A 144,179-nucleotide genomic window follows, 5' to 3' on the forward strand; every position below is an offset into this window, starting at 1 on the left:
TCTTACACAAGTTATGCAAATATTCAAAGTCAATGAACCATGACTGAGTTACATGGTTAAACAATCTCCATGTAAATCAGATGTGTCAATGCTAATACAACTACATACCACATACCATTGACTTATTATGAAAATCACAAAGTAATACATGTAAAGTAAGCAAACCATTCAAAGTCAATAGACCATGACTGAGGGCGGAGCCAAAAAATCTCCATGGCAATGAGATGTGGCAATGGTAATACATCTGCATACCAATTATCATTGACGTACCACAAGTGGATCTCCATAAACTGACCTAATCACAAACTAATACATGTAAAGTAAGCAAACCATTCAAAGTCGATAGACCATGACTGAGGGGGCGGAGCCAAATAATCTCCATGGCAATGAGATGTGGCAATGGTAATACATCTGCATACCAATTATCCTTGACAAACCACTAGTGGTTCCCCATAAAACTGAGCTAATCACAAACTAATACATGGTTGACGCCGTCGCCGTCGCATACGCCAGAAACAGCATACCTATGTCACGCTTTTTGACTCTGTCAAGGCGAGACAAAAACTAATGGTCAAATTTATGTACAACAAGGCTTTTTATTTTCTCTAATGTCATGTAATTTAGAGAAGTCATCAGATAACATTATCACCAGGATATAATAGATATGACTATTTTCAAAGCAAAATGAAGAATATTTGTGTTCACACTCCCCTACACCCAAAACATTGTCAATGGGCAAACAAAATATCAACAGATTCCAAAGTTCAATGATTCATAACCCTTGTAGCTACTGGAGAAAACTTATAAGAATTTCTTGTAGATATGCACATTTAAGGAAATCAACATTAAATTTGATTACTTAATATGGATATCTAATTCCAAAGCAAGGGTAAAAATCACCAAGAATGACTAAATATGTATATTTTCAAAGCAAATACACACATTATTCCGATCACTGATCACCTGGGAATTAATAAATATGGATTATTTCCAACGAAAATAAACGTGTGATCACCTAGAATTAGTAACTACAGTAACTATACATGGTCTATTATGGATTTATCTCAAAGACTTGCTGATTTCCGGTAAAACCAGATGTTGATAACATGTCACTATTTTTATATCAAACTTACTTGACTGGTTTCTTTATCTCCAGGAAGTTGATAATTTACAAATAGGTTTAAATGGAGGAACACTGGTTTAACTGTAAAACAAAGTATATAATAAAACTATTTCTATGACTATTGTTAAGCAATATCAGCACTGAGAAAATGTGTGTCTAGAGTTGCCTTAAAAAAGCAAATATTACTTTTTTTTTTCATTTTAAGAAACTTGTAGTTTTTTTTGTGAATGAAAATTAGAGATGAATTCAAATAATTTTAAAATGTTTTATGAAATGAAAAGATCAATTGAAAATTATAAATAATATATGATTGACATTACATTCTTTCCTCAAAGTACAATTAATGTTGAGTGTAAATATACATTTATCAGGAATATATTGTACAATGAATCATTACAGTGTAAAATTCATAAGCCCTCAAACAGTTCAAGTTGTTTTTGAAGCATGTAAGTGCTAAATAATAACATTTATTTTCATTTACCAGTGGGACCTATAAATTAAACATTGCCTTGTATAAAGCATTGGAAGGCAATACTATGAATTGGAAGTTGGAGATGATATCGTAGTCATGGACAAAGGAAGAGAACTCAAATTTTTAATTTTACTTTTGAATGACATCATTGATATTTTGAGAAAAGATACTAGATTCATGCACAAGCTACGATATTTTCTTGACAAGTATGGTAACAAACAAACATCATTGTTCCATTCAAATATCTGCACGTATATATTTCATTGATAAATTTCTTGATATATTTACGGATTGGATAGGATTCATAGAATGATGAGATCAATGTATTATGTTTTATATACATTTATACTTCTTTTAACTGTGTTACATATAGATTCTTACATTGATACCAGTGGATTATCGGATTTATCCAATCGAGATAGTTAAATTATCAATTTTAAAGTTCGAGCCGCCTCGGCGAGTACTTTAAAATTTATAATTTAACTATCTCGATTGGATAAATCCGATAATCCACGAGTAACTATGTAAGAATCTGTTTCTCTAATGATTAAAAAGACATTTTCTTTTTTTGTTTACCGAAAATCCCCTTCGAGTGCCTTTCACATTGCACGAAGTTGTCAATTTCATTAACACCTGTTATCATATTTTGGTTCATCCAGTCAGCCAAAAAGGTCATGACCCTTAAAATCATCCAATGATCTTCTGAGATCACCAGCAACCACACGTTGATTAAATTTTTTTATACAATGGGTTCGAAAAGGGATAAATTTCCATAGAATTAGAGAATATATTTTATCATAATCTAAATGTTTTGTTAATATCAAAGTAGTGTTCATTTGTCAGAATATCCTAGATGTCATATTCGTGAAACAAGTTTTAATTAAACTCTGCACTACAGTGAAATCATAAACAGATATATCATGTTAAGGAATACCAGTCGAGAGAATGTTAAATTTCACGAGCCGTAAGGCGAGGGAAATTCATTCTCAAGACTGGTATTTTTCGCAAATACCCTCAAGAACATGATATATCTGTTTAATTACACCGAATGTTAATGTTCAAAAACGCATTGATGATCGTGACGTTACAAGCGTCCAGTCAGATATAGTATTTTTTGGCAAATACCACGGCAGTGAGGGTAAAAAAGGCATATCATTTTGGCAAATACCACGGCGGCGTTAAAAAATGAACGATATTCATTTGGTAACAGTGAATTGGTGAAAAATACACTGTATATCAACCAATCAAAACCAAGGATTCTTACATAAGGTGTAATTACATTGTAAACTTACTTTTTTGGGGGTCGTGCTTTGAAGCTAGATCTAACAGGCCATGCAGAAAGTTGATAGCTTCTGGAACAAACCGTTTAAAAACAAAACCGATAAATAAATACACTGAAATTATAAGAAGAAATCGTATAGCATTTAATTACAATTAACTGAACTATATACTGATCAAGCAATCTTGATCCGCAAATCACAAATTGGTGCACGAATGTATGACAAATTCAATTCACTAAGACGATATTCATATACAGGAAGTGTCTATTTGTTAATTTAGCACATGCATCGCATGCCATATTTGATAACAAAATCTGTTAATTTTAAAATACTAGTAAGTTATTGTTTAACAAGACTTGAATCTCAAAATTGTTGGGTCTTTTTAGTGATATTTTCAGCCCTAAAATTATTTGTTTACTTTTAAAAGTTATTAATCTAACAAGTGGGATTTAAATAATGTCTGTGTGAAATATCATATGCATGTGTCAATACTTCATTTTCTATGTGAACTAGCGTATAAGTCAATACTACTCTTTCTATGTGAACTAGCGTATAAGTCAATACTACACTTTCTATGTGAACTTACGTATAAGTCAATACTACACTTTCTATGTGAACTAGCGTATAAGTCAATACTACACTTTCTATGTGAACTAGCGTATGAGTCAATATTACACTTTCTATGTGAACTAGCGTTTAAGTCAATACTACACTTTCTATGTGAACTAGCGTATGAGTAAATACTACACTTTCTATGTGAACTAGCGTATGAGTAAATATTACACTTTCTATGTGAACTAGCGTTTAAGTCAATACTACACTTTCTATGTGAACTAGCGTATAAGTCAATACTACACTTTCTATGTGAACTAGCGTATAAGTCAATACTACACTTTCTATGTGAACTAGCGTATAAGTCAATATTACACTTTCTATGTGAACTAGCGTATAAGTCAATATTACACTTTCTATGTGAACTAGCGTATAAGTCAATACTACACTTTCTATGTGAACTAGCGTATAAGTCAATATTACACTTTCTATGTGAACTAGCGTTTAAGTCAATACTACACTTTCTATGTGGACCCCGCCAAAACTATAATTAATCTTTTTCATTTTTAGGTAACATTGACAGCCTCGGAATCCTCCTCACAGATAATTCAATAGTAGCAAGTGAACAACAAAAGTGGCCTATTTATATAGAAATAGTTAATCAAAAGAAATATATACATGATACTATCCTCCTCTTCTTCTTATTACATTAGTGTGACTTTGTATACTTATAATGTTGGGTATGTCATAGATTAAGAACGTAATCAATGTTCAAGATGGGAAATGGATCACAAATTTGAGGCCTTTGAATTGTATTGTGCACAACACATGTTCTTCTAAAACTGTTATCAGTATTATTTCTAAACAACTACTAGTAATAAAAGTATGGAAAACTAACGTTTTCAATTATGCTAACACTATATTCCTTTATTCGTAAGCATTTCGTCAAAGTCAAATTCTAGTACATAAAAGTGACCGTCAAATTAATGTTCATATAGAAGAACTTATAGAGCAACAAAACATAAAAACCATAAATGTTTATATATTTGTTTTCATCACTGGAAATAAACCTTCATAATGTAGGTTTTTAAGTTGAGTATATAAAATTGATATATGGTGAAATTTAATTCATTATGGATTTACATTTGATTGTAAATGTATATAATATGTCCACAGAAAACTAGGATACTAATTGACCACAAATAATTTGTAAATTTATTTGACTTGACTTAGTTTTAATAGTATAATCTTACAGGTCTAACCAACCACAGATAATTGGATTAAGGTGATGTATACACCTAGCATCCAACAGTTAGAGCCAGTCATGTTTGCAATTCTCATATGAAAACACTTTAAAATATAACGTTTCACAAGTACTTCATGATGTAAAAGAAAAACTGATGTTTTTGCTGGCAATTCCATTCTAAATAAAGGCAACAGTAGTATACAGCTGTTTGAAAGTCATAAATCGGTATAGAGAAAAGAAATCCGGGTTACAAACTAAAACCGAGGGAAATACTTCAACTATAACAGGAAAACAACAAAGATATAACAGATTCACTAAAGTGCAACAAAAAAAAAAAAAGGCCAATGTAGCACACAAAAAAGAACTGTAAGATAACAACTGCCATTTTCCTGACTTTGTACAGGACATTTTGAGAAAAAAATGGTGGGTTGAACCTGGTTTTGTGGCTAACCAAACTGTCCGCTTTTATTGCAATATTATATAATATTAAAATGGCAACAATACATGACAGGAATACGGTACAAGTACTAGTAAATGCAAGAACATTCAAGTAAGAGTAATACACAAATAAACAACACAATAATACTTTTCGACATGCTAATAGTTATTAAAGGTACCAAACTAATGATCTAGGTCCTGATTTACCTAGCATTTGTGTTTCAATGTTATATTTTATTATGAATTTTTTCGTTTGCTTTATACACACAAGAACACAATCCAGGAAAACTTAACATTGACCATTGAGAATGGATATTAGGCCGAGGTCAGATGATACCTGCCAGGCAGACATATAAACCGTAGTCATTTCATGCACCAAATATTGTCGACTTTTTAGACCTGAAATACAAGCACATTACACTAAGCAATGCACCGTGAAAATGAGGTCAAGGTCAAAATATAGCCTGCCAGTCTGACAATTACAACGTGAATAATTTGCATACAACAAATATAGCAGACCTATTACATAAATTATTAGATAAAAACAAAACACCAAAACTTAACTTAAACCGATAAAATTTGATTGCATGGCCAAAGTAAGATGAGACCTGCCAGTACGCCTAACAATCATTACACACACACAATATGGTAAACCTATCGCTTATAGTTTTTGCGATATGAACGTGCAAATGAAAACTAAACCTTGTTCGCTGATCCATGAAACGAGGTCTTGGTCATAGAAAATCTGTATGACATGAGGACCGTGTGAGGTATGCACAAACTAAATATAGTTATTCTTTCATTCATAAGTGAAAAATTTACATTTCAAAAGATCAAACTTTTACCTTCTGAAATATTAAAGTTAATTAACACCTCCATGGCCACATCCACCAGATACCCCACATCAAGCTTTCTGCAGGACTTGACAAAAACTATGTTCTTATTCAATACTGCATGTGATTGACATTTCAATTGAAAAGATATCATTAATCGGTGAACGCTTTCTAACATTTTGGCGTCATCAAATCTAAATGGCTGATTTAAAACGTGTATTATAGGTCAGCTTTTGAGAAAAGAAGTTTTACATTTTCCTATTAGAATGGATGATAATAATGATAGATGGCTGCTTAATGTCAAGCGTCAAATTATTATAAATGTTAAAATGAATGTTTATCCTGCTTTGTACTAGACATGCTGAAGCCTATTTTTAACATACTAGTTTACAATGTTCAAACGTTAACAGTAAGACATGGCACCTTACAAGGACACATTAACCTGATTTAGAACCAACCAGTCGTTACTCTTACTTCTTAATGCCCAATGCTACTAGAGAAGCAGCATATACTATAAAAGCCTTTGGTATGACCCGTCCAGGTTCAAACCCACAACCTCCAAGGTTTGAAGGTGAACACACTTCCAAAATACAACCAAAGTGGTTTATTAGAATGGAAATAATGACATGATAGAGTTATTCCCATAATATTAGAATTGACATAATGTATATCATGTCATGCTCTATGCTCATGTAAATATTGGAAGGAATTATATTTAGCTACATTTTACACCTAACTACCAAGATACTAATAAATAAAAAAAACTTTTATCTCAAATATGCTCTCATGATATTGATCTGGCATTATTTATGAATATGAAGTTAGGAACATTAAACTGAGCTAGAACAACTGACCTTTTTGCTAGCTTTTTTTAACTTTATCAATACACACTTTTTTTCTAGATGTAGAAAAGAAACTTACTGGTACTTAGAATTAGCCAGATATACAGTGTAAGCCTTTGGTATTCAACATTTGAGTCTAGTACTAAGTGAGCTGTCATGTAGATAATTTCCCTTTACTTTATAAACTAGAGAAATAAATAACAATGTTCAATAACTAAGGAGATATTTATTTTTCTTTATTCTCATTGTGGCTTTTATTTCTTTTCATTGCTCTGTAATCTCCTTCTTGATTGGCTAGCAATCCATATAACTGTTTCACCTTCCTCTTTCTCTCATCATCCCTGTGAAAATAAAATATAAAATATCCTTCTATAAAAAATAGTCTTTTTCTAGCATAAGTTTCTCTCTTAAAATAAACATCTAGGGCAATTATTCCTACAAAGAGTACAAATACTATTTTTGCTAAATTCTACTTATTTGTAGATAATGTCTTGCTAATCACTTAGTTGATTTGAAGTTTATTTTTACCTTTTACATTTTTCAAGATTGTTGGTATTAATGAGAAAGAAGGTAAAATTCATCATTTAAAGGTAATAACTACTACAGGAGATTGTCAATAATTAAATGTTCAATAGATAAAGCTCAACATTCTCAACATTTTTGCCTATGTCTCATTTCCTATATAATAGTTTTCAAAGGAATAGACAAACTTTTTCATTTTATTCCTATATTCTATTTTTAAGCCAAGTCAGCATTTTAGGTTGGCGTAATGAGGGGGATAGGACCTTTACCAGGACTTCAGGATTGGGTGTTTTTAACCTCAGGATTTCTAGATTGACCCTTCCGGGATCCCGGATTTTTTTTTTCGAACATTGGGACCTCGGGATTTGGTGTATTCAAGCATGGGATTTCGGGATCTGGTGTTTTAAAGCTCGCAATTTTAGGATCAGGACCTCTACTACCCTCCCTTCGTGATGGGACATCAGACAATTTTGTAAACTAAATACTGTGGATTCATTATTATTCGTTGGATACCAATTTTCGTGGCTTCCGTGGGTAGAGTCTAACCACGAAATTAAATGTTCAACGAATAACAAATTTTGTATAGCCTGGTATGCAGAATTCAACAAAACCACGAAATTAAATGTCCATGAACATGCAAGATTTCTTTAATCCACGAAAATTGGTACCCACGAAAATAAATGAATCCACAGTACCCAACTTATGATTGTGGCCAAGTTTAAACACATTAATTAGAGGAAATGATCTGAATATGAGGAAAAAAACAAACCACAAGGCTGGATTGCAGAAACAATGCATTTATATTTAATGAGAAAATTTCACTAGATACCTTAGTCCATGTGAACTTAAAATATATGTGATTTTGCAAATTTCATTAAACAAATTCATAGTAAATTGGTATTTGGTTGAACATTTGAATTCATACTTCCATTATAACCACTATATTTTGTACCCCATTGATAATAACAATTACACAGTAGGAGTGAGTACAAAGAATGATGCTTACTTTTCTTTTTGTTCCTGGAACTGTACTTGAGCTATCATATAGGAATCTTTTCTTAATTCTCTAATGGCTCCCTTCATCTCCTTTTTGTATTTATGTACAAGTTTCTGTTTTTCATTTATTTCTTTCGATCCTCCCTTCCTTTTCTTTCTATCATCAAACCTAGAAGATAAATTTAATGGATGAGTCAAGTCTCACTTTGAACATTTGGAAAGTGAAACAAATACAAATATACTCAATAAAGGAAATACAGTAAAATTATGGAACTTCAAGGAAATTTCAAAATAGAAAATCTATTATCACATTGGAAAATCAAATGCTCAAATATATATCAAACAAAAAAACAAAAAAACAATGGATATACCAAAATGATATGTTATGTTAATTAAAAGAATGAACCGAATAATTTTTTTGAATTTGATAGTTTGCATTGTTAATTGCTGACATTCTTTATATTACCAAACCTACAAAATTTACTGTATTATATATTTTCAAATCTCAGTAAAAATATATTTCTAATTCTTTAATCAATGATCTTAAATAACATACACTTCTTCTATTTTGGGTTCAAACATTTTCAGTGGTGGTGGTTTCTTTTTCTGCATGACTAATGGCTTTCGTTGAGTTTCCATCCCATCTGTAATATTATTTTCAAGTCTCTGTATTTGTTTCTGCAAGGATTCTGGGTAATTATTGACAGGAAGTTTACCACATTGACATTTGATTGGTGAAAATATTTCTAAGTATGATGGGTAATTATCATAAACTGCAGAAAATTGTTCCAGTAACACTACTGTTGATGATATTACAGATAACCTGAAAAATAGAAAATACTGAAATTGTATTACTGTTCACTATTTGACACACACGTTTGACAATTAGTATATACATGTACATATAAAAAAGAAGATGTGGTATGATTGCCAATGAGACAACTATCCACAAAATACCAAAATGACACAGACATTAACAACTATAGGTCACCGTACGGCCTTCAACAATGAGCAAAGCCAATACTGCATAGTCAGCTATAAAAGTCCCTGATAAGACAATGTAAAAATATTCAAACGAGAAAACTAACGACCTTCTTTATGTAAAAAAATGAACGAAAAACAAATATGTAACACATAAACGAACGCAGGGTTTCCGCTGGCGGTCGCCATTTTCGCAATTTGCGAAAAAATAATAATTGTGGCGATTAAAATTCGTCATTGGCGAAAGAATTTGGCGAAAGAAATATATATAACGATTTATTTTCAGCCATCTTGTTTATTTACTTTTTTCGGGTTTCTCTGACTTTACCTATCAGACAATACTCGGAATTCACCTTGAACTCGTTAACATTTTGACAGAAAATCAATAATCAGCTGATTGCATTTATAGCTATCGACATCAAAGGACTAATTAATAAAGGTGTTGATTGTATGATTTGACAAAATGATGTGGTTAAATGCATATGGCTTCTGCACATGTCACAAAAGGGATTTATTTACTGCTTTGGGACACACGTGTTTGAAGCAAATTTACGCTCTCTCCTTCTTTTGAAAAGAAAATTGTTGTTATGACGAAAAATGTTTAAAAGCTAGAAATGTCTCTGATTTAAAACTTTATCATTTAACTTTCATATAGATCATTGATTTGAATGGGTACTTCAAAGTCGTTTCGGTAACACACGTGTTTCAAGCATAAAGTTTTACTTATTTACGATGGTCTAGAAAAGAAAACTGTCGTTATGAAAAAAGGTTGGCATGAGAGTAACCCTTCAATGTAATGACTACACCTTACACGAGGGATCAATTCCAAGTGATAAGATTCTTCGTTTTGTTGTAAAAAACACTTCTTATTTAGGGGAGGGAGGAGGGCTGAAAAAAAAAGAAAATTTTACAAGAAAAATATATTTGGCGAAAAAAATAATAAAGTGGCGAAAAATATATTGTTTTGGCGAAAGAGGTGGCGAAAAAAATAATTGACCCAGGGGAAACCCTGAACAAACGACAACCACTGAATTTACAGGCTCCTGACTTGGGACAGGCAAATACATAAATAATGTGGCGTGGCTAATGTGATTCTCCTTATTTGTAAACCCTCTACCCTCCCTCCCGTTCATAATTTTATTAATGTTTAATATTTGACAATTAGTATATCAATTTTGTTGTAAAGGTTTCAACAAAGGGTTTCTGAATGTTGGCAAGCCATCAAATATTTTTCATAATGCATGCAACTTGATGCAAGGAAGGTTTTTAAAACTTCTTGATTGAAGACAGAAGATTCATGAAGAATTTACATTGTAAAACTAATAAAGTCTCACAGTCAATTCCTTCTTCTGTATACTGCCAACATTCAACACATTAGGCACCCCAAAAAAGATGTGTTTCACATTACAGTACCCACCTTATTTTTTAAGCTAAAAGTTTTTTTTGGTCATTTTTAAATAAGCACTGATTAAGTCAGAATGCCTCTCCCTATACTCAATGTAAACAAGAATGTGTCCTAAATACACGGATGCCCCATCCTCACTATCATTTTCTACGTTCAGTTGACAGGTGAAAATGGTATAAAATTTTGAATTTGGCATTACAACTAGAAAGATCATATCCTAAGGAACATGTGTACTAAGTTTCAAGTGGATTGGACTTCAAGTTCATCAAAAAATACCTCGACCAAAAACTTTACCCTGAAACGGGACAGACAGAAGGACAGGCGGACGGACAAACGAATGGATGCTCAGACCAGACAACATTATGCCCTTAAATGGGGCATAAAACTAGAGGCTCCAAAGAGCCTGTGTCGCTCACCTTGGTCTATGTAAATATTAAACAAAGGAGACTGAAGGATTTATGACAAAATTGTGTTTTGGTGATGGGGATGTGTTTGTAGATCTTACTTTTCTAAACATTTTTGCGGCTTACAATTATCTCTATCTATAATGAACTTGGCCCTATAGCTTCAGTGGAAATGTAACTGCAAATTTACAAATTTTACGAAATTGACTAAAAGGGCCATAACTCCTTATGGAGTCAATTGACCATTTTGGTCATGTTGACTTATTTGTAGATCTTGCTTTGCTGAACATTTTTGCTCTTTACAGTTTATCTAGATCTTTATCTATAATTATATTCAAGATAATAACAAAAAAAACAGCAAAATTTCCTTAAAATTATCAATTCAGGTGCAGCAATCTAACAACAGGTTGTCCGATTCATCTGAAAATTTTAAGGCTGATAGATCTTGACCTGATAAACAATTTAAGTCTCTCAGATTTGCTCTAAATGCTTTGGGTTTTGAGTTATAAGCAAAAAACTGCATTTTAAACCTATGTTCTATTTTTAGCCATGGCGGCCATCTTGGTTGGTATGCCGGGTCACGGGACACAATTTTCAAACTAGATACACCAATGATGATTGTGGCTAAGTGTGGTTAAATTTGGCCCAGTAGTTTCAGAGGAGAAGATTTTTCTAAAAGATTTCCAAGATTTACAAAAATTGTTAAAAATTGACTATAAAGGGCAATAACTCCTTAGGGGGTCAATTGACCGTTTTGGTCATGTTGACTTATTTGTAGATCTTACTTTGATGAACATTTTTGCTGTTTACAGTTTGTCTCTATTGTGGCTAAGTTTGGTTAAATTTGGCCTAGTAGTTTCAGAGGAGAAGATTTTTTCTAAAAGTTTACAGACGAGGGACGAAGGACGCCGGACAACAGGCGCCAAGTGATGTGAAAAGCTCACTTGGCCCTTTGGGCCAGGTGAGCTAAAAATATAAAACAAAATAATCTCACCTTCCTTCAAAGATGTAAAAGGAAACACACATTTTTTTGTTTGGCTTAAATATTCTGGTTTACATTTACAAAGTTATATTTATATTTTGTAAGATTTGATTTAGCCTTGTTTAATTTTATTTACTCTACAAACTGGAAGAATATGATTAACCTCAGCTTGTTAACATGAAATAAAAGGTAGAAAACATAATTTGAACAAGAATGTGCTCATAGTACATGGATGAGCCAATGCAATTGCATTATCATTTTCTCCATTAGTGGACAGTAAAATTAGGGTAAAAACTCTAATATGGCATTAATAAAATTAACGGTACCAATTTTCTTGCACCAGATGCGCATTTCGACAATACATGTCTCTTCAGTGATGCTTGTGGCCAAAATATTTGAAATCCAAAGCTTATATAAAACATGAAGAGCTATAATCCAAAAGGTCAAAAAGTATAGCCAAATCCTTGAAAGGAATCAGAGCTTTGCATGAGGGAGATACATTCCTTAATTTATAATAATTTCTAATATTTTGTAACAGCAAATTTTAATATGTGTATTTTCATGCCAGTCCCAAAATGATCATGTACTAGGGAATATGTATACAAAGTTTCAAGTTGATTGGACTTCAACTTCATCGAATTCTACCCTGACCAAATACTTTAACCTGAAGCACTACAAGTCAAACAGACGGACGGACAGAAAACATAATGCCCACACATGGTGCATAAAAATAAACGTTACCTAAAACCATTATTATTGAGAGCATCTCTATCCATATCTGTGGTAAGTACTTCTGACATCTTGAGCTGGGTCTGTATCTTCTTCCTATAGCAAAAAATACAGGATTTATGATGCATTATACAAATTAATATACAAAACTGAACCATCTGATTCAAATTTGATTTAATTTTTAAAAAATTACCTTTTTTACTTAAGAAATAAACAAGAAGCTGTTTTAAAAAAGCCTGTGTTGCTCACCTTGGTGTATGTTACCTTTTCAATATTGAAGAGAAGAATATAAACTATGAATAAGATCTTAAAATTGTTTTTGGTACAGGGTGCAATTTTGCTTGAAAATGTACCCATTTTAATACATTTATATCATTTACTGAAATGCAGGCCCTATAGTTATATACAAAATATTCCAGAAAGAATGACCCAATATAGTATATACTTATATAAAAACATGTAAAATATTACTGAGTCTTATATAATAAAGCAATAAATCTAAATCATTACTCATAATTCATAATTATACAGCTTCCCTTGAATTTTTTTTATATGAATTGACTTTAAGTGTTTATTTGGAAACTTATTAGAAAGATGAACTGTCAAATGAATGGATTTAATCTTGAATAATAATTGGCATATTTATATATGCAGGCAGCAAATTTGTGACTTCAAAATTGCTAATGACATAGTGTGAATTTAAATTGATTAACATGTACAATCAAATGTTTTATATTGCTAATTTGACAGGCATACTAGGACCTGTCTATTCACTGAGCATGTAATGAACACTACAGTTTAATCATGTTAATATAAAACCATTTCCCAAATATTGACAACATGATTGTTTTCATCTTTTTTTCTTGTTATATATTATACATTGTATAACACTATTTCTCTATTTTAGTGAAAAAAGGGAGTAAATCTTTTCTACTATGTATCTCTTCCCAGTGTATATATTTAATTTATTTTTATTTCAATAGAATATGAAATTAAGTACTACAGTTAAAAATTATTCAAGCAAAAGTTCTACAATGGAGACACAAGAAAACATTAAAAATCAACTGAAACTATTGATAGCCAGGTAATATATAATAATCAATATAATTTAAATGTTCAAACAAATCGTACCTACAATTGGGTATTTAAACAACTTGACTAAACATGATAGTCTTCCGTAACCCACGAAATCATATAAATTATCCACGTAGTATTGTGTATAGGTACAAACCAGGAAGAAAATATGTCATATATCTTAATCTAAAATGGCGTTCTCTCAGTCTGTTATAAGAAGTCAAGCCCCAGCTAAATGTGGAATATGTGACAATGACAGACCAATAAAGTGGAAGTGTATTGACTGTAGTAAATTACTGTGTAATCATTGCAAAGAAAAAGTACATCCAAACTTAAAAAACACAGAGAATCACCAAGTAGTAAACATTAAAGATGTGGGACAACCTACTGTTGTAGAACTAAACATCAATAAACAATATCAGACTGAACTGTCTACAGTAGGTTTAATTTCTTATTGCCATGATGATTCACTGTGGATATTTAGTGACACAGATAAAGTATTACAGAGAGTAATACCTGAAGGAACCAAACTGAACATTCTATCCAGCTTTAATACCAAGGTCTATGGTATGGCTATTACTGAATCAAACAATCTACTTATATCTATAGGGGGAACAAGACTAAAACAAATCAGTAATAATACAGGTACACTTACAGACTCGGTATATAATGTGTCACCATTCCTTCCTACAGCAATTCATATCTCCAGTGACAATAAAGTTCTAGTAGGAGGTGCTAATACAGGAAGAAGAGTTGTAATACTGATGAATCAGAATGGAGACCATGAGAGAGTGTATGAACATGATCAACATAAACAACCTATATTTACCTATCCCAGGAGTATCACCAGTACCAGTAATGGGAATATACATGTGTTGGATGAAGTAAGTGCTGACAGATATAGAGTAGTAGTGTTAGGACAGGGTGGTGATGTCATCAATATCTATACAGGAGATACAGATATCAACAAGGATATACCATTCTCTCCAATAGACATAGTGACAACACCTAAAGACAATGTTATTGTAGCTGATATGGATACTCATACACTTCATCTCCTGAACAATGCTGGCCTGCTGATGACATGTTATAAAACAAGTGACATAAACATACTCTACCCATATTCTCTTGCATTCACCCAAACAGGACAACTCTACATAGGATGTACTAGACCAGCAGGCAAGGCAACAAAGGAGGCCAAGATATATGAAGTGACCATATCAGGATGTTAAGAATGTGAAACAAACTCTACAAATTTTGCATTAAGTTATCTTTCATCAGTTTAATGTTTATAGTTAGGGTTTAGACAGGTCATATATTTACTAATGTGGATTCATTTATTTTGAGGGTACCAATTTTCGTAGTTTGAGAAAAATTTGCATACTCCTGGATATTTGATTTTGTGGTATGCATACATTCCTTTAGAAAATTTGAATTCATGGTTTGCTTGTACCCAAGAAATCAATGAAAATTAGCATCCAACGAATATTAATGAAATAATATATGTACATGAATTTTGATACATTTTGAACAATTATAATTGGTTATGGAAGAAATTTTATAATCCTTTTTTTTGTCCTATACAACCATGACAACCTATACTTTCATTAAATTTACACATAATATTTATAACATCTTTTTAAAAAATCATTGTCGTTCTTTATTCTCATGACAGTTTGTTGTGAATGTTGACTTAAAAGAGACAAGGTACAGTAAAGAGTTTTTGGTCCTCTAAAAATTCTATGAAATTTGATGACGATGGTTTGGAGACTGTGATTTTAATTGAGATTAAAGTGAAGTAAAGTAAAAACATAAACTTAGGACAGGTGCAAACATTAGGTCAGATGATTCATATCTGCCAGAAGAACATACACACTTTAAAATAATTCTTAACATCATATATAGTTGACCTATTGCATGTAGTATTTGATAAACAGACTAAATTGCAGCAAAAATTAACATTGTTCTATGAACTATGAAAATGAGGTCAAGGATAGATGAAAAGTGCCAGTTAGACATATACACATTATATAACTATTCCATTACCAAATATAGTTGACCTGTTACTTCTTGTATCTGAGATAAGAATAGACCACTAAAATTAACCCTTGATCACTGATTCATGAAATGAGTTCGAGATCAGGCAAATAATGTATTAAAGACATGCTGGCCATGGACATGACAAAAACAACCTACAAAGATACAAATGACACAACATGCAGATCTAAGAGTACTAGTAGTTTTTACATTAAAAAAAGAAGATGTGGTATGATTGCAAATAAGACAACTCTTCACAAGATAGCAAATGACAATTAAAGAATGAAGGTCACTGTACTGCCTTCAACAATGATCAAAGCCCTACCACTAAGTCAGCTATATAACCCGGAAATGACACAGTAAAATAATTCAAACAAGAAAAAAAAATGTCTTATTCATGTACAAAAATAATGAAAGAAAAACAAATATATGGTTTAACACTAGTTTTTTTTGGGACCTGTTATAGCTCACTGTTCTGTGTGAGCCAAGGCTCTGTGTTGAAGTCCTTATATCTAATCAACACTAACTGACTGTTATAGACAAATATTTAAAGGATTCTTCTGAAGGATTTTCATCTTTTCTAATGTCATAAAATTGAGAGGACATCATATAAACATCTGATCATCCAAGAATGACTAAATGTGGATAACTTAGAAAAAAGTCTTGTATATATGCACACCTAACCAAATAAACATCTGATCAAACAAGAATTACTAAATATGGACACACCCAAAGCAAAAAGAGGAACCTTTGTGAACTCTCTCCCATCCACCAAATATTGTCACTGAGCAAACAAAATCACACCAGATTACAAAGTTCTAAAGACTTAAAACTGTGGATATGCACACCTAAGCAAATAAACATTAAATCACTTAGTAGATGCTTAATATGGATATCTCAGTTCCAAAACAAGTAAACATCTCATAACCTGGGATTTACTAAATGTGGATATTCCTAAAGCTAACTACAGTATAACCTGTATAAACCGTCCGGCTACGGGACTATGAAAAAGGGCCGGTTTGGACAGTGAGCCGGTTTATTCAGGTTTTCGTTTTGACCAGAAGTTAATGACTTGTGAAGTCCGATATTTTGCATGTAAAAGTTCTCTCTGTCAGATTGTAAGTTATATCTGATAAATCAAAATACTTTAACTTCGTTTTTCATTGTTTGCATTTGCATCATAATACTCGCGTTGTTTGGGTTGTGAGATGAGAATTTCGATTTTCTTCCATTATCGTTAATATGAAACGTTGGAATGCCATGGCCGATTAAAAAGCCAGAATATTTTCAAACGTAGTTTCATCGCTATCGAAACGTTGTCGTACAGTGTACAATACCCATTGAGTGTTGCCATCCACGTGTTTATCATTATCAAGGTCATGTGTTTAGGGGTTCACAACAGGGAACTCAGGATTTCGAAATCACAATGTAAATTTCTTACTCCCCGATTTTTTAAATTTGTTCATCTCAGTTACAACGTAAGTTCAATCCGAGATATATTCCATGTGTCTTTTCGTTAAATTGACACGTTAATAAAGTTTAAATTAATAATACAGCTCACTCCTGTATGATTGTCAGTTTACAGTTTAACACCTGACTAATTGATTATCCTGAAAAGCCATATTGTATAAATAAATATGTTTTGATTGCATATCGATTTTGAAATTAACTAGACAAACCGGTTTTGACAGGTAATAATTAATGTAATTAAGAGTATTGGGACTGCATAATAAGACCGGAATTCGGAATACACAGGGTCCGGTTTACAAAGGGTATTTTAACAAAGCCTTTGAAGGGAAAAAATGGGACTTTCATTTTCGGCCGAAATGGACAGGAAACCGGTTTATTCAGGGTCCGGTTTAATCAGGTTTGACTGTACAACCATTTGATCACCAAATATTACACAATATGGACATTTAAATATTATGGATTTTTCTAATTGCAAAAAAATTGCTGATTTCAGTTCAAACCAAATGCTGATAATATATCAGTACTGTGTTTATAACAAACTTACTTGACTGGTTTCTTTATCTCCAGTAAGTTGATTGATTTACCAACAGGTTTAAATGGAGGGATCACAGGTTCAACTGTTAAATAAAGTAAAATAATAATACTAGTACTTTTGTTAAACCTTCTGCCTCTAGAGAGTTTAAACAAATTATTAAAAGAAATCATTAAATGAAAAATGTTACATTTTTAAAAGTTATTATTGCTGATGAAAATCAGAGACGAATTTAAAATGATTTTTTTTATGAAATGTTTAAGGAGATCAATTGAAAATTTTGAATTATATATATTTGACTGTACACTCTATCCTCAAAGAAAGCAGAATTAATGTTGTATGTATATACATGTACATTTATCATCAATATATTGTACAATGAGCCTTATGCTGTAAAATTCCTATTGTTTCATCACAAAAAACAAATCAAAGTGTGTGTAAGCACTATGGGGTAACAACTGTTTTCATTCACCAGTGGGAACTAAAAATTAAATTGTATTGTTTTTTAAAAGCATTGGAAAGCAATACTAGTTGTGGACAAAGGAAGATAACTCCAATTTTTTATTCTTCTTGAACAATGAAACCATAAATTCATGCAGACCTGCCAACTTTTGAAAATCTCCATGGGGGATTTAGCGCGCGACAAGATTTTTAAGGGTTATAATTTTAGTGACTTTTCTGTGAGCATTGTTTTTTACTCCTAAAATAGTCTAAGTTCTCTTCTTTTTTCTTTTGGTATACTAATGATGAGCTTATAGGCCTTGATTTCTTTTATTTGCATGATTCTTGTACTAATAAATTATAAAATTTACAAAATAACTGAGGAATAGTAGAGAAAATGGCATTAAAAATATAGGATTCAAAGTAGAGACCCCCCTTTCCCCCCTCCAAAGACCTTCTCATCTATGAACCTTGACTCAAAACACCTAAAACTACATGTCCTAAAGTAAGAAGGATGAAGACAGATTTTGATTTAGTCTTATTGTCCATTTGACTTCTATATATTTGCAGAAAAAAATTCTTAAAATTTCATTTTTATAAATTAATATATTTTTCCTTGATGTATATTAATATATGATATATACGAACTCTGACTATTAATTTCATAATTTTTAGTCAATAATTAAAAAAGTTTCCCATTAGGTCTCTATGTTAATTTTATTTTTTGGAGTGTAGATTACCTGAAGGAGTAAGTATAGGTGGTGTAACGGCCTTCACATCAAAACAAAAACAACATACATGTGCTTTTAACTGTTTGTTTATTTGTACCATGTGACTATACCAATTTGAATATTAAAGAACACCAGTGAAAATGATCATCACTTTATAGTTTTGATTATTGATTTTATATCATTATATAAGTTAACTTACTATACACAAGCTTTGCATGCTATTAGCATAGTGAGTTGTATAACAATGCAAAGAGGCTCTATAAAGTTTATTAAAAAAACAGACTAAAGTTAATATACATTCAGTTATTAATTAATGTGCTAAATGCACATCTTGGAAGCACACAATTTTGGAGAAAAATCAATGTTTTTATAGTTGGTAAATTCTATCATAACTCATGTCCACTAACATAACATATGAAGGTAAACATATAAAACAATATTCATTTTCATATCCTTTGCCTATAAAGTACTATTTTACTAGTTTATACTATATCTAATATTTTTTTAAACAGAAAATGGAAATTGCAGTTTCCTTTCATATATTTAGAATTATGACAATCACATGAAATGAAATCTAAGTTTTGTTGATGGTCAGTAGAGGTCATCTTAATATTTAAGTAAACAAAGTCACATGGTACAAATAAACAAACATTAAAAGCACATGTATGTTGTTTTTGTTTTTGTTTGAAGGCCGTTACACTACTTATACTTACTCCTTCTGGTAATCAACACTTCAAAAAATAAAATTAACATAGAGACCTAATGGGAAACTTTTTTAATTATTGACCAAAAATTATGAAATTAAAAGTCAGAGTTCGTATATATCATATATTAACATACATCAAGGAAAAAATTATTAATTTATAAAAATGAATTTTTAAGAATTTTTTTCTGCAAATATATAGAAGTCAAATGGACAATACTCATGGTCTTGTTAATATCAATGAGAAAATGGATAAAATTTTAGTTATCTTTCTTTGTATTCAGAGGTGCTCTTACCAGCCGAGGCTTATACAGTAACACAGTAGAAGTGTATACAAAATGGCGTCGATTTTAAATCAACAGACACACGATGTCTGATATCAAAAATTAAACAAATTTCAAGATAAACGATGTTTTCTTGAGAGTTCTTTACAGTTCTCATCTTTCAATTAATTATGATTTTGCTGTGAAACTACGGCAAATGTTGCAAATTGTGCTTGAATGATAAATTGATTAAAATTGAAAGGCTGTTTGACCAAATTTGTATACAAATTAATTTTGAGGACTGTTACGACCCATTAGGTAATCTGATTACATACAACCCCTTATCATGACACCTGTTGTGACTGTTGATTATCGTAGGGTCATTAACTTGTCATAATATGTCCCCAGGTAAAATGATTGATTTTTTAAAATTGATCAGAAAAACTTCAAAATCGGTAAACAATAATTTTTTCGGGTATATTTGTTGAAAATCGGGATTTTGACTAATTTTACGATCCCGATATCGGGATTCGGGTTGAGGGGTAAAAATCGGGATGGTACCGCGAAAATCGGGATAGTTGGCAGGTCTGATTCATGTTGAACTGGAGAAATATTGTTATGAAGTTTGCAAAATGTCTTAATTACAAAATATACAAATCTGATTTTTTTTTGAGAAATATTTATCGGTGTTACCATCTGATCTTATAATGTATTTTATGTAAATTCCTTGCCTTAGTAATAAATTACCCATTGAAACCGGCATATTTTTTAATATTGATAGATCTGAAAGACATTGTAATCTTTGTCATGCTAATGAACTTGGTGATGAATTTCATTACTTATTCAAATGTAACTTTTTCAACAATGTAAGAGCTAAATTTTGAAATAACCCAAACGTTTTAAAATTGAAAGAATTGATGAATACATATGATTTATTTACACTTATTGGAATAGCAATTTTTTTCAAAAGTGTTATTAAAACCTTTAAATACATGTGCTTAATCATGTTACTATAACTTGTACTTCCTGTCAAATATCTGTATTAATTATATACTATTATTGCACCTTTGTTAACCATTTTGTTCTAATGTAAATATGTTCACACTTTTATTGTTTGTTAAATAATGTTGTAGCTTTAGTGAAATAAAATGTCTTATGTCTTATTACCATTGATATTTTGAAAACAGAATATACATTCATGCACACAAGCACTGCAAGTTTCTTGACAAGTATGGGTATACACAAATTGGATTGGATATCATTTATAGAATGATGAGATCAATGCATTATGTTTTATGCTTTGTTTATATTGAAATAGTGATAACATTTTGAAAATTAGTAATAACCAATCCCACCCACCCTCCCCAATTCAATTATATATTATTTTTTTTAAATTAAACAGCTTTTTTCTTATTAGTGGGTACTTATAAATGTGCATATAACATAATATCCTAGAAATTTCATTTGTGAAACAAGATTTGGTCAACTCTGTTAACTTATATACTGAATATCAAATTGTAAACTTACTTTTATTGGGGTCTTTCTTTGATGCTAAATATAACAGACCATGGAGAAAGTTTATAGCTTCTGGAACAAACCTTCTTGATAAATAAATATACTGAAATAAGAGGGGGAAAAATATAGCATTACATCAGAGTTTACTGAAATATGAACTGCCTAAACAATCTAGTAAAATGTTTTTGAACAAAACCACTAACTAATATATGATTGTGTGACCCATTTACTAAAACCATCTTCAAAATATTTCTTCATATTTGCAGTCGGCACATTAAAAAAATAAGTCTTCATAGTTTTCATGCACCTTAACTAAATTTATAAACATGTACTAGTGTGCAAGATTGAGAAATTGTAATAAAGGTTTTGACTAAGTTTGAAAATAGTTAATATTAGGCTTATAAACTGTAGGAAAAAATGCTTACAAGAGAAAAAGAAAATGGACATACATTTATTGAAGTCAAGTTATTTTAAATAATGAGCAGAACATGTGTAAAAAAGACAATTTCTCAACAGAAAATCAGTTTAAAATCAATGATTGAAATTGAAAGATAAATTTAATAAATTCTAAACATTTTCTAGTTCATAAGTGTCTTTTATTGTATGGATTAAAGGACTAATGACTTTATCTAATTTAAGGTAGCTTGGGTGTCTTCCTCCATCTTAGATTTTGAAGTAGCAGATAACTTTGGTCTAGATTTTTTATAAAATGTATAAAATTTGAGAGTTACATGTAATTTATGTAAAAGACTTTTCATATAGATATAGAAAATTGTGTGTTCAATCATAATTTCAGCTATAGTTTCTCAAAAATACATTTTTGTGTTTGATAAGATTTTTTCCAACTTTGCCAAATGAGGGAAGATAACTCAGTAAAAGTAATTTTTATAAAAGAAAGTGTTATAAATGAATTTAACTATTTTGATATGTAGCAAGAAAACTAGTTTGGTGTACCCATTTTTTCTTTTTCATGTTTTAGAAGCTATCTTGATACATTTTATCTTAAAGTTCTGATAGTAGGTTTTCTTTTTATCACTCAAAATTTGATTTTCCATGCATAATCTATACAAAATCTGACAATTTTGCACAACCTGTACCATGAAAAAAAATCCTGTGACCCACAATTTTTTCACATATATTTTTGAAAAAAGCATGATAAAAACTTCATTTTGACAAGTAGTCAAAAAATTCTACCAGTTTCAATAAAGACGCCCTAGCCACCTTTTAAAACCCTTTCAACGCTACACAAAAAATAGAAAAATGGCTGCTGCTGCTGTATTTTTTTTTTAGTTCATTCATTAGAACAGTATTTTCCTTTTCAGACTGCTGTATCTTTTTTATTATATGAGATACAGAGAAAGTTTTTGCATGAAAAATGCTCAGGAGAGCATGAACTGTAATGTTAGGCAATTATTTTACTGAAATTTTTATCAGGTTACCTGCGTTTTCAGGTAATGTACAGGTAAAAGGTGTAATTTATTACATTTGTGTTGAATTTTGAATAAAAACTACTTTTAGTCATTTATTTTGTTGTTTTATCTGCCATATTGTTAAGAAGACACTAGTTGCCCAATTCCGTAGCGTATTGTACCATACATAACGTTTTATGTAATCGTGGCACAAATAAATAGCTCCCTCCTAAAAAAATCAGTCGACCTCCGTTTTCCCCCCTTTTTCTACGTCTCGTAATGATCGATCAAATCATATTTCCCACACGAATTTAATGTAATAAACACATTGAGATAACAAGAAACCTTTTCACTAATCCTCGATGTTAGTTTCGCCAAGGAAATGCTGAAATTTTTCCATATTTACAGCTTCGTTTCCGATTTCCGCCATTTGCATTTGTCAAAATATTTGTTTTTATTTTCCTTCTATTTTCCTTCTACTGCATGATTTTACTATAAAAATTGTCGGGATTTCAAGCGCAAATGAGACCTTGCATATCCTAGATTCAATCGAGGAAAAATAAGAGAGAAACCGAAATGAAAACGGAATGGTTTAAGAGTCCTTGTGAAAATATGCCGCGAATAGCAGTGGCGAACGGCGTAAGTCATCGCGGCATATGCCGTGTATAGCGTTGAAAGGGTTAACATGGCAAAAATTAACTGACACTATTACCCACCTCTAAACATAAATTACATAGAAATAATCCAACAGCTACATCTCTTTCATGGTTCACAGGTGTCTGCAAGGCAAAAACAAAAACACATGATTTCAAATGTATTGATATTTACATATTACCTTTTGATAATATAGGGTTATTGCATGAATATTGGGGAATATTGTCCAGAGTAGGATATTATATTGCACGAGCTTGGGAGTGCAATATATGTTCTATGAGGGACAATATTCCACAATATTCATGCAATAACCCTTTTATTGTATAGCAATATAATATTTGAAAGTAAAAATTTGTGTAAACTAAAAATTGTCGTTGATGATGTCATAAATTTTGAAGATTTATTGCACTAGTGCAATATTAGAATTTATTGCATGCTTACTTTTTGTTACTTTCTGTGGGAAATATTATGTTCAATGCTATGCAATAATAAATATTTTACACATGAGAAAAGTTAACAGTAAAATATATTATATGATGTTATAAAGAATATTTCTTATGCTGTATATGCATAAGTAAAGGGAATGTGGAGGTAATCATTAACAGCAAATTAACAATGTAAGTCAAACAAATAAGTAATTTAAAGTATCCATATATGAGTTTTCTCATTCTTTAATTGAACTTGCTTTACAATCCATAAAATAATAAGATATGATCTGTGAAGACATTTCAATATACTTGGACACTTGAATGCAACTCCTGCAGAGAAGAGTCTTTGCTCTCACTTTAAAAAGTATGTTGGATTGAGTGATTGTTAGTGTTAAAAGCCATTTTCCATACTCCTGGCTTAAATCTGGTTTCATAGTTAATAGACTATGACAGACAGGATGGGCTAAATAATCTCCATGGAAAAAAATGCCAATTTTAAAACAACTAAATTTCAATGACAGTTAAAAGTGTTTCCATCTATACTGCCATAATAACAAGCTAATACATTGTTGAAACTACAGTTAGAATAGCATGCTAAAGTCTATATGCTGGACAAAAACAGAAAAAAAACATGTAAATGGTATTAAATGAAGTGATTTCTGATTTAAACAATAAAAATGTTACCTGAGCTAACATCTGACAAATAAACAACATGGTTGGCGTGGTTACAGGATGTTTGAAATCTGAGGTAGGGAACAACACTGCTACCAACTTTAACAACAGAAGCTGTAATCAAATCATGATATTGTTTATATTCAAATTAGTGCTAGCATCTGTTTATATTCTATACCAATTACATTCTGACTAGCTAATAGAGAGTTGTAGACTGCATATTAAACTATTAACTGATTACAGAACAAATCTGCTTGATGAATGTCAACAATACCAGTAACACAAATTAAATGGCTTTGCTATATAACCGTAATCTTTTCATAACAACATTTCATATGCATCTTATTTTTCCATGTTCATTTTCAAATTAAAATAGCCTGCAAATCTTTTAAATTAACATTTTTGTTAATCAATAAGACAAGCTCAAGTTTGAATGACACTATATAAATAATAAAATGAAAACTTACAGTATCCAGACCAGGATACAGTCCCCTACCAGCCTTCCTATCACAGATAGTATCATACTCTTCTTGTCTGTCTTTAATCTGATCCAGTACTGCAATAGCTGCTGGTATCGGAGACTGCTGTGTCAGGCCATAAAGAACTGGTACCAGTTTATCAGCCAAAGAGAGGCAGGGAGGTTCTTGAAGGGTCAGGTCACCATAATATTGCACCAGAAATGAGAATAAGGACTGAAATAGACAACCAATGATGACTGATTTGATTTATTTTTGTAATATTTTAACATTTCAAAATCATATGATGTAAAAGAAAACCTTTCTATAGCTTTTTCTCTCAATACTCTACAAGTGTTTTTGTAACAGAAGAATTGATATTCTAAAATTGCAGTTATCTTTTTCTATCTTTCATTTTAAAACTTAGTCTTTTTAATAAGCTCAATATAAGGATTAATTCACCTGCAAATCTTATGCTGTCAGAGTTAGTCTATATCATTTTCTTAAACTAATTATCTGCTATCCTTCAAATAAAAAATATTTAATAGAAATATAATTTTTATCTTTACACACAGGTTCATAAAATCTTAAAAAATCACCTGAATTCATTAATGTCAAACAGGTCATATTAAATGACAACCATATACATATAATATTAATTTCTATCAGTTTAAATGTGTAACATAAACTACCTACCTCAAGTTTCTGTTTGTTGCCTTCAGCAAGACTAGGATGATTACATTTTATAATTCTATCAATAATAATAAGTTGATCACTTTCTGTTTGAGTCTGTAGTAATTCTAGAAGATCTTCATAATTCTCTGGTGCTGTAAAACAGAAAATAAGTTTGATGAAAACTGCAAGTACATTTGACAAGTGGCACAGTATTCACTTAACTTAAACAATGTCTCTCAAATATTGAAACTATTATTCATTTCATTTAAAAAGTTTCTGCTTTTTTAAATGCATTTTAACATACACCAATATAAAAAGACTTGAGAAAAATTGACTTTATAACAAAAGACATAATTTTTCAGTTTTGCAACAACTTCAGTGTCAGACATTATAATGGTAATATTTCAGCGTACAAAATATTTAAAAGAGTTGTCAAATCTAATTTTGAATTGAATTATTCAACAGCAGTGTTCACTACACCCTTGCCATTTTCAAAGTTTAATTTCTGGTTCATGAATGTTTGTTTGTTTCACAGCTGTGACACTTGATCAAGTGTGTGCTTTATCAAATATGGATGTTTGTATTGTTAAAGAAGTCATAGTTTATCACTTTCCATTTGACATGTAATAGAAGTATATTTTTCAAATAGTGATGTCAAATTTTTGAGAACTTGTGTGATTTTAGATAATGGGTAACAAATTAGCATACAAATATGTCTATATCACGTATCTTAGAGGGTGATAGGGCAGATTGTTAACCTTAAACTGGCTACTAAACACTAATATACCAACTTGTTTTGTCTATTTGCCAGCTATTGATTCAAGCCCTTTACGAATTATTCAAGACTTATTGGGTCATTTGGATTAATTTTCCCTCCTCTATTTGGATATGACCCAGTTTGTATTGTTTTCTCAGGGTAGGAATATGCTCCCACTATCACTTCTGAGCTGCTTGTAATTTATATAATGTAACAGTACTGTAACAATAAACTTAATGAAATAGGGATTAGATTTATCTAAAGTAGATTCTTAAGAAAGCAAAAAAGGTAAGATCAACTTATTGATAAAGTCAAAGTTTGGTTTTGTCATTTGTATTGGACTTACCTATTTTAGATAACATAGGAACCTGCTTTTTTAATTTTGTTAATACTTTTTTTAATTATTTTTTATTATTGTTAACTTTTGATCCAAAACCTTCTAGCATGAATAAGTATAGGTTTAAATATTAAATCTTTCGAGCCACATTTTTATAACATTCACCTTTAAATGTATATGGCAGCTCTTTCCTGGCTTCTTCCATTACTTTCTTCTTCTTCTGTAAAATAACATGTAAGTTAAAGCTATAATCTCCATTTTTGATTACCCTATCAATATTCAAATGCATTGTTGTGAACAGGCTTTGAATTTTCATAATTTTTTAAAGCCAAAAAATCTATCACCATACAATGAAATCAATAAGTTATATATCAGAAAATAAAAGAGATAACGGCATTGTTTTTCAATATTTTCAGATTTAATCTAACAAGCCAAAATTGCATGCAAAATGTCACCAACATCTGAGACATAACCCATTTACTGTTCCTTTAACTTAAATGAGTTGTATTGTTATTGAAAAATGTGTTGATTATGGATACTATCAAAATTCCAAGTTTTAATACAGAAAATAAAAGATATTATGTAATGATAAACTAAAGATTCTAATTATTTACCTTGAGATCTACTGTTGGTTTCTGTTTATCTTCTTCTTCTACATCCGATTCCTGATCTTCAGATTCTAGATCTCCATAACTATCATCACTATCATCTAAATAATCATACAACATTTCAAACATACATGTAGGTTAAATATTTAAATGGTAAGGTTGAATAGAATGTTTCTTAACCCTTTCCTCCATTGAATTTTTTTTTTTGCATACTTGATTCGCATAGGATTTTTTTAATAAAATGCTGAACATATGCTTTAAAGTATTAAGGCATTGCGAAAAAACAACTATTTCATCAAATAAATTTAAGTCGGATATTCCTGTGATATTCCTTTTCATATTGGATACAAATTTTATTAAGTCAACAGCAGACACTATGTAGTCAAAGTGTTTCAACTGAGGTACTACACAGGCGTCAAAAGGCGTCATTATGGAGTAAGGGGGGTGGCGTCAAAAGGCGTCATTATGGAGGAAAGGGTTAAACAACAGAGAATGGTCTATACAGAACATTTAAATGTATGAAAATAAAAAAATGAAAGTTTGTAAAAACCTGTATACAATTCAATATTAACAGTTACATTTTGTGTATATCTATATTTGGGAGAATATCCCCATAAATTGCAAAGGATAGGTAAATTGAAACCCAGTTTACTTACTTTGAAATAGGTTTACTTAAGGACTTTAGTTTCAAAACAATTAAATATTTTTATCATGCTCTTGTTGCATTTAGGCTCACTCAAATTTTGAAATATCTTATTTTAAATTATATCTCTATACAACAAACCTCCATCCTCACTCTGTTCTTCCTCAATTTCTTCCTCCTCTCCATCTTCATCATCACCATTCTCTTCTTCCTTCTCTTCATCTATTTTGTCATTGTCAGCCTCCTCCCCTTCATCTTGACCAGATACTTGTTGATCCTTATCATCGTCATCACTGTCAGATGCTTCAATTGTTTCCTCCTTATAATCCAATGCAAAACTGTAAAACAAAATTATTATACATATTGTGATTTTGAGAGTAAGAACAACTTTGCTTGGAAAAATAGATAGGCAAGAGACACACAAAATAATTGTTTTTGTCTCAAATATGTTCATCATTATTACATAAAGAAAATGTCTCAAAATTAGACTTATAACAGAAAATTGTGAACATATTCAAATAATGACAAATATTTTCATCAAACTACTTTGGTTAAATATATCATGATCAAAATTATATAAATAACCAACCCATCATTTAAGTCATCAGCTGATAAGTGTGTAGACTTGTGTTCATCATCTTCTAGTATGCCCTGCATTCTCTTCAATCTGTCTGACTGAAAAACAAAGAGTCACATGTTCTCAAAAGTTCTATTGTTGACAATTAACAAAACAATTGTGGAAAAAATATTTCGTTGCAATGAGGTAAAAGTTTGTTATAACATATTCTTTGGAAGCATAGTTCTTTAAACCTATGTGTTGAATCTTAAAACAAAGTGCAAATAATCAAAATATTTTTATTCATGCTCTCCCGTCAGAAATGTGGGTATTGGGTTAATTAAACATTCTTAATTTCGTTGACAAGTGTCTAGACCAAGTCAGTTTATGGCAGTAGTTCATGTAGTTAGACCAAGTCAGTTTATGGCAGTAGTTCATGTAGTTAGACCAAGTCAGTTTATGGTAGTAGTTCATGTAGTTAGACCAAGTCAGTTTATGGCAGTAGTTCATGTAGTTAGACCAAGTCAGTTTATGGCAGTAGTTCATGTAGTTAGACCAAGTCAGTTTATGGCAGTAGTTCATGTAGTTAGACCAAGTCAGTTTATGGCAGTAGTTCATGTAGTTAGACCAAGTCAGTTTATGGCAGTAGTTCATGTAGTTAGACCAAGTCAGTTTATGGCAGTAGTTCATGTAGTTAGACCAAGTCAGTTTATGGCAGTAGTTCATGTAGTTAGACCAAGTCAGTTTATGGCAGTAGTTCATGTAGTTAGACCAAGTCAGTTTATGGCAGTAGTTCATGTAGTTAGACCAAGTCAGTTTATGGCAGTAGTTCATGTAGTTAGACCAAGTCAGTTTATGGCAGTAGTTCATGTAGTTAGACCAAGTCAGTTTATGGCAGTTGTTTTCCACTTGTTCTGTTGATTGATGGTATTTAATTTTGTCAGTTTTTATGAGTTCTCCCCCTTTTCATTGCCCTGGAGTTGTTGTACATTTTTGTAAGAGCCAGTGCCAAGTCATCCAGTTATTAATACACATTATTGTTGTTTAAATTCTTTAACACAGGCATTTAAAACACCTAAATCAATAAAATTAATTCAAGATGACAATAAAACAATTGAACTAGTACAGTTGGTTCTTCTGTAGGTCAATTATTTCTTCTGTATGTACCTCTTGTTTGTCCAGTCTTTCTTTCTCTTCTTTGGCTAACTCTTCTTCTGTTTTCAGTCTATCTGTAGGCTAACAATAAAACAATAATAAGACTCTATTAGTGAATTTGGAAAGCAATAGTCACCATAAAATCTTCAGAACAGTGATTGATTGATTGTTAATTGCTTAATGTCCAGTGGCAAATATTTCATCCATGTTCAGGACAATCAGACCAGTGATTTTACCCATCTATTACATTAAATTTTAAACTAATTGCATGAGAAAAGTAATCCACGCAAGAACAACAATTGATTTACTTCTTTTTTGAGAATTTAATTTGGTATACAGCATATATTCATATGGCAAAAAAAAATAAGATTTCTTTTTTTTTCTAAATACTATAAATAATAATTCAATAAATGTATTGCATAAAAGGCAGCAACAAACTGGACATCTCAAACTCATAATAAGTGATAGCAAATAACATAAAAAGCATTGAGATCAATGGATACCATATCTGGGAGGCCCTGTATCCAGTGACATTGTGTAAATATCTTATAAACAGAAACCTAAGGTCTGAAAGATTAAAACCAAGTTTGGTACTTAATCTTCAAGTTCAATACAAACTTGTTTTAATTATAAACTTGCTGATAACAAGCTTGTAATAAATAATCTTTAAATGATGAAAAAATTTCAGAAGTAGTATACATGAACACAAAACTCAAGGAGGGCACCATTTTTAATAGATTTGTAATTGTTTTAAATGATTTTATAACATGAATCACTCCTTGTCTGTGCCCTTACATTAATATTGTTTGTTACCCTGACTTTTTAACTTAAGATTCTGTCTTTGTTCTCATTGCACATTCCATAGTCAACCAGTAAATAATTGAGTAAAGTTTGATCCAAAATATTGAACAATCCTTAGTTCTATAATCCTAAAGTAAACTCACCTTAGATTTCATCTCAAACTTTAATTCTCTGACAGCAATATCATAATCATCATTCTTTGGTTTAACTGTATCATCTTCTTCACGTTCTTTGTTCTGTCAGATAATATAACCAATGAATATAACAAATAGTTTAATGAGTTAAATATCACACATTGTTTTTATTTTAAAACTAAAAGAAAGTGTGCATTGCATTAAACATTTAAATTATGGTTTATCTTTACCAATTATCATTGTCTAAAGCCTCGAGGCCGATATGGGAGTTTCGGGATGATACCAAGGCCAATATGGAAAAGGGCATGTTATAATTGATACTTATCATTGGTATCCCACTAATTATGATAAATTCACAGTAAATATAAAATAAATACAAAAATGTATTAAGATTTCTTCTTTTAAAATTCTCATGATTTTGAGTGTTATAAATTCCATCAATTTTGTTTTTGGAAAAAATTTCTCACATTTCTTTAAAAAAAATCACAATTTTTTTTAAATAAGATAAACTGTATAGTATTCTGATAACTTCCATGTAAATCTAAGCCCATACTTACCCTGCCTGCAGTCATGAGAAATATGAGACCATGTACTTACCCTGCCTGCAGCCATGAGAAATAAAAGACCATGTACTTACCCTGCCTGCAGCCATGAGAAATAAAAGACATGTACTTACCCTGCCTGCAGCCATGAGAAATAAAAGACCATGTACTTACCCCGACTGTAGCCATGAAAAATCTAAGACCATACTTACCCTGCCTGAAGCTCTTAGAAATATAAGACCATGTTCTTACCCTACCTGTAGCCATGAGAAATCTAAGACCATACTTACCCTGTCTGAACAGCCATGAGATATCTAAGACCGTACTTACCCTGCCTGCACCCATGAGAAATCTAAGATCATACTAACCCTGCCTGCATCCATGAGAAATCTAAGACCATACTTACCCTGCCTGCAGCCATGAGAAATCTAAGACCATACTTACCCTGCCTGCAGCCATGAGAAATCTAAGACCATACTTACCCTGCCTGAAGCCATGAGAAATCTAAGACCATACTTACCCTGCATGCAGTCATGAGAAATCTAAGACCATACTTACCCTGCCTGAAGCCATGAGAAATCTAAGACATACTTACCCTGCCTGAAGCCATGAGAGATCTAAGACATACTTACCCTGCCTGAAGCCATGAGAGATCTAAGACTCTTCCAATCATCATCTAACTGCTGAGTAAGCTGAAGGGATTTCTCTTTTTCCATTTGTCTTTCATGCTGAAAAAAAAAGATATTATTTCAGCAATTTTATCAGTGAATACATTCAGAATTACAGGTCAAAATCTATTATATAAATAAAAAAAACACAATTATATTTTTTTTCCTTTCCTACATTAGAATTTTCAACAGAATTTATTAGTATTGTTCTGAAATAATTCATTCTAATAAATTTCTTAGTCAGATAATAGAATAATTTTCCATAATAAAATCTACTTTTATACCTTTTCTGTTTTAAAACTTATCAGAGAATATATATTTTAAATGACAAGTCAAAATATGTATATGTTAAATATGCATAACATGATCTTCTAAAACTAACGAGTTTCTGCAAAATTTATAACATTATGCGGCAAATTAATCACTGTTTCAGTCAAATAACATGATTAATCTATTATAAAATCTATTTTTCTACCTTTTCCTTTTTAGATTTAGTGATCAGTTCCTCCATTCTTTCTTTCCATGATTTATTATCTCCACCCCCTACTGATACGTAATTACTGTTTTCCAGAAATCCTCCAAAATGTTCCTGGGATACCAGTTTACCTAAATAATTAAATCATAATGATTCTTTATTATACATGTACCTACAACAAGCATTTTTGAATTTACAGCAAACGATAAAATTGAGAATACAAACACTTGTATAACACACTTAAAAGTATATAAAATGAAATTCTCACAAGAATAGTTTCATTTTATTTTTCATTTTACACAATCATCATATTTTTTCTTTGCTTCTGATGGTCAGTACACATGATACAAATAAAATATTGGCATTATAATTGCAAGCCTTTTTCTCCTTTTTCTAGCAAGATATGTGATTACATAATATCAGCTAGGGCATACATACTTTTTCATAACATAAAATGTCCATATGATATCATCCCTAAACCACTTCATAGTACCAGCTATTACATGTACCCGTAAATAAAAACTTACCATCAATTCTTCCCTGGTCTTCATCATCCTCATCACTTATATCGGGATTATCAAACTTTTCTATTTCTGACAGAGACTGACCATAATGAGTCAATTCTTCTTCATTGTCATTTAAACTGTACTTGTTAACTTTGTCACCTTTCTGCAGAAAAAAAACATACCTCAGGCTCTGTTAAATTGCTTAGTTGTTTACAATTCAAATACTTCTATCCCCATTCTTAAGAAATGGAAGTGTCTTTATATCTGAATATAACTAAATAATTATAGAACTTTGCAGTACCTGAAAAATACATGTTTACATTCAATAGAAAAACTTGGTTGAACACACAGTGTTTTAAAAGTATTGTACATTAGGATTGTTAATCTATGAAACTAAAAGCTTTATAAAAAATCTTACTGCTCTTTCTAAGGCAAATCTTTTCATCATTTTATCTTCCACACTTAGTGTAGCATCATGTTCACCGAATCTCTTGTCTACAAATTTATTGCTTTTATTTCTTTGTCCATATTCTTGGAGCAAGGTGGCTTTTCTCTGTAAAATAGCAAAATTACACAATTATATAATTTTTTAAGATTTTTTTTTATAAATCTCTTTAACAACATTTCTATTTCAATCTCTTATATCAAAAATTTTTGACATTAGTGAAATACATTTTGTTCAGTGATGTTTTATTGTTAAGTGAAAAAAATCATGTTAAACATGTTAAAAAATTGTTTGTAATACTGTAAATAAAGACATTAGTGTGTGATTTAAATTTCTATTAATGTGAATAATGCGACTGGGCAAGTACTGCTGTCTGTTTCTGATATCTGATAAATGTATCCCATTCATCCTGAAATCACCATTATTGATCTCACATTTTTGTTTTTTCTTTAAATTTTGCTTTAGTAAACATGATAAATGCTTTCAATAATGCATAAAAAAAATATTTCATTGTTTCAAAAATTTTTTGCAGTAGTTTAAAAATACTAACGTTTCTCTTTTTTTTATATATATATGTTGGTTTTCCCGTTTGAATGGTTTTACACTAGTAATTTTGGGGCCCTTTATAGCTTATTGTTCGGTGTGAGCCAAGACTCTGTGATGAAGGCTGTACATTGACCTATTATGGTTTACTTTTTTAAATTGTTATTTGGATGGAGAATTGTCTCATTGGCACTCACACCACATCTTACTATATCTATAAAGTCCATTTTCTCTGAACAAGTATACATTTTTGTTAAGGTGTTAGCTAAAATCCACCTCTTGGTAGTGGATTTTCTCGCTGTGTTGAAGACTCTTTGGTTGGGTTGTTGTCTTTTTTACACATTCCCCATTTTCATTCTCAATTTTATGCAATCGTTTTTGAATTTATAGTAAAAACATATTTCATTATTTCTGTAATTGTTTGCAGTTGCATAAAAATGTGGACTTGTAAAAGAATAAAACCATAATCATACTGAAACTGGTAGTAAAGCAATCTGTCTGACTTAAAAAAAAACTTTTTACCTTTTTAATTGCTTTTGACCGAGATAGTCCAGGCATTCCTCTATCATGTTTAGATATTTTACGTCCTAAAACATCATGTTTTTGTCGATTTATTTTCACTTCAAATGGATTGATCTTCCTCTCTGATTCTTTCCTTTTATTACGAACTTTATCAGATATGTTCTTCTTTTTCTGTTTACCCATATTCTGAAATAGAAGTCCTCTCATTTTAAAAAACAAAGTAAAAATTAGAAGAATGTAGTGAAAATTGAACTTAACTTTATAAAATGAGTTTAATTTCCTCCATGCTTAGTTTTTGTTTTTGTCAGTTTGGAACTATAGTTTGTTTTGTTTTTGTCAGTTTGGAACTATAGTTTTTTTGTTTTTTTTGTCAGTTTGGAACTATAGTTTGTTTTGTTTTTTGGTCAGCTTGGAACAATACTAAGAAGTATCAAAATTCTTATTGGAGTTAGCACTATCTAATTCAACACAGAAATGTTTCTCAACTCATTTTATACCAGTGAGTACATTTGGACAACATGTAATTTATAAAGATTCTACCATATGCATACATCAAGTGAGTAACAATAATTTTGCAAGAAGATGATGTAAATATCTAAAGTTTTTCACCATTTATTAGCTAAAACTATGATGTACATCATGTACAATGCACATGATAAAGACATTATTTTTTTGGCTCATTGATGCTAACCATGCAGCTGCAGCAAAAACTAGAGGCTCTAAAGAGCCTGTGTCGCTCACCTTGGCATATGTGAATTAAACAAAGGAAGCAGACAGTTCATGACAAAATTGTGTTTAGGTGATTGTGATGAATTTGTACATCTTCCTTTACTGAACATTCTTGCTGCTCACAATTGTCTCTATCTAAAATGAACTTGTCCGTGTAGTTTCAGTGGAAATTGTTAGTAAAAACTTACGAATTTTATGAAAATTGTTAAAAATTGATTATAAAGGACAATAACTTCTAAGGGGGTCAATTGACCATTTTGGTCATTTTGACTTATTTTTGAGTCTTAAATTGCTGTACATTATTGCTGTTACCAGTTTATCTCTATCTATAATAATATTCAAGATAATAACCCAAAACATCAAAAATTCCTTAAAATTACCAATTTAGGGGCAGCAACATAACAACGAGTTGTCAGATTCATCTAAAAATTTTAGGGCAGATAGATTTAGACCAGTCAAACAAATTTACCCCTTGTCAGATTTGCTCTAAATGCTTTGGTTTTTGAGTTATAAGCCAAAAACTGCATTTTACCCCTATGTTCTATTTTTAGCCGTAGCGGCCATCTTGGTTGGTTTGCCCGGTCACAAAACACAATTTTTAAACTAGATAGGCTTATAATGATTCTGGCTATGTTTGGTAAAATTTGGCCCAGTAGTTTCAGAGGAGAAGATTTTTGTAAAAGTTAAGTAAGATTTACAAAAATGGATAAAAATTGACTATAAAGGGCAATAACTCCTAAAGGGGTCAACTGACCATTTTTGTCCCGTTGACCTATTTGTAAATCTTACTTTGCTGAACATTTTTGCTGTTTACAGTTTATCTCTATCCATAATAATATTCAAGATAATATCTAAAAACAGCAAATTTTCCTTAAAATTACCAATTCAGGGGCAGCAACCCAACAACGGGTTGTCCCATTCATCTTAAAATTTCAGGGCAGATAGATCTTGACCAGATAAACAATTTTATCTCTTGTCAGATTTGCTCTAAATGCTTTGGTTTTTGAGTAATAACCAAAAACTGCATTCAACCTCCATGTTCTATTTTTAGCCAAGGCGGCCATCTTGGTTGGTTGGCCGGGTCAAAAAATACAAATATTAAACTAGATACATCAATGATGATTGTGGCCAGGTTTGGATTAATTTGGCCCAGTAGTTTCAGAGAAGAAGATTTTTGTAAAAGATCATAGAGATTTACGAAAAATGGTTAAAAATTGACTATAAAGGGCAATAACTCCTAAAGGGGTCAACTGACTATTTTGGTCATGTTGACTTATTTGTAAATCTTACTTTGCTGAACATTATTGCTGTTTACAGTTTATCTCCATCTATAACAATATTCAAGATAATAACCAAAAACAGTAAAATTTCCTTAAAATTACCAATTTAGGGGCAGCAACCCAACAATGAGTTGTCTGATTCATCTGAAAATTTCAGGGCAGATAGATCTTGACCTGATAAACAATTTTACCTCGTTAGATTTGCTCTAAATGCTTTGATTTTTGAGTTATAAGCCAAAAACTGCATTTTACCCCTATGTTCTATTTTTAGCCAAGGCGGCCATCTTGGTTGGTTGGCCGGGTCATAAATCACAAATTTTAAACTAGATACATCAATGCTGATTGTGGCCAAGTTTGGTTAAATTTGGCCCAGTAGTTTCAGAGAAGAAGATTTTTGTAAAAGTTAACAACAGACGACGGACGACAAGTGATCAGAAAAGCTCACTTGGCCCTTCGGGCCTGGTGAGCTATAAAAAGTGTGTTCAATGCTTGAAGGTGAACTCTCTTGTACAGGTATTGGACCAATATGTTAAATAAATTTTTAGATTCTTAAGTTGTATTTCTGAGAATAAATTACAACAGTACTAAATGACCTGAGTTTAGTAATAACATATAAACAACATTAGCATTGTGACATAGGAAATGTATATATACATGTAGATAAGCAGAATCAAAAAAGCATGTATTAAAAAGTTGTCTATTTCAGTTATTGGTATCCAATACATGTATGAATACCCAGAAAATTGAAAATATTCATGTAGAAAATCAGGTACACAATGAGATTTAATAAATATACCAATTCAAGTTGTTTTTTCTATCTTAAATCATTGTTAATTTTACGACATGTACATGATGTAGAGGGTGAATGCCCTACTTTTCTAGACTTGAGTTCAACCTGATAAACTTAGCACTGTAACCAATTGTGCGAGAAAAGATATTCCCCAACTCAACCAGTTAGACTACATGTACCTTTATAAATCTCCAAGTCGACAACATATTAAAAAAAATCTTGTTGTATTCACTTGATACCTGTGACCAGAGATGGGTCTGATTACTTTCAATGTAATTGATTAAATTACAATTACTTTGGCATTTGTACGATTAAATAAAATTAATGATTACATCATTTCTGAAAGTGTCTGATTAAATTAATGATTACATTGGCAAAGTAATCATGATTACATCTGATTACAATGAATAATAAAAAAATTAAAAAAATTTTGAATGATGTGAACGAATCAACTTTTGATATAACTATAGCACTTTTTAAAAAGGATTTTGTTTTGTATATTATAAAATGACAACCTCAAACTTCGTCTATTTAATAAACCACAAAAGTTCACTACAGACATACATGAACATTGTGTCACCCATTACACTTTATCATCATTGATCTCTGAATTATTTTGACTTCAATTGAATCTGGCTTCATAAAGAGTTTGCAGTTTGTCTTCTGACCTCTTTAGACTTTAAACGTATTTCAAGGTGCAGTTTATGAAAGTTAAAATATGGATGCAATAAAGTTACCAAATAAAAACTATGTAAGATTTTAATAGAATTGTTTAAACAAATTGTTAACAAAATACAATACTATAAATCAATGCATTTAACATGTCCAGTCCAAGTATATTACTAACATTTACTTATTTTAAACAAGAAATTTGTCCAACTTTTAATTTAGTTTGTGCTAATTAGATAAATTTTCACATGTCTGATTAATCTTTTATTTTATATATTGTCCTTAAGCTACATTATGTATAATACTCAATTCGAAATTGCAATAAAAACAAACCTTAATTGGTTTCCTACCTGTCAATTCAGAGTTGACAAAAATCACAATATTAACAAAAGATTTTAATTCAGGGTTAAAGAAAAGAATAATATCACTTAAATATAAAAAATCAAAGAGCTGATAGCTCTGAAGTGGAAGAAGGTGAATAAAAGGTAACTTGAATTACCATAAAAGCAGCCCCACTTACCCAGGCTGCTTTGTTCCATTATCGTTAAAATGTATTTTTTTCTTCAAACAAAAAAAGGTCATAAGTACATGGATTTCCCATCCTTACAATCATTTTCTATGTTCAGTTGACTATGAAAATTAGGTAAAATCTTTAATTTGGCAGTAAAATTAAGAAGATCATATTAAGAGGAACACATGTGTACTAAGTTTCAAGTTGATTGGATTTCAACTTCATCAAAAACTACCTCGACCATAAACTTTATAACCAGAAGCAGGACCGACGGACAGACTAGAAAACATATTGCCCATAAATGGAGCATAAAAATAGTAAGACTTGTTACATACCTGCCAACTTTTGAAAGTTCCCATATGGGTTTTTACTGCACAACAACAATTTTAAAGGTTACAATTTTTAGCGACGTATTTTGCAAGATCTGGATTGTCTAGAAAAAGTGTCATATTTGTATGATAAATTTACATGCCTTTTCCTTAAGTCTGTTTGCATGATTCTAGTTATATATTAAATAGGTAGAAAAAATATACATGAAGCTAGCAGACCAGGGTTTATTTTCCAGATTAAGAATATTAGATGCTTGTTGAAATTTCCAATTTTGAATTATGCACAAAGATGGACCTTTAACAGGTTGGGAACAACACTCCAAATGAGGGTAATCTAACTGGAAGATCATCACAACCCACTGTAAAAAATGAGCACAAAAAAAGTCATTTATATTCATATTATTTGATGAAACTTTTCCCCAAGAACTATGCATCTATTAAGTACTGAATGGTCAAAATATCATGTTTTTTTATCCACATAAATTTTGTCGTAAATGTAACCAAATGATGTAGAAATTGTGTTTTTTCTTCAAATTTCCATCAAATTGTAATGTTTATAGTTCCCTTATTGCCTCTCTATTTGAATAAAATAAAATAATAAGAAGAATCTATTTCTTGTTTTGTTTTGTTTTGTTTTGTTTTGTTTTTGACAAATGATTGTTCACTGCTTGCAAATGAATCATTATATTTATATATCTTATCTGTATATATTTTTGTTCATGTCTCCATATCCTTATCATTTGTAAATGTATCTAGACAAATAAGAAAGAAATAAGCTCCACATGTATATTTGCAACATTGTAGATTAATTAAAAAAATAACATACACTAACACTAGTACTGCATGGATTTTAAGCATTATGAAAGTCATATTTGTAGAAAGCTAAAAAAAGACTTAAAAACAGTGTAAAATGTCTTGCTATTTCTTAGCTTACACAATAAAATCTAAAATATACTAACATTTACAAATTTAAATTTAAGATTTTACTAGGAATTAATCTAACTACTAGACCTTTTATTAGTCTAGTTGCACATATTGTATATTGACATATAATCAATTATAAACAAATTTATGATATAAACTTCAATTTAATCCTTGAAAGGAGGTCTAGATTGCTAAAATAATTTATAAATTTGAATTTTTTTATTTGTCCAAAATCATTTAAATTCATTTAATCAACATCCTTTTATGATTATTTGATTAAAATATAAATCATTTATAGTCTTTTTACAATTTACATTTTTAAAAGCAAAATAACTGAAAACAGGATAAAACAAAGGGAAGTAACAAAAAAGTATTTCATTATTCCCAATACACATCGTTTTGATAACACAACGGCAGTTAGCCGGAGGTAAACATCGTTGATTACCAGTATGTTTGACACCCAAGCTGTCAAGTGAAGCCATATAATTATACATCTTCTTTGATGTTCAGGTAAAATTTAACACAGGTGTCAATTACACCCGTACAGTAGTAAGAAATGATCAAATATGGCGTCTGAAAAATTTCATACACGGGAGTTTTTTCTCCTAAACGGGAGGTTCACATGTATGTTATGAAGGGCATCTAATTCACATGACAAAGGAAAACCATGAATAAAGACAACACTTTATATATCCTTTTTATTTATATAAAAACAAAATCATCTTGTCTGCAGGATTGCAAATTCGTAACTTCAAGGGCAAACTTGTAAACAGGGCGAGTTGTCCCGATACCAAATTCATGCATGTGTAATACAAATATCTACAGTTAAAACATCCTGTTACAAGTAAACAAATAACGTTCATGTGGATGAGATGAAATCTAATAATTTACATAAATAAAAGGGTCATATTTACGATAGTGATTGTTTTACAATCATAATTTACAAATTAAATGATTCAGATGCCTAATCATGTGTAAAAATCGGTGTCAGGAATCTATGTTGTTTTGAAATTGTAATACACGAAATGAATGCGGCATACGGAGACTCAATGCCAATGGTCAGCCCCTTAACTTTAAGTCTTCAGAAGACTTGACGTCTTCTTCCACTAAAAATAACCAAATTTATATGTACATCTTTCAATTGTGAATATATGTACAGTATCTTTTACTAGAGACATAAAATTGCATTACATGTATCTTCTTAGGCTAATGATGACTTTAAATACTGTAACAGTTTATTTTTTACTGAAGTATACAAATCAATTATAAACATGCTTTATAAAGTAAACCAAACTATCTTAACTTGTTGAATATTCATTCTATAAGAAGAACAAAAAGGTTCATTTATTGACCATAAACATAGTTCAAGGTTTTTTTCATTGTAATCAGAATGTAATCATAAAGTAATCAGGATTACAGGGCATTTTCAAAAGTAATTGATTAAATTAAATTACATGCATGTAATCAGATTTTTTGGCTGATTAATGATTACAATGATTACTTGGAAAATTGTAATCAATTACAGCTGATTATAGATTACAATTACAATTACCCCAACTCTGCACAAATCCTAGTCCAAATAATATGACGTCTTTAAAGGCTTTTATACTTCTATTAAGACGTCATACTTATTTGGACTATATAAATCCTTGCTATAGAATCTTGTTACAGAATACAGAATAGAATCTGAATATATAAAAAAGATGTGGTATGATTGCCAATGAGACAACTATCCACAGAAGACCAAAATGACACAGACATTAACAACTATAGGTCACCATACGGCCTTCAACAATGAGCAAAGCGTATACTGCATAGTCAGCTATTTAATATGAAAATTGTTAAATTATGAAAAAATACAATTGTTGATTTTAATGATAGGATACCAAAGGCAAAGTTAAGAAAGGACGCATAGATTAATAAAACTGAATACAACAACTATTTTCTCTTCTAAAACATGCTTGAAGATTTGAAGTATAATTCTGATCTTTCTGTCTTTCAAACACAAACTATATTCTGGGTCAGGGGAGACAATCTACAGATTAAAGTGTATTTTTCTGAAATGTGTAAATAAAGAGTACTTCCAATTGCTTGAAATTGAAGGAATGAAAACAAATAAGTATACAGTTAACAGAAACCTGGTTTACGTGTAAATGTGTATCTGTATTCTGTAATCAGTAGTGAACAACTAAACACCAATGACGTTTTCTAAGCACATGTGAATCCAAAATCAATGGTAAAAGTCCGAAGTGTTCCGGGAAAATGTAAACAGGAAGTAGATTATTTCCGTAATTTATGCAACATGTCCAAGCGAAATCCCAACGAAGGAAAAATGTTTTAATACTAATATATAAAAGAAACCAGTGACAGTTAAAACAAATTAAAACATGGCTTCCCCGAGAAGAGTAGTTCTGATAGCGTGTGGATCGTATAATCCAGTAACAAACATGCACTTGAGAATGTTTGGTGAGTGAATGAACATAAAAAATATTCCACTGTTATGAAATCGAAAGTAAACATTTTTGTAAAAATATTAAAATGGAAGTTAAAGCATCTTTACATTTCAAAAATGTAAATGATAGACCCTTTGAATCGTACAACATAACATCATCTGATAAATCATAGTCTGCTCGGATATCTAATTCCCCTTCTTGTTAGTCCCCTTTCACTCACAGGCGCTTGGACAAATGTTGGGTCTATGATACAGATTTTTTTTTTTTTTTTTTTAATTAAAATATTCAATTTTCTATATTTATAATACATATCTTTCACTTCTGTGCATGTCTCACCTAGTTTCGAGTGATTTAAACGACCTCAGGATTTCGAGATTGACCCTTTCGGATTTCGGGACCTCATGATTTCATATTTTAAAGCCAGGATCTCTTGTTTTAAAGGCCAGGATTTCGGGATCAGGACCCCTCCTATCCCCCCTCTACATGTGCATGATATGTAAGTGATGAATTTGTCCTGGTAAAATACATGTTCATCTAGGCGGACAAATATTACTAGTATAAAAAGTCCATGGTTACCTGGTTACTGAATTTACTAGTAATTTTAGTCTGATGTTAGTAATTTAATTGCTGTCCCCAGACTAATTTTTCTTACTGTTACAATTGAGTATACATGTACATGTCGCCCTGAGTTCATTCAGAGTCAATTAACCAACAAACTGAACAAAAGTCAGGACTTTCATGTTTATTTGAAGTTAGTGAGTAAGAGCACCCGTTGAAACAATTCAATAACCTCTAGAAAAAATGTCTTTAATCCTGTTAATTCTTCATCAAAATATTTGCGATTTTTTATTATCATTTGTTTGTGTTATGGCTATCAGGTCAGGGGAGACAATCTACAGATTGAATTGTATTTTTGAAGTACAAAATGTATCAGATTTTATGCCCTTATTAAATCAGTGTTTATGGGCCCTGTAATTTGGGAAATACAAATATTCTATTCTATTCTATAGTCAGTATGATTAGTTTTTTATGATACATATCCTCATACAACTCCTGTCACTCATTCTGGACATACATGACATACCACTCTACCAATTTATAGCAATTATATGTGCTTGATGTAGTGTTGAAATACAAATTTATCTCCGACATTCATTTTATTTTTAAAATATTTTTGTGAATGTTTTATGATTTTGGAGTCCTCTTGATAATTTGACATTTGTTTAAAGTTTAGCTTACTTTAATTTATTATTAAGTATACAATTTTTGAGTAAATGCAATGTAGACCAACATATATAATGCATTATATGGTACTCTGAACTTTAGTGACTTATGATTTCATCAGTTTCATTTGCACAGGCCATTTATGTCTTGAATTGGTTCTAAGATTATGTCAATAATTCAAAGGTTTTATCAATTATAATAGTAAAAGTTTCATTGTGTGATTGCTATGGTATTCTCTAAGATATGTATTGATTTTTATTAACTAGTATTGGAAAGCAATATTATTATACTACATACATCTCAGTACACTGATTAATTTCTTAAGTGCTTTGTAAAAATAACATCCATTGAACATGTTGAAATACATTGTATATGTTTTGATGGTTTTTTTTTGGGTTTTTTTGTTATCTTTTGATATAAACATGATAAAGGATATTTACATAGAATACATTGTAGCTGAATAATTAAGAACATTGAAACATAAAGCAATTGGTTCTTGTTCAATAAGATTTTGTGTGAAAAGTAGGTATTTCAGAAATAATTGTGTTGCACAGTACAATGTACTACATGTAGTCATCTAGTATTTATGAACAGATAATATAAATGTCTTGTGCTAAAAATGTTATATAACTCCAATGAACTAGATCATGATGTAGACATGATAAACCTACATGAAGTGGATCATACTTTCAACAATTTGCATTAATATAAGCAATTGGTTGGCAATAGAACAATAAAATACATGCAAAATTGCATAAATCAGAGACTTTTTCTAATACATTAAATTATGAATTCATAACCATTGCTGAAAATATGTTTAATGGTTTTTATATATATACATGATATAAATGACATCTGAAAAAGAAGTTTGTGAGTCATATAAGAATGATTAAAAAAATGTCTTAGAAATGTGATGTAGTATTATTTGAAAATATATTTACATTCAAATTAAAGATGCATAAATTTGTATTTTCCAGAGCTAGCAAGAGATTCTATGAATAGAACAGGCAGATTTAAAGTGATAGGTGGAGTTATATCCCCTGTTGGTGATCAGTATGAAAAGAAGGTATGAAAGTTTGTTATGTTTATATTGTTAACACCTATAGGTTAAAAGAATAGAAACGACCTGACATCAACTAAAAAAAATAAAATTCTAAAATTCACAAAAATAAATGCACGCAATATATCTCATATTTTCAGTATGCATTTTATGAGATCATTGATTAGCTGCGGAACTGTAACTCTTATGGTCCTTTTTATATTTTTTAATTTTGCGGACCATGTTCTGCAAATAGTAAAACAATTAACATACAGACCTAAGAACCATAGTTCCGCAGCTAATCATTGATACACATGCCAATGACAATTTGTGTATTGAATGTAACAGGGATGAAAATTTCATTATGAACATAATGTAAACACTCATGACAGTCATCTACAATAGACACTGATACTATATTTTGAGATATATGCATCTACAATTGACACAGAGACAGAAATCTGCAATAGACTCAAATAATTAAAGACATCTATGATAAACACTGGCACAGTCATCTGCAATAGACATGCAAGACTTAACTTACATTTAAACAAAATTGCAAGCTCTAGATCATCCTAAAGTCTAAAAAATTGAATAATTTAACATGTTTAAACAGGCTGTGATTTTTCAAATGAATAAAGGAAAAAAATTGGTTGGAGTATACCTTTAGTCAGTGTACTTCAATTTGACCTAAAATTCCTTTAGATACATGTAACATTAAATTAAACATTTATGGCTTACCATGTGGACTTTGATAAGGCAACTGCCAAGAATAGTAAAATATAAATTAAATGCAATATAGTATGGCGTTCATTATCACTGAACTAGTATATATTTGTTTAGGGGCCAGCTGAAGGATGCCTCTGGGTGGGGGAATTTCTCGTTACATTGAAGACCTGTTGGTGACCTTCTGCTGTTGTTTTTTCTATGGTCGGGTTGTTGTCTCTTTGATACATGCCCCATTTCCATTCTCAATTTTATATTAACAACATAACCAACATAGAAAATGTAGAAAGGTACATTTGTGTATTGATAATGCTTACGTTCTTTGAGTTACTAATCCTGTTTATTATCTATGTAGGATTTACAGCCAGCTAAGCATAGATGTAACATGTTGAGAGAATCATTGACATCCAGTGACTGGATAAGGTAATTATCAAGCAGAAAGCACACAGGATGTTGATTTATGTTCAGGATGACGAAAACATTTACTGGATACATAATTATTGAAGGATAATTTATATAAAAAAAAAATAAGTTGAAATAATGCTTTTACTTCTATAACATGTATAATAAGCTGGTTTAATCTATAAAATAATGTACAATAGTCATCATCATGAACATAAATAAATTTTAAAAGTAAAAAATAAGCAGGCAAGTTGAAAAAAGTAAGTAAAATTGTCCATTTACAGAATGGATACTTGGGAATGTGAGCAGCCATCTTGGTCAAGAACAGCTTTGGTTTTGAGACATCACCAGGCTATTTTAGATGGTGCAGCAACAAACAATACAAATAATCCTGCTCCTTCAAAAAGAAGACGGAGAGAGGTTAATAGAGACTACATCAATGAAGGTTAGTAATAATTCTTAAACATTGCTTAACAAGCATTTTCATGAACTGAAACGTTTAAAAATTTCATTAAAACATGTATGTTGTCCTGTTTGTTCTGATAAGAACTAGCCTTTTTTTTTCTTAATTGTGAACATCTGAACATTTTGTTAATTATTGTTCTTTGTGTACTGGATAAAGATAAATAGAAAACATCCAGTAAAAATTTCAAACATTTTTTATTAGACGACCGCAAATTTTGAAAAAATTTTCGTCGTATATTGCTATCACGTTGGCGTCGTCGTCGTCATCGTCGTCGTCCGAATACTTTTAGTTTTCGCACTCTAACTTTAGTAAAAGTGAATAGAAATCTATGAAATTTTAACACAAGGTTTATGACCATAAAAGGAAGGCTGGTATTGATTTTGGGAGTTTTGGTCCCAACATTTTAGGAATTAGGGGCCAAAAAGGGCCCAAATAAGCATTTTCTTGGTTTTCGCACTATAACTTTAGTTTAAGTTAATAGAAATCTATGAAATTTTTACACAAGGTTTATAACCACAAAATAAAGGTTGGGATTGATTTTGGGAGTTTTATTTTCAACAGTTTAGGAATAAGGGGCCAAAAAAGGGCCCAAATAAGCATTATTCTTGGTTTTCGCACAATAACTTTAGTTAAAGTAAATAGAAATCAATGAAATTTAAACACAATGTTTATGACCACAAAAGGAAGGTTGGTATTGATTTTGGGAGTTTCGGTCCCAACAGTTTAGGAATTAGGGGCCAAAAAGGGACCCAAATAAGCATTTTTCTTGGTTTTCGCACCATAGCGTTAGTATAAGTAAATAGAAATCTATGAAATTTAAACACAAGGTTTATGACTATAAAAGGAAGGTTGGTATTGATTTTGGAAGTTTTGGTCCCAACAGTTAAGGAAAAAGGGGCCCAAAGGGTCCAAAATTAAACTTTGTTTGATTTCATCAAAATTGAATAATTGGGGTTCTTTAATATGCCGAATCTAACTGTGTATGTAGATTCTTAATTTTTGGTCCCGTTTTCAAATTGGTCTACATTAAGGTCCAAAGGGTCCAAAATTAAACTTAGTTTGATTTTAACAAAAATTGAAACCTTGGGGTTCTTTGATATGCTGAATCTAAAAATGTACTTAGATTTTTGATTATTGGCCCAGTTTTCAAGTTGGCCCAAATCTGGGTCCAAAATTAAACATTGTTTGATTTCATCAAAAATTGAATAATTGGGGTTCTTTAATATGCCAAATCTAACTGTGTATGTAGATTCTTAATTTTTGGTCCAGTTTTAAAATTGGTCTAAATTAAAGTGCAAAGGGTCCAAAATTAAACTAAGTTTGATTTTAACAAAAATTAAATTCTTGGGCCTCTTTGATATGCTGAATCTAAACATGTACTTAGGTTTTTGATTATGGGCCCAGTTTTCAAGTTGGTCCAAATCAGGATCTAAAATTATTATATTAAGTATTGTGCAATAGCAAGTCTTTTCAATTGCACAGTATTGTGCAATAGCAAGAAATATTTGTGAAATAGCAAATTTTTTTTAATTAAGAGTTATCTTTCTTTGTCCAGTATAGTAAGCAAGAAATATCTGCAAGAATTTTTTTTAATTGGAGTTATCTTTCTTTGTTCAGAATCAACTTAAATCTTTGTTATATACAATATACAATGTATATTCACTTTTTACTACCAACTGATAAATTTAAATAATCTTTACCATTCAGTGATAACAAATAGTTTTTTTACATCATGTATTTAAATGAGTAGTAATTGTTGCAAACTCCATTAGAATATTTTAATTAAAATTAGTTTTGGAATAAGGGAAAGGGGGATGTGAATAAAAAATTGGGTTAAATTTTTCTCATTTGAAATTTCATAAATAAAAAGAAAATTTCTTCAAACATTTTTTTGAGAGGATTAATATTCAACAGCATAGTGAATTGCTCTAAGAGAAAACAAAAATTTTAAGTTCATTTGAATACATTCATTCTGTGTCAGAAACCTATGCTGTGTTAACTATTTAATCACAATCCAAATTTAGAGCGGAATCCAGCTTGAATGTTGTGTCCATACTTGCCCCAACCGTTCAGGGTTCAACCTCTGCGGTCGTATAAAGCTACGCCCTGCGGAGCATCTGGTTACCAATTGAATTAAAAAAAATGGCAATTTTTATTGCAAATTTAATGAAAATAAGATGCAGTAGTATGATTTCCAACCAGACAACTGTCCTCCATAGACAAGAGGGTGTGACTGCAAGCAGTTGAAGGTTACTGTGCTGCCTTCAATGATGAAAAGCCATATACTTACAAAGTTTCCCCTAGATCAATTATTTTTTTCGCCACCTCTTTCTCCAAAACTATATATTTTTGCCATTTATTTTTTCCCCAAATTTTATTTTCTGCACAAGATGGATGAAATTAAATTGTTAGATATATTTTGTCTGATAAATTCTTTCGCAAATGATGAATTTTAATCGCCAGCGGAAACCCTGTATTTAGCTACAAAAACCCTTGAGTGACAAATATAAAAAACACAAGAAAAAACAACTTACTAAAACAATGAAAAAAAAGCAAATATTGCAGACAGCAAACAAAGATAACCACTGAATTACAGGCTCCTGACTAAGGACAGGCACACAAAGAATAATATGGGTGAAAAACTTTGTGAGCCTTCAAATTTCCCCTAACCTGGATCAGTAGTGTTACAGCACTATATAAGAACAAAATGTAAAAATCTAAGTATTTGTTTTACAGATGACAACGCCAATCACAATATTAGAAATAAATCAGATAATTCTGTCAATCTACGTCTGTTATGTGGTGCTGATTTATTGGAATCCTTTGGTACACCTGGACTTTGGTCAGAAGAAGATGTAAGATATTAATATGTCATGTTTGAATTAAAACTGAAATTGTAAAGATGTAACAATCATGATTTTCTACTTCTTCTTCTATTGACTGTCATGTTACTGTATAAGAGATTTATTGTTGTTACTCACTGTATTGTTCAATTGAAATATGTTTTGTTCATATACATTTGTACTTCAAGTTTAAATGCCTGATTTTGATTGGTTAATACAAGGGAGATAATTTATTTTATTACACTTCATGTAAATGCTTGAACAATTGTCAGTTTGTGTTTTTTATTAAATGATTATCGTTGTGATGTGCAAGACTTCATAGTTAATTACATGCATTCAGAATTTAGGTAATAGAACTTAATACCAGAACATTTAGTATAAATAAATAGCTGATAGAGTTATACAGCAGATTATTCCCCCTTAAAAAACATAATTAACCTTAGCGTAACCTCAGCTGACAATGTTTTTCTCAGTCTGCTGAGTGCTCTATCACCCTCTCAGCTATGTTTTATCTATACATTATTACTTACTATTTCATTTAAATATATTTGCTACCTTTTGTTTCTAAAACAAATATGAAAAGGGTAAAATTTTAATCAACTTGTAGAATATTCTATCATAGGTTTCTATATGTATTTGGCCAAACTTTTAGGAATTTTTGGTCCCCAATGCTCTTCAACTTGAACTTCGTACTTTATTTGGCATTTTTAACTTTTTGGGATTCGAGCGTCACTGATGAGTCTTTTGAAGATGAAACGCAGGTCTGGCGTATATACTAAAATAGTCTTGGTATCTATGATGAGTTTATTCATTAATGATTCATTGTTGTTTTATGACTTGTAAACAAGGCTTGATTATGTTACAGATTGAGTATATAGTTGGTAAACATGGGTTAGTGTGTATAACAAGAGAAGGTTCTGATCCTAGAAAGTTTATATATGAATCTGATGTTTTAACTAAATATGAGGTAGGTCATTGTATGTCAGAGATACATGTAAACAGTAATAACAAAAAATTAAAGCAAGAAAAAAACTGCATGAAAAAACCTCAAGAATATAGAATCAGAAAATTAAAACATTCTGTGACACAAAAACTTATTTCAAATGCTTATGTTCCCTTTGGCAAGAATATAAACATGGGAATCTGCTGCTATTTGGGAAACATATTGTTCATTTATTGAATTAAATACTTATGAAAACTGAGTTTCAACATAATATACTTCAAATATAGTTGTACAATAGGAGCTAAAAAAGATTCTAGAAGATCTGGAAAATTGATAATTGTCAGAAATTTTTTAGATCAGTTCTTTGTTCTCTATATTTGATTATTATTTATTTTAACTATTTTATAGGACAATATTCATATACTAACAGAATGGATACATAACGATATAAGTTCTACAAAAATTAGGTAAGGACGGATTTATTATTTTCTGTATGTAACTTATATTAAAAGCTTACATTCCCTTATAAACTTAGAGTGACTGCATCATAGTTAAATATTTTCTTGTTGAAAATATCTCTGCATAAATTCTTTTCTTTTCCTTTTTTTCTGGATTGACCTTCAACAGGAATGCTCAAACCTTAACATTTGAAAGCCAGAGTGATTTAATAAGTAGATAATATTAGAAGCTATTTGACTTTAATGGACCTAAAAAGAAGACTATGTAGCCAAATTCATCTAAGTTCAACCTTTCTTGAGGGAATTGGAACTTTTGTCTCTGCATAATTTCTTATTTATCAAATGGGAATGAAAATGGTCAGGACAACTGAGCTGATGATATTCTCAGGAACAAAAAACTTTTGTAATTTACTAATAGCTTCTATCATTTATCATTGAAAGTCTTTTATTGATTTTTTTCTAACGATGGCTTTTTATATTATTAAAAAGACCTACTTTCCATAGATATATATAGAATAATAGAAAGTTTCGTTTTTGATACTGACTATATCATGTGGAATATATAGAAAAAGTTAAGATATTCAACATGATATAGTCAGTATCACAAATGAAACTACCCATTATTCTGTTTATCGGTAATTATGATGTCATGCAATGTATTGCCTAATATTTTCAGTGATACAGCCAGTACTTTGATACTCGAAAATATTAGGCAGTAAGATCAAAGGGAAAATACACAAATTACTGATAAAAGAAAATATTAAAGGAATTACTGCTGCTCTGACACAGTATCAGTAATTAAGATGGATAAGACAGATAGATGCTTGATTCAATTTTGCACCACTTATTTTAAAAGGAAATATGAAGAAAAACATAAAAATCCAAACAAAAATTCTGAAGGAAAAAAGTTTTTTACATGATTTATTTTTAAACACATGTATTATTGTCTAACATACCTATTTTTCAGGAGATCTTTAAGAAGAGGAGATAGCGTTAAATATTTACTACAAGACTGTGTAATAGATTATGTTAATAAACATGGTTTATATGGAACTACTGTAGACAAGTAAGACTGTTGTCCTCTCTGTGAAATCCATTTTTAGTTCGTCCTGTGTTGTATTGTGAATTTTACTCTGGCTTATTTTTGGTTATTTTTAAGCATGACTTAAACAACACATATTAATTGAAAGTGAAAGGGGAAAAAAGTAGCAGTTGCAATATTTCTATTTTATGTATTTCCACATATTTTTTGTAAATACACATACAATTGAGTTAGTTCTGTTAAAAAGTATTTTTACAAACGAAAGTGAACCAACACCTGGTAAGTCTGTAGTAAGTTAGAGTCCCTGAAGTGGATTCCTCGGGTATGCAGGGTCGTTATGATAAAACACAAAAATGTAGAAAGTCTAATGTTAATATAAGACTTTCTACATAAAAAGTATTTTGTAATCACACCTTATTAAGGATATCATTGATAGTAATTCTGTGTTTAATTCAAAGATTTTCTGTATAATGGTAAGACACCTGTACTTACCAAGAAGAACAATTTTACTATCAAATTTAGTATGTCTGAATAAAATCAAATTAGTAATGATTGGTCAGGAATTTGTATTGGCTGGAGCCTATGAAATGAATAAGAGTGAGGGATATTAAGGTTGGATTTGAGGTAATTGCATTCTTGGTGAGAACTTTATTGTCAGTTCTAATTAATATTACTGAAACTTGTAAACTTTTCATGACAATTTATATTTTAATAAAAACATCATCCAGAAATCAAAATAACTTTTTATATTGAGTTCATAGAATATATTTGGTAGCGTCAGTCATAATCACTTTAAAAGTATAAAAACAAAACGACAACAAAAATATACTACATTTTGTATTAATAAAATGTTTTTAATGTATTATGTTGGATTCTAGAAAACTTTTGGAAAAGTAAAAATAAAAATCGTGTGAAAATTTATGTGGACAGCTGTTATGAAGCATAAAAAATAACTCATTAACCTTTATAATTACATTCCATTAACTACATTTGTGTATGTCATCTTCAGCAAGTAACACAGGCACACACAATTTTTTCCACATACTCTTTATCTTTTGAATTGGCAAATATAAACAATGATTGGCAATCTGAGCACAGATCTATATGTTACATTGATCTGTAGAAAATGACATCACTGATCAGAACAGGGATCCAATATTATGTTTTGTAAGCACAATAAAGGTTCACTTTGAAGCTTTTATTTTCAAGCTCAGAACTGAGACAATAGCCTTGAAAACTCTATTTTATGTTCTTAATTTTCATGTATAAATTATGCGATATTATCATGTTTTAGATAAATACATAAGTTGTTCAAATAATGATATTATTTGATAGAAAAGTAGTACAGTATTTTAATTTTAAGAGAAAGCTTTAATATTTTTTATATGAAAATAGGAAAACAGTTCCATTTAATTTTGCACTAAGCTATGTGAGTATTGCTTGAATTGATATATTTATGACCTTTAACCTTCATTGAGGAATGTTTTCATCTTAATATCCATATATGCTTCATTGATTTCACCTTGTCTTAAAGGTTTCTTTAGCAATCTCTTTCTGAATATATTTGAAAATAAAATGCTAAAACTGAGGTAGTTGATTTTTCTGTATCATATATACTTGTAAACTGCTCTTTGCATCTGATATTCAGGTTGAATAATACATGTAATGCTTTATGTAAACAAGTTTCCTACTAAGAGAAATGAGATAGGTCCAATATAGTGTCTTATAACACATAATAAAAAAATATTAAACTCATTTTGAAAATTTAGATCTAACTTTTGATGTTAATACCTTTTTTATAAAGATAAGTAACAAATGGTTTTATTAATGCATTTTAAATCTGGGATTATCATAAGGTGGAATCAAATTAGAAGCATCGTCTGTTTCAACATTTTGTTACTTAGATATAACAAAGATTTTAGCATCCCAACATGTATGGGGTCATGTGGTGGTTTAAACAAATAATTAAATCATATCAGATACCAGCATTAGAAATCACTTTTATAGAATGAGACCAAATGTAGTTTTGTTATTATGTTTACATTGTTATCTTTTGAAAAATAAAATCTCTATTTTCGTTTCTTTTGTTTATGTTCATGCATGCTCACAAGATTTTTCTAGTTTTCTGTATGCCTATTTGGTATTATCTTCTGACCTTTCTATAATGGGAGTTTCAATACTAAGGCATGATTAGTATGTCTGTGGAAAGATTACATTTACAAATACATCAGTATACTATTCAAATGAAGCTTAAGGCATTCCTAATTTCCTATGAAATTTATATTTTATTTTATTTTGTTCATGATGGGATTTTTTTTTAGTTTAATTATTGGCATACAAACGATTCATCTGTCCAACATTACCATCGGAATGGAATGGGCAGTTCATACAAAATGAAGGCAAATGTATATATACAGGCCTACATCCATTATTACAAGTCATAAAACAAATTTACTCTATAACACCATTCATGCTGTCATGTTTCAACACTGAAGAATACAGTATTTCTGGTTACCATGTTGATTGGCATGCTGCATATTTCTTATGATTACTTATACACTGAAACCTGTATGACCATATACTGGCTATGCTAGAAAACCTGTGAACTCATAACTTTTTATCCTGTGTATACTAAATCTCTATGTAGATGTGTAGAGATTTAGTATACACAGGATAAAAAGTTATGAGTTCACAGGTTTTCTAGCATAGCCAGTATATATGTAGAGATTTAGTATACACAGGATAAAAAGTTATGAGTTCACAGGTTTTCTAGCATAGCCAGTATATATGTAGAGATTTAGTATACACAGGATAAAAAGTTATGAGTTCACAGGTTTTCTAGCATAGCCAGTATATATGTAGAGATTTAGTATACACAGGATAAAAAAGTTATGAGTTCACAGGTTTTCTAGCACAGCCAGTATATATGTAGAGATTTAGTATGCACAGGATAAAAAGTTATGAGTTCACAGGTTTTCTAGCATAGCCAGTATTTATGTAGAGATTTAGTATACACAGGATAAAAAGTTATGAGTTCACAGGTTTTCTAGCATAGCCAGTATATGGTCATACAGGTTTCAGTGTATAAGTAATCATAAGAAATATGCAGCATGCCAATCAGCATGGTCACCAGAAAATTATAAACAAATTTGACACTGAAATAAAGATCTGGTGCAGTATAAATGGTAATATTAATGTCATTGACTCCAGGGGAACACAGATGAACACTATATAGGTTTACAGTAAATACTAGTGCAATTTATCTCTGTTCAGTCAATACTATTCGTAGTGTTGATTGATGAGTTCTAAGAATAAATTTTTGGCAAATAATAGTTAGTAGAAACTTTAATTGTTAAAAAAGGCAGTTGGTGCATTAAAATTTGTACAGTTCAATGATATAACTATGTCATTATTAAATGTTACTTCCAATGTGTTCGCCCAATAGTGATCTATAGTGGAAACATTTTCTGCTATTCTTAAGTTGCTTAACTTACATTAACAAAACTTTGCAAGAAAAATGTTAAAAGGGACTGCTGAAATAATCCTCATTTGGTTCCGTTTGGATAAAAGTCATGACCATTGTTGGCGATAACTACTAGTAGTATCAACATAGAGTTGCCAGTTTAAAACAATCTTTCTGTTCAGAAATTACAAGGCGAAATGGTTTGCAACTTTAGGTGATTGATGATTTGAAGGCCTTGTCTGAAATTTCTCTCATATAATGATAATTGCCAAAAGTTTACAGTGTTCTGAAATCCATTAACATATTGCTGTCTCTTTTGTTAGTGAATGCTCACTCAGATAACTAAATCAATAATTGTTGTTCTGCATTCGAACCTTTGATTGGTAACTTAATCACCGGACACACGCCATTTCTAGTATAGGTTGTATCTCTTTTGTTTTATTTGGAGAAATACACTGCTTTGGAAGTGCAACAAATTGGAATAGCTACAGAACAAATTTTCGAAAATTCAATGCCTGCTTTCTCTGGACTGTCAAACTTTATTCTCTTCTCTGAAGTTAGCTGGTGCTGCCAGAGATGCTGGATTTTTTTTTCTTTCTGATATTGACCAGTATATATGGTGTTCGTTGTGGTCCATATTTTGTACGTGAATTGAATCGAGTGATATAATTATTGAAATGTCCATATCACATGGCCATAGTTGCTTTCTTTTAGATTATTTATTCGGTCAATTACCTGAAATTTTAGGTAGTTGTGTCAGGTTGATTATTCGCTTTATACTAGAGTTTTCCATACTAACACGAAAATGACAGCTAAAATCTGCGAACATTATATCTAAGTCAATATATATGTTCCTGCTAAAATGTAGTAAGTAGCCTGCGGTTATAGATGGAAAGGGAGACCAATTTTATCTTTCCACGACGAAATAATCTGTCCCAGTATTTGAAAGGCTGTATTGTCGAGATGTGTTTTTGTAGAAAAAGAGGAGAGAAAGATACCAGAGGAACAGTCAAACTCATAAATCAAGTAACTGTTGTTTCTTATATACTATATCAACATTTGAAGCAATTTGTCAATATGGGACATCACCTTTGTCAACTTTTGTCAATTCAGTCTTTTGTCGACTAACAATTGCATCCGGAATACAAAATTCTTTTCTGGGTTTATAAATTATTAAGAAACTATGGTTTCAACTGGCCCTGGGAAACTTCATTAGAAGGATTTGTCTAGTATTCTAAGCCAGTAAGGTCTCTTTTGGTCATGAATCTCAATACATATAAATGTTTCAGTTCTTGGTTTTGAAGTATTCATGTATGAGCGTTCCTGATGAAGGTAAATCCATCTTGATAAATTGAAAAAAATGTTGTACTTTATAATTGGAAACAGGAGATTCTTCAGAATTATGAAGTTTCATGATTCTATATGTTTCTACAGATAAGGATATCAAAGATTGTCTGCTTTTTACATGTAAGCACCAATCTTTACAATATGCAGAAAGATTGGGATGCGGAGCGGGTTCGTTTTTGCAGTCGATCTCTTTCATTAATATATATAGATTTAGTCATTAATTAATGAATAAAAAATAATTATGGTTATTTCTGAAATAGCGAAACAAAATTACCAAACTCATTGCAAAAGGGGGAAATTCATGAAATTGTTAAAACCAATCGTTCTTAACCAACGGAACGAGTGATAACCCTTAGTTTTGGCAAAGTCCCCTTAAGATAGTGGCTAGCTAAACTTCCCACATGTATAAAAGTTGTAAATAGACCGGTTCTGCTGTATTAACTTACGATTAGCAGGCCAAAAAGACACAATAGGTTATCACACGAATTGGGATCTAGTGGCCAAAACTAATAATTAATAGAAAAAATGTAAGATATCATTGTATTTTCCACCTAGAGCTACAATAATTTTTAGATTGGATCAAATACTTATCACTAGAATTGCATGTTAGGTACTTTCACATCTTTGTCTACGATTAGCGAATGGTTGTGATTTCATTCAAGTAAGCGTTAAATGCAATGCTTATGATGCAGAATGTTTGATTCTGACTAGTTTTTTGGAGTTTTTTGCATTGTTTGATTTGTGAGTTGTTTTATTTCTAATCGTTGGGGTTAACTACCACACATTGATGTTATATATTGTAAAATGTATTCTTCATTAATTAAAAATAAAGCTGTTATGATTGATGATGCAAGTACGTGCATAGCGTTACTTAAAAAACTAATACACATTTTGCATGTATTTTCTAAATTCCTGCAATCGCCCAATGACTTTTTCTGACGATTTTGATTCTATAACATTTCCATTCTCAATTTTATAACGTCTATACCACTACTGGGGAATCGTGTTTTCAACAAAGAAAGAAAGTAAAGTTATTTACAGCAGACAATTAACAACGGGTAGTTCGGGTTGTTTACAATGCGATAGTCAAATTATTCTCCTAGAGAAGATTGGTTATTAACCACAATAAAATAGGTTTATGAAAACAGGAAAGTAGGTGATTAAAACAAGTAAAAAGGGATATTTACAACTGTAAAGTAGGATTATTGACAGCGGACACGTAGAGTTTAATATACGAGAAAGAAGAATTATCGACATTGGGAACGTAGGGTTATAAACACGAAAACGAAGGGTTATTGACAATGGGAACATAGAGTTTTATAAACGGGAAAGTATGATTATTGATAAAGGTAAAATTAAAATCATAAAAATACTGAACTTAGAGGTAAATCTAATCGAAAAGTCCATAATCAAATAACAAAACACATCAAAAACGAATTGACAAGAACTGTCACATTCCTGACTTTTCAGGCATTTCAAATGTAGAAAATGGTGGATTAAACCTGGGTTTATACCGCTAACCCTTTCACTTTGCTGACAGTCTTATCAAATTCCGTTATATTTACAATGATGCGTGAACAGACATAATAAATAAAATAGTCAATATATAGGTACAGTAGTCATCGTCGTGTAACAATTTTACAAGGAACAATTAAACAGAACACAAAACATCTATCTACAAACACATTAATTGATTCGCGTGTCTGACGTCAGAAAAATAATATGTCACATAAATTTGTCGTTCAATGTATATACAATTTTTTTTTAAATTTCAATTCACATGGGTAATGTTAGCATACAGGGTAAAAAATTAAAAGTATTAATTTCAGAAATAGACCAAGATTCAAAATAGTGCAAAAGTTATATAGAATTTATAAGAATCCACAAATAGTTCATTCCACTACGGGATTGAATAAATTTGACGTTTGTGGTTCAACATATTTTGTAATTCATCATAACAATATATCATAATGACTTTTAAAAATAGAACAATATCATACTGATGGGATCTTTTAAAAGTAAAGAGTCACGTTATAGGAACCAAAGAAACACAAAAAGGGAACATAGAGTTATATACACGGGAAAGTAGGGTTATGAACAACGAGAAAGAAGGGTAATTAACACAGGAAAATAGGTTTATTTACATCAGAAAATAGTCTTGATAGAGCCTTTAAGAATACGCTTATTTAATTGATAATTAGAATAAGACAAATCGATATTCATATTCCATTATGTTCGAGTCAGCTTCGAAGTTAAATGCGATACTCGTATGCGCGTTTTTTTTTTTTGTGTTTGGGCACTAAAATTGGCATCAACTAATTAAAATCTTATTATCAACATCTAAAACATTAGAACCAATGAGAACAATTTACTAAATAAAATCTGGCTGATGAAACAGTGGCAGTATAATTGCATTTCACAGATTACTTCTTTTTCAGTAGGTTTTTTTCTCTCCCATTTAATCCGATCTCTTAATAATTTTTTAACAGAGACGGTAATTGCTGAAATAATTTGCCACATATAGAGTATGAGTACTCATTTTGCTCAGAAATTATTTTATATATCAAGAAAGGGATGAATCGCGGTTGTTAAATACCCTTTTTATTTACGTACACTTGTATTTATAGTTTTAACGTCAGAAAGTGTAGTATATATTGTTACTCTGTGAATATTGTCCTTTTTCAGAAAAATGGAACAAGACCAACCAAATACATCAAAGAAACAGATGTCGAAAAAATCCGACAAGAATGTTTCCGAATCTTACAAACAAAGAAAACGAACAGGCATGCGACGTTTGTGAGAAACTGTATAAAGATTATATGTTTTGTTCTTGTGCCAGAGAAATTTGCGTTTGACTTAGTAGGACAATTTTGTGATAAATATTTGAATAAATAGTATTTTTTTTTTTTGTCATTCTTTTCAATGTCGATTTATACTATAATGATTGTCCACCACTTTATGAAGGAAAATAACACTAAGCTGGGTTTAGTATTTTGTATTTAAATTTTGGCTTTTGGCAAATTAACTTAAGCAAAATTCACCACTACAAGAGTTTAAGTTTGAATACATCATGGATTCATTTATAAGCAATTGTGAAACAAATCCGAATAAAAGAACTCTAACTTGTACAAATTGCAAATCCAATTTCTAGTTTTGGGTTAAATCATTAGTACGTATATACATACAATAAATTTGTGTAACTGTATGAACTTGCATTTCTCTATTTTTGTTAAAGGCAGTTGTAAGTTTTATATTATTCCAAAATAAATTGATATCTCAGCTTTTCTAAATACAAAAGGAGTGAGAGCTTTCTAAACCCGGCATTATGTCATAACAGTTGACTATCTTTAACAATATACATTGTTTTGTAAGTATGCTGACGTTTTATCTTTGAAATACATTACAATCTTAAGTTAAGAAAAAGTACCAAAGATATGTATATATAAGCACACTAATTTATTAAATACATTCGTGGAATGACTTAATATATTTTAAATACTGATATTATGAAAAAAAAATCTTACCACATAGTGCTTCCCACAACTTCTAGGTAAATTCACATGAAGAATAATAAGTTAAAAGCTGTAAACTTAGAAAATTGTTACAGCAAATATTTTATTTAAGATACTGTTACGTAAAAAAACAATCTTGAAAGAGGGACGAAAGATACCAGAGGGACAGTGAAACTCATAAATCGAAAATAAACTGACAATGTCATGGCTAAACGCCTTGATATTGCTTCATAGTATTATAAAAATATAGTGAAATCAATTGAAAAATTATAGTCATTGAAAGTAAAAACGTCTATGTGACAACTTATTTTATCATATAGAATTAATAATAGTGTCCTTATTTTGATGCACAATATGGTTCAATATTGTATTCACGGATAGATGAAATAGTGTGTTTATTTGCTGAATGTTTGAGTGATGCTGTTGCTTGCAAATGCGCCATTTGCAGCAAGTCCAGAAAAAGGGCGTCAGTTTTATAGACGAAAATTAGGAAAAGATTTCAATAAGTTGGCCGTCGCTATTGAATCTTACTTCTATACAACTATCCCAGATTTGATTTCAAATCATAATTCGTGCTCACAATATACCCACAGTGTAAAGAAAATATGACCTTTCCACCTTCTTATATTGTAAAAATGTGTATCTGGAAATTGTAGCAGTGAAAAAGTATGTTAAATGTTTCTTCTATTAAAATTCTATTATAATTTATTATGATGATTGACGTTTTATTTTATGTTCGCATGTGCAATCAGTGTATTTATTATCTTTTTTTCTATTTTATGTGAACTTAAGTTTGCATGAAAACAAATACATGTTTTACAGTATCTTGTGTTACAATACTATTTTGTATATGAATTATGTGAATATTGCCCTGTTTGCATATATAGAAAACAACATTTATTTTTCTTAATACAGCAAAGTTCTAAATGGAATAATTAAAACACCAACCAATGAAAAAGAAGTAGACGAAACAAAAAAGAATCTGAGATTCGAGGGTAAAGATGAAGTAGATGGATCACCTCGTCAGTCTCCAAGACCACAACCCATCCAAACACGTAATATAGTTGTGGAGGAGGAACGACCAAGATCACCTAAAAGAGTCCATCCAAACTCCTGGGTGGGACCACCATCACCTAAATCGCCCCGGCATGTTTCCTGCATGAGACCAGATATAAGTGGTTTGGTCAGACGTGTCCGAAATGTTCGTATAGTTGGCTACGCTCCAGAAACTTGTGTCTGAACTATATTGATGTTAGGAGTGTAATCCTATTGGAAATGTTTTTAATTATCGTGAAAAGAATGAAAGAAATTTCTTCTGTTGATTGAGGCTATTAACCAATTTGTTGTCCTGCTGTTATAAATGTTTGATATGATGAGTAAACTGCCAACATTCCTCGCTTTAATGTTTAAATGTTTGCAAAAGAATGATATGTTCGCATTATGTCTATCAGTATTGCTTTACAAATGAACACATATTTACAGTTAACTACCAAAGCAAAGGCTTTAATCCAAATTGTCAAATACTGCTGACGAAGCAGAGTATTTTTTTGAATTTTTGTAAAATTTTTGTCGTTCAGATTTAAACAGCGACCATACACGTTATTGTTTTTATCAATTAACTCACAGTATGTATTGTTATACGCTCATGAAGAATTGATAATATTGCAATATTTTGAGTCTTTTAAAATACACTGATTTGTTATTGTCTGTCTGATTGTGATATTCTAATTGATTCAAGTTTTAAATTTGTAATGAAATGTTAATTGCTATTGACTATTGACTAATGCCATTGTTTTTTCCACTACATCTAACCTTTTTTTTGGTAAAGTGAAACCGTTTTAAATTGATTCAAAATTTGAATTTTAAATTGAATATTGATCGTCTCTTGCTGACGTCATAGTATGTTGCAATACCCGATGATAAGTTAGACCAAATTTCTTTCAAATTTTTGTTCCAATTCTCCAATTCTCCAAACATGTTTGTTAAATGTTATTTTCATATCAAAAACTCATATTTTGTAATTTACTTTTTAATTAGACGGAATCAAGCTTTTAGTATTTGGAAAATTATTTATTTCATAATACGCTTTGATGAACATCGTTAAAAGAACAATCATAAGTAATCCTTAAAAACTGCTTTTTGTTAAGTGCCTGTCCACGTTACAGTATTAGGAAGGCTAAAATTTTGTAAATTTATCGTTTAGTTATAATGTTATGTGCATACTTATCTGGTATCCAACCAAATTTTACCAGTGAAAAGAATGTACACTATTTTTATTAACCAAGGTTTTGATTTTATTATGTATTTTAGGTAGACTGTATATAAGATTGTTCTCTATTTGCAATTTGCATATCTGTGATAAATGATATTAACTATTCATTGAATACTAGAATATTTGAGATATATAAAAACAGGTATTTTTAAAAATACAACTATTGCTATACTTTGGATGTGATTTACATGATCTCAAAGGGACAATTATTTATTTGGATGTTTATGTATTGGAGTAAATGAATGTTAACTGAATGAAAACACAAACTCTCTAGTTCTTAACATAAAAAGCATTTTGTTTTCTACAGATTGCCGTAGGTGCATTTGAAATGTTTGGATTTAGATACTTTTTAGAAATTTTAAATATTAATTTGTAACTTTTAAATGCTTAGCTCGGAAAAAATAAGTGAGGTTGAGCAAATTTTGAAAAGAAGTAAAACGAGCAAACGTTATTTCCATGGTATGGTTATCAATATTGTTCTTCAGATCGGCGATGTTTCTACGATATTGCTTCCAAGTGCATTTACTGAAGGAATTAAAAGAATATGGTGTATTGATTGATACCATGAAATCACTTCGTGCAATGAATACAATAGAACTGTGCTCTTCATCTCAAGGTAGCAACAAGGCCTTTGACACGGACACACAATTTATCCTCACTACAAGTTCACGACGACCTCTAGCACCGGTTTGAGAGGAATTCTTTGCTAGAGGTCAATCATACTTTAACTGTGCATTTAAAAGGATAGGTGTCGTTGAATATCAACATATTATGAAATATATGAAAATAAATCTAACAAATTATGTCATATCTCACTATAAAAAATACTATGTATCTGGATAAGAAACAACTCCGGCCGTCAAAATCCATCATCTGTTACTATAGGTTTATTCAATTGACACTTGATTCAGAAATGATAATTATGAAGTAGAACAATAGAACTGGGGTGTAAGTTTTTGCATTAACTACAAAGTGTGTTATCCTGTGCCATATAAACAAATTGAAACTTCGATCCTAACAAATTATATTTTACTATTGTCTTATGAAGAGATTGTAGATAACTCGTAACAACTTAGGGAAACTTTATTGTAAAAAGAAAAACATATATTTTACATAACAAACTTAAAGCCTTGAAATTCTTATTTAAATTATGATATGACAAATGTATGAATGTACTTTAATTCACAACAGAAAAATGTTACAAGGTGCTTCTCCAATATTTTACATTTGCCTGTATTAGTTGTTTGTTAAACATTTACACAGACATACATTTATTAGTAGATTTTCGTTTTGAATATTCCTCGGAGTTAGTTACTCTAGTTATTTTAGCTTTTCTTTACTAAACATAGATGTGTCTAACCAAACATGTCTAGTATTACAATGAACCGATGAGGCATTCAAATAACAGCTTTATTATCATTTGCCAAAACGATTTGTTTTTTCATTTCCAAAGATTTATTATGCATTATTATGTACGGGTATTGTTTGTTTGTTAAAGTAAATGTTGATTTTTATTGTAGTTACTGATTATGTTTTATTTATTTAATTTTTGCCAACTGTTATATTGTGATTTAAGAATAAAATTGCTGATCGTTTTTATATGGTTTTCTTCTTTTTATTCGGTTGATTAAATATTAAAGCTAGAGATTACCCAGAAATCAATGTCATACCCGTCTACAATAACATATAAAAATACAGAGAAGGCGAGACCCCTGTTACTTTTATGGATGATTCATCAATTTCCATAAGACATACATTTTAACCTGATGTTCAGTGGTTGTCAATGTTTCTCGTTTCTCGTTTTTTATATGGTTTAAACCGTTGGTTTACTTGTTTGAATGATTTTATAATAGTTATATTTTGGGCACTTTAAAGCTTGCTGTTCGGTGTGAGCCAATGGTTTACTTTAACAAATTGCGACTCTGATGAAGAGTTGTCTCATTGGCACTCATACCACATCTTGTTATGCCCCACTTCAGGTTAAAGTTTTTGGTCAAGGTAGTTTTAGATGAAATTAAAGTCCAAACAACTTGAAACTTAGTTCAAATGTTCCTTATGGTATGATCTTTCTAATTTTACTGCCAAATAAGAGTTTTGATCCCTATTTCACGATCCAATGAACATAGAAAATGATAATGCGAGTGGAGCATCCGTGTACTTGGGACACATTCTTGTTATAATTCTTTTAATCATTTATAGTATCTTGAAATTGTATCTATATAAAAGTCATCAATGATAAAATAATCGGGCCAAGTTGACCTTTTATGTATTTGGCTATAATGTTTACTCCTTTCATGGTCATATTCCACTTCAACTTTTTCGGATCTTATAAATTTGAGCCTTTCAATATTCTGCGTTTAATTTTCCTGATTGAGGTAATAAAAAAAAAGCTTGGGGCACATGACATTTATAAAGAGTTTTTGCATTTGTTGGTACGTTTGTTTTATTGCAAATTCGCTTCTCCGTACAGGGTGTGGTAATTTAGTTTATGCATCCAATCTGTTATAAATAGTTTTTTTTTTAAATTTCATTTTGTTTTATCAATTTTCTTCAAAAGGGAATAACTTATGTCACACTATAACGCCAACGTATTTCTATAGACAGATATTTTCTTTAATCCTACTTTGACAGGATATTCTGACGAGGTAACTAGCAGACACCCACTTACCGTCAAATTAGTTCTAAATTTATAAAGCTTTAAATGAATATAAAGAAAACATCTTCTATAACCTTTTTTTGGAAAACTATTTTAATCTTAATTAATTCGGTAACAGTTTATTATGCTATAATATATATTTATACAAGAACATGAACAATAACTAACAAACTAGTAAACAGAACTTGAGTTTTGAGTAAAACTCATTGCATAGACAGACTGGTTATGATTTGGTTCGTTATCTTGTTTAACTCTTCTTTGTCGCTTTCGGTGCAATAGACATCTTAAAACAGACCTTTTAATCCGATAGTTACGAATTCCGTATACAAATGGATTAAGACACCCATTGCAAACTGCTATGGCTAAAGTTGCTATAAACATTTGAGATGACATTTTCATTTTGTCGTCCATACCGTCCAATTGAATTAACACAAATACAATAAATATCGGCGACCACATTAACAGGAATAGAACTACCACTAGAACCAGCGTTTGAATCACTCGAAGATCTCGGGCTTCTCTATGTCGCTTGTTTTTTGTTAATGTATTTCCATTGATGCTGGCTATTGCTCGTCTTGATTTACAGAATCTTTTCAATATAAGAAAATAGTTCACTGCGAGAATAGCCAACGGAATTAAAAATCCTAATGCACATAGAAAAACGGTGAAAACGACAGATATCCGGATCTTCGATACGGGCCAAACAAGTGTACAGATTTTTACAGTTTCTGTTCCGAACGGAAATTGTCGAACAACAAAGTACATTGCAATAGGTGATGATACCGAAAATCCTCCGATCCAAATAATTATTATGAAAATGATTGCCATTTTAGGTGTAATTTTCTTTGATGATGGTCTGTTTATGCAGATATAGCGGTCAATACTTATCATCGTCATGGTCCAAATAATGACGGAACCGGAAACAAATAAATTGAAAACCATCATATGACATATAAATCCACCAAGAACCCAGGTTTCAGTAATGCGTTGTATTGCTATTAATGGACTTGTAAGAGTAAAGAAAATGTCCGCTAAAGCCAAGTTGCACATAAAATAGTTTGTCACTGTTCGTGTGCTTTTAATATTTATTATTTGATAAAATATGAGAATATTAACAAACATTGATATTAGAAATAACACGATATATATAACAGATTCCAAATAAGACAGTCCTTTCCATGGTCGATTGAATTCAGAGAAGAAAGTAAAGTATGACCTATTTCCCCAGCCAGCCTCTTCATCAAAGAAATAAGACTTGTTCTCTGTTGTATCAACCATCTTTCAGTCTTGATCTGAAAAAGAAAAATATTTAAATTAATTGTTAAAGTTTCATGTTTACTTTGCACATATGGGATTGCTGGCCATGTATAGATGACTAATACTATTAATGAAATAATTATACCAATATTTCAACGCTAAGTGTTCATCGAGGATAATTACCATTCCATAAAGTATTACAAATAATGTTGTCATCAGCCTAAGGACCAATCAAGATCTACTTATAGTTCGATTTAGGTAGTAAAAAACAAGCACTTCTTAAAATGTGTAAACAAGTACAAATGTCCGGTAATATGAAAAAAAACATGATTCTTACACTTGTGTTTCATGTACTCTTGCACTTAAACCAGTAATAAGGTCCTTAAGAAAATTGAATTTCAAAATATTTATGATAAAAAATAAAACCGACATATTTCCATCTTAGATATCACAAGAACATATGATATGTGATTGCCACATCATTGTCCTATGGTTTTTATAGATGGCTATATCATGGTTATTGTGTTACATCTTATTTTGTTTTTATACAGTTTGTGAGTGACTGCATTAATATCACAATTAAACTTCTAAAAGCCTTAACCTTATTTCGTTTTTTTTGTACGGCAATCATGATATCTGTCTTTGTAACACTTTTGATGTTTAATTTTCCCTTTGAATTTTGTACCTCCTTTCAAATAATTTTTGTAATGTCTTTAAATATCCCACCTAAAGAGTAAAATAACAAAATAACCGAACCGCAAGAAAAATTAAAATCGGAAAGTCCCTTATCAAGTAGCAAAATCAAAGGTTTTATTATTGAAAAATATTCATTCTGGTAAGCGATTTCGAAGTTCATTTTATTCTCCAAAAATAAAATAAGGATAAGAACAAAATTATTAAAAAGAATCTTACCTTAATCAATGACAGTCCAAATGCGAATTCACGTGTTAAACACCAATTAAATAAAGAACTTAACACCTTTGATGTCTGTTTCTATATTAGGAAACACTTCACCAAAGTACAACATCCTTCATTAGATCTATAATGAGGGAACATATGATCTTATAGTCATAACCACCCTTTTATTATTAATGCAGTTCAAAGATTTATATTTGTTTTGTCCATAGCACAAATGAAATCTTTATGATGAATTTCCTGTATCTATCCATTTTTAGGTCCCTAGTATACAATTTTCTTATCGCTTTGTGTCTTTTATCCGAAAGACAATCGTTCCTTAACCCTTCCCTCCTGAAACCTACATTTGACTTGAAATTAAAACTATGAAAAACACTCTTTGTTTTGTTCATTAATTCTTTGATCATGTAATTAGGTTAAAGAGGCGAAAGATACTATAGGAATAGTTAATCTATAAGTGGACAATAAACTTCCAAAAGCATGGCAAAAAATATACAAGGACTAATTGAAACCAATAGTAAATAAAATACAACCGAAGGTGTCAGAAAACTACCCTACAAACATAAATATCGTTTTCCTATTTGTGTTCCTCAAAACAAATGTAAAATAAAACTCTGTAAATAAATCCGAAAGAGTGATATCTATCGTGTTTTACTCTATGATCAACCTTCTTGTGATTTCAGCATTTTTGCAAATCTTATTTCACATCTGACAGTAAGCAGTTGTTATTGTCATTCTACCATTGACCTATTTGATACAAGTAGTTATCAAAAATACCAGGCTTATGATTTGATACGCTAGACGCGCGTTTCGTTTACACAAGACTCATCAGTGACACTCAGATTTAAAAACTTTGAAAGCCAAACAAGTATAAAGTTGAAGAGCATTGATGACCCAAAATGCCTGGGATGAGAATTAATTAGTATTTCGAATAATTAATAATTTTGCAAATAGTAAATTTAAAACAATGATCATATAACTGTTATTCATGTCAATCAACGTTTTTCTTTGTTTATTCAGGCATTTAGGCTCAAATTCACGGTATACAATTAACTTAAATATAGAGATATGGGAATATCGTTAAGGAATAAAAACGTTCAGGATTATAAAAAGAATCCCCCTAATCCCCACTATAACAAACCGTTATTTGAGAAATAAACACCTTTAAGTCATCATATTCATGGCTTTCAATCATGAAAAATTATGAAAAGCATATGGAAATCTTATAATCGATTTGCGTTTGATAAGATAATGTTCGATACATGAGTTTGAAAAGTAATACCAAAAATGGAACGTGTCGATCAAGGTAGATTTGCCATATGCACTTATTTCTTTTAGACCCATGTTCTTTGTATTCAAATATTCAAATATTAAAAAAAATAAAAAAATCTGCAATGATTGTGTTTTAACGGTCGGTAGAATGTTCAGTTTTCTTTTCTCTATACCTTCTTATTGTTGTTTTTTTTCTCATAAAATCAAATTTTTGTAAAGTTATAGAATATTCGCCAAATTGACTTTGTCATTTAGAACATTGTTTTGACAGTCGCAAGGGTCCGCAATATATTAAAAAAATAAGTTCGAAAGCATACGAATAGACTTGGTTATTGTGTTTTTTTTTTTTAAATTGTCATCAGTAGCTTTAACGATTGCATTTGATTCTTGGGTGAAATTTTCATACTTACTGAATAAGGCACACGAAAAATGAAATATCATGAAAGAAACAGCCAAAACATATGGCGTTTTGAGTACTTGGAAAATGTCATATTGAAAAGGATACCAACTTTCGACTCTCATAAACAATGGGTTTTTTTTATTGTAAGAAAGGTATATTATATTATTTTGTTTGTTTGAAGTACAATCTAAACAGTTTTTAAGAGACATAGAAAAACAGATCTGCCATTTGAAATGTGTAAAGAAGGAGGTACGATAAGTGCCTATATTGGAACCCTAAAATTGCAAAAACAAAAAGTATTCAACTCTTGAAACAGATGGCACAATAAAGAAGTAGGTATGATAAGAAATATTGTTTTGCCTTGAAATTGCATTTATATTAGTTGACTGATAAAAGTAATGAGGCCTTAAAAAAACTGCGTCAATTTCATTGATAAATGGCCAGGTTAATATAATCAGGACACTCCGGTGCAGATAAGGACTTGCGATGTTGCTATGCATATGTTGAAGTTGATATATTTGACCACAACTGGTCATGTAGAACATATTTTATTTTAACTTTATATTAAAACAATTAATAGCATTGATAGCTCCTTTAGGCAAAGTTGGTCCTAGATGGTTAAAACTATTTAATGTTCATTTTTGGTCTTGATGCTCTTCAACTGATTCAGTTCACATACATATTGACTTTCATAAATTTGGCTTTGGGCGTTTCTTATAAAAGTAGATTCATGACGCTTTTATTTTAATACTAATATTCTAGCTACAATTATTGATTTAGAATTTAAAGTTGTTTTAAAAAAAAGTACGATTTTCGACTTAATGTTCGTTTTTCCAGAAGTTAGATACTTTGAGAATGTTGTATTATTTAGGACGTCAGTCTGAGGTCCATTATCATAATGTATTTTGCGTCCAAATTAAGACACATCGCGAATAAATACTAGGATCTCGATTTATTGCTTTCCAAGTTTTGAACACCAATTTCCTATCCTAATGAATGTTCTCCATAGAAATTGTATTCTAGCAGTCCGTAGAATTTTCTAACTGCATTTTAATAACACCCAAGTCAAAATCCCAAATCCCTCCGATTTCAGAACTGGAAACTTAAATAATTGAGTACCACTAATTAAGTAAATGAAGTTTGAAATAACCATGTTGATATTCCAACAATTGAAATTGTCAGTTATATTGCACATTGTAGATCTTTAGTGGGAGGGACACAGTAGAAGTTTCTAAAAATCGAATTGAGTATATTTTAAACATGCAGACTTTTTTATTTCGATTTGTACAAACTATATGTGACATATTTATATCGAAATATTTGTATCACGTTAATTTTTTTTTATAGACAAACGACAGTTACTCGCGCGTTTATTTGTTATCTGTAATGCGTTGATTTATCAGCAATGAGTATTAGGAAAACTTATAGTTAAAAGGTGTCAAATGTGACATTTGCTTAAATGAGAATCACAAAAGTACTAAACTCCCAGGAAAATTCAAAACGGATAGTCCCCAATCAGATGACAAAATCTAAAGCTCAATCACATCAAATGAATGTACAATTGTCACATTCCAGACTGGGCATATACATTTTCTCATGCAGAAAATTGTGAATCAAACCTGGCCTTACAGACAGCGTAACATCTCAACTACATGATAGTCGCATCAACTTGCGATATGCGAACAAAACAAACACACTATAGGTAAACAGGTAAAAAAAGGGTACATCATGCGCAGCCAACATTATGTTATAATCTTTGCCACTAAAAAAACAAACAAATATGTAACAAAGAAACATAAAAAGGCATATAGAAAAAGCACGTTATTAAAATTTAAACACTAATGACAAGAATACAAAAAAAAAAAATTATTGCGAAAAATGCGACAGAGTTGTAAACGCAATAATTCAAACTCGCATTATGAAATACTTTATATGGATTAAACAGGATTTTTCTCAAAATCGTAAAAAATAAAATCGCATTTAAGTCTAAAATGACAGAATCGCAATAATAAATGCACGTAATAATTTATGAATTTACAGTAACAAAATCAAAAGCTCAAACACATCAAACGAATAGATAACAACTGTCATATTCATGACGTGGCACAAGCATTTTCTTATGTAGAAACTGGTGGATTGAACCTGATTTCATAGTAAAAATAGCAAAGCACATTAGCAAAAATGAGAGGCAAAAAAATACAAATTTTATAAAAGCACAATAACAAAATCACGGGATGTATAAGTAAAGAGCCTTGTCATATTTATCAAAGTATCACAAAAAGGCATACAGATAAAGCACATAACCCAAATGAAAGACAACAATACAAAATTTATCAACAAAATGACGGGTTGTTTTAAGTACAGAGTCGTGTCAAATGGATATCTCCAAACACAAACTTAACAGTAAAAGAAATATTCACAAAGACAAATAAAACAATTACTATAACACGTTATTAAGATGATTACCAACGTTAGTACCAAGAATCTATACTTAGGAGATAACTGTATTGTATTTTAAGCTCCGACGGCATCAATTGGGGATTTGATGGTCGCAAATTAAGTTTACTGGCGACGCGTTAGCGGAGACAGTAAACGGGTATTTGCGACCATCAAATCCCCAATTGATGCCGTCGGAGCTTAAAATACAATATTGTTATCTTCATTCTAATGAAACTGACAGAATACAACGTTAAAACATGCATTTAAAATCTGTCATGTGCCGTCTACGCATGCGCGTACGTCCCATAGCATCAATTGTCAATTGATGCCATGTAAATAAGTGACGTTATCCAATCAAAATGAACGTTACAAACGTTGTTGCGTTAGAATTCAAGATTATCGTGGATTACTTGTGAAGTTGAAACGGAATATTTATTTACAAGATTCTAGGATGACTTTTGTTTTAAAATAAACAGACGAAACAGTCTTTGATATACCTCTGGTTCATCAACTTTCTACTCAAACACTGTTGGGATTTTACAAAGTCTGAGTCTTAGCTGCAAGCTCTTTAATACCGAATACGTTGGGTAACGAATACTAGTATCCAATATAAACACTCATTTCAGTCGATTTTTATAATGAACTTAAAGGGATGAGTTTTCATTCTTTACGGAATGAACGAAATTAATATAAAAAAAATGAAAAAAACTTTTTTTTATAAATTTCATGCGTCCGAAGCACATTTCTGGATTTGCCTTATTAGGAACGACGAAAGTTAAGTATATATTGGTGATGATAAACGAGAAGTTAAAGATTTAAAGCGCTATGTGACAACAAAGGAATAAGAAAGTGTAGTCAAATCCATCTGAAGGCAACTTTGTCTGAGGGAGTTGACAGCTTAGTTTCTTTAAAGTTCATTAATGTATCAACGAACTATTCAAGACAGGCTTATCATAAATTATTTCAGCACCAAAGTATTGACTACTGAGTTGGTAATATCTAAGAGACGGATAATTCATCTGCAGTGGTAGAGACTCAGAGGTGTGAAAAAGTAAAACCAACACTTTACAAATGTCATGTGTCCGCAGCTTTTTTTATAATTGTCTTAAAATGTTTTACTTTATAAAGAATCATTTCTACTTTTGTATGTTTGGAAAAAATCCTTGCTAATGTTGAATCAGTTTGTATTTTGTATGAATTGGTTGATAATATTAGCACAATAGTTATGAAGGTAAAATTTAAACTTTCCCTACTTTTGCAATAAGTACATAGATGATACAAATTACCGCAAATTGAAACAAAATGATCAAGATATACAGAAAGTAACAGCTTCCTGTCTATAGCTCATTGTTAAATGTATAGGTAAAAAAATCATCAAAGCTATTGGAGTTTTTGGTTTTACAATTTGATAAGGGACTTTCTGATTTGTATTTTCATAAGAATTAGATATTTTTGTTTAATTTTGCTTTACACCCTATTAATGAGTTTGTACGCCAGACTAAATAAGATTCATTAGTGATGTTAGAACCAAAAACAGTTGAAAGGACATATAAGAAACGAAATCCAAGAGCCATGATAGAATAGGAATTTCTCAAAAACGTTGTTCCAAGTAAGCATTAGGCAAAATTTAACGTAGTATTTTTTCAATAAACAGTAAATGAACAGAATAAAGAACACATTTCATTTCACCATTAAAGTGCTGACGAGTGGGCTGGTGATATCCTTCGGGACGAAATGTGCACCAACAACTGTAGCGACACAGTGGTTATAACAACTCATTTAGGTCAACTGGTTATTAATAGTTGCTAGGATAAAAAAAAAAAAAAAAGAACAGAAAATGCTTTAAAAATAGAAAGGAGATTCCAAAGAGTATCGCGTTCACAATACTAGCTAGACATACATAGTGCATACCAATAATGTTTATGACTACTAAAAATGTTATTTAAATTAAAATGACAAATTTATGTATATACAGTGTATAGAATTTTATATACATTTCAATTTAAAATAGAATACAGATTAATGAAAATAAAATACTTTGTCAAGTGTTACAATTGGTTTTACTAATCTATAACTCTAAATATTACATAGTTTATATATTCGATTTATATTTGAAGAAAAAAAATGCAACACTTTTTTTTGTTTTTTTATAATCATAAAAATGTTACTTACTTTAACAGATGTGATCATGGTCCATTTCAACTCTTCGTTGAAGTCATTGCTGCAGTGATAATACGTCACCAGTCTCCGTTTCTTTGACCAATAAACTTTCAGCAAACCAACGTTTGATACTTCAAATTACATCAATTAGACGCTATACTAAATAAAGTACTCCACACACAGGATGCAGATAACAGCTTACTGATAAAACTATATTAGATAAATATTGTTACTGTGTGATTTAGTAAAACGTATTGATTTAACGTAATTATTAAACTAATCTGACGAGGAAATGCAAATAGACTTTAGATATTAAATAATAAATGACTTTAACCAATGAAATTATTTTTTTAAAGATATGAATACTTACACTGGTTGTAAAATTAAAATATGTTTTCTGCTAAAATTAAAAAAGGCATTTTTGATATAACGAAACAGCATTTTTAATTGATGGCATGCATATTAAACGTTGATATTTTCTGTCTGTTTAATTATCAACCAGAGAACAGAGATACTATATGGACAAATAAAACTCATTTCTTCTAAAACAAGGATCAAACCATAACAAATGACAAAAAAACGAAAAACGACGAATAAATTAATAGCTATCTTCAAAATACTATGTGGAAAATTAAAGACTAAGCAACAAGAACCCAAACAAAAATTGGAATGGTCACAGTTGTTGTCGAAGGGTAGATTGATACTAGTTCACATCTGATTAAGAGAAAACATGTGTACATGATAAAGTGTTAATGCATGGTAGATAATAAATGAATAAGATTAGATGAATTTTATGCTTTTAAAAAAGCGAACATCCTGAATTTTGAAATTCCATGTCTTAACTTAGGGTTATTTGAACCTTAACATATTGAAAGGACACCCGTGTTTTTAAATTTGTTGACGCCTGTACGCTGCTTATTGTTTAGATATGTCTACGTTGATTTTGTCGTTAAGCTGTTCTCGTTATGGTTTTTGCTTTATAAAAAAGCTTAACTGGGTTTTGATTGCCAAAGGAACGGAAATTGGCGAACAACTGACTGTACATAAAGCACAACAAGGCAAACTAAAGACTGGGCAACACGAACCTCACTAAAAACTTGGGTAATGGATGGTAAAGCAGATCCTGCTCACATTTGGCACTCTCGTGTTGTTCATTAATGTATAACATGCAACTCATTGTCGAAATAAACCGGAAAACTGGGGTTATACCAGGTACTCCGGATAATAAAGCAGATCCTGCTCCACATTTGGCACCGTCCTGTTGCTCATTGATGTATAACATGCAATGCGATATATAGGTGATGTCTAGACAATAGTTAAAAAGTAACCATACGACCATATGTATATAAACTAGTGTTGTCAAATCATACACTTTTTCCTAACCGGTTACTCGGATAATCGTTCGACCGATTAACCGGTTAACCGGTAGTTTACGTTGGTGCTTGAAAGCCTTATCAATAGTGCCCTACACATATATATGTATAGGTGTTCATTTGATAACCTTTCGTCCAAGTCATACATTTACGTGTATTATATGATTTCTGGCGCAATTTTACTTTTAATTTTCGAATACACCGCATCAACTATATAACGATTGTACCAACTTCAGATTGAAAAGTAAAAAAACAACTTCTTGATCTCGAGGAATATGAATATGTCTGAAACCGGTTATTCTTTCATTTTCTCTTGCTGTCTCTGAAAATAATGTAGAGTGTCTCAATTAGAAATGATTAATGATTAAATAAAAGAAGATGTGGTACGATTACCAATGAGACAATTCTCAACAAGAGACCAAAATGACACAGAAATGAACAACTATAGGTCACCGTACGACCTGTTTCTTTACTTTGTTGGCTTGTTTCTTTAAATAATGTTACTCGTACTATCACGTATACATTGAGTACATTCACATTGGTTTCTTTAAATAATGTTACTCGTACTATCACGTATACATTGAGTACATTCACATTGGTTGCATTTCACAATTTTTGAGAAAGCATTTCGTTTAAAAAAGACTAAGCCAAGCACAACGGAGGTTGTACATTTAGATGTATGTTTACACAATATTAGATCAAAAACGAAATAATGAAGTAATTAGTAAATTTCAATCACATCGCTGATTTAGAGTTACTGTTAAAAAAAACATGTATACTAATTATGTTTCTTTAAAATCCTGCTCGAGCTCTAATTAATTTTAAGTTTTTAGGATTAACAATAGCAATCAATATACTGAACAATTAATCTGTCAAATAAATTACCAAGACGACATATTTCAAATAAAACAACTATTTATTGATTTCAATACACATTAATATCAAATCTATCGGTTAACCGGTTAGCGTTTTTGGTATTCGGTATTCGGTCGTTCGACCGGTTAACCGGTTAACCGGTTAATCGTTGACAACACTAATATAAACACACCATGCATTTAATGGAAATAAATTACAGATATTTAATCAGTGTTATCTTAAAAAGAGTAGCCTAATGATATATGTTATGAAATGATATATATATATTATGTAATAAGTAACGCGGTCAAGCAGGAAGTTCCCACAGAGATAATGATCGTAATTGTAAAGTAGTAATGTATTTAATATATATAGAATAAACTAGGTGAACCCTCCGAGTTGACCTGTTCACGTATTACAAAGGGAAAAGCGTATATGAGGCTGAAGATACTAAAAAGTGTAGACAAACCATAATATGAGGACAAACTAGTGTTAATACTTTTTCAACAATTTCCGTCAGTCAGTGACATTGACAACAAAACCACAGACATAAAACCACTTAGTAAAACCGCAACCTCCACTCAGGAGATCTAGGACACGAATCGAATATGTGATGCACGATTATGATTTTTCGTGATCAGCGAATTTGAATGTATCAAAATGAAAAAAGAAGAAAAGAACACAAACTTCACCAAAAAAAAAGACAAACAAACAAACAGCAGTAAACAAAACAAGGTGACATTTAGATGTGGGTTATTTCGGTACAGTAAACATAGTAAAGTTTTCAAAAAAATGAACGTTTGTTGCAGAATTACATGTCAAAGACCTAAATTATTTTTTTTGTACTATCAAAACTTTCACTCCACGAAAGCTCATCTCTAATCAATAAACTATGGTTTTTTTATTATCAGTTTTAAAACATGAATTTATTACTGGTTGATTGAACCGTCCAATTATTTCCTTCCAAATATTATGTTTGTATTCATAGTGGTTTTGTGGCTGAAAAAGAGATGGAGATAACGTATCAATGTATTAATTTCAAATCAGTTCATAAAAGTGTGATAATTTGTAAAGATTTGCTACCTTTCACTAGCTCAAATGCTTTTTTATTTGAATACCGTTTTGAAAGTGTAATTTCCGGTTAAAATTGGAAATATACTTTCAAGATTAAAGTGTGAAATGAAATGAGTTTTGAATATGGTATGAACTTAAACCATCGAATATGTACCGTTCTTTTATATCTAGTGTTAACTCTAGAAGTAACAATTACAATAAACCACGTGTCATTCTTGCATAAAAATGTATATTATGACTAAAATACAAATCTGGTCGATTGTTTCTAAATCATATTCTGTTTGCATGCACGCAACTATAGACGTTTAGTTCCATATCATGTTCATACTTCGTCCCAAACCTCCTGGCTGTTTTGTAAGTGTTAAATGGCGTCGGGATTCTGTTTTCTTCAAGTATCGGTTGATTTGTTAGTTTTAAAGCAAATCAATTTAAAAAAATAACATTCTTGAAACGTAGAATAATAATTAACGTTTATGTACATAAGTTATCAGCACATAATTTACAATTCACAAATAGGTATCACATTTATAATGGTTCACAAACAAATAGAAAAGTTGAACTTCATAATTGAAGATATAAGTATCGGATTGACATTACTTCTAATATTAAAGTAATGTACTTTATGAACATACTTACTCTGTTTCACAAATAAAGTAATTGTGATCCTCACATTTTTTGTCCTCCCATTTATATCCTCTACTGCCAGTCATCGACATGCAATGTTCGTTATTGTCATTGTTATTAGGTTGACCTGCATCCCAGTTCATGTACTGTACTTTTTCTAGAGTTATCGCCCATTGCCATTCTCCCTCTACCAGTATATCATGTCCGCCCACCCAGAATGCATTATTTCCAGCATTATCTGAAATGCAATTTGCTTAGGTGTAATTCATTTTACATTTTGTTTAAGTTACAATAGTGTTTTTTAACTATTAAATTAAGTGAATTTATTGCAGGGAGAGAGTTTGTGAGTAATTGGACATTTCGAATGCGTTCAAGGTTAGTGATACATAATACCGACCGTGCAAGGACTGTATAGTCAGTCAATGTCGTAAAATACTTCCATATATGATACACAATGATTAGATTTTATCCAATAACTGCAAGATTATTACATTATTTCGTCAGCTCAATGAAGAAAAACATTATGCTTAAGTACGCACACAATACATATATATAATTTCATTTTTGCTATTTGTGTAAAACAAAATAGTGTTCACAAATATTACCTTTTTGTAGTGTTTGGACACGTATAAGGATTTCAAATTGATCTCTAAATATTTTCTGTCACCATTGCGTGAATACAATATGTAAACATGTACATTTATTGTTTTAATATTATTTCTCTTACTAGGTAAATTCTTTAGTATTTGTGCTAAATATAACTGTTCTTGAATATCTTCAATCACTGCCAGAGTCGCACCAAAAGAATCACAATATGCCTACAATAAAGGTGAACATGGTGAAGTAAAGAAAATATATAATACTGTATATTTTTATTTTAATGTTATCTATTGGAAACTTATGCCGGCGATGTCTTCATAACAGGAACGCTCACTGTGTTGACGTACCAGTAACAGTACGTTTCAAATATAAATCGATTCTGTCAGATTGTTTCACTGTCTCTACCTGAAAGTGTAATATCTTAAATATGTATTATGTTTTCATATATAATAGTACTCGCATGACACCTGGCTTTCATGTATTCGTTTTTGAGTTTTCCTGATGAAGGTAAATTCAGAAAATCGCTTCGGAAGCATGAAATTATGTAGCGTGTTGTTTTCATTTTTTTTCATCATTAAAAGTCTATAGCATCAGCTCAATTCAAATTATTGTTCTCGTACGGATACATGGCAAGTTTATAATCTTACCGCTGCCTCTGGCCATGTTGCTTTGACACGTGCAGCATGATAGCATGAGTTACTATGGCCAATGAAATCCTTTGGACATGGCGGAGGAACATCTAATGATGAAACATCATAAAACGTAACATTTGTATAAGCTAATTAGTACATTAAAATAAAATTCGGACATGCAACTAAATATATATAATCAAATCTTGAAATAAAATAAAAGGTGAACTTCATTAAAACCGTACTTCGTTGAGATTATTCGTCACAAGTAACTTTAATTTCATGTTAGATAATGTAGAAGATAGTGCGTTTTACTTTTCACATCCATATACTTTTACTGCTTTATCCATAATTCAAAGGTATTTATAACCATTACAATCAACGTTCAGACATTACTTTATATTATTAAGCTATTGTGCATAGATTTTCAAAATTTCTTTAAAGAATGACTGTATGACAATCGAAAGTTTTGATGTGTTGGTATTGGCATAACTTTAACGGCAGTTCTGGTCAGAAGCCTTTGATTTTGAAAATGCGCATTTTTTTGGTTTTTGTTCATAGTCTCTTTGTCTCAAGAATAAGTGTCCCAAATGACCACGGATGTATAATTTGACGTAGCTGTACTCTTGTTTTTATTCCGCTTTTTTATATAACTTATCATAGGTAATTCTACAATCTCTTTTGGTAAATCTACCATGCACACTGCGAGGCAAGGAACACCAAAATGATTATTATACAGAAGGGATATAATTGATAAAAAGTGTAAAAACAATAAATGTAATCTAGAATTCTGTTTGATTGGCTTGGTATTGACCAATAATAAATGAATTGTATTGAAGAATGTTTGAAAAATTCAAATGACTACACAACGAAATATGTCATTTTTAAAGTACATACATGTTATTATCAAATACTGTTAAATATAAACAAATAAAGCAACTATTATTACATGTAGTTGTAGGTGAATCAGTGGCATTGGTCACGACTCCCAGTGGCTGAACTGTTGATGGTGGAAACGGCGTATCTTTGTTTGTTAAATATTGTACCGTACTAGGCGGAAATGGTGTCTCCATGTTAGGCAATGTCTGACTTGTACTTGGTGGGAGAGGCGTTTCAATGTTCGGCAAAGTTGCTTAAATTAACAACAAGTACAGTTAGTAATACTGCTTCTATAGAGTACTTTCAAATCTTAATGCATGCATTTATCAGGGCGATTGTTAATTATCGAGAAACATGCGAGATTGTTCCATGCAAGATTAGAAAATTTTGCTTTCAAACATTTCTAATTCTCTCTGTTTACTTTTTTCAATTTGACTGTAATCCGCAAACTTATGGGTGTGATATAAACGCCTTTACGAAAAACAATTGCGAAAAATGCTAGTTTACATACGATTTTTTTTTATCAAATAATGCAATCTGTAAATATCTGGATACCCTCAGATTATTTTATTTTATTTACAATTTATTTATCTTTAATCAATTCATATACAAACAGATTGTTTTAATAATATACAATCATTTAGATAATCTACTACGTTTTATTTAGAAAAAAACATAATTGTACTATTGCAGATTCAAAGAAAAAATGTTTCATTTGATGATTAAACACCCATTTTGTAGTCCTAGGAAATAATACCAGTATTTATATATAAACACTTACATCTTGATATGACCACCATGATATTCCCTGGAATATAGATATGATTTGTTGTCATTTTGTAATTGAATTGATACATTGCATTATGTAACTGATATGTTTCGTAATGATGCCATATCATTAACAATAACTGATATTCTCAAATTAATAAATGCATCCTTGACAGTAAACGTTATGAAGTAATTTACTCACATATCATGCTCGGACAAAATATCCAATGAAATCACATGACAAAATAGAAAGAACTTTGTTATTACCTATCTCTCAAGGTTACAACCACATAGCCATCAACATGGAGGAATAGCTCATAACTCAATGCTAATGCAAGACATCTACTGGTACAGTTGTCAGAAATCATATATGCGTATTAAAGATACTATGACAAATATGTGTATTCTTGTCTTTAAATTTTGCTGATATAAAATGGAGAATGGAAATGGGGAATGTGTCAAAGAGACAACAACCCGACCATAGAGCAGGCAACAGTAGAAGGTCACCAACAGGTCTTCGATGTAGCGCACCCGGATGCGTCCTTCAGCTGGCCCCTAAATAAATATATACGTGTTAAATGATAATGAACGCCATACTAATTTCCAAATTGTACACAAGAAACTAAAAGTTAAAATAATACAAGCCTAACAAAAGCCAGAGGCTCCTGACTTGGGACAGGCGCAAAAACGCGTCTGGGTTAAACATGTTTATGAGATCTCAACCCTCCCCTATACATCTAGCCAATGTAGAAAAGTAAACGCATAACAATACGCACATTAAAATTCAGTTAAAGAGAAGTCCAAGTCTGATGTCAGAAGATGTAGCTAAGGAAAATAAACAAAATGACAATAATACATAAATAACAACAGACTACTAGCATTTAACTGACATGCCAGCTCCAGACTTCAATTATACTGATTGAAAGATTATGATTTCATCATTTGAATATCGGGCACAATCCTTCCCGTTATGGGTTTAGTATCATACCATCATAACATATATGAAAAGAACATAAATGCCAACAACTGGTTTTTGAAAAATGTGTTTAGTTCCGATGCAAAGACCCTGTAAGTGAATTAATATTAACGCCAAAATATGCAATCTTTTATGACCTACAACAGTATCGTAACTATATCTCTTCTTAATAAGTCTATTTAAAGGTTTTATTAGTTTCTGAGGTGAAACAGTATTCACAATGATATGCTTAGTCTATATGCCATTTTATGCTTTTTTGTTACATATCATTTTGTTTGTTTTTTAGTGATTAAGATTATGACAATATTTTATATAATACAATGCTGACTGCTGTATAGATGACATATTAAACTTTTATGTCTGTGTTTTTCACGTATCTATGTCAATACGAGTGAGGTTAAGCTAGCTACAAAACCAGGTTCAATCCACCATTTTCTACATAACAAAATGACTGTACCAAGTCAGGAACATGACAGTTGTTTCCCATTCGTTTGATGTGTTTGAGCTTTTGATTTTGTCATTAGATTAGAGACTTTCCGTTTCGAATTTCCTCGGGGTTCAGTATTTTTGTGATTTTACTTTTTATATATCTGTATGGAGTTAAATGAAAAAGGTATCAACTATATCGTAATAAAAATCTAACAAAACCGGTCATAAACACAATACCGTAATGCTACAAGTCGAACGCAATATCTTGATGGATTAAAAAAGAAATAATATTTTGTTTTCTGCTTTCTGCTTTAGCTTTTTTTTTTCTCTCAGCGCTAATTAATAGCGCTTTTTGTGAAATTCAAGGGTATCTTACACGACAACTTTAACTATTTCTGTTCGACTTATTTTATTTCATATCATTTACCAATTTTTCAACACAAAATTATTTATAATAAAACTGGTACCCAACAATATATTAATCAATATATTCTCATAAAAAATCAATCCTTTTTATCGTGTTAATCACTGAACTTAAACAGAAATAACCCCAAAATTAAATAAATTCTTACCAATATGTAAGAAGAAATAAAAGAAAGCCATCATACTGTTAACCATAATTGTGTATGCACTATCAAAGTAGGTTAAATTATTGTAACGATAAGGGATGTGTTTATGTTCTGAAACCTTAACCGATATACAGTTATTTGACCTTCATGAATAAAAGCAAAAAACCACAAGGTCATGATTTGCATCGGATATTTGTTATACAAGATTTTATTGTATAGGAAAATCAAAGCTGCACAACAACAAATAATATTTAGAAACAATGTATTGAGCAAGACTCCTACCGTATAGGAAGCTGTAAAAGCCCAAGGCACAACAAATATGACGACAATCAATCGATTTATGACTTTACAAACAGAGGTATACTAGACTGTTGATTTTACTCAAAACATAAACAAACGATTTGCATATTTCTAAAAACAATAAACAAAACCAAATATAGCAGACACCAACCAACGAAAGCAACTTAATAGCATGTTTCTGGGTTTTATTGGACACATACAATATAAAAGTAGGTTCACGAAGTATTAGGAAGGGGGTAGACCTGGGTTCTGGGAGGTAACTTTTCAATCAGTGAAGTATTTGCTATAGTCAAGTGTCAACAATGTATCTTTACCTGAAAGAGATTGGAAATAATATATGCAACCTAGAAACTAAGAATAAATTGATGTGACATATAAATTTTCAGACGTCAGACACAGCAATGAATTTGTTTTTCTTTTGGACTAGTTTGAATCTCGGTCTATTTCTGTAATTTATTCTTACATACTTTTGATTTTTTAACCCTGTATGCGTTCATTGCCTATGTAAGTTTTAAAATTGTGTATAATCCTGGTACTTTTGATAACTTTTGTATGCACATTGAACGACAAATTTGTGTGACGTATATTATTTTTCTGACGTCAGACACTCAAATCAATTCATGTGTTCGTAGATAGTAGATGTTTTTGTGTCCTGTTAAATTGTTATACGATGATGACTGATGTACCCATATGTTGACTATTTTATTAATTGTGACTGTTTATCTAACGCATCATGTAAATGTAGCGGAATTTGATGAGACTGCTATTTAAGTGAGAGGGTTAGCGCTATAGAACCAGGTTTAATCCACCATTTTCTACATTTGAAAATGCCTGTACCAAGTCAGGAATATGACAGTTCTTGTCCATTCGTTTTTGATGCGTTTTGTTTTTTGATTTTGCCATGTGATTATGGACTTTCCAAATTGATTTTCCTCTGAGCTCAGTATTTTTGTGATTTTACTTTTTAATATGATAGATGATTTTGTGCTCTGTTAAATTGTTTCTTTTAAAATTGTAGCAAGATGATGACTGTTTTATTTTATTTTATTATGTATGGTCACTTCACCCACCATCATAAATGAAACACAATCCGATGACACTGTCGTACAAAATGAGAGGTTTAGCGCTATAAAACCAGGTTCAATTTACCATTTTCTACATTTGAAAATGCATGTACCTAGTCAAGAATATAACAGTAGCTGTCCATTCGTTTTTGGTGTGTTTTGTCATTTGATTTCTGCCATGATTAAGGACTTTCCGATTTGATATTCCTCTGAGTTCAGTATTTTTGTAATTTTACTTTTGAATTAAAATAGTTGACTCAAACGTACTGCTGATTTTTAGAGTTATTTCCCTTCACCTATGTCTGTCTCTTTAAATTGGGCAGAAGATGTAAAAGTTATTTTTGATAAACAAATTAAAACGAATTTCATGTACAGAAAAAGATAATACTACGGATACATGATAACTTCTTCTTGGTATATCTTATTAATTTAAATTTATTTCAATATTTAAGTTAGATTTGGTTGATTTTTACCATAAATGAAACTGTTTTTCCATAATTAACTTTGGCCGCAATTTCTGATCCACACAATGTTTGTTTTCTATGGATGTAATGCTAATATTGTCACCTTTTTCATACGTAATATTTTTTATCAAAGGTTGCGGTTTTGTTTCATAATGCTTGTTAGTCCGACAAAATCAAATATTTTCAAATTTTGAAAATATTGCCAAAATGTGCTCTGACTTTGGAGTGTATAATGTACTCTTTGTAATTTACGTACACAAAAAAAGAAGTAAAATCACAAAAATACTGAATTCCGAGGCAATACAAAAAGGAAAGTCACTAATCAACTGGAAAAAAACAAAAAGCACAAACACATCAAACGAATGGACATCAACTGTCATATTCCTGACTTGGTATAGGCATTTTCTAAGGTATAAATGGTAAATTAAACTTGGTTTTTAGCTTGCTAAACCTCTCATTTGTATGTCAAACAGTGAAAATAAATGATAAGAATACAAAAAAACCCCATCATAGAACAATAATTCACTGACCGGTTGAACAAGTACAGAGCCAAGTCATATGTTACACAAAAAGGCATAAAGAGACAAAGCATATTAGCAAAAATAAAGCATGAGAATACACAAATTCTAATACTATGGTAGAAAAATAACACAATCATGAGATGAATGGAATAGAGCCACGTCAAATAGATACCACCAAAAACATATTAGACAGTAACAGTAAAAGTATTATTAATAAAGACAGACAAACAAACACTATAACATGCTTTTAAGATGATAAACAACGTCAGTACCCAGAGTATATTCTTCAAGACTATCGCGTATAATTTGTGAAGTTGATACGGAATATTTTTATCAACAATGTCTTGATGCTCTCAGATGAACTATTTTTAGAAAAAGGACGAGACGTTCTTTGACATTCCATTGGTTCATCAGCTTTCTGTTCAAAACACCGGTGACGTTTCACAAAGTCTAAGTAGTTGCTGCATGCTCTTAAATACCGAATAAGTTGGGAAATGTATACCCCATACGAAGGTGAAGTTGGTATATAGCTATAAAGGTGGGGGGAAATTGATAATTTCAAAATAAAAATCGACTAGTTTGGCAATTGCTTACAAGCTTTTAGATGGATCCAAACTATGTTCTATTTTAAGATAAGGTTGAAAATAAACTCATCAAACAGGGACTTTAAAAGAAAACCATAAAAATGAATCAGATTGTTGTTGCATATCATATAAAAAAGAAGATGTGGTATGATTGGCACTTAGACAACTATCCACAAAAGACCAAAATGACACAAACATTAACAACTATAGGTAACCGTACGGCCTTCAACAATGAGCAAAGCCCATACCAAATAGTCAGCTATGAAAGGCCCCGATAAGACAATGTAAAACCATTCAAACGAGAAAACTAACGGCCTTATGTATGTAAAACAATGAACGAATAACAAATATGTAACACATAAACAAACGACAACCACTAAATTACAGGCTCAATTTTTACTTTAAAACAAGTGGAATGGCACAATCAACCATATGCATGAACACTGTATGTTTTACTTTCATTTTGTGTCAATGCTCCCGCATGCAGTAAGGTCATGATAAAGATCGTCCACCCTTTTCTCTTTATGGATGTTTATCTGGCTTTTTTCACTGTGCCATGAGTAACCGAACTGATACCAAGCAAGGATAAGAAACTCTTCAATATCGAAATATGATATGGTGAATCATATATGGTAAACTAGAATTATTTTCAACTTGATTTTATTTTAGGCCTTTACAGAATAAAAAAGATGGGTCTCTCTGACATTTTATGACGTTTCTTACACAAAATCTATTTGATGTTGGATCTGTACTGATTTATAATTTAGTCTTTTAAGCATGATATTTTTGTAATAGTTGTTACTGCTTTGAACTATTTGTCAGTAACCGCGAGTACTCTCAGAGCAGAACTTATTTTTTGTTGTTGGTATATATAAATGCCTTGTCATGTCCAGTCTGTGATTTTCTTAGATGTTTTTCTATTTGTATTCATTTGAGGAGTTAAGTCTTTTTCAACTGATTTTTATAGATCGTTCTTATGTTACACCACTGTCCCAGATTAGGGGAGGGTTCGGATCCCGTTTACATGTTTATACCCCGCCACTTTCTGTATGGATGTGTCTGTCAAGTCAGGAGACTGTAATTCAGTGGTTGTAGTCTGTTGATTTGTTTCCTATTTGTTGTTCGTTATTTTTTGTACATAAATAAGCCGTTAGTTTTCTCGTTAAATTTGAATTGTTTAACATTGGTCAATTCGGAAACGTTTATAGTTGACTATGCGGTATCGGCTTTGTTCTTTGTTCAAGGTCGTACATTGACCTGTAGTTGTTAATTTCGGTGTCATTTTGTCTGTTGTTGAAAGTTTTCTCATTGACAATCATACCACATCTTCTTTTTTATATATTCTTATGTCATGTCTGTCTTCATTTATTATTTATCAGAATAAACTGGTCAAGACTACAACTTCACGTCAATAAATGGCATTTTCCAGTTTGTCCACTTTGCAGCATTCTTACGTTTGTCAAGGGTTTGTTCTATATTTTCGATAGTTTGTATAACAACGCTGAATTAATATCATGACTTTCTCGACATGTAACACAATATGAAAGCATCTAATCCAATAAAAAAAAAAGATTAGGTATAATTGCCAATAAGACAACTCTCCGCCCGAGAGCAAATAACATAATCAATCATTTCCATTGTTATATGTAATGAGCACCTTAAATGATAGGAAATGGGTCTTTTAACAGGAATATGGCAGTTGTTATCAAATAGTTCGTTTCTATGTATGATTTCGGTTTTTATTTTGCTGCATTTCAGTGTTCCTGTGTTTCCTATGTTTTCCTCTTATAGTTGAAGTTGTTCCCTCGGTTTAAGTTTGTAACCCGGTTCGCTTTCTCTTATCGATTTTATACCTTTGAGCACCGTTAAACTACTGTTGAATTTATGTATAACATTAATGGTTATTCGGTCTGATGAACAGCTACGAAATCACTGAATCTCATATTATTTTTTTCCTGCTGACAGTATTCTCTAAAGCCATGACAGTTATGACGCTTCCGGGTATGTTAACCGACCTGTTGATGTGTTTTGCCTATTGAAGATTCTTCATATTTGATTTAGTATCCAAAAAAGAAATATCACAAAAATACTTAACTCCGAGGAAAATATAAAAAAAACCCGTCCGTAATCAAATTGCAAAATCAAACGCTAAAACACATCAAACGAATGGAAAACAACTGTCATATTCCTAACTTGGAACCACCATTTTATCTAGTTGTATTGTGTAAACCTAGGGTATTTGGACGCCATTTATTTGATTTTAACATGTTCATCATCCCAATATACTTTTCTTTAAACATTCATCTTCATTTCTTTCCAAGTATACTACCACCGTTTTTAAGGATTCTGAAACAACGAAACAAAACAGGATTTTTATACGAATTGAATCAATTGTAAAAGTTTCTTTGGTAAAGTCAGTGGGAGGTTCATCCTTAATCCGAATTGTTTATCACGTAAAAAGTCTACAGTAACTATCAAAATATTTCTGAATTAGCGTCAGCGTACGCTTTTACTTTATTTCATGAATACAAGTAATGATTATGTTTTAATATACATACCCAATTTACACTAAAATATTCTATAAATATTAATGCATTAAAATGCATTTCCAAAAGTAAATTAACTAAAACATGTAAAAGTACACTATACAATTTAATTGCTAAAAGCAAGATTATATACTCACAGTAATAGGTACCGGTGTGTTATATAACTATGTATGTTTGTATTGATAATTGATCAACAAATTATAATCACTCTTTGGCAGGTACGCATAAAAAAATCAGAAAATGGGAGTTCCCCAGCTTGATAACGTTAGAACTGGGTTTGTAAAAGTAAAAACTGAATGTAGTTACTATAAATGCAACTCAAATGGGAAAGGAAGGATGTTGATCCACCTAAATTCGCCTCTGGACTATGTTCTGTCAAATACTAATATACTAACCCAGTTTCACATATGAAGTAATGATGATCCTCACAGCCATCATCGTTCCACTTGAATGATCTTTGTCCGGACAATTCCAGACAATGTTCGGATGTATGTGAGTTGTCCGGCTGCCCGTCACCCCAATTGGTGAATGTCATTCTGTCCATTGATATCACCCATTGCCATTCCCCTTCTGTTAATATATCATGACCTCCTAGCCAGAACGCTGCTTGGTTTTTATCATCTAAAAAGAAACGAGTTAATATGTAATGTACAAGAAATCCTTATAAATGTAATTAATCGTATTTAATTCTGCCCTTGCAATTTTTGGTTAGCTATTTCAAAAATAATATTCACATACAATAATCTATTTGCACCTGGTGAAAGATACTCGTAAATGCAAGAGAATGTTGGTGTTACAAGATGCGTCGAGGGCAATAAGCCAAAATAAGATATGGCAATTAATTTCATGGCATCATTAATTCTCATATATGATTTCTCGCGTCTATTATCCAAATTAAAATGAAGTTTGTCCTTGAAAATGGGATAGTTCTCCTTTCCCGTCTCTCTCTTTCTGGCAGCAAACGTCCTAAGGGGTCTCCTAATATATGCCTAGTTGCAAACCTTATTGTGTTAAAGGTAGGTGAAATTGTAAATTCATCGGTGTCAATTAATTTTAAAACGTCATAAAATCTAGCAAAATGAAATAAATACTGACCATAATCCTATTTGGACGCCAAAACTATGTAAGTAACTTACGTGGAAGGCCATTCAGCATCTGTTCTATGTACGCTTGCTCTTGTGCGTCTTCTATAGTCGCCAGCTCAGCACCAAAAGATTCGCAGTAGGCCTAAAAGCATGTTAAATATGAGCAATTATATTACGTGCACTTTAAACAATGTCCAATTCTACGATGCATTTTAAAATAAAGCAAGTAATAGGGGAAGAGGCAGGTGTATTTTAACGACCTGGGACAAAAAGCCTTCATAAGATTGCTGTCCGCAACGTGTGTATATGACTTTTCAAGTAAGTTTTTAATTGTATTTCAATGTCAATCCGTCTGGACACCCTCCACTTGTCATGGTAATGTCTATGACATTCTTGGCCTAAATTGAACGATTACCTCATTGATAATGTCAATAATCTGCTCCTAGGAATGAACTTTATATATAGGTTTAACTGTACCTGGAATTGATGTTAAACATTTTTACTGATATCAATAGAAGGAGTCAGTATAATATTAATCTAAAGAGACTTACCACAGCCTCGGGCCACGTGGCCAAGATATGAGCAGCATGATAACATGATGTACTATGACCTAAGAAATCACGTGGACAAGGAGGAGGGACACCTGTCATTAAACATAACTATGGTTACAAAATAATGTGCAAATAGTTCTATACACATGAGATTAAATAAGAATACACTTTTATTGTTTGTTTATTTAGTCAATGCATTGTTTTCAACATCATCATCTGGTTAAACTTTTCTTATATTTCAGGGAAAAAAATGGATTTCATTGACAAAATCTATGATTTCGATTATACAGTGTATAAGTAGGTTTATATTTGTTAACCGACAAAAACTTATCAAATCATAACATCCATTTTTTTCAAAGTCTTTTTTGCTTTTTTTTTTAATAAACAAGGTACATTATATTTCTCACATACAGTTCCCCAATTATAGAAAGTCTTATCCGTCTCTCCATTATGCTAAATATTTCGTTCATTTATTGTAACACATAAACTTCTATTTCTTATGATATCGGATATGTTCCTTACGTCGTAACTACAATCCCCTTCCCTTTCATGAATGTGACCTACCGAATTAGACTATTTACCGGATTTGTAATCACATAAGCAACACGACGGGTGCCACGTGTGGAGCAGGATCTGCTTACCCTTCCGGAGCACCTGAGATCACCCCTAGTGTTTGGTGGGGTTCGTGTTGTTTATTCTTCAGTTTTCTATGTTGTGTCATGTGTACTATTGTTTTTCTGTTTGTCTTTTTCATTTTTAGCCATGGCGTTGTCAGTTTGTTTTAGATTTATGAGTTTGAATGTCCCTTTGGTATCTTTCGTCCCTCTTTTATAAAGTAATACATTTATATCGGGTATAATGTACATCGGCAATTTTAAGAAGTGATGTCGACGATCGCCCCAGTCCCAAAATGCTCAAACAAACTTACTTTAGAGCTAATACTGGTATTGTTTTGTGTTCCCTATAGAACTTTTACAAAATCTGGTAAGCATGTTATAACTCAGGTCGTGAGATCCTTATTCTATTCGGTAACCATGGATTTGGTTGCGTGTGCTGCTTTGAATCCTAAGGCATACCTGCTTAAAATTACCTAGCGTAGAAGTTACCTGTAACATAGTCAGTTTTCACAGGTGCTTCGAAAAGATAAGCAAAACCTTTTTCCATATTTGGCAGCCATCATATTGCTCGTAATTAAAGAAAAAAACTAACGTGTAACAAGTCTAAACCAGCAGGAAACAATTGACGAAAAGAGGCTCGGATTGTGGTTGCGATAATTGGAACACATGTAATAAACATTAGATGGAATAATAAAATGACACATTTACTCACTTGGTGTAGGAGTGGTTGCGTTGGCTATCATTATCTGTACAGTTGCATTAATCACAACTCCGTTTATCGAATTAATAGCTGAAACAAAATTAAAATACATTTCGGATTGCATAATTCTCACCATGGACAAGGGTGTGTGAGTGTGTATGCGTGTGATTTTTTTTGATTTTTTTTGATTTTTTTTTGGAGGGGGGGTATGCATTATTTTCTATGTATTTTATTTTATTTCTTCAATATTATTATAACTAAAGGATACTACTGTTGTCGAAATTTTCCAAACAAAAGTATATTTTTTTTTTAAATAGGGGTAGTGTAAAACCTTTTTTTATCGACCATCACAGACAAAAATGGGTGTTCTGGTGGTTTTCTGTCTAATTTTTTATAAATTGAATGAATTTGTTGTGTTTTTATTTTGTAGTACTAAAACTAATCTTTCGCTCATAGACATTCAGACTCCATATGATCAGAATTCGCTCTTGCAAAAAAAAAAACCGAGTGTAAAGTGGAGAAGCTGACAGATTAAGTCCTTTAAACCTGACGGAAAAGAGCGAATAATAAAGTTTCTTTTAGTTTGGATATGCTAAGATTTATCATTTAAAGTATACTAGTATATCTCACATGCGTTGGTTCCATTCTTTATAAAAGGAGGTGTGAATGCGATCAAAATAACATCGTTGGTTTGTTTGTTTTATTTATTTTCGACTGAGAGAAAGTTACCTACTTTCTTACTCACAAAAGCCTACTTTCGTACTACTTATTGTTACTCACGTGAGGCGTCAGCAGTAATAATCATATATCCTGTAAATAGACACAAATCTATAGCACCATTGGATAAAACATCAAGTCATTGCTCGTATACACATATAATAAGGACACGATGCATGATTGACAAGGATACAACGACTGATAGTAGCCAAAGTACAATACAGGACAAAGTGCAGTCTTTAACCATGAACAAATTATAAAGCCATATGCTAGGGATATAAACGACCTCGGATAACGATGTTAAACTGAAATATGAACGAATTCTGTAGAGAAGACTAACGACTTTATAAAACGTACTATGTAAAAGCATATAAGTTAAGGATGTTCGCTACTCTGTTAAAAAATAACAAGCATTTTTAAAGACTATAATGAATTGATAGTATATTATAAATAAAGAAACGTAAAAAGTAGAACAAAATGGAGGGTTCGTGTGCTCGTTTTCGAGATATAAGCCATTGAAAATTATGCGGGAAATAATTCTCTCTAGATTTTTCTTAACATTGACACATTATTTGTTTAAAAAACTATGAAAAAATAACAAGAATTTTATAAAGTTTTAAAAGATGGCTTTTTAAACTGTATGTAATAAAATTATGAAAAGAAAAGTAGGGGTTTGTGGGCATTTTTGTAATGACAATACATTGATAAAACCAGAGGATTCCGAAAATCTGGCAAAAAATAAATAAAATGGAGGCGCAAACATCCTTAAGTGCAATAAAGATGATTTAATCGTGTTTAAAACACAGAAAAGAGATTTTCCGTTTGCTCAAAGTCTAATTTGTCTATGGTCAGACATGGCGTTATACGAACTTGAATTGATATCGCGATGTACTTGTATAAGAAATGACCGACTTAATATGGTACTTAAATAGCACAAATTCCGTCTACAAGGCTATCATGGAAACAATATTATATCTCATAAAAATATGAAGTTGCCAAGGAAATTTTCTAAAATCGTATTTTTTAAATGCATATAATATGAACAGTCCGAATATTTGCTTTGCTTCGAGAATGATTCGATGTAATTTGGAGGGAAAAAACAATACTGACAAAATTAACAGACATACCGAGACATATCAGGAAACTAAAGTTAGCCATTGCGTTGCCCTGTTTGCTGATAAAGTAAAATGATGTAACACGGTTGTCTGAGGTCAAATTGAATGATAAGGAATTTTCGAAACTTTAAAATATACTTCAGCTTTGCAAAGGCAACGGTATTATAAAATGTTTATTAAATAATCATGAATACATATGTCATATGTTCTTATAAGCAGGTGTAACTTTCTTGTATTCCAGTTCAGAGGTCATTTAGGGATAGAGATAAATTGTTTCATTTTCATTTTCATTTATCTCAAATAGGACGTCCCTAAAAAAGACACTTTGTAGTACCTCCCATACGGTCCTGTTTGAAATTATAGGGATCTTAGGGGTTGTGTCGGTTATTTACTATATATGTATACGATTTATCCTTGAGTTATGATAGTGCTTTATCTAATTTAATCTTAAGAAAGAAACCCTTCAAATGTTTCTTCTCTTATGTATACCAATGCCAATATATGCTGTCTTCGAAATTAAATTATGATATAACGGTTTGCCAATTCTGGTTTTAATATTTGTAACACCCCTTCTGTAGGAGCGAGAATATATTGAATACATCTTGCCTATTCATCGGTTGATTCTATCAATTGAATAGATAACTTTAGCTTGCAAACTTTTAGGAATTGTTTGGTCCTTAATGCTCTTCAAATTCGTTCTTTATTTCGCCTTTTTAACATTTTTTTATTGGAAAGTCACTGATGAGTCTTTTGTAGATGAAACGCGCGTCTGGCTTATATACAAAATTTAATCTTGGTATCTATGAGGAGTTTATTTATATCAATTTTATTTTATAACATACTATGCATCTGTGTTTCGTCTGTGCTGTCTTGCTATGCATTATCTTACGTATGTTTGTAAATACATTGTCCTCTTGTACACCTATATGTGTCTGAGGTTATGAATAAAATATTGAGATCTTGTAATCGACAAATATTTCCGTCTCATTTTTCTCAGGTTTTACGATCAAAATGAAATCATAGTTTTAGGAACTTGATTGTGGTGAGTTGCAATATATGAGAACTCTTCTTATCTGCAAGACACCTTCTTCTTGTTTGCCAATACTTTGATTCTGTTTTCGGTATGTTGAATGCATTAAAAAATTTAACGATTTGGGCCTAAGTGTAGGCAAGTATAGCAATTGGTATGAAAATTATAGTGAATAGCGTTCTCTATTAACAAACATACTAGTATATTGCAGTAGTTATCAAGATCCTTCAACGTGTCTATAATGCACATGTTTTTGAATGATCACATGCTGCTGTATCACAGTTTTTACGTTTTTACCTAAATAATGTCTGTTCGTTTTGTTCGCATATCGTTGTCAAAATAATGGAATTTTATGCGACTGTCATACAAGTCAGAGGCTAGCTATAAAACCAGGTTAGATCTGTCTTTTTTTACATAACAAATGCCAGTACCAAGTCGGGAATATGACAGTCGTTATCCATTCGTTGGATGTATTTGAGCTTTGATTTTGCCATTTGATTACTGAATTTCCGTTTTAAATTTTCCTCAGATTTCGGTATTTTTGTTATTTTACTTAATGCTTAAGTAATCAATAACAAAGCGATGAAATATTTTTACGAATTATCCCATTAGTTGTCCGACACAACCTTATATCAATAGAATACATTGCAGCAATTTTAAGTTCGTTGCCTGTATACACTAAGTTGTAAAAGCTATCGGTCTTGATTTGGAGATTCAATTTTCAGGCTTCAGTCATTTACTTTTATATGTCAATATTCGTGAGGAAGGGTAAAACCCCAGAAGAGACCAACAATGAAATATCACAAGTTGTAGAAAACAACAACAACAAACCACTCAATTATGTGTTTTCATAACTTTGAAGAAAATGACTAAATGACATAGTACACAAATATATGTTTTATTTCAGGCATATTTAACCGGAACAATAATTTATAACAATTATAATAAATTATAACAACTATACAGTAACAACTATGCAATAACAATATGACTAGAACTATTGAGCTTGTTTGACTAGAAAAGACGTTGTGGGCAACGTCTTCGTTCTCCGGAAGCCCATGATTTGGACTTTGACCTGAAATGGCGTACCTCTACAGTATAGTCTTCGTGTAACATTGGTATATAATTCCTTGGGAGACATAATTCCTACAATAGAAAAAAGGAAAGGTTATTTATGATATTCATGATGACTATGCAAGCTTCTGCTTAGTACTGACATATACAAATGATTGCCATCGACACAACTCTAAATAAGACACCAAATCACACAGATATTACCAAAATAAGATCACCGAACACCGTCTGGCTTTCAACCATGAATAAAACCAATACCACATAGTCATGTATAAAAGGCCCCGAAATGACAAATCCCAGTAAACATATTGAACCTTGAAAACTAACAGCCTATTTATAGTTAATAATCATCTTTGAAATTCGAGTTCTTTTTATTGTGGGGAAAATTGGACAAGTCAATGCGTTAATTCCAAAAAAAGAAGACATTGGTTAAGATGCAAAAATGAATGTCAGTCAGTATTTACCTTGCCGTTGTGGTAGAATTCTTTATAACCACCATCAAGAATGTAGACTTCTGGGTAATACAACTGAGGATACATATCACCGTTTAGCTGTCTATCGGTATTTCTGAGAAATCTACATCTGAAAAAAAAATATATATAATATTTTACTTATGCTTTAAGTATAACAATATTAAAAGTGTCTATACTTTTCTTATTTCTATGGGTTTGGAGTACGATTGGCTCTTCATTTACCCCCCCAAAAAAATCAATTTTCAATTTCTCATTGTTAAATGAAGAGAGTTATTTTCGAAAATATTGCATTGTGAATCTAGCAAAATGTTTTTTTTTATATGCATAAAAAGGAATAATTATCAGCTGCAGGCTATAACCATAATAACAAAATTCCGGTTAATTAAAGTAACCATAATGTAACCTTTACTAAAAATATATTCTATTTACAGAAAATTGCATCCCGTATGTATTTTTTCTTTTCTTTTGATGTTTATGACAGTAAATACTTAGCATGGCATTTCGTTGTAAAAATAGACATTTTATCCTCATATACAGTATCATTCTGTTATCGGTACGAGTATAAAACTTTGCAGTAAGATCATAGTGCATAAGTACTTACAACTTTGGTCCCCTTTCTGATGAGAATTCACAGTGGAATATGAGGATCTGTGGCCTGTCTGATAACTGGGCGTTGACAAACTCCGAGATCATTTCTCTGGTGGGTAAATTAATTGCTCCCTGAATTAGAATAAAGATGTATATAAATCAACTTATTGAGAATTTTAGAATTTAGAATTTAGAACTGATTTACAGGACTACATGAACTCTCCGCAAAATCGGAATTTGCTCTTCAATCAATTGTTGCGTTGCTAGCACTTTGTGTATTCGTACTAACTACCCCATAATTTTATTTGTATTGGATTCCATTTTATATGTTTTTCCGTTCAAACTAATAAAACCTATGAGTACGTACTTCTACTTTTATGTGCACAAGGTTTCTTTCCGAGTGTTATTGAATTAAAATTTTAAAATATTACAACCATAAGCCCGAGGCAGTTAAAGATTGAACTTAAGATAGTGTCAACTTCAAAGAGATAAACTTGCTAACAAGTTTTGCTATGTTATTTTTTTCCTTTTTCCTTGTCTATATCATAAATAATAATATTTATTTTAAAAGTTGACTTTTTAATTTTGAATTATGTAAAGTTGTCTTACCTGTATGTGTCCACCTTCGTATTCAAAGGGGTACCGACAATCAATAACGCAATAACTGTTTATAATGCCGTCATATTTTCCTACCAATATATTTTTCATCTGGAAAAAAATAAACAAATTGTTACATAATGCAAATTGGGACTATACCTTTTAGGCATATATTTTTGTGTGCTTGTTTGTGATTTACTTGGCATGAAAAACACATTTAAGCATCGCTTTCTCGTCTGTCGCCTCCAAAAGCTTTTTGATGTAAGTATAAATTTGAAACATTCAAAAACATCAAAATTAGCCTGCATAAATTATTGAAATAACGTTGAAATGTTCCAAGTTAGCTGTAAACAAGGTGCTTTCTGGATTTTTTTTTTTCATACTACACCCTTACGGTCTTACCCTTCCCGTCGGTCAAAAGTTTGAGTAGCCAAAGGTATATAAATGTAAAGATTGATGTTACCAAGAGGCAGATAATAAGAGGAATCAAAACCTTTCTTAGTCAAACTTGCCATAGGAAATTATGTGCGCTTTCTTCGATATGTGTGTGTCTGTTTAAATTTCAAGCGATACAACTATGGAAAATGAATGCTTACTGTTTCTGATGATATGCTCTTGAGATCCGAATGTTTTCCTGTAACAGTTGGTAATGTGTAATGTCCTGTACCATCGGCGATTAAGTCGTCTCTATCTAAAGCTCTATTAACTGTGGTATAGACATCCTCTGATGATACGAATTGTGGTTCATCCTGTTAATTAAAATTAAAAAAAAATAAAATAACATTGGTCAAGAAACGTTTAACTGTTGTAAAAGTGTTTCACTTTAATTACGATATTTGGTATTTAATTTGATAAATTGCTATGATCTATCATCGATGGGATATAACCTTTACGTTTATACCCGACATATGAATTTAAGTATTAATTTTATTCAAATATTAAACTTTTTAAAATGCAACTAATTACAAACAAGATGTAATGATCGTAGATCTCAGAAAGCTGCCGCTATCAGTGTGAATATAACATGTCCTTGAATCAAAACAAAAAAGTTACTTAACACATTTTGTTGAGAAGCTGAACTTTAGGTCAAAGGGTGTCTTGAGTACTGAATCATAAGGAAACTTACCCCAAAAGACAATGACTTTGTGAATGGTTTTCGTCCATCAAATACTTTGGGGCGTTTAAAGGTATTGTCTTTAGCATCATATTCCCTTCCTCTTTTTATAGATGATGTATAAGATTGGCAGTATGTATCACTTTCGTTGAATAACTGTAAATCAAAAGAAATACATATTTATCTGAAGTATAAGAAACATCTACCTTGTCTATATCGTAAATAACGTATTACTGTTAGTAAATAAAGCAACTAGAAAAAAAAAAGATATGGGTTATTATTCTCGACACAAAATCATAACATGCACAGCAATAAACATAAAAAGGAAAGAATCAGCGCTTGTTGCTGTTCTGAATCTAAAATTCACACTGAAACATTTTAACACTTCAAAACTGACTGCTTTACCATATGATAATTCACTTTAATCTCTCTCTTGTAAAAAAAAAACCCACATTTTTTTGTCTGCAGGTTCTGTAATTATATAAACATGACTGTATCTCTAAACTTACATTTCGAACGTCGGAGTTTCTTGGATTGTCCTCGATGTCGAAAAGTTCTTGTGAAGTCAGAGTATTTAACTCACAATTCTGTAATATATAATAATCAATGAAGATACTGATATGAAATGGACAGATGAAACTTTAAATCTTGAAGGAAAAAAAGGAAAATATAAATATAAAACCAAATTTAGTCTGTTTTCCAAGCTTTAAACTGTTACTGACATTTCACTGTTATCGCACTTAGTTTTTTTTATTGTGTTATTGAATCAGAATTGGAACCTTTTTGACTGCAATAAAAAAAAATTTATAACAAATTAGATAAAAGCATGATATAAACTACATACAAGGTATAATAAAAAAAAATGTCATGTATGTTGGGTTTTTTCTATAGATAAATGTCAGCATAAAAATCTTCTAGATTTCGTTACTAGAACGGCACATCTGAACCTATAATTCATTTAGTAAAGTAATTTCTTACCAGTTCTGAGGGGCTATCATATTCTTCAAAGTCCATGCCAAGGCCAGAATCATCATCATCAAAGGAAACACTGGTGGAAACCATTTCATTTAAATCCATACTTTCAATTTTCTATACGACAAAAAAAGGAAAAACTTTAAATACTATGATATAAGAAAATGTAAATCGGAACGCGCGCGCTTGTTGATGGTCCTATTGTGAAGTTGTTATTCCCTATACTGTGTCATTTTAATTTGTGAAATTTTATTTGACAGCTTTTTAAAGTGAATTACAAGTTTGGTTCCTTCTTATAAACCGGTCCAGCAGGTCAACGACATGTGGATTGTCACCAATTGACATGGTCCGCGCGACACATGTTTTCACCACATCGTATTTCTATTGTAATCGGGGATTTCAACGATCTTATCAGTCCAACACGCTGACAATTTATTGTTTTATATTAGAAAATGTTCTGTTCCAATATAGTTGTAAATTTATCAAATATTAAAAGAAGTAACATTTATATTAATTTAATGGCCGTGTCATAAATTTATATTCTTTTAATTAACTTAGAATGAGATAAAATCATTAAAATGATTTGTCTTAGAAACTGAAAAAAGGGTTAACAGGTATTTTTTTCTTAATTGATCTATTTTCGGAAAACATTTAAAAAAATCTACAAATTAAGAAATGTCTCAAGACAAGACAAGACAAAATATTTTATTTTTTCAGACACAAACGTGTACAAGAGGTCAAAACATAATAAAGTATATTCTCAGGAGACGGATTTATATAAGTTATTCCAAACTTGTTTCCGAATCCCATATTTGAACTCCATATAACATTGTAATATTTTATCTTGTAATTTTTCATTAATAAATACTGTTTTAACTAAACTGAAATGAAATGCGTTGAAATTATTTAAATAAAATGGGAAATTATGTTTTTTTCTAAATTCGATCTTACCTCTTCTCTATACTATGAAACTAAATACAAATGAATACAAGAAAAATGCATTTATACATTTCCATCGAATTATCTTGTAATTTTCACGCCTAAACCTGTGAATTATTCCTATTAACCAAATTTTATCGTAAAGTTATTTTGTCGCCAAAAGCGTTAGAGACCGATTTCATAATTCGTTAATTGAATTTAACACGAATTAGCATATTATCTGTAAGTGCAATATGGTCATACAAATTATTTATATATGCAATTAAAATTATTAAAACGGTCTCACCTACTACAAGTAAAAATTATCAGATGTTACACCATTCTTCCTCGAGTAGTCATTTTTGACAGCATAAATGATATTTATTTTAATTGAGAGTAATCATATAGTAATATCGATTTGAAAGCGTTAATTCATTTTCACAACTGATTTTCAATTAAAAGATAAATATAGCTATTAAGATTTATATGAAATTGTTTTTCATCATCGCTTTTAGCAAATATTATTTTGTACTGTACCTTAAAAGTAAACGCATAATATCCAATATCCATTACGCAATAAAGTTGCAAAAATATTTTTTATAAACTAAGAATTATTTTTTTGGTATTGGAATTTATACGAATTTAAAGTAACATAAAAAAGAAGACTTACAATGTGACTTTCCCTCTGCAGTCAAAATATAATGATAATTTTCTAAATAAGTTGTTCATATATCATAGCTTCATAATTGGCACTAATTCGCTTGGATGTTGAGCTTACCATCAGATAAAAATTCACAGGGAAATGACAACAAATTTTTCACGGTTTTATATATTATTTATAGGAATATGATATTTAGTGAATGTCACTTTCTAATGTTAATAACTGTGAGCAATTCATTAGTTAACAACAATTATAGTTTATCACAATTAGGTTTATCACAATTAAGTAATTATTGATGTCATATGAGAGCGAGAGTGTTTAAGCTTGCTATCATCAGTTGTCTTTTCGACTGAACATTTCTTCACCTCCTTTGCTTAAACAGTTGTCTTTTCGATTGAACATTTCTTCACCTTCTTTGCTTAAACATTTGTCTTTGGAGCTGAACATTTCTTCACCTCTCTTGCAATTATCAATTGTCTTTTGACCTGAACATTTCTTCACCTATGGACATCAGTTTCATTAAGCACACTTTTATTCATATCCCTCACAAATAGATAGAAAACTTAATAAATAGATAAGATAAAAAATTATGAAATACAAAGTTATTGATAACTTTTAGGAAATTCTCCATTTCATTAGATTTTTATTTGCATCAACATAAAAAGACAGAACTAATTGAAACTAACGAAGATATTTTATAAAAGTTAATGTTTAGAGTTGTCAAGATGTTTTGTTTTGTCTTCATCTACCCAATTCTTATCTAATGAATTGTATACAATAGCGGCTATTAGTCGAACAAAAGTCGAACACATCTTGCTGTATGTAGAAGGACGATGTTACTATGCTATGAATAGTTGAAGAGCTAAAAGCAAATATAAAGATGTAGATAAAGTATATCAACTCGGTTGCTGGCTTCGACTTGCAATAATGATTCTGTAGAGTGAGATACTAGTAATTAAAAAATAGAAAATCATTCATAAAACTAGTAGTGGAGCTTTAAAATATCAATTTCAGAACTCCTATGCCACTTTATTTCAATGTACCGTCAATCAATTATCTGGCATTCGTCGTTCAGTGTTCTAAACTTGTAAGAATGAATGAACGAATATTTTATTCGCGAAAGACATATAACATGTATAAGCAGCTACTGCATTTTGTGTTCTGTTGTGTGTCGGTTTGTCATTTTATTGTTTAGCTATAGCGTTTGTCCGTTTATATTGGACTTATGAGTTTGAATGTTCCTTTGGTGCCTTTAACATCTTTTCTTTATAAATACTTCATTGGTTTTTTCAATAGAAAATAAAAGGCACTGTCAAGAAGTACGAAACAACAGATATCCTTTACTATCAAAGGTTTGGGAGACTCTTCTGAAAATATAAACAGAATTTAACCAAGAGCTCCTACTGTTCAATTTCTCATCAAACCCCTATTTTTGTATGAGTTAAGGATATTTTAGTTTAAAATGCCAAGGAGAAAGAAAACCAAAGACAAAAAAACAAACGTAGTCAAATATTATCGTTACTACAGCTACAGCTATTTCTTCGTCTGTTTAATATTATAAGAATTAGGAAACGGTCTGAAATAGATGCTCTATTAAACCACTGTTTTTATTGTGTATTCAGTATTTAGTTAGTAAATACATTCTAAGGTCCAGACCATCAACCATGTGAAAAGTATGTGCTAGATTTCGTGCTTTTGCAATTGTTTTATGTTACAACTTGCTTTTTGAAACTTAAAGGATATATTAACCATTATCCAGAAGTTGCTTAATGAAATTAAGATCGACACTAATTGTCTAATTAATGTCACCATTACCGAATTATTTCTGCATGCAGTTTCAGACAAAAACTAGTAAAGTTACGCGTTCTTTCATGTTTGCATATAAAATATTGAAATTAACTTTTCAACGGTTTAGTATCATCAGTAAATTAAGATTTAAAGATTAAATTTTAAATTTACAGGAAGGCATTATTCCATGCCTGAGATCATTAAAATAATCATAACAAAAATTGCATTAGTAATCTTGAGCAATAACTGAGCTAAAAAATTTAACACTTATTAATAAAACATAAAAAGATTTATCAGTATTTTGCACTATTATGATCATTTTGAGTTATATTTAACGAAAAAGGTGTAATTTAAAGTGATAATACGTAGGACTATTTATTTGTGTAATATATTAAATAAATAGTTATGTAAAGGATTTAGGAAAGAGTTTATAGAAAAATTATAATCTCAGAAATTACTAGAATTATTTATACATCGTATTATCAGAACTTATCATCATAAGTCAATTTAAAAAGAAAGACGGTAACTTTTCAAAATTTATTAATTTTAAGTAACCTCCCTTCCCGCCATTTTTCGTTCAGAAGCCGACTTCCATCTTCCCTATTCTCTTGAAAATCTAGTTTGCTTTCTAAAGTATGTTATTTTGTAATATGAAAGTCTGCATCCAGTTACATTATTAGTTTTGGTTTTGTCTGTACTTATATTGTAAACACTACAATGTTATATTTCCTTCTAAATATTCTGCCGTCTTAGGGGAAAATGTATTAATAAAATTAACGGTACCAATTTTCTTGCACCAGATGCAAAATGAAATGATATTAAATGATTTTGAGTATTGTAATGTTCTGCATTCCTGCTTTAAGTGAAATTAGAGATTTTCATATGTTCATGGTCAGTTTGTTGTCCTTTCCATTTGATTATGAACAATTATAAATGAATTGTATTGTGTATTGTAATGTTCTGCATGCACAGTGTTTCGACTGAGATTGGAGATTTGCATATGTCCATGGTCAGTTTGTTGTCCTTTCCGTGCAGTGATGTCTCGTAATTATAATTTGAACAGTTAAAATTGAAACCTGTACTTTTTCGTTGAACAATTATATTAGATTTTGATATTTAACCCAAACTAGTAAATAAAATTCAGGAAAACAGAATTAAATTAGCACATTTTACTCACATGACTTAGATATTTGAAAACATCATTCAATCTTCAAATACGTGAGATCTTAAAATTAAAATGAAATAATTAATTAAACTGAAAGTAAGTTATTGTAATTTTAACATGACATGTTTGGCTTCTATAACATGCAGTGTAAAGAATGGTCATTCATTCTAATTACAATTTATGGTAAGTTACTCTTATTTCTGGTTTCAAGATAATTTGATCTTTTCTTCTTATTATTGGAAACAAAACTGTCCTCAAGAACAAGGTTAAAGATTTGTTTGCGGATAAGTAAGTCTTTTAAAAAACGATTACTGCTTTCTTTTTCAATAAGCAATTACTTGTTTACAAATTGAAAAAAAAAGTTTCGTTAATTTAAATAATTATATATGTTAAAAATTATATATTTTTTTCTTTTACGACTAGTGTATTCAGTAATTGCATCATGTTTAAAAAAAAATCCCCTTACGTAATACTATTAAATTTCAATATTCTAAAAAGACTAATTAGCATAAAATTACTCTTAAGTTAAAACAACCATTGATTGCACAATAGAAGAGAGATTATGGTGCAAGCTGTCGGTTATAAACAAATAAAAAATTATTAAATTTTCAAAACAAACAATCTCGTTCTATTCTTATAATCAACTGCGCTTGTATATGCGCTTGGTATAACAATTGTGCACACGAAGGTGTCGGCTGGGATTATAGGGACGCGGGCTTGTGCCAACACGCCAAAAAATACAAACAAGTCAATCAAGTATTTAGTTTTCATAGAAGTTGACCGATTACAACAATTATCAGTTTTAGTCATTCCAAAACATATCTGTCGACGGAACAAGACGTGGAACAAGTTTACTTATATGGTACAGTAAAATAATTATTTATTTAACATAACTATTATAAAGCGAAATTTTTGTTTCATTTTTAGTTATTATTTATTCTATTGAAATCTTCGTGAATGAAATCATGAAAATTTTTGGGATTTTTTTTATGTAAAAAAAACCTCAGTTATCACAGTTTTTTTCCTTCTGCAGGATATGGACACATTCACCTTTGCAGATGTCAGCTTCACTTATGATGATGAGAAAGATACAAGTCTTGAAGAGGTAAAATTAAAAACCTATAGTTTGTTCGATAATATTTGATTTCCTATATACTTTTTTGTAAGAAATTAGACAAATTTTATTAAAAAAAATGGTTTAGCTGCCTGAAGGTTTTAATTGATATAATTATATGCTTAAGATCAAATATAAAATAAGATTCACTTAAGATTATCTAGATTCAGTGATACAAACAAGTAAAAACATAACATTTGGTTAAATTTATCATTCACTATTTCACAAAGTTAACATGTGTATTGCAGTTGATTCTTAAGGTCGATATGGAAATATTTGTAAAATCGGATCTTAATTGTTTTTGGATAAAAATATTTATTTTTGTTTGCCTATTTGTTCGGTTAATGATTATTGATAGCTCGTTTAGTTTCGATTTTTGTTTGTTTGATATTTATCTTGTGTATTAATATTGTCATTAATGATGTCGTTATTGATATTATATTTGCGGATTTAAAAGTGTTATACAAATCTTTTTGACATTATTATCAATTCTTTAGTTGTCTCCCTTTTCTTGCTAATATTTTATATTGAGAGGAAGCATATTTGATCTGATAGAACCGAATTGAACCTGTTCTTAATGCAAATTAAATAATTTGTATGGAGAACGGAGAAAAGTATTGCTAAGTGTTGAAAATTGTTGATGTCTAATTGTTGTATTAGATATCAACCCCCCTTTTTTCCCAAATCGAACGTTACTGAATTTGATCCTAATATAAGTTATCTCCCTTTGTTATAATATGTTTTTAAATTATATTCACTTTTTTTTGGTGACATTAGAATTGTCGATGTATTGTAATATGTTTCAAGTTATTTGCTGGGGATACAATTTAAATCTTCTTTCAGATTCTTAATATAGGCGCTTAAGGGCTAAGATGCCCTATTTTTCATTTCCATTTTCTTTGTATTTGTATTTAGTAAATTTTCTTTTTTCAACATTTTACCTTCCTTTTGTCGTTGTTGCACACTGTCTCAGTTGAGAAATGTATTTTTAATGAATGTTAGTTCATTATCAATTCACTGAACTAGTATATATTTGTTTAGGGGCCAGCTGAAGGACACCTCCGGGTGCGGGAATTTCTCGTTACATTGAAGACCTGTTGGTGACCTTCCGCTGTTGTTTTATTTCTATGGTCGGGTTGTTGTCTCTTTGATACATTCCCCATTTCCATTTTCAATTTGAGTTGTAATTTAAAATGAAGACTAAAACTTAAATGTTTGAAAATTATTTTCAGCTTCGTGGTTCATTACCAGTATTCTCACCACTAAGATTCACAGAGACAGATAAACGCATGCGCACGCCTCACGACACGCATAGTACCAAGAGACCAAGACAAGCTGGTGGAATCCATAAATCTTTATCTTTTGGGGTTTGTATGACAGTTTGACAAAATTTCACATGCACATTTTATTTTTTAATGCACACCAAGTTAAAAATGCATATGGTTGTGGATTTGTACTTTGCTTTCCACAGAACAGAAACGGAAAAAAGTTTTTGATTTCAAATGACGTCTGTGCAGCATTTTCAATAAAATACGAGAAGTTAACTTAATCCTTATTCAGTGTTAAATATCACGAGCACTACGGTGATCTACAGTTGCTCAGAACCACTTCATTTTAAATCTGGTGATATTTGTCTCATTAGCAATCCTAATACATTTCTATTTTAAAGTTATTACTGAAAACTATATCTTAGAGACCGATTTCATTGACCCACATCTCTTCTGAAACCACACATAAAAGGTCTGAAATATTTAAGATATGACGTACAAATGTAGAATTTTGAACTTCCTAAATTTGTCTTTAAACAACCTTTTTTCGACAGATAACGACAATTTTTGAGAAATAATGTTATCGATCAGTGTCTCATCCGCTTTCGCGAATACTCAATCGACATGCTGCCCGCGAAGTTTAAAAGTTCTTTGTTTCAACACTTTTCGCGGGAATCTTCTAGTATATTTATATACGTTTGCGACATTTTTATATTTTTGAAAAATGTTTTAAAATAAATCTTTAACATCTCAATTATGTTTTCAGGACCATCCAGTTTATCAACCTTCACCTTCAAATGGTGTCAAGAATGCAGTTAGTCTTCTGATGGACGTCGACAATGTCATTGGTGACGGCACTGCAATATTCTCCTTACCTACAGTCAAGGGCAAGCACTCTGACCTGAAGAGTATTGACAGTAATACAGTATGTATCTTTTCTATCCAATCATAAACCACTATTATGTCTTAAGTTTTAGACAACAAAAAAACCGCACATAGAATTTAACTTATTGATAATGTGTCTCAATTTGGAAAACTGACAAAACATGAAAAAATCAAACAAAACCATAAGTATTGAACCACACGATAACACAACAAACCGGATGTGCCTTTGGATGTTTCGGAAGGGTAAGCAGTTCCTGCTCCTCTTTTGACACCCGTCATGTTGCGCATAACACATAAACTAATGCTGCATTGGATGATCAGCCGTGGTTGTAATCTTGCTGATTTTGATGTATATTTTTATGTTGCAACAAATAAACATTGAACAAGACCATCAAATCGGTTTATAAAAGTGTTTGCTCTCCGTCTTTCTATCCCATGCATATTTTGAACATGTTGATCATCTCTGTCCTATGAATATTTTGAACATGTTGATCATCTCTGTCCCATGAATATTTTGAACATGTTGATCATCTAAGATTTCGATGGCTTTGCTATTGATTGTTGTTTGTTTTAAATTCCAAGGATACTATTTCATTTATAATCAAGATAAGAGCACATACACAATAAATTCAGTTTGTTTTTCTGCAGAATATACCGTCAGAAAACATGTAAAATTTGGTTAATGTCATTTATTATATTGCCGATTGAAAATAATATTTGTGGAATTAAATATAGTTGCTCAATTTTGATCAGATAGACTAGAAGTCAGTTGTACATTTTGTCCTAAATTTCTTTTTCATGTTTCGCAAAAATCAACTTATGATGTTATTACAAAATTCTGCTTGTTTAAATCCAGATAATATATCTTGTATATTTTTGTAGCTTGTTGGTCTACAGACAGGATTATATCAGAATACAGTCAGTGGTTACCAGATAATAGATTGCCGCTATCCATACGAGTACAATGGTGGCCATATCAAGGTTTGTCTTACTCATAATAAAGAGTCCCTCATCTTTTAAGACGAAGCAAATATTTGATAGTTCTTTTAATCTGTCACTATTTGGAATTTGTATTGCAAAGTTTGTTTTTAACCTATTAAAATTGAAAGCAAATCTGTGTAGAATAGTACTTGGTCTTATTCGAATTCTGACTGGGACCCGGATAGTCTTTTGAAGAAGTTTTTGGTATTTTTTTATTTGAATAACTTTGTCTCACTTTTGTTCTGTGAAAACAGCTGCATTCTTTTTCTTAATCATTATTCTTTTTTTTGTTTGAAAGTATTTTTATTATACATGCACTACAAGATTAGACTGCGGGATAGTTTTACTATTTATTTGTCCACAAACCAGTTTTGAAAAAATGCCTTCAGCTTTTTGAATAAAAAAAATAATTGCGTAGAACAAGTTCGATGAATGAAATATTTATCGTACATGACAATAACCAATTTGGAATTATTGGCTTCATTCATTTTTTATTAACTTTATTGACGATTAAGTATTTTGTATTTCTTGTAGATTTTTTGTTAGCTGTTAAATGTAGGATAGTAAGAATATCAAGTAAGCAAGTTTTTGAAGTCTTACGTCAAAAAATATTTTATCTATAAAAACATATTGATTAATTAACTGATCAATTATAAACAAGGAAGACCAAGTTTGTTATTTATAATTTTTGTTGAAAGAGAAGAGAACTTAAGGGAAGATGTTTAGGAAGGAACAGGTAGATTGTTATTTTATCTAGTTATCTACCTTTAGAAAGAGGATAGGTCTTGGTGGCCTTTTTTATTTTGTATGTCAACAATTTGTATATCTTTACTTTGTATTGACCCAATTTTATCAGGAGGTAAATTTCCTCAGAAAGCTATAGCTAGCTGAAAAAAAATCTACTAGGAAGTTCAGCTCCCAATATTTTAGTGTAGGACGACATTGTTTCATACCTGTTAGATTAGATACTACAATTTCGGGTTGTTTAAATCTATAATTAGATACGAAGTCAGAAACCAATCCAGTTATTATCGTATCTCATGCTGTTTTTTTCTTTTTTTTTTGAATTGAGGATTTGGTTTTGATGACAAATATTTGAAAGTTTCTGTTTAGACCTTAAACAAATATACTGCAACTCCGGCACACGTTTATGTTAATGTGTTATGTCAGGTTCCTGGTCAAGTCTTATGCCACACTTTAAGTGTTTTGTTATAAAGATTTAGAAGAATGTGGTGTGGACGACAGATGTTTGAAAGTCTCTTTTATTCATAACATTTTAGAGTTTCGGCGATTTAAAGCTCGATAATTATGTAGTAAAAAAGTCTTTTGTAAAAAACTATTATGCTGCATTCTAGATGCTTTTTGTTTAGTTTGGTTGTTGTCTGATATTGCTGTCTCCATGCAGCGATATTAATACAGATTATTCCAGAAACATGTGTCCAGCCTACAGAAATCAGTACCATATATTCTTTTTTTTAGGGAGCCCATAATATCTACAAAGAGGATGACATCTTACAACTCTTACAAGCATATCAACCAAACACACAACGAGACATACTCATTTTCCACTGTGAGTTTTCTTCAGAAAGAGCACCTAAATTGTAAGTACTTATAAAAATGTTCAAATATATATTTTTTTCCATAGAAAGAAAAATACGAATTGTATCAAACAACATGTGAAGGAAAATCAAAAATATCTTTTTAATCTTAAATTTTAAATGCAATAGACTAAACAACCATACAACTAAAGCTGCTTTCAAAAGAACACGACGTTGGAAATTGATGAGTTGACGCCAAATTTGCATATATAGGGCTGTTTAGTCTCAAATGATGTAGAACTGTCACTTGATTGCACTTAATAGAATTCACTGTTTAAAATTGAAAGCAGAGACTATCGATTTCAGTATGCAAGTCACGTGTTTCTAGATGAAACTAAATCTAGTTTGTTTTGTTACTGAAACATAGGGCTCCAGCTAGTGTTTCTGATACAACTGTTAGTTTTATTATGATTTTGAAAATTATTTCAATATGATTCATGGTGGGATGGTAAAAGTATTATTAAATTCCGAACGAGTTTTTGTGTTATGCAATGCCGTTTTTCACAAAGCTTTTATTGAATTTGAGCTCTTTGGTTGATCAATTTCAATTATTCTCATACTATTACATTCAAGAAGAAATGTTAAAGAGAGTGGGCAAATGAAATCTGATTGAATTATATTTCGTTGCTTAAAGTCCAGTGGCAAACATTAAAAAAAAACCGATGTAAAGTATCGTGTGCTTTATTTTGTGTTTTGCACCTCTAAATAGTTTTGTAATTTTAATCTGTATAATTTGATTCATAGATGCCGCTTACTCAGGAACAAAGACCGAGAGCTTAACAGTGACAAGTATCCATTTCTGACTTTCCCAGAGTTGTATATTCTAGATGGTGGTTACAAGAGTTTCTACTACAGCAATAAGGTATTTTTGAAAAAAATATGAACAACAGATAATAAATTTCATGCGTCCGAAGCGATTTACTGGGTTTACTGTCGTCAGGATTACTCAAAGCGGAATACTTCGAAAGCCAAGGACGCATAAGAACCAAATCAGTTGAAGAGCTATCTTACCAAAACGGACAAAAAAAACCCCAAAAAACACATTTTTTTTTAACAAAATCCATTCAAAGTCAACTTTGCCTGATGTATAAAAAACCTTAGTTCCTAATAATTTCAAAAATTTTAAAACCTCCAAATATTTATAATTTGATCTTGAATTTCACGAATTGATGTACAAGAGAAATTACACAAAAATAACTGAAAGATAACAAATTTAAGTATTTATCACGCGATGCATTATTAACTAACGAATATCATTTGTTACACAGTCTATCTTTTCTCAAGGATTTCTTTATCAAATGTGTTAACATAAATGGCAATTTGATATGTTGGACTTAGTTTTATTTTTGATATATTTTGTAAGGGTTATACTTGGTATTTCTGTCGTCTGCAGAAGTAGCCTAACGTTCTTTATGTTGTAACCAAACCAGTATTTACTCGTATAATTTCGGAATTAATCTTTAGAAGAATCTTAATTTGATAAAGCACCAATTTTGTAAGTTTACATGTACTAACAAAATGATTTTAGGTGATTACATATTTACCAAAAAATACATAGTATTGCACTTTGTGTCTTTTTATGCCCCATTTATGGGCATTATGTTTTCTGGTCTGTGCGTCCTTCCGTCCGTCCCTCCGTTCTTCCTTCCGTCTGTTCGTCCCTCCTGATCTTTCTTATTTTAATGCCAAATTAGAGATTTTATCCCATTTTCATGTTCCACTGAACATAGAAAATGATAGTGCAGATGGGGCGTCCGTGTACTTGGTACACATTCTTGTTTTCATCAGATATGTTTTTGTTTGCTTATACTGTCACGGTCAAAGAGCTTAAATAAATTTAGTACTACTCAACGAAATATTTGATTTGCCGTAAAATATCTTAAAATTAAAAAAATAAATAAACATGGTCTTTTGTGGATAGTTGTCTCATTGGCAATCATACCACATCTTTTTTTTATATTGGTTACTAAATATTTTTATTTTCCTTTCAGTCATACTGTGAACCAATCAACTACGTTCCTATGCTTCACCAGGACCATGCAGCAGACGTACGACACTTCCGGTCTAAGTCCAAGTCTTGGACAGCTGGCGAGAAAAGGAAAAGTCCACAACGGTTATTGTTCTAAATTATGTCTATATAGCAGTCAATACCTCAACATTTACAAAGGACCTGTTGTTGGAATAATTGGGTTATAGAAACAGCGAACTCGTTTCGAGTTTTAAGATGTGTAAAAAGTTTACAAATATTTATTTTATTTGAATAGTTAAAGTGTTTTAGTGCTGGTCACAACAAATTGCATGTTGTTTAAAGTTAGTGCTCTATGTTTGTTCTGAATGCATATACGATTTTTAAACTCTGCAGACAAAAAGAGGAGTTTTATTTGTTTTACATTTTTTATCTTGTATACATGTATGTTTCTGACATTTCTTTCTTTCTGTAAACATTTCAACATCACTTCAAGGTTTTTATGTATATTTACTGTTTTTGAAATATTTATATGAATAAAAATATTAAATAAAAAATTGTATTTACTTGTGACCATATAAAAACCCATTTTTAAAATGAGATAACACACCTAAAGGCTTAAAGACAAATGTATTTTAAGATAACTTGCACCTTAAAAGTTAACTTCTGGCTTATTTCAACTGAGACTGAAAGCAGAAAAAATAACCATAAAGTAAAACAATATAGATATTGCAACGAATTTTCGTACAATTTTCTGACAAGTTGACAACAGTTCCTGGAAGGAAAAAGTTTTTAATATGAACACATTGAAAACTCGAGCAAGTAGTAGCTGCAACATGACCAGAAGGTCAGTCTGTTTAGAATCGGTAGTAATTGAATTTTCTCGGAAATACTTTATGTATATACTATGGTAGCTTTCCTGATTATGAGCTTACTTTATATTGGTTAAATTAAATTTCGAAAATGGCCAGTCCATCTCACCAAAGGGACCAGTATGGCCTTTTGTCTTAGTCAATTATCATTTAACTATAACAAAAAAAAAGAAGATGTGGTATGATTGCCAATGAGACAACTATCCACAAAACACCAAAATGACACAAACATTTACAACTATAGGTCACCGTACGGCCTTCAACAATGAGCAAAGCCAAAACCGCATAGTCAGCTATAAAAGGCCCCGATAAGACAATGTAAAACAATTCAAACGAGAAAACTAAAGGCTTTCTTTATATAAACAAATGAACGAAAAACAAATGTGTAACACATAAACAAACGACAACCACTGAATTACAGGCTCTTGACTTGGGACAGGCACATACATAAATAATGTGGCCGGGTTAAACATGTTAGCGGGATCCCAACCCTCCCCTTAACCTGGGACAGTGGTATAACACTACAACATAAGAACGAACTATAAAAATCAGTTGAAAAAGGCTCAACTCATCAGATAGACAAAAAATAATACAGAAACCATCATCTCGCTACTGTCTTATCAAAATTTGCTTTTATATACAAATTGAAGTTCTTTTATATTAAGGAATATACCTTTCTCATTCACAGCTTCGACTTCTTGTCCTGGTTTTTCTTTACTTGGCACGGGTAAATTATGGGTTTCAAAGCTCTGCAACTTTTGTAAGAGTTTTTGGATTTTAAATTAAATAGTGTATGACTCGGAGCCTCAATATAACTGCTAGACATTAGATGCCATAAAATGCATCTGGTTCAGTAAAATCTTTGTTCATTTTTTGTACATAAATTATGTCGTTAGTTTTCTCGTTTGAATTGTTATACTTTTGTCATTTAGGGGCCTTCTTTAGCTTACTATGCGGTATGGGCTTTGCTCATTGTTGAAGGTCGTACGGCGACCTATAGTTGATAATGTCCGTGTCATTTAGTCTCTTGTAGAGAGTTGTCTCATTGGCAATAATATCCCATTTTCTTTTTATATTCAATCATCCGAAAAACAAATATTATCAAAAGTAACTAAAGACACCCACTGAAATACAGGCTCTTGACTTACTTCGTTCCAGTAATATATAAACATTAATTTTGTGTCATTTGGCTCCCTGTGAAGAGGTGTCTCATTGGCAATACTACCACTTTTTTATGTATATACATCAGAGGCGGTTATTGATTTTGATAAATTTTTAACCGAATGGTCGACTATGTATTGAAAAATGGTCATCTCTAGTGCAGATCCAATCTTGAAGTAAAACCCAACGTGAGATGTCCTACTCACGTTTAAAAATGCAGGAAGTCTCTGATTGTTCCGAAGGTTGCCTTTTAGAAATCCTAGATGAAATCACATTACAAGAACATCCCTTCCTCTCGCCTTTAAAACTTTACAACATTAAAGGTTTAGTCTTACAACACAAAAAAGATGTGGTATGATTGCCAATGAGACAACTATCCACAAAAGACCAAAATGACACAAACATTTACAACTATAGGTCACCGTACGGCCTTCAACAATGAGCAAAGCCAAAACCGCATAGTCAGCTATAAAAGGCCCCGATAAGACAATGTAAAACAATTCAAACGAGAAAACTAAAGGCTTTCTTTATATAAACAAATGAACGAAAAACAAATATGTAACACATAAACAAACGACAACCACTGAATTACAGGCTCCTGACTTGGGACAGGCACATACATAAATAACGTGGCGGGGTTTAACATGTTAGCGGGATCCCAACCCTCCCCCTAACCTGGGACAGTGGTATAACAGTATTACAAGTTCATGGTAAAATACCGTTTAAATCTGAATACAATATACGATTTTAAATAGTTTGTTTTCTTACTATTCGATACCATCGTTAACAAATTCTATCATGATCATCGTTCAAAAATCATTCACCACAAGAAACCTTTAAAAAATTAGCTATTCATTTAAAGATGATATACATTACAGGATTCCTTTCAAGACTGGTTAAAACTGGCCCACAAAATGTTCTTGGGCAGAAAACCGAATCGATTAGACTTTATTCATAATACCGACTTTTGCTCTATTATCTAATTTTTCGACAGGCTACATGGGGTTGGATCGTTTGATCCTGGTACTCGGTCAAGTATGAGCAACCAAAAGAAGTAAAATCATCAAACACATAATCTGTGCATTTTTGGGGAAAGCTTACTGTTTTACGATTATTTTCACAGTAAATTTGCCCCTAATTGTACCGATTGAAATAAAGATTTTACTTCTTAACGCTGCTCTTGCTTGACCGCGTACCAGAATGTTCTATCAAAGAGAAGATAACCAATCGAAAATTTTAAACTGCAGAGTCAAAAGTCGGTAAATGAAAATATGGTAAAACAAAGTGTTGATACGAGAATTCAATAGATGAGGGTTTAGGGGAACGAAACAAAGGTCACAAGACACACAAAACGCAGAATTGATAGAACGTGTAAATGTGTAAATTATGAAACATGTATATGAAAATGAAATTGTAGAGTAATATAAAAAAGAAGATGTGGTATGATTGCCAATGAGACAACTGTCCACAAGAGACCAAAATAACAACTATAGATTACGGTTGTATTGATTTCCACCACTTTACGAATATTATGTATCCAATAATTTGGTATTGATTTTGAACATACGCACATTTTCGAACGTTCATTTCTTGATAAGCGTTTGAATCCTGCCTTCTGTTAGCTCGACCATTATCATTTTTATGCTGTTTTATTTAACACCACTTCGTCATTAGTCATAGTTTACATTGAGTGTATGCTTTTGTGTGATATTTTTATATCTTTATTTTTCTCATTAATTGGTCGAGTGATCATAATTTGTTAGTCCCCAAAACATAGTCTATATCAAGAAAGGAATCTGTATATACTTGTTTTTCTTTTCAAAATGTCGTATATTGGTATTTATGACTATTTATATGCTTTATTGTCGACACCTACATCAGTAATTTATTCATAATGTTAAGAGCATTGAAAGAAGAATATTTTATTTCCTAAGCATTGCACTTTAAACATACTTAAAAATATGAATACAAAGAGTAATTTATCAGATACATACAATTTTACTTAATATTTAGTGTTCCTTTGGTGACATGGAAATACAATTCTTTGGCACTGTACCTTTACTTATAAGACTGTTTTGCATGGTATATTATAGATATAACCGTTAAGTGTAATTCACTTATATACATTTATTTGATATTGACACTTAAATAAAATTCAAATATTAGTTCTTGAAGAACTTTGACAGTATTCAGAGGTAGTAGGGCAATAATTGTTTGAGGAAGCCCATATTGAGGTCATACTGGCCTTCACATAAAATTAATTATCAATGGAGGCGAAGGTGTTTCAAAACTAATTTGAATCTATCTCATTGTAACATCTTCTCCAGTTATCAAAATATATCTAAAAAAATAAAAATACCGCTTCTTCCTACAATGATCGTACTTTATTTTAGAAAGGCGATACACCATACATATACAGCTGGGTTTTTTTTCTGAACGACTCCATGCATGCACATTCCGGAATACAGTCTCATTATGATAAATATATATACTGTTAAGAAAATAATTTAAATAAATTAACTATGGCATCTAATCATCAACATCTAAGTCATATTTTCTCCTGGCTTTTTCGAAAATGTCATCCATATCGTCATCATCACTGTCGTCATCAAGGTCAAGGTCCTTCATAGAAGGCGTCTGCGATTCTTCCTTTTTGGCATCATTAGAAAGTTTTCTTGTCTCTTCTGAAAGTAATAATGATTTGAACACTCATTTATTAAGTAAACAAGCTATTAGAAAACGAAGAAAACACCAGACTTATATCTGCTTGACTATGCCACAAACCGTGACCAATCATAAATATCTTACACATAACAATCTATGTTACTTCTCAAATATACGAAAGTGATTTTATTGTTATGTTTTGGTTCGTTTCTATGTATGTTGCATTGTCGTTTTTTTTTGTTGCACTTCAGTGTGTGTGTTGTTTCGTTGTTTTTCTCTTATATTTAATGTGTTTCCCTCGGTTTTATTTGTAACCCAGATTTGTTTGATCCCAATCGATTTATCACTTTTGAACAGAGGTATACTACTGTTGCCTTTATTTATGATGATCCTTTTTTAATAACCCTTTTTTAACGATTTGAACTTATCTGTAGCACGAAGAAAGAAGTTTTCTCTATTGTGTAAGAAAAAGTCAGTGATTTTATCATATTAAACAAGGGGCCAGCTGAAGTACTCCTCCGGGTGCGGGCGTTTCTCGCTGCATTGAAGACCCATTGGTGTCCTTCGGCTGTTGTCTGCTCTGTGGTATTGTTGTTGTCTCTTTGGCACATTCCCCATCTCCATTCTCAACTTAACATACGAAGAGATACACAAACTATTTAAAACACAAACAGGTCTGCATATTTCAATTGGTAAGAGAGTGTGCCTTTTGATTATAAAGATTTATAAATCATGTATCTTTTACTCTGATATAGTGTTCAACATCCCTTGTTGGGTTTAATACGTACTTTTATTAACTTCAAGTTGTTTTTCCGCTGCCTTGATAACCTCTTTAACCATTCTCTTTCTCTCTTTTGTATTTCCTGAAAAAAAAAATCAAAATATGAATGTCACTTTAAATAGTTTTTATATGCAGAGAGAATCACGCGTCTGAGCTGAATGATCTTTGTTGTTCGCTTTACGTCCAGTGGGAAATATTTCATGCCTATTCAAAATGATTAAAATGTAATGCTATATAGAATGATTTGATTGATGAAAATGTTCTCTCGAGCACTGAGATTGCAAATTTTAAAACTGACTTAAAAGAATTGCATAAAAAAACTTCTATTAAAAACGAATACAATTGTACTTCAAGTATAACTTTTAGGCATGAATGTCCTTGTCGTGATTCTATGGGAGAAAATCTTGAAATTCCCTAAAGTATATCAAATATCAGTTTTGAGCAATCTTAATGGGTATTCATAAAATTGAGAATGAAAATGGGGAATGTCTCAAAGAGACAACAACCCGACCAAATAAAAAAAACAACAGCAGAAGGTCACCAACCGGTCTTCAATGTAGCGACCCCCTAAACAAATATATACTAGTTCAGTGATAATGAACGCCATTACTAATTTCCAAATTGTACACAAGAAACTAAAATTAAAATAATACAAGACTAACAAAGGCCAGAGGCTCCTGACTTGGGACAGGCTAAAAAATGCGGCGGGGTTAAACATGTTTGTGAGATTTCAACCCTCCCCCTATACCTCTAACCAATGTAGAAAAGTAAACGCATAACAATACGCACATTAAAATTCAGTTGATTTGATCTATATATTTACAAATACGGCAGTATTTGAACAACAAGCTATGAAACAGATAATTGTTAAGCTGGAACTGACCTTATTTTAAAGTTTATAAAATTTCATGAATTTTGTAATGTACAAAACAAATAAGTTATGGGTACTGTGTTTATGAGACAACAACCCAAAGGCACAAAACACCGACAATGGTCTTAAATGAATTTAAGAAAGTACACAAAAAAAAGGCTGATAATTTCCATGCCATTATGGTCTCATTGACAATCAAACCACATCTTATTTTGAATAAGAAAAAATCCAAGCCTGAATAAATACCCATCTGATTTATGAGGGAAAAAATATTTTATAGTTTTGTCAGCTTATTTTAACAATCAATTGAAAAACGTAATAGAAAGGAATGTACTAAAATACTGTCCATTTAAATCTTTTGGAATCGGGGTATATTTTTATTCTATTTTTATTAAATACCTTAAATTCAATCTAAACATGAACATATTGTATATATATGTGAACATTATTTATTCATTAAAACATCAGGATAATACCATGGGGGCTTCGTATATAATTTATTTTACATTTTATGTAAAAGACCATTCAATTGTATAAAATTGATTGACTTTCTGGATAAAGTTGTAAGAAAAGGGTAACCTAAATGATCTAAATAACTTAAAACCACTTATAATAGTTCAACTGTAAATAACATCGTTAATTTGTTAATGCATATATATATATAAAACACGAAAGATGTGCTCAGTTGTGCCGAAAAATAGCATAGCAACTTGAAAGAAAGTGATTGTAGTTATAACACATAAAAAATACTAAAGCGTTATTTTTTGTTTATTTGTTTTTCTTAAAAAGAGAATGAGGCCAAAGTTTCCATATCGCTACTGAAGCAGAAATAGATATTTATTATTTGGCTCTCCCATGAAGTAAACTAGATTATCTGAACTTTGGTTTTCTTTAACGAAAAATACACAACACCACATTTAACAAAGATTCGAACATTTTACATCATAAAATAATGTAGGACAGTCAGAACTTTTCATGTGCGACAATCAAAACTCTAAAATATTAAAAAGTGGGACAATCGGGAATAAACCAGTACATGTATATTTATTTGGTATTCTCCTCTCCTGGATATTAATCTTTATTGATACGTGCATCTTGGCACCCTGATGTCATGCAGACATCTCGACTGTTAAGAAAAAAACTAGTAGATAGTTATAGTTAGTTTTAGATTAGTTTTTATATTAAATGCACACTAGTTCTAACATATCTATAAAAACATCAACATTATACCAAGATTATTCTGTGATAAATGTAAATACCAAGATATTATGTATTAATAAAGTTAGTTCTACCAGAATAACATGAAGTCCTCAAATAGTAAAAAGTGTAGTTGAATTACAAGTAACTATACAGTATCGTGATAGAACTTTTATAACCGTCTTATAACTGTAAATCATAACTCAATGTCAGTAGCGACAGTTCAACATCCGGTTCATCAATTCCGACCAATGTCGTTCAACATTCTAGTTGTATAGGACCAAAATTACTCTGACGTCTGACGACTTTTTTTAGATCGTGTCCCCTGACGTGTCATGTCCGAAGAAGGATCGATAAAGACAATCAGACGTCACATTTGACTTCAAATCCCCTACGGTTCACAAAGATGATTGTAATATCGGACTATTGATTCTTTTGCATTTGTATTTTGATACATATATATTTTAGATTTACTGCTAAATGGGAGATTAAAACAAATTTAAAAAAAAGTCAACATGATGAAATTTTAATTAAAGTGATTCTGAATGACATAATTGACCAACAATGTCCATAAACGCATAGTGAGACTTATGTATCGCTTGAACACCTTGGAGTAAACGTCTTGTAACAATTTGTCTTTAAGTAAGGCTGATTTGATTCTTAGTCTAATTAAAACAATTTAAGAGAAAAAAAGTGCCCACATTAGGTTTCATAAAAAGTATGAATCCATGTTTACTTGTAAAAGTATAAAAGATAAGAAATTCGAATCGAATAACAAACAACTGAATTTTAGGTTTAAGAATATAATATGTTCCCAGAAACACAGCTATTTGTTTAGAGCTACAAACAGAAATATTTAGAAAAAGTGAGTTCATAAGCTAAATAAGAGATACAAAATAGATTTAGTTTTATATTTCCATACCAGAACCCTGTATACGTGTAGGTTGCCTCTCAATATCTATCAAAACAAATTTATTATACATGATCTATAAACAAAATGAATTACATTAATACAAGTTTACTTATTTCGTTAACTCAGTGATCAAACGAAAGTTTTATTACAAAACTTTTAATGCCACTTCACAGCAAATGTAAAAAGTGCATACATATTCATTTTGATCAATGATCCTGACTAATGTTGTTTTTGTACTTCCAATTTGATTTTTTGCATAAAAGTTTTTGTTTGAAGAATCACTTAGATTTATTTATTACATGTACTCTCAGTTATAAGTTTTCCTGTTTTAGGTAAAAATCAAAGTAGAAAGTAGAAAATAATGTTTGTCCCCTCCAAACTGAATGATTACAGAAGAAATTTTATAGCCCATTTAACGACCACGAGAGAGGTAAATTTGAACATTTCACTTTAGACGGAGAAAAACACGTTTTGTTAACAATTTACAAGTGAATTTTATAAAAATGACATAATATGAAAACCAATGATTCCCGAGTTTTATTTTACCTTTGTACAGAGAATATTAATGAAATTGACAAACTTTATATAAGTTTCCTTATAAACTTAATTTGACCTATATATATATAATAATGGTATAAATGCTTTATTTTTGCAATCCTATTACAGGAAACATTAGATGGGTAATACAATCTTATTAATTTCTTTCATCCCGAGTTTATCGTGGATGTTGGAAAGCCCATCATACATTAAACTTTAAAGTGCACAAAGAGCAGAACGGGCTCATGTAAAATAAGAATAAAAACGTGTCCGTTAAACCTTTGATGGGGAAGACTCAACCATAATTTTAAACAAGCACACAGTTAAAGTGCATAGAACACATGTTTAAATATTAAGTTCCACTTAACATTCAGACAATTAGGAAACCGTCTTTTTGACAGCTCAAATTAAAAACAATAATAATATACGTTTTTTCCCCCCGACTTTACCTTTTTTGTCCGTCTCTTCTAGTACAACTGTATCGATGCCTTCCATTTTTGGTGTTTTCGGTCGTCTGCCAAGACCTTGCCCTTTGTTAACATCGAAAATTTTATTGAATTTCTTCTTGTAAATATCCTGAATCATGTCTTCTGTAATGAGGGATTTCGGAACAACTGCTTTTTTCCTTTTAATAAATGTTCGTTGTTCTTGGTCTTCTTCGTTGTCTTCTGGTAATCCATATTCATCACGATTCATCTTCTCGTGCTCAAGGACGCGAGAAGTGACGTACTGTGTATGAAAACGGTGGTAAGCTTCGTCCTCGAATCGTTGTCGTAATTCATTTAGCTGTAAAACTTGTCTTTCTTTCGTTTCTCGTTTTCTTCGGTCTTTTTCCAACAATTCTTCCCACTGTTGTTTCGCTTTATACACCTCATACTCGGCAAGTCTCTGGACGAACCTTTGTTCTCGATGCTTTTTGGATTCACTGCCGTACGTATTGGACATATTTCTATATACACCGGCTTGTCTCCTATTCAGTACATACTCTTTCTCATACCAAGGAGGAATTTTAGACCGTTTTTGAACAACTTTATTGTTTTCCTTTGGTTTAGTCTGACCTTTTTCCATTTCCTGTAGCTTAGCTGCCATTTCGGCTTCACGAATAGACTCTTCGCCAACATAGGCTTGCGAAATTTCCTCAGGTCCATTCGTTGAGGGTTTATAAGTTAATTCGGCGGGCTCTGTATCCCAAGCACTTCTTTTAACCGTTTTACTGCGGAGAAACACAAATGATTGCGGCCGCTCTTTCTCAATTATCACATCTGTATTTTTCTTTAAAATTTCTTTTGGTTTATGTTTAGGAGACGATGTTAATGCGGTCTTTCGCTTTTTTGATCTTCCGTATAAATAAGAATAAAAACTTTGGACTTGAGCACTAGGTTTATACTGTTTTAATGGAGGTGAGCTTGATTTGTCAGTGGCTTCGGGTGAAGTATTCCGTGATGGGGCATTCCATCGGAAAGTAAACTCTTTACTCCTTCCTCTGGACTCGGAACTAGTTCGCGAGTTTGTTGACATTTCTGTTTTGGGAGACATTGGTTGTCCATTCACTCTTTGGTTACTCCTTGGATTTTGAATTCTATATTCTGTTGTGTCAGTTCTTGGCGATGAAATTTTATTCCTGTCTCTGGTCGCATGGACTCTGTTTGAATTATTACTCCCAACAGACATTCTTTCTGCATCACTACTACAAAAAAGGAGAAATTTTACCATTGTGTAGCAATGGGTTGACAAATGACAATAAATTGAGAAGATTTAAATCCTTGTATTATTAGCTATTTAAATGCACATTTTATTTGCATTTATTAACTCGTAACTATAATGTTCAAAGGACTAAACGAAAAACCTGTTATTTCTTAATGATCATGGCAATATGTAAAATTTTCGGTAGTCAAAACATATGGACAAGATTTTAGCATTAACAAAGGAATTTGTAATGTAAAAGGTGTCATTATATTACGTAATTTCATTTTGGTTTGCATTCAATTATCTAGAAAACTAAATTAACTTAAATGATGCATGAATACGCAATTTACAAAAACGTAAGATCAATAAGGGTACGTAATCATATATCCTGCTCTGATAAATGGTGAAAATGCGAAATTTGAATTTATTAATCGAGATATCAACATTAAACAAATTAGTTTCATCTAAAAAAAATCATCAGATATACCAGGATTACATGTTTATTTTGGTATGGTAAACAAAATTCATCAATGATACCAGGCTTATAGTTTTGTACGCTAGACAAGACCTTTTCAATGGCTTTCGAATCAAAACCATTGCAATGCCAAATAAAATATCACAAAGTTGAAGAGTTTTAATAAACGAAAATTCAATAAAAATGTGTACAATACACAATAACAGCTAAGGCAATACATACCTGGGTGTCGAAAATATTAGCGTTTATAATATTTCAACATATGTTACATGTATTAGGAATATTCAATTTACAGAAACTGAGTAGTTTCTTATCAATGGCATACCATGCGACTATACTTACTTTTTCTCTCTCGTTTGGCTTCTGTTGCTTTGAGAAGTCACAACTGAAATAAATTGAAACTTATGTTTAAACTCGTTACACCTATGGCATGTCGATTTAAGAATTAATGGATATTTGATACGTTGCTTTATATGCACAGTTGTAAATCTCGGTTGTGCAACATAAAACTTATTATTCATTTCTATTGATGCAAATGTTAAATTTCATTTCACCGACTGCATGCAATCACTAAACGTTTATATATAATATAATTGAAAAAAGTTACGGTACACGACCATTCCCACAATGTTGGCAAACAATACTATGACATTTAAGTTCAGATATAGTTTGAAAATTAGATGCTGATGAAAAATTGTTATTTTTTTCTCTCAATGTTTAACATATCTTCTTTCAAAACTTAAGACACAAAGAATTTTCAAATTAAAGCTCATTCAATGATGTAAGCAAATATAGACCACTATACATCCTTTTGTCATAAGCATAAGCCATACCGTATGTGACTATGTCAGCCCGCAACATGTGAAATAATTCAAACGAGAAAACAAACGACCTGATTTATATATATAAAAAAAGCAAAACAATATATGACAGAAGTAAATCGACGACCACTGAATTACTGGCTCATGACTTGGCTTAATATGCTTGCTTAAATTGTACTTAAATTCTCGGAGAGAGAAAATAATTTGAAAGTGAATAAAACATATATCTTAAAGTCTAATATCTGCTTTATAAAATTATCAGTCATTGGAATTGAAGCAACTAAAAAGTAACCAGATCAATATATTTACCATCCGGTTTATGTATCGAAGACACATGTTTCTCCTGTCTCCTCTCATTGTTTTTCTTGTTATTATTGTGTGTCACATCACCATTTGGTTTTCCTACTAAACTTTTGTTATTATTAGCTGGTGGAAGACGGTGGGGATTAATATCCCCATTCCCTACTAGACTGTTGTTTTTGCCTGTTGGTGGAAGACGTGTTATTGTCGTTGATTGTTTATTTTGCGGTGTCTTTACGTCCGCCCTGAAAAAAAGAGCAAAAGCTGTGAGAATACATCGATAACTTAAGTCAGAAATTTCATTCGTTTTTTTAAAAATGTATTGGGAACAAAATATTTACCGATACAAAACTATAGAAAACAATCTACAACTGTATCCTTTGGTGACAAATGAAACAACAAATATCAAGATGAGAAACCAGAACTTGAACACGAATGTCATTCCATGATTTAATGTACAGCTATTCTCCCCGGGCACGTTATAGTTAAACTATGTTTAACTATTCCAAATCTCACACTTGTATACAACTGTTGTTTTCAAAATCCAACCAACGTAAAACTGCAATACAAATAAAAGTCAAAGCAGCGTGCACACATTGAGTATATATTCAGAAAAATATTAACAGGAAGTAATTGTGTACGATAACAATATCAGAATCAGCGTCCATTACTATTTAAATTCAAATTCAAAATATTAACTTATACGCTACAAGTTTAACTGTATGCAAAACAATAGAACAATATAAAAGAATTGAAGAAAAACTTACAAATAATAAACAAACGGCGTAAACTCCGATGATCTATAGTCAGAAATACAAGTATGGCTGCGTTGTAAAACAATTCCACTACTATCACATCGTGACATTGCCAAATGTAATTCATGTAGATATCAAATGACCATTACTTGGAATTACACACAAAACGAAACGTATTTGATTCACATTAAATGTTTTGGAACTGTAATTTACATTGAAAGATTAAAACATCCAGGGTGATTCATAAACTGTTATACCAATATGGGATCCTTAAAAACGTATTAAGTAATTATTTACAATTGTTGCTTATGATTTGAAATAGTGGAGTGGATCGAATGGTTCCCGTTCCCACTGATGAATGCAATAATTTTCTATATCACCCTCAAATGACGTTTTAATCCTTAATAAGCCATAGATTTGAATGAATAACAATAATTGAAGATTGATATTTTGACATATCAATCAAGAGTTTGTAAAGGAAAAGAACAATGTCAGGTATTACTTCACACGGGGGAAATATAAGATGGTATACAATTTAAACGTCAGGATTCGACATAACTAGGCAAAATACAAGTCAAAACTAACTAACCGGAAACCTGTGAAAAATTTAGAGATAGTTTTAATCAGTTTTTGTTTTGTATATCAACTATTTATTTTAGCATTTTGTCATTGTTTTTGCTATCAATTATTTGAAATATCTCAAACACTCGCTGTAGGCTCGCTGTGTACACATTTTAATTAAAAAACAATACCAGTATATTCCATCAATATATAATAAAGAAGAAAATACATATAAATATAAATTGAGCAGATAGTGTGATTGATTTTTTCTTAACGTCCAGTGACAAATGTTTCAACGCATATCTAGGTCTTATATACAAATTAGACGTGTTCTGCAAAGTGGGAACAAGAAAGAAGGACGGTAACATTGTGCTGCCATTAAAATGGGGTTAATTGTGAAATTCAGGAGTCTAACCTTGTAGTAGGTCACTTACATGTCCCACGTACAATTATTGCAATAGTATTAATTTGCAAAGAGCGAGGCATCTTCCCAGCAAGATGGAATAAGACATGGACGTAGCTGTGTATTTATACATCCTGCGTAAATTGACACCCCTCTAAAAAATATGGAACGGAAAAGTCTAATATAATCACTGATCAGATTGTTTGGTAGACAGGGCGTGCAGTTTAGAGCATTGTTTTCGCATACATATTTTCTTTAGTCTTTCGTGATTGTTACAAATCAATGCTATTTGAGTATAGGCAGTTTAAGATATATAATAATGCACCAGAAGGTTCATTAACTGTAGAATAGACTTTAAAATAGGCAAATCGGCATATAGCTAAGCCAGATGATTTTTTTTTATAAATTGTAAGTGTTCAACATTTTTTGGATAAACACAGCCGAGAACGATTGAAAATTAAAACTGCCTTATGTAAACCAATATTGCTTTTACTTTTTCATGAAATTCAAAAGATTGGTAACAATATCGCATACAAAAATAGTACAATAGCCAAGTGCTTTGAAAATGCTTCAAACGGATACAAACGGAATATGATGGATGTATAAATACTCAGCCACGTCTGTTAAATCCTATCACAGTAAATCTTGCTGGTAAGGTACATATTTCTTGCACGTAAATACCTATTCAAGGGTTCTACTGTGGAACTGTAAGTGGACTGTGTTGGCCTATAATTGCTTACATCCACTTTATCAAAACTTTGGTGGATAGCTGTCTCAATGGCAATCATATCTCATCTTCTTATTTTTTATTTACATATAAAATTGAGAATGGAAATACATATTAAAAACGCCAAACTGTCCGTGAAATGATAAGGGTATGATTGTCAGAGGGCACTGCACTTTATATTAGTTCATGTACACAATAATGTCGACCTTAAAACATTAATATTCTAATATTGTATATCGCAAGGCATGGATACACGTCCTTCGACCCTAAATCATCAATATTCTAATATTGTATATTGCAAGGCATGGATACACGTCTTATCTTATTGAAAATCATTCGTATATATGTATTATCATTCAACAACCCTTTAATATATGTTTATTGCCAACATTAAATGCTTGTCCTTTGAAGACATTAAATTTTAATAGGGTCACAGTGTGAAGACATGAAGCATTGGAAAATCTACTTCTCTTACGATAATATTCACCGACCACAAGTAACAAGTTTTGTTGGAAATAATTAAATGACTATGGTTCAAGCTGTGAATTTATTGAATTTCTGAATATTTGCAATTTATTTACACTTTTTATAGCATTATCAATTAATGAAAAATTGAAACGCTACATAGCGGCTGCGTTTAGTTGAACCAACTATTAAATATTATATCACTTATGTTAGTTACCGAATGCGAATTTTGATATGATTCAGCCTCTGGCATGTATCTACAAAAAATAAACTCGAATTGAAAAGATTGCATAAAAGGACATAAGGGATATAATGTGTCAATGAGACAGTAAACAGGTACCGTTCTACTGCATTTACACAGCAAGAGCAACAAATCTCGCAGTCAATATATAGAATCATATGCAAAACAGTGTGGCTATGGCCTTGATTGACGTCCTAACTTATCCCATTGACTGGGACAGATTATGTGAACTTTTGTCTGTAACGACCACTGCTCACTATGTACTTGTTAAAGACACTTAAACTGTTGGGTTACCAAAGGTTCTCAATACCAAAATAAAGTAATTCGAAAAATTAATCACGAATAACACGATGTTATATGATTTATTTCAATGATATAAATCAAAACATAAAGGTTATTCCTGATTAATTTTTCAAATTATTTAATTATTAAAGGCGTTAAGAAACTTTGGTGACCCTACAGTTTAAATTCTTAAATAAGTAACAAACCTTCACATAATATGTCCCAGACATTGGATGAATTAAGGACGTCAATCAATGGCCACAGCCACACTGTTTTGAATATGATTCTATATCAGTGCCAAAAAATAAAGAAATAAAAAATATCTATGAATTGAACATGCAGGTACCATCAATCATCCTTTATTTCAACTAAAATCCCCTTACAACTGTTTATCTTGCCCACTACTTGAGACAGAAACACGGTCATGTGGTGTGGTTTCACCAAGTTTTTGAACTCCCAACCGGTCTTCCTTTAATCATTCGCAGTCAATGCAATACTATAAGGCACGGAGATAAATTTACCATTGTCGTTATTTAAAACGTAAAGTAAGGAGATGTGGTATGATTGCCAATAAGACCAATATCAACGCGAGGCTGTACACACCTTCCTGTCATCATACAAAAATGTGCACGACCTATTTCGTATGGGAAGCCATCAAAGGCATCGGAATCTTTACAATACCGTTGTAGTAAATGATAGTATATAAAGACTGTTTGTTCAGAGAACTAAATACACAATTCTTCAGTTTTCTTGCACATGCTCAGTTCTCTTATCCAAATGTTTGTTGAAGAGGTTTTGGAAAGTGGCGGAAAATTTAAATCAAAATAGTTAAAATAAATATAAGATAAACAGTAAGATCTTTCCAGTTGATAACGCATAGGTACATTCAAATTAAATTTCGTTTTAAAGACGTGAACCTGAATGTACTTTCCTTCGTTCGTTGTGAGATATTATTCTCAAATTTGTAGTTTCGAATTACAACCCCCTTGAATGTTTCGTCCTTTTATGATTGACAAAAAAGTTCATATGTATATGCCAATAACAAAAAAATTAATTTGATTACTCATTTTCGTTTACGTCATAAACAAATTTAATAGGTAGTTATAATAACTTTGTGAATAAAAGTATTTCTATAAAATGGATGTGAACGCTCGACCATTGGCTAATAGCGTGAGAAAACTGTAAAATAAAAGACTTAAAAAACATTAATTCGAAATAATTTGGGAAAATTGCTAACAAAATCATCAATCCAAGTAATAGGATGATAATTTAAAAACCATACTAAAATTTCTTGCTTTATTTTCTTGACTGCTTTTCTGTGAATATTCCTATTTTGTTTTCTATAACTCATGATGGTTTGAACGATCAGTGTCAAAACAGGTCACCCACTATGCATGATTGTTTGTCTTGGTAAAGATTTATTATATAATATAAGTATTAAAAATCTAATTTGTTTTCTCAATTTAAAGACCAACCGATATCTATATAACATTTGACCTTCATCTATTGTATATTATATAAGTTATATTCTTTTTCACAGTTATTTAGGCAAATTATATCCAAACAATCTATTTGAGAACAATATATAAAAACTTAGAATTTTAAATACTTATATGCCAGAAACAACAAAGAGACGAATATATCCTGGATTGGATCGTTATTAATTTGGTAAACATGCCAGACGTCCCCATAAACTGATTTACATATCAATGGTCTCCAAAATGCAGCCATTGATGATGCACAATAAAACGGTAAAATACTTCGAAAATTGACACACACAAAAAAAAAAATGTCACAGTGTTGGTTTAGGTTCGACATTTTGATTAAAATTAAATCTGGCAACTTTTAAAGAAGTTACCATATAATTGAAAATTAAGTAAACCAATCCATGTTTTGTCTGGTTACAATAGGAATATAAAGATGTGTGGGATAACGGGAATGAGACTAAAATAAACGACAAAGGAAGTACTTTATGCAACATGCACGAATATACAGATCTAATTAATGAGGGTCTTGAATGGGGAGGGGGTCAATTCTGTATTATTTATCTTATAGGCCAATTTTCTCTATTCTATATACTGTCGCCCAATTTTCTCTATTTTGTATACTGTTAGCCCAATCTTCTCTATTTTGTATACTGTTAGCACAATTTTTCTCTATTCTGTATACTGTTAGCCCAGTTTTCTCTATTCTTTATACTGTTTGCCCATTATTTTCTACTTTTAATATTTTCGCATCTCGCTATTCTCTATTTTTTTTGGTAAATTTTTCTCTTTTTTTTCTCTCTCTCTTTTTTGCCCATTTTACTCTATTCTGTATACCATAGCCATATCCTAGTTCATTGGTCTCCAGAATAAACTAAGTCGGAAGAACTTCAGAAAAGTTGTTTGATTTCAACGGCTGAACATATCTAAGATTGTCAACTGATACAAAAAGAAAAGCACAAAAAGCATAAACAACAACGGACGACAAGTCAATGTCTAATGATCTAAATCGTCTGGTTTTAGTTACAAATATGTTTGGTCCGAACTTATTTTTGATTGTAAAGTCACTTAAGGTAAGACCGTCTCCACGGTAAAATATAGAATTATTCAAATTATAGGATGGTCAACTAAAAGGATGCAAGAAATCTCTTATAAAGGCCTGAATTTTTAAAGTATAATAATTTGACCGTTCCTATTTTCAACCATCCTCTGATTTTTAAATATGAATGTGCTAATTAATCTATGTATTGAATAATAAAACGCCTTTGTAAAGTACAAAAGCATAATAGGTTTATAAAACAGGTATTGATTTGTTTGTTAAACTCATTAAAAGCAACAAAGACAAGAAAATATAAAAGTACACACAACAATAATTCCTAAAACATTTAATTCAAATCATAATTCAATTCACTAATACTAAAATACACATGATTGGAAGAAAACAAATACTGGATATTAAAAATAAATGGAGTAATTCCAACGTTCAATGTGTTAAAGGGCTGTATTTTATGAAAAATAAGCGCATACCTTTCAGTTTATCTTTACTTTAAATATTTCGCCAAGCAACTTTTGAATGGAAAACTTATAATTCGTTTAAAATATTTCTTAGTTCAGCATTGATGGTATTATTCACCCAGAATGCATGGTAACAAATTTATAAAACAGTAAAAGTCATAATTCAAAACACAAGCAAAACAAACAAGTTATGGCGAACTGCTGGTACTTAAGCCCCAATCAAATGGTTACAATTTACACACATGCATGAAAATAATTCACATAGAATTGTACAAGATATGTAATGTTTCATATTATTTTTACTGATTATTTAATAAAGTGTTTCAAAATCAACTCACTATTTAAAAAGGCCATTACAAAAGGATACAAAAGGCTAAAGTATTAAAAAATTCTTGATTATAAACATGTGTAATGTCTAAAGTCAATAAAGATAAGTCCCAATTTGGATTAAGATCTAATGTATGCAAAACCATTTTTAACCTATATATTTAGTGTTGAAATATTCGATTATTATATGTATTTGTATCAACTAGTTTCTGCATATAGACACTTAAGTGGTGTTAAGCGTTTAGTTTTTGTTAAACACATGCTTGTGTGGTGGGATTTTTCATCGTATCGGATGTGCTCAATTTGGGCCTTTTACATCAAATCCTCAAGTGCATGTGATATGATTTATACTGCTAAAATCTGCTATGACATTTTGATAAAGCGAAAATGTATTTTATATTCATGATAGTTGACTTAAGTTGTATTTGTATTATAATTTAAGAAAAATTGTTTTATAGTATCTCATAACTCTTTATAGAGTGACTCTTGTTGTTAAAATTGTGTTTTAAAAAGCTGTATATTTTATGTGTAACAGTTAAGTGGTGAGACTTTTTAATAAAGTATTTGTCTTGTCTTGTCTTGTCTATGAAATTAACTATGCTTCGGAATTCCTTATTACACATTGTACATCTAATTAAATTCCCTAATTTGGTATTACTGTTAATTATGAATAATAAAGATTGCAGTCTACCACATGACACGGTATCTAGGATCAAGAGACAAACTCAATAAAACAGGCACATGAAACCGATATCTAGGACCAAAAGACAAACTAAATAACACGGGCACGTGAAACAGGTATCTAGGGCCAAAAGACAAACTAAATAAAACAGGCATATGAAACCGATATCTAGGGCCAAAAGACAAACTACATAACACGGGCATATGAAACTGGAATCTAGGACCAAAAGACAAACTAAATAAAACAGGCATATGAAACCGATATCTAGGGCCAAAAGACAAACTCAATAAAACAGGCACATGAAACCGATATCTAGGACCAAAAGACAAACTAAATAAAACAGGCACGTGAAACAGGTATCTAGGGCCAAAAGACAAACTAAATAAAACAGGCATATGAAACCGATATCTAGGGCCAAAAGACAAACTCAATAAAACAGGCACATGAAACCGATATCTAGGACCAAAAGACAAACTAAATAACACGGGCACGTGAAACAGGTATCTAGGGCCAAAAGACAAACTACATAACACGGGCACATGAAACCGATATCTAGTACCAAAAGACAAACTAAATAACACGGGCACGTGAAACAGGTATCTAGGGCCAAAAGACAAACTACATAACACGGGCATATGAAACCGATATCTAGGGCCAAAAGACAAACTAAATAAAACAGGCTTATGAAACCGATATCTAGTACCAAAAGACAAACTAAATAACACGGGCACGTGAAACAGGTATCTAGGGCCAAAAGACAAACTACATAACACGGGCATATGAAACTGGTATCTAGGACCAAAAGACAAACTACATAACACAGGCATATGAAACCGATATCTAGGGCCAAAAGACAAACTACATAACACGGGCATATGAAACTGGTATCTAGGACCAAAAGACAAACTACATAACACAGGCATATGAAACCGATATCTAGGGCCAAAAGACAAACTCAAAAAAACAGGCACATGAAACCGATATATAGGACCAAAAGACAAACTAAATAACACGGGCACGTGAAACAGGTATCTAGGGCCAAAAGACAAACTACATAACACGGGCACATGAAACCGATATCTAGGACCAAAAGACAAACTAAATAAAACAGGCACGTGAAACAGGTATCTAGGGCCAAAAGACAAACTAAATAAAACAGGCATATGAAACCGATATCTAGGGCCAAAAGACAAACTCAATAAAACAGGCACATGAAACCGATATCTAGGACCAAAAGACAAACTAAATAACACGGGCACGTGAAACAGGTATCTAGGGCCAAAAGACAAACTACATAACACGGGCACATGAAACCGATATCTAGTACCAAAAGACAAACTAAATAACACGGGCACGTGAAACAGGTATCTAGGGCCAAAAGACAAACTACATAACACGGGCATATGAAACCGATATCTAGGGCCAAAAGACAAACTCAATAAAACAGGCTTATGAAACCGATATCTAGTACCAAAAGACAAACTAAATAACACGGGCACGTGAAACAGGTATCTAGGGCCAAAAGACAAACTACATAACACGGGCATATGAAACTGGTATCTAGGACCAAAAGACAAACTACATAACACAGGCATATGAAACCGATATCTAGGGCCAAAATACAAACTACATAACACGGGCATATGAAACTGGTATCTAGGACCAAAAGACAAACTACATAACACAGGCATATGAAACCGATATCTAGGGCCAAAAGACAAACTACATAACACGGGCATATGAAACTGGTATCTAGGACCAAAAGACAAACTAAATAACACGGGCACGTGAAACTGGTATCTAGGACCAAAAGACAAACTACATAACACGGGCATATGAAACTGGTATCTAGGACCAAAAGACAAACTACATAACACAGGCATATGAAACCGATATCTAGGGCCAAAAGACAAACTACATAACACGGGCATATGAAACTGGTATCTAGGACCAAAAGACAAACTAAATAACACAGGCACGTGAAACAGGTATCTAGGGCCAATAGACAAACTAAATAACACGGGCATATGAACCCGATATCTAGGGTCAAAAGACAAGCATTTGAAACCAGCATCTCGTTCCAAAAGTCGGTAATCAATTACAACAAGTTTGTAAGATGTCGTTTGTCAGTATCTAATTTACTTAAAGACCTATTAGACTCAGGACTTTAGACTGATCCAGTAGTCTCGGATGATTTCTAGGCAATACGTTTATATATATTGTCAAAATGCGCATTTGGTGCAAGTAAATCGGTACCGTTAATTTTATTACAACCACTGGGTCGATGTCTCTGCTGGTGGACTATTAGTCCTCGAGGGTATCACCAGCCCAGTCGCCAGTACTTCGGTACTGGCATGAAAATACGGATTTTTTGTGTTATTAAAATTTGCTGTTACAAAATATTAGAAATTATTATAAATTAAGGAATGTATCTCCCTCATGCAAAGCTCTGATTCCTATCACGGATTTGGCTATACTTTTGGACCTTTTGGATTATAGCTCTTCATCTTTGATATAAGCTTTGGATTTCAAATATTTTGGCCACGAGCATCACTGAAGAGACATGTATTGTCGAAATGCGCATCTGGTGCAAGAAAATTGGTATCTTTAATTTTATTATATACTGTGTATATATGATAAATGGATTCACAGTTACAATAATATCATATAATATAAAACTGACCTTCGTAGTGTTAACATCATTTACTGTTATATACATCAAATAAAATGTTCTTTGAATTTCACTGATTTCATTGATTGAGTAGTTATTTTGATATTCCTTTTAAAAATTGAAAATCCGTCTTTCGCTTCTAAGGAAGATGTATAAAAACTATATGTCCCTGTCATACATGCTAACACATACTATTTAAATATTTTACAATCACAATTGTAAACATGCCACATCAATGTCGACTTAACAGAATAAAAGGAAAAGCTATCTGTGTAACAATACTAATAATTTGATTAAACGGACTATTTTTGTTTACGTATTTGGTCACGGTATGCTGGTCTTTATTCGCTACTTGTATTTATTAAATATTTTAAATTTATTACCGAGTTTCAAACAGCACTTGAAGAGTGTGAGAGCGGCAATACACAGTACACTTCAGTAGCCGTTATCTCAATGAGACATACTTTAGAAGTATGAAATACCAATTAATGTCCCTTGGGTTGTACAGAGCAAACAACAGAGGAGCGTCTAATACCTATTTGCTTGTCCGAGATATCTGCGATGTGAGTGTTTATTAAAACATTCATATTGAACCTGATAGATTTAATGTTATTTGAAACTTGTCAATAAAACGATCGACCGCTTGGTGTCTGTTAATAAAAGTATTGTGCTATCTTATGCACATATCTTCGCATGATTCATTGATTCTTTCAAAATGTTGTTTTTACAAAAAATAAAATAAAAACTTCAACCCTTAAACACATATAAACATCAAAGAGAATGCAAACGATAGATTTAAGATAAAACAAAAAAACATTAATAAGAACAACAAATCGACAAACAAAACTTAAACACCTCAAAAAATAAACTACATTTTAAATATAAAATTATTGATATAATAATTCAATGATGTCTGTCATGATGATGATAATAATAACGATTTCACCAACTTTTTAGCATATTTATCAATTTTTGCCAATGTACCCAGTTGACAGGTATGTTTTGATGGAGATAGATTATTCACTATTATACTATTTTGCAACATGGAAGTCACATTAACAGTTTTGGGATTAATGATTTGTTGATAAAAACCCTTGACATGCTGCTCATACATGACACGTAATTAAATCATTGAACTTTCTTCTACCAAATTTTATCTGCTGCATTTAAATTTATTTAAATCAAATCATTCTAAATATGAGGTTATTATTGATAAAGATAAGTATACACTAGTGTAAATCGCTTCTCATCAAGGTTAATATCAAAATTAACATAAGCTAATACGATCAAAACAGCAGATAAAGTGTTAAATAATGGTTTTATACAACTTAGTACAAATTTAATATACATATATATAATGATATAGATTTGATACCTATCTTTAAATTAATGCCAATACTCGTGATTCTTGCAGGAACATCAGATTCGCTGTAGTCAACAACACGTTTTGAAGCCACTTATTGTTTTGTATGATCGTCAGACTGATAGATTTTGCGTTTGGATGTGTTTGTTTTACATTCTACATTTTGTCATGTTAGGGCTTTAAAGGATAGAAAACGATATTTCTTTTGCTTAGTGTTGAAGGTCGTAGTGTGACCTTAATTTGCTCACATCAACTCCATTTGGTATCTGGTGGACAGATGTTTTGTTTGAAATCATACCACAACTTCTTACTATATTACGTCACAACAGGGGCGACAGATACCAGACGAATAGTCATATTCATAAATCGAAAATAAACTGACAACGCCATGGATGAAAAAGAAAGACAAACAGACTAATAATAGTACACAAGAAACAACATAGAATACTGAAGACTGAGCAACACGAACCCCACCAAAAACTGGGGGTGATCTAAGGCGCTCTCGAAGGTTAAGCAGATCCTGCTCCATATGTGGCACCCGTCGTATTTCTCATGTTTTTACAAACCCGGTGAATAGTCTAATTCGGTAGGTTACATTCATGAAAAGGGAAGGGGATTGCAGTAATCTTATATATAAGAATTTTACACAGCAGGTACAAAAAGATTAAAAAACCATGATTAATAAGTTATAATCCTAACCAAAAAACATTTAAGGTCAATACAAAGTGTTTATATTATTCGATTCATTGGTTTATTTTAGCAACCGTCTTGTGTGTCCCCATCTTTAAAAACGTTTACATTCATATCTTCTTTTACATGAATAAGTTATTTTTATCTTGAAATTGATAAAAAAAAAAAACGTTGGATGAAGCGAAAAACAAAATGGTTTTATTTCGAACGACTGGTTCAACGTGGATTAATTGATATCAATATAAACCATGGTAACACAAATTTCAACAAACTTATAGCTCATTATAATTATATCATTATAAATTATGTCTGATCTCTATCATAAAAAAAAATAAAAGCTTAGAGGAATTATTTCAGATGTTTTCACTTTCGCCAAAAACCTTTATACATAACCAAAATAGTTCTTCTTTTTTAAAATCAGCATTGTGGTTAAGTTACTTTATCGTAATTATGATTTTATTCAATTATTATAATCATTATAATTAATAACACCATCATTGTTTCATTAATGTTATCGGGTGTAGTTTTGTATAATTAATTAAAGTAAAAATAATTATTTTAATAGAAAATTGAAGTAATAATTTTATTTTATCAAATATAAAATAGTCAAGTACTCACGTTTGTTTAAAAATTGGTGGGAGAGTCTCGGGTGTCATACTACAAATATGTTAACTTATTTGTTGTCGATTATGAAATTTAAAAGTCTATCATATTGTGCGCTTGAACTATTCCTGAATATTGATAATTCAAATCGAAGGGCGAATTGATATTTAAATCTAGACTTTTGTATTATGACAACGTTTTCTAAAATTGTTGGAAAGTACCGAAGTAATTAAACAAGGTGGTAGATCTAAATTCGTTGTGTAAATAAAAGAATTTACTCAAGTTATAAATGACGCGGACAACTGTACTATAAGACTTCAATGAAGTCTTGTAACTCACATAATTGGTGTATAAAGTATTGGACAAAAAGATATTGAAAAACCAAGTCAAACAAAGTTTATATTTAACTAGTTATCAGATAGTAGTAAGTATTTGAGTTCTAGTCATATGATTGACAACATTTTTTTAATTGTCCGTTGATAAATTTATAAGCCATTAAGAAACTAAAGTTCTACAAGAGACCAAATGACACAAAATTCAATAGCTATCGGTCTCCATACGGCTTTCAACAATTAGCAAAGCCCATACCGCATAGTCAGCTATAAAAGGCCTCAAAATCATAAATATTATTTTCAATTCAAAAGAGAAAACTACCGGAATAATAAATCAGGCATAATATATGTATAAAAACTGAACGAAAAACAAATATGTAACACAGCAATAAACGACAAATATGTTACACAGCAACAAAGTTAACGACAACATGCACTGAATTACAGTCTCCTGACTTCGGACAGGCACATACATATGGAAATGTAGCGGGGTTAAACACGTTAGCGGGTCCCAACCCTCCTCTAACCTGGGACAGTGGTTTAACAGTACATTATAAGAACGAACTATACAAATCAGTTGAAACAGGTTCAACTTTATCTATCAACTCATCAGTTGGATAGAAATAAAAATACATAACAAACACATGTGGAGTTTTTCCATAAAGCAATTTTGAAATGATTCTGAAATGTTTGTGTAAAAGTTCAAGAAGTCAAATATTTTTGATACTATTTAAAACAATAAGAAGAACATAGACCGTATATACATACATTCTGATTTTTTAAGTGCACTTATCTAATTCATTTCATCAAAAGAGAAGAAAGTTTAGCAGTACCCTTTAGCCTGGCTTTGATAGATTGTTTTTTTTTTGTTATTTGGAATAGATATCGTTGTATGCAGATGGAAAACCTAGCAGTATAACGTTACTTGCTAGAACATTTAAAAGATTTTTAAGGCTAAGACTTTTAATAGACTGTATCACTGATATTCAACACCGTCTCCTTATTTATAAATACTATCAAGATGTCTTTATTACTTAAGCTTTATCTTTTTGGTATGTGTTGCTTAAGCTTCAAAGAATTATGTGACATATATTTCTCAATCTATAAGTATGTCTAAATGGAATTACAAATTCTCTCTATCAAATTATTTATTCTTCTCTATTTGTTTATTTGTTTGTTAGCGACTTCTATTTAAATCACAAAAGCAGCGGATTTATTTGGTTGTGAAGATCAACAATAAAATTATGTACACCCTCGGCTAAACGAATGTTTTAATGACTTATTTAACGGAATTTAAAGTCTACGTGGGATACGGTAGATATCTGACAACCTGTGAAATATTATACTTCCGCTTTGACTGAATAGAACGGGATGTGTATAAAAACATCAGTCATACAGCAACCCTACGACACAAATAACCACAAAAAGACATCGTGTGGTCTCTCAATCGGCCACAGACTTCGGAAGTCTTATTCGCATTCATTCCACTTTTGTTTTTATTATATGCACTTAAAATGATTACTGTTATAAAAATTTATATTCTTGACATATAACAATAATATGTCTGTTATTAAAACAAATCATACCCAAATTTTAGAGAAAACATTTATTTACACTGAATGGTCAATCAGAAAAATAAACAAGCAGTTTGACACCAATTTAAATACAAGTGTGTCCTAATTGGCCTGAAATGGTACCATAACCAGCATGATCTTAAATACAAGAGTGTCCTAATTGGCCTAAAACGGTACTAACACCAGCATGATCTTAAATACAAGAGTGTCCTAATTGGCCTGAAATGGTATTGGGACAAGAACATTTGGGTGAGTGTTTAACGGATTCATCATATTAAAAATCAGGCTTATCATTTTATACCATCAGTAATCATAGACGACAAGCACATCCTTTATACTCATTACAGTACATAAGAAGATACAGTCAAGTGAGTTTATAAACATGCATAAAGCCAGAAACACCCCCACTTTAATACGGCGACTTTTAACTATTTTACTAATATATAATGTAAAAGTCAACATGTTATAATTAAGCATCTAACTATTTCAAAATAATCTTAATCACACCAAATATTTAAATCCCCAAATGTATACAATTAACATAAGAACACGTTTAAATGAAATCAACCTTATTTATTTTACACTAAGGGCAAACATTACACTGTTTTCATTTCGTTGTAAAAGACACAATCATTCAAGGTTTCTAACATTTTAAATAGAAGAGAGGGTCTATTCAAGGCATTTGTAATTTGTTCATTCATTTTACACATATTAAGAGGAAAAGTGTCGTCTCTAATTTGTACGTGAGAAGAATGTATAACTGCATGTGTATAAAACCAATGTAACGCATTATTTAATTCATATAAGGATGGATAAACACATCACTGATTGTACAGTGAAGCAGTTATTGCCTATTTGTAGACTGTTTTTAATTCAAATATCTAATTACTGTAAATATATTATATAGCCAAAACTGAGGGATATTTTGTTTTACTCCCCCCTCCCCTCTGTTGACGGAATAAACAAAGCTTTCAATGAAATCGCCGTCAATACGATTTTATGTTTTGTTTTTATCATTTTATGTTGTCATTCAACAAGAATTTTGATAATTATTTACTTCATTTGTATAAAATAAATTCTTATATTGTTTCAATACGAGGTTTTATAAATGAGAAATAACCATAAGTAAATACCAAAATATGATACAAAAAGTAGCAAAGATATAAATAAAAAAAAGTATGGACACAGTAACCTCAAGTGTCCAGGAAGTGAAATCTAATCTAAGGGGCACCTGTTTGACAATGTAATGTGTATGCAAAGTAAAGTGTAATCTAAGGGGCACCTGTTTGACAATGTAATGTGTATGTAAAGTAAAGTGTAATCTAATGAGCACCTGTTTGACAATGTAATGTGTATGCAAAGTAAAGTCTAATATAAGGAGCACCTGTTTGATATTGTAATGTGTATGCGAAGTAAATTGTAATCTAAGGAGCAACTGTTTGACAATGTAATGTGTATGCAAAGTAAATTGTTATTTAAGGAGTAACTGTTTGACAATGTAATGTGTATGCAAAGTAGAGTCTAATATAAGGGGCACCTGTTTAACAATGTAATGTGTATGCATACGCAACAAGACCCGTTCTTGCAAGGTTTCATATAACAAAGAGACGTGCTGTGTATGTTCATACATGACCTGACTGTTACATTGTATTTCTATTCATTATATATATTCACATGTTTTACGGTAGAAAAGATATTCTAAAAGGTTATGTCATATTGTGTATTAAAGGTTAAAACCCATTTCCCCTGAACTGTATATCCTTAATAAACATAATACATAAATGTTTAGAAATTTAGATGTAATGATCGACTACTAATTGACTAAATACATGTATAAACTCGTTGACGGATTGACATGTTCCCTTTACCCATTTATAATTTTAAAACAGTTGCATGGCATATAACATAAACACTTGTTGCACGATTCACTACAGCAACATATAATATAGGTGCAGACAAATTGCACTTAATACAGAACATTGGCCTCTCGACATCATTTTGTACTGAGTACATACAAAAAGAAGATGTGGTCAATGAGACAATTATCCATCAAAGTTTAATGAAGTTCATGTAAGCAATTACAGACAACATCGTTTAACTACGAGGAAACCCCATACGGTATGGTTAGCTATAAATATCAAAATCCAAATTTTCCCGTGTATAGAAACAAAAGCATAAGTTGTGATTGATTTCGACGGACGCTTCTTAAAATCTGTCATCAAAATCAAACTGATAAAAAGTCATTTAAACAATTGTAAAATAATAACTGAAGCTTAGTAACTACCAATATTTAGGATGATGTTTACCAGTATGCCGTTCGGATTTTTATCAGATTTAAAATTCTACATAGTAACATTAGCGGCAAATGTTTACTGCTAAAATATGGAAGTTAGTAAATACATAATGTGATACACGCAGCTTTAAAACTTACTTTGATCTGAGGTCTCTTTCATTACCGCCAGGCATAAACTGGACTTTCCTTATTAATGGTAAACTTACAGCCGCCATCCAGAATAGTCCATAACTATCACATATGTAAACTCAAAATCATTTTTTCATTGTTTCAGTTGAAAACTTGTTGTCCACTATTGACATCTTGCCATACTAAATATTATTGTATTTATTGTTAATCCCGATTAAAGATAAGGTAATTAACACGAATGTTGTTGATTAATGGATTTTCGCTTGCGTTGATCATAATCTGCTTCGTTTGAGGGCATAGGACATTTGAGCGAAAAAGAAAAAAGCACATAGGGTCATTTGAGCGCCGACTTCATAGGACATTTGAGCGCCGGGATATTAACCTTACCTGAGTTTTCAGACAGGACATTTGAGCGAAATTTTCCCTGATAATTTTACACGAATTAAGATTTTTTTTAGAATATACTGCCAGCAGGAAATTACGAGGGATTTTTATGTCAGAAGCCTGGGATATAAGTTCCAAGCCCGAACAGACTTGTAAATAATGCCGTTGCCGAGTTTTATGTTTTATGACAGTGCTTTGTTTTTAGTGCTTTGTTTTTTACAATTAAAATATGTTTTAATCTTTTTGTTGGTAAACTCCTCATTTAATGAACTATATTCGTAAGAAAATGTGGTATGATTGCCAATAAGACAATTCTCTATCCAAGACTTGTTTTCGCTCAAATGTCCTACGCTTATTCTTATTTTCGCTCAAATGTCCTAAAATTTAGGCGCTCAAATGTCCTATACTTTGGGGCTCAAACGTCCTTTTTTTTCCGCTCAAATGTCCTGTCAATGCGCTCAAATGTCCATTGCCGTCGTTGGAAAAGTTAATCCAAAATTATATAACTTTATGCTTGAATTAGTTTATATTTTAATTTATACTAACTGTGATTTGTTAAAAGATAAAAAATCACTGACGGATCAAACTCATCATTTAAATACATTTTATACTAGTTGTCCGATGCAGGGGGTTGTATCACAGAAGTTTTTTTTATAATACCTCTGAACCTATGACCTCTGCATTTAATTTCTATTTTACATGTCCAAGAAATAGTAAAACTTAATACCACGCCACTTGTGATGACTGAAACATTGAAAATCAAAATCAATACCAATAAAACATGAAACAACTTTTCGACTCAGAATGGATATATATTTGATATTATTATTTAAATTGAAAATCTAAATTATATAGATTTTCCCATAAACATTCTTTAATGCAGTCAATTGAAGCAATTTGTTAACTTTTTATGTAGATATATAAATCCACTTGACGTTTTAAACGCATTTGTACTATTTCTATTGGTTGCACTGGTAAATACTATAATACCGACAACATGCAATGTCTTCCTTGGATAACAAGATAATATTATATAATATGCTTGTTTAAATATAGGAAACTTTTTTTTGAAATGAGGAAAATTAATTTCTCATTTACTTGTAGTTAGTGACATTATACGTCTATGCATTGATTGTCATAATTTGTTTTTGTAAGGGAAGGACTTTATGCACATCAGAAATGCTTAGAATAGATGTAATAGTACATTACATTTAGCAAATATCTGGAAATGTATGTGTAGATCAAGGTTTTTAAAACGTAATCATGTTTTCTACCACTGTATACAAACCGACTGTTTTAAACTTCGAAATATGACAGTGGTTAAAAAAAATAATAATCAGTCCATATATCTATATTAGACTACAGTAAACGGTATGTACTGGTTATTTTGTAGTTTATGGACACATATTCAACTTTTTCACACACAATTCTTAGGAATGATCCTAGCCAAATGTGTTTAACTAAAAGCCGATGATAGGAGGAGGATTGAGATATCACAAAACATGTTTTACCCCGTCGCATTTTTTTCGCATGTCCAAAGTTAGGAGACTCCGGTCTTTGTTAGTCTTGTATGCTTTTTAATTTTATATCATTTATATGTTTTGGAGCTTAGTGTGACGTCCATTTTCACTAACTAGTACATAATTTTATTTAAGGGCCATCTAAGGACCACCTCCGGGTGAGGGATTTTTTCGCTGCGTTGAAGCCAATTGGTGGCCTTCGGCTGTTGTCTACTCTTTGGTCGGGTTGTTGTCTCTTCGACATATTTTCAATTTTCATTTTTAATTTGATTAAATTTACTTGTAGGATCAATTTGTTTTCAAAACAGTTAAAATCCGTTCGCACTTCACACATACAGGTTTGTTGATACGAACTCTGTAATTTTTTTTTTTACAAAATGGAAGTCGATCGTTTAATAAAAATCGTCAATCAGGCCACTGTTTCAGTAAACAACAAGTGATCTGATAGTCTCTGTCATGTTTGTTCAGTTAAAAACTTGTTGATTGTCGAAGACCGTATGTTGACCTCTACATGTTTACTTTATTGTCTATGGGTTGCATACATGTACCGTAGTTTCCCTTTTGGTGTAAAAAAAAAAACTAAGTTGCTAAGACGGTGTTTTCTTTTGTAAGTGTTTAAAAAACTATAACGTCAAATTTATTTGTGTTCTCCTATTTTGCTATTCCTTTTGTATTTTGAAAGGAATTTGATATTCCAAATCACTAAAAGGAAAGCTATGTAAAAATTCTTTACGTCTATTTTAATGAGTTGGCTCTGTAAAACAAAACCAACGGTATATTATTATATAATTATAGTAAAGGAGATCTGATATATTTGTAAATGAGACAAATAACCACAAAACAACACTAAATTTTAAAGTCCTTCAATTTCGCTGCATTTAAAATTATGGACTTTAGTTTCAACTCTTAAAATATATCAACTAATTTGCCAAGTAAGATCAGTGCATTCCGCCTGAAACGTCTATTCTGTCCATAAGTATCTATAAACCATCGCTAGGATTGTCGGAAATAACTCAAATATGACATAAAGCATCCAAGAATCAAAACATTACCCCAAAACGAATCGGGGCAGCCCCGTTATTCCGACACCCCATTAGTCCGACACCCCATTGGTCCGACACCCCGTTAGTCCGACACCCCATTAGTCCGACACGGTTATAATTGAACAATATTATATACTAAAAAGTAAAATAAGGAAATACTAAACTCTGAAGAAAACGGAAAGTCTTTAGTCAAATGGAAAAATCAAAAGCCCAAACTCATCAAATGAATGGATAACAACTGCCATATTCATGACTTGGTAGAAGCATTTCCTTATATTAAAACGATAGTTTAAATCTGGTTTTATAGATATAGTTTCACGATTTTTAAGATTTTATTTATAACCTCAGACTCATACAGGTGTACAAGAGGACAATATTTACAAACAAGAGATAATACATATCAAGACAGGACAGACGAAACATAAATACATATTATATTATAAAGGATAATTGGTATAATCATTTAAAGTATTTCATAATTTTTTCACAAAAATTGATAATTTCTTTTGAACCTGTACGTTACTTATAAGCAGCAAGCCAGTAAATTTGTTCTTGCTTGGATTCATAACATAATAATATGGTATACACGTTGATTTAAGAGCAGTTGCATCAGCATTATTATGAACAAGTTAAAACAAACATAATAGGTAAATATGTCAAAATCAGGGGTACAGTAGTCAAAATTGTGTTATAATCTCTATAACAACAAGCATGTAACAAGGAAACACAACCAGAGGCTCCAAGGAGCCTGTGTCGCTTTACTGATATTTTTACTTATAATTGATGCATGAAATAATGCAACCGTTATTCTTTTGCTTTAGTTTCAGAAATATAAGTCAAAAACTGCTTTTCCCCCCTTTGATATATTTTTAGTCATGTCTGCTATATATATATGTTGGTTGGATGGCAGGGTCACCAAACACATTTCTAAAACTAGATACTATAATGCTGATTGTGGCCAAGTTTGGTTAAATTTTCCTCAGTAGTTTCAGAGGAGAAGAAAAATCAAGGAGTCAATTGACCAATTTGGTCATGTTTGACTTTGTAGATCGTACACTTTAGCTCTATCTATCATAACATTTAAGATCATAACCTAAAAAATGCAAAATTTCCTGAAAATTTACAAATTTCAGTTACAGCAACACGACAACGGGTTGTACGATTTGTCTGAAAATTTCAGGGCAAATAGATATTGATCTAGAAAACAAATTAAACCCATTTCAGATTTGCTCTTATTACTTTGGATTTAGAGAGATATATTCCATAATCTACATTTTACCCCTATGTTTTATTTTTAACCATGCCAGCCACCGCTTTGGTTGGCCGGTTCATTGGAGACATGTTTTAAACTAGCTCATACCTAAATGATGATTGTGGCCAAATTTGGTTGAATTTGAAATTTGGCCCAGGTTCAGAGGAGAAGGTTTTTGTTAAAGTTAACGGACGACGACGGTCGAAAAACGCCAAATGCTGGGCCAAATGAGATGAAAAGGCATATAATAGACAAAGCACATTAGGAAAAATGAATGAAGAAATACATTATCTTCA

The 144,179-nt window shown here is 31.2% G+C and overlaps 8 protein-coding genes across 19 annotated transcripts; 2 read left to right on the top strand and 6 right to left on the bottom strand.

The window, feature by feature from the left end:
* Positions 1-6,997: 6,997 nt before the first annotated feature.
* On the bottom strand, positions 6,998-42,045 carry LOC134715736 (nucleolar protein 14-like). Of its 5 annotated transcripts, none has more exons than XM_063578126.1 (22): positions 41,985-42,045; positions 34,557-34,742; positions 33,465-33,599; positions 33,068-33,209; positions 32,541-32,671; positions 32,030-32,125; positions 30,865-30,957; positions 29,933-30,001; positions 28,799-28,884; positions 28,351-28,547; positions 27,573-27,667; positions 27,124-27,178; positions 25,886-26,016; positions 25,202-25,426; positions 24,747-24,848; positions 23,697-23,759; positions 21,584-21,674; positions 17,931-18,003; positions 12,818-12,901; positions 8,861-9,127; positions 8,315-8,473; positions 6,998-7,127 (listed from the first exon to the last, which is right to left on the bottom strand). In XM_063578126.1, the coding sequence occupies exons 2-22, from the start codon at positions 34,737-34,739 to the stop codon at positions 7,013-7,015; spliced, it is 2,592 nt and encodes an 863-aa protein (XP_063434196.1). In that variant the 5' UTR covers positions 34,740-34,742; positions 41,985-42,045; the 3' UTR covers positions 6,998-7,012. The 5 variants fall into 5 exon arrangements, with proteins under 5 accessions (XP_063434196.1, XP_063434193.1, XP_063434194.1 ...); XM_063578123.1 differs by having other exon boundaries at positions 41,927-42,031; XM_063578124.1 differs by having other exon boundaries at positions 41,936-42,024.
* A 10-nt stretch (positions 42,046-42,055) lies between these two features.
* Positions 42,056-61,145, top strand: LOC134715737 (nicotinamide/nicotinic acid mononucleotide adenylyltransferase 1-like). 3 transcript variants are annotated; one of them, XM_063578128.1, is made up of 10 exons: positions 42,057-42,254; positions 44,443-44,531; positions 45,586-45,653; positions 45,917-46,077; positions 48,835-48,953; positions 49,807-49,908; positions 50,293-50,351; positions 51,310-51,408; positions 52,780-52,813; positions 58,880-59,098. In XM_063578128.1, the coding sequence occupies exons 1-10, from the start codon at positions 42,176-42,178 to the stop codon at positions 59,087-59,089; spliced, it is 1,020 nt and encodes a 339-aa protein (XP_063434198.1). In that variant the 5' UTR covers positions 42,057-42,175; the 3' UTR covers positions 59,090-59,098. The 3 variants fall into 3 exon arrangements, with proteins under 3 accessions (XP_063434197.1, XP_063434198.1, XP_063434199.1); XM_063578127.1 differs by lacking the exons at positions 52,780-52,813; positions 58,880-59,098 and adding an exon at positions 60,622-61,145 and having other exon boundaries at positions 42,056-42,254; XM_063578129.1 differs by lacking the exon at positions 52,780-52,813 and having other exon boundaries at positions 42,058-42,254.
* Positions 61,146-64,722: 3,577 nt separating this feature from the next.
* Positions 64,723-73,236, bottom strand: LOC134714091 (free fatty acid receptor 4-like). The gene is made up of 2 exons (XM_063575337.1): positions 73,090-73,236; positions 64,723-65,926 (listed from the first exon to the last, which is right to left on the bottom strand). The coding sequence occupies exon 2, from the start codon at positions 65,910-65,912 to the stop codon at positions 64,806-64,808; it is 1,107 nt and encodes a 368-aa protein (XP_063431407.1). The 5' UTR covers positions 65,913-65,926; positions 73,090-73,236; the 3' UTR covers positions 64,723-64,805.
* Positions 73,237-76,202: 2,966 nt separating this feature from the next.
* On the bottom strand, positions 76,203-81,901 carry LOC134714092 (perlucin-like). Its single transcript, XM_063575338.1, has 7 exons — positions 81,857-81,901; positions 79,893-79,919; positions 79,182-79,364; positions 78,251-78,342; positions 77,731-77,821; positions 77,016-77,241; positions 76,203-76,304 (listed from the first exon to the last, which is right to left on the bottom strand). Exons 1-7 carry the CDS (start codon positions 81,888-81,890, stop codon positions 76,259-76,261), a joined length of 699 nt encoding a protein of 232 aa, XP_063431408.1. The 5' UTR covers positions 81,891-81,901; the 3' UTR covers positions 76,203-76,258.
* A 4,483-nt stretch (positions 81,902-86,384) lies between these two features.
* On the bottom strand, positions 86,385-92,240 carry LOC134714093 (perlucin-like). Its single transcript, XM_063575339.1, has 7 exons — positions 92,130-92,240; positions 91,066-91,095; positions 90,298-90,375; positions 88,969-89,060; positions 88,469-88,559; positions 87,728-87,953; positions 86,385-87,132 (listed from the first exon to the last, which is right to left on the bottom strand). Exons 1-7 carry the CDS (start codon positions 92,158-92,160, stop codon positions 87,093-87,095), a joined length of 588 nt encoding a protein of 195 aa, XP_063431409.1. The 5' UTR covers positions 92,161-92,240; the 3' UTR covers positions 86,385-87,092.
* Positions 92,241-94,025: 1,785 nt separating this feature from the next.
* Positions 94,026-99,675, bottom strand: LOC134714095 (M-phase inducer phosphatase 1-like). The gene is made up of 9 exons (XM_063575340.1): positions 99,554-99,675; positions 97,972-98,082; positions 97,503-97,580; positions 97,006-97,149; positions 96,476-96,628; positions 95,892-95,990; positions 95,296-95,414; positions 94,686-94,803; positions 94,026-94,293 (listed from the first exon to the last, which is right to left on the bottom strand). Exons 2-9 carry the CDS (start codon positions 98,068-98,070, stop codon positions 94,162-94,164), a joined length of 942 nt encoding a protein of 313 aa, XP_063431410.1. The 5' UTR covers positions 98,071-98,082; positions 99,554-99,675; the 3' UTR covers positions 94,026-94,161.
* A 3,465-nt stretch (positions 99,676-103,140) lies between these two features.
* LOC134714096 (M-phase inducer phosphatase 1-like) lies at positions 103,141-110,794 on the top strand. Its single transcript, XM_063575341.1, has 8 exons — positions 103,141-103,359; positions 103,531-103,602; positions 104,844-104,978; positions 105,646-105,804; positions 106,647-106,745; positions 108,225-108,346; positions 109,088-109,205; positions 110,335-110,794. Exons 1-8 carry the CDS (start codon positions 103,357-103,359, stop codon positions 110,467-110,469), a joined length of 843 nt encoding a protein of 280 aa, XP_063431411.1. The 5' UTR covers positions 103,141-103,356; the 3' UTR covers positions 110,470-110,794.
* A 3,454-nt stretch (positions 110,795-114,248) lies between these two features.
* LOC134715738 (general transcriptional corepressor trfA-like) lies at positions 114,249-139,951 on the bottom strand. 6 transcript variants are annotated; one of them, XM_063578133.1, is made up of 7 exons: positions 139,694-139,951; positions 122,597-122,832; positions 121,809-121,851; positions 119,755-120,992; positions 118,778-118,813; positions 115,795-115,869; positions 114,249-115,026 (listed from the first exon to the last, which is right to left on the bottom strand). In XM_063578133.1, exons 1-7 carry the CDS (start codon positions 139,768-139,770, stop codon positions 114,872-114,874), a joined length of 1,860 nt encoding a protein of 619 aa, XP_063434203.1. In that variant the 5' UTR covers positions 139,771-139,951; the 3' UTR covers positions 114,249-114,871. The 6 variants fall into 6 exon arrangements, with proteins under 6 accessions (XP_063434203.1, XP_063434205.1, XP_063434206.1 ...); XM_063578135.1 differs by lacking the exon at positions 139,694-139,951 and adding an exon at positions 135,372-135,499; XM_063578136.1 differs by lacking the exon at positions 139,694-139,951 and adding an exon at positions 132,713-132,966.
* Positions 139,952-144,179: the final 4,228 nt, after the last annotated feature.

This window comes from Mytilus trossulus, chromosome 4 (genome assembly GCF_036588685.1).
Source record: "Mytilus trossulus isolate FHL-02 chromosome 4, PNRI_Mtr1.1.1.hap1, whole genome shotgun sequence".
NCBI lineage: Eukaryota > Metazoa > Mollusca > Bivalvia > Mytilida > Mytilidae > Mytilus > Mytilus trossulus.

Bases quoted from the DNA above. Each gene is read 5' to 3' on its own strand.
- LOC134714095 (XM_063575340.1), bottom strand. From the start codon at position 98,070: ATGGATTTAAATGAAATGGTTTCCACCAGTGTTTCCTTTGATGATGAT. The intron at 97,581-97,971 runs GTAAGAAATTAC...TATATATTACAG, and splicing joins ATGATAGCCCCTCAGAACTG to AATTGTGAGTTAAATACTCT. The intron at 95,991-96,475 runs GTAAGCATTCAT...ATTTTTTTCCAG, and splicing joins AGAGCATATCATCAGAAACA to ATGAAAAATATATTGGTAGG.
- LOC134715737 (XM_063578127.1), top strand. From the start codon at position 42,176: ATGGCTTCCCCGAGAAGAGTAGTTCTGATAGCGTGTGGATCGTATAAT. The intron at 42,255-44,442 runs GTGAGTGAATGA...TGTATTTTCCAG, and splicing joins CATGCACTTGAGAATGTTTG to AGCTAGCAAGAGATTCTATG. The intron at 48,954-49,806 runs GTAAGATATTAA...ATTATGTTACAG, and splicing joins GACTTTGGTCAGAAGAAGAT to ATTGAGTATATAGTTGGTAA.
- LOC134714092 (XM_063575338.1), bottom strand. From the start codon at position 81,890: ATGATGGCTTTCTTTTATTTCTTCTTACATATTG. The intron at 79,920-81,856 runs GTAAGAATTTAT...TCTATATTCCAG, and splicing joins TTATTTCTTCTTACATATTG to GGAATATCATGGTGGTCATA. The intron at 76,305-77,015 runs GTAAGTATGTTC...TCTCTTTTTCAG, and splicing joins TACTTTATTTGTGAAACAGA to CCACAAAACCACTATGAATA.
- LOC134715736 (XM_063578121.1), bottom strand. From the start codon at position 37,561: ATGTTGTCGACTTGGAGATTTATAAAG. The intron at 33,600-34,556 runs GTAAAAAGTTTT...GCTATTTTACAG, and splicing joins GGTCAAAAGCAATTAAAAAG to AGAAAAGCCACCTTGCTCCA. The intron at 27,668-28,350 runs GTTTGTTGTATA...ATGATTATTTAG, and splicing joins AGAACAGAGTGAGGATGGAG to ATGATAGTGATGATAGTTAT.
- LOC134715738 (XM_063578130.1), bottom strand. From the start codon at position 123,452: ATGTCACGATGTGATAGTAGTGGAATTGTTTTACAACGCAGCCATACT. The intron at 115,870-118,777 runs GTATGGAAATAT...TTTTTTTTTCAG, and splicing joins TACACGTATACAGGGTTCTG to GAAATACAAAAGAGAGAAAG. The intron at 115,027-115,794 runs GTACGTATTAAA...TATTACTTTCAG, and splicing joins ACAACTTGAAGTTAATAAAA to AAGAGACAAGAAAACTTTCT.
- LOC134714091 (XM_063575337.1), bottom strand. From the start codon at position 65,912: ATGGTTGATACAACAGAGAACAAGTCTTATTTCTTTGATGAAGAGGCT.
- LOC134714093 (XM_063575339.1), bottom strand. From the start codon at position 92,160: ATGGCTAACTTTAGTTTCCTGATATGTCTCG. The intron at 89,061-90,297 runs GTGAGTAAATGT...GTTTAATGACAG, and splicing joins CGCAACCACTCCTACACCAA to GTGTCCCTCCTCCTTGTCCA. The intron at 88,560-88,968 runs GTAAGTCTCTTT...ACATGCTTTTAG, and splicing joins CCACGTGGCCCGAGGCTGTG to GCCTACTGCGAATCTTTTGG.
- LOC134714096 (XM_063575341.1), top strand. The intron at 105,805-106,646 runs GTATGTATCTTT...ATATTTTTGTAG, and splicing joins AGAGTATTGACAGTAATACA to CTTGTTGGTCTACAGACAGG. The intron at 108,347-109,087 runs GTAAGTACTTAT...TTTGATTCATAG, and splicing joins TCAGAAAGAGCACCTAAATT to ATGCCGCTTACTCAGGAACA.